Raw genomic sequence first — 144,179 nt, 5'->3', positions numbered from 1 at the left:
AATTAAAAATCCTCTAATTTCCTGGAAATATGTGTTTAACACTCTGAATTCACTTTGACTTGAAGTCTGTTGATGCTGTTTTGAGCTATGGCTGGTGGCTGGCTAGGGATAAGCAGATGGCAATGAGGTGGTAACTATCAGCCTATTTAACCAAACATAGGGCCCATTTGTTTCATTCTCATCTTCCCATTATGACGGTTGGTTCTCATGGCCAATATCGTCGTTGTCGTCATCATCATCATTTTCACTCTGACTGCCTGCCTCATCTCCTCTGCTAAGTCTATGTACACATCCATCAGCTGCTAATCGTCCTCTTCTTCCCCATCCTTCATTAAAACCTGCAGCCTTTCACATGGACCTTGAGGGCCCCTAACAGACACAGAGCAGCACTGAACAGGTACAAATTGGTGTTCTTTCTACATTCCCTCTGGTGTGTGTTTTTCCTAAGATAAATATTAGCAGGATTACATCATTAATAACACACGTGTCCCCCAAGACAAATTATGTCACCTGCCTGTAAGGCAGTAAGAATTTTTTGGGCATTGTCACTCACAAGAGTTCCAAATTTCAGTTCACAGGGAGCCAGCAAGTTGCCTCTTGATGCATAGCAGCAACTTGTCACTTCACACTGATCCTTGTATCAAGTTGAATAAATTAAAGATTGCTACATCTACATGACTACATCAACAGAACCATCATCAGTACATGAATAAATCACCAGAACCACTGTCAGTACATGAATATATCATCAAAAACATTGTCAGTACATTAATACATCACTAGAACCACTGTCAGTACATGAATAATGCACTAGAACCACCGTCAGTACAGGAATACAGTACCAAGCTTAGTACAGCGATCATTTGCAATGTCTGGTCAGCTTCTGGCATATTCAATCGTATCACATGAATGCGCAACTCCCAGTATGTCCTTAACAATGGTAAAGAGACGATGGGAGTTGTTATTAAAAGCCATCATCAAACTGCAGACCATATAGGCACCACAGTACTGATTAGACAAAGGCTGTAGCACCATTAAACATTTAATGAGTAACTTAAATTATATGTTTAGGAGTCGGACCATTAATTCCGAGCAGATTGGTGTGGGTCTGGGCTCTGAGACCCCCATTGATTGCTCAAAAGACCCCTTAGAAGTGTGCAGCTCAAGAGAAAAGACTCTGCTTTGTGTATATGCTCTCCTGTCTCCTGAGCTGTTCTCTTCTAATAGGACTTTTGAGTGATGGGGGGGTCTCAGGACTGGGTTTCCCACTGGTCTGCTCAAAATTAATGAGTCTAAGACTATGAGCCCACGATGCAGAAATGCTCAGGATTTTTTCCTGAGCGTTTCTGCATCTCCCTGGCAGAAAAAACGCATGTGGATTGTACATGCGTTTTTCCTGCCAGGGTCATGCGGATGTGAAGCGTTCTTCACATGCATTTCCGCATGCGGGTTGTCAAGCGCTTTCCAAGCGATTTTAGCATCACTTGGAAAGTGCTTGTCAACTTGATCACACTATATAAATCCATGCAAACGGCATGGATTTATATTTTGTGACCTTAAAAAAAAAATAAAAAAATAAATCTATACTTACCTTCTGATGGCGGAGTCTTGCTTCGCTCCGTCCTGGCGTGCCGGCAGCTCGCGGTACACTACACTGAAGGACCTGCCGTCACATGACTATGACGTCAGCGCAGGTCCTTCAGTCCACCGCAAGCAGCCGGCAAGGGAGGACAAGTGCAGAGGGGGCCATCAGAAGGTAAATATAATATTTATTTTTTATTTTATTCTTTTTTTTACAGGTTCTATGGTACCCGGGTCCGGAGGAGAGTCTCCTGTCCTCCACACCCGGGTACCATCCGCACATTGAAATGCATGGAATGCGCATCTACAGATGCAGTGATGCGTAATCCATGCGTTTCAATGCAAGTCAATGGCGGCGAAATTATTTTGCGGAAGTGCTGCTTTTTTTCCGTAATGATAACCCGCAGCGGAAATTTCCGCAGCATGTGCACAGCACATGCGGATTATCATTGGGGAACATGGCAGGCCTTCTACCATGCGTTTTTTAAGCGTTTCTGCAGCGTTTTTGCTGCTGCGGAAATGCTTAAAAAATGCATCGTGGGAACACAGCCTTAAACATATAGAAAAAATCTCCCAAAAGGTTTAGTTACTCTTTGAGGTGCATTTACACTCAGGCCAATATTCAGTTTCTGATAATCTGCCAATCTAGAAAGGCTGTCAATCACGCAGTGCACAAGCAAAATGTTCATTTGTCGGCTGAAATGATTTTTAAGCTTACCTAAGTCTCATCTTTGTCAATAACAGATCGTCCTGTGTAAACATGTGCTGCCAAGTACAATGTGTAAGGCGGCGGTGTTCACACCGTGCAGTAACTGAGGCAGTGACCCAAGCAAGTCCAACATAAACAGCTTTTATTTCAGCAACTCATGGGTTAACAGAAAGTCCTCCGGTTCGCAGCCGGATTAACAGAAGTCCATACACAATGGTTGCGGTGGGCAATGGCCGCACCGGGCCGCTTAGAGCCTGATGGGTGCAGAGCCTTCCCAGGCGTGGGTTCAGCTATACACAGTCCTGGCGCGTTTTCCTGCTATGTTCCTAGCAGGTCCCAACACTGAACAACACTAATCCTTAATGCAGGGTTTTTAAAGGACCTGTGGCAAGAGCCACTAGAAAACCCGGGTTGGAGGGAGGAGGCCACCCCACTGCCTTCCTGTAGCCTCCCCCAAGAAATGAATGCCCTGCCGGGTTTTACTTAATCTGCCTTAGCCAGATAGCCTGACCAGGTCAATGCTCACCTTCATTCCTGCATTGCAGCCACAGGTGTCTCTGTGACTGTGACGCGCCCCCAGGGCAATGGGGTACTCGGAGTCCGGGCCTATGGATGTTGGGGGGGATATGTCACAGTGGCTGGCCCGGTCCGGGGCCCAGGGCGGTCAACCAAAAAGGGGATTGAAACTTGGATAGAGATAAAAATAAAATAAATAGTTTGTGACGCCATCTGTGGTACCTGGTAAGGTTTACCAGCGCTGCTGCAGACCTCTGGGGGGTGATGGGATGGCAGCTGAGGTGTTTCTGCTCCCCACAGGTGGAGCGGGCCCCCAGGGCAGTGTGGAGTTTGATGGTGGGTGGTGATGCTGGGGCTTGTAGTGCAGAGGGAGAGATGGCGCTGCTGAAATAATTGACGGAGGCAGTACAGTGCAGTTGACGCGCCCCCTGGGCCATGTTCAGGGGATACCCGGAGCCGGATCTGGATAGGGGTAGTAGTCCTTGTGGCGGTGACCCGGTCCGTGCCCAGGGTGTCAAACTAAGTGGCAGTCTATGGCAGTAGATGTTAACTTGGATGTCGACTACGCCACCCGTTGAGTACGGCTTTGCAGCCGCCGCTGCAGAACAGTCCGCTGAGGCCGGTGGTATGGGTGCAGCGATGATGGTATAACCCCCAACGGGAGGGGTATGGCCTCAGGGCAGCAGGTGAAGATGATGGGGGTTGTGACGGTCAGTAAGAAGAGTCAGAGTCAGGAGATGCAGTTTCAGGGGTTTTACTCACAAGTGTTCTCTCAGTCACTCTGGCCTTGAGTGACCACCCGAGCCGTGCTGCGTCCACCAGGTCCTGGACTCGGCTAACCCCCAGGCAGTTCTGAAGCGTGGTCCTGAGCTCCCTTCTCTCTCTCTCTGTCTCTGGCCGTTCCCACCAGGGATCCACCTTTGGCCGGCTCCCTCGGGTCTCTTAGTGGTCAAACATCCTCTGGGTTCCCTGACCCTATGCTTGGTGTGCCTTTCTGGTGGATTTGGTGAGGGTCATGGCAAATCTTGACCACGACCTCCGGTTCCTGGCTGAGGATAAGTGGCATCCACCAGTTCGGGTTCCGGTACCCGTGTCCGCCAACCCTTCACCCTTTCTGGTCTGTTTCTGGGTTCTTGGGGTTCCCTCTGTCTTTCTCTCTGGGTCCTTCTTTCTCCTCTCTCCTCTGCAGGCTTAGCTCTGGAGCTGGGCCCAGCCGGAGCCACAGCTCCCTGTCAGCCCTCCTGGCTGAACTCCTCTGCTCTGCTCCTCAGGCTAAAAAGACCCTGTCCTAAGATGGTGCCCACCATATATACTCCCTCTATGTGTGAGCCCAGGTGACTAGCACCCAATGAGCTACTAGCTTTACCCAGACTACTCCCCCTATCTGCCCCTACACTACTGGGATGTTCCACCCCCCTCCCACTCCAGCCAGGGACAGACGCTGTCGTACCTGCACATATACTGGTGGGAGTACCGTAGTTCTGTCCCCCGGAAATGGGATGTATGTAGTGCATGCAGCCTACTGAGCTCAGTCCCACACTCCATCCTTACCCGGGAGTGGAATACCACACCTCTGGAGTGAGGTGCAATACCCCTGTAGCAGCCGAGTCCTCAGGGTGCTACACAGTCATCCGAGTTTTTACTCACAGTTCTTATGCAAGTTTCACAGGTGCACTGTATGGGTGTCAGCCTCCCACGTCGCGCTGCGTTCACCAGACCGGGGGTTCAGCTCTTCCTCAGATGTGTCAGGAGTGCTTGACAGAACCCCGCTTTCTTTATGTTCCTTTCCTTAACCGACTTCACGCTGGGTCTCCTCCCTCCTGCCCTGTGCTTCCCCACTCACAGTCCCGCTCGGGTGCTCTGAAGTCCCTCTGGGCAACCTGGAGTTCCCGGACCTGCTTGACCCTCACGGTGACTAAGATGAGGCTGTGGCAACTGCACTATAAAAGTCAGAAGCCTCCGGTTTTTCCAGTCGAGACCTGGAGTAACACGGCTGGTCCAGGGGCCGGTCCCCTTCTTGCGGCCTGATCCCTCTGACACCTGGCAGATTCGGGGCATACGGGTGCCGTCCTGCACTCGCCATACCCCCTGGGATCCCTTCTGTAGAACGGAGCCTTTCTCCTCTGCTCCTGGGCCTCTATCACTAGGCCCCACTTGTGGAGCAGAGCTCCTGAAGAGACTCTGCTCCCCTTACTACTCACTGACTGACTGACCTGGCACCCTAAGATGGCTTCCCTTTATATACCTCCTACAATGGTGCTCCCCTACTCCACCCACACCCACTACTGGTTCCCCCTACCTTTGGTTCCCCCCACTCCAGCCAGGGACAGGCCTCAGCAGGAAACACATTGCATCTTGCCCTTCCAGCCGGCCTGGAGCAGTGTAGTGTTGAATGTGGGTGTTGGGGTTCCGGGCAGCACTCCCTCCTTACCTGTGAGAAGGAGACACCACACCTCTGGGTGAGGTGCAGTACCTCTGTGGCGACTGAACCCAGGGGCGCCACAACTGCAATTCACTCCAATGGATTTAATAGGTCTCTGTACACATTCTGGGGATATATAACGTCCCTCGTATGCAATCCCAGTCACTGCCTCACAAATGCTATTATATACGCACAGAACAATCATGTTAACAATCATTGTGTGCACATGAAAATGCAGTCAGCCTGTCTAAACAAGCAATTAAACAACTACCAATCAACATTATATAGCAGATCAGCGGTCGTTTAAAGGCAGCCATTGACCAATGTACTGTAAATTCACTTGTGAAGGAAGTGAGTCCATCTTCAATCCAAAATCAAATCCTTTATTTCATGGTTAAAATATATATGGCAACACTAAAATATGCATAGGCATGATTGGGGATAAGTTGTGCAAGGAGGTGAATCCGGACCAGACTGAGTTTAAGAACGCAGTAGTCATTCGAAACGCGTCCGATTTCACGTCCTTGCACCCCTTATCCCCAATCATGCCTATGCTTAGGCATATTTTAATGTTGCCGTATATATTTTAATCATGAAATAAAGGATAGAATTTTATGGATTAAAGCTGGACTTCCTTCACAAGCAATACCAACTTCTGGCAGAGATGAGACTCCGAGCTTCTACACACCAGAAATTTACCTGATTTCCATCAAGGGTGAGTCGAATTTTTTTGTCGTTGCTACTGTATATTCACCTTTACATCTAGGTATCTTATAGGTATGCATTCTCTGATTGAAGGTCTTCTTATACTTTCTTCTTCATCTTGTGCTAACACCATGATGACTTTTCACAGCCAGAGCTCGCCTCTGCAGACTTCCATCTTCTCTGGTCTTCTTAAGCACATCCAACACAGTGCCATTAACAATGATAGTGTCAGTATAATACCACCTGAGTAAAAATAACCTCCTATGTTGTGCCCTAAATAAGCCATATACTGTGTCTCTGAATAAATAATTGCCTCTCACTGTGCTACTTTTACAAAAAATGACCCCCACATTGACGCTTATGATAAATGACTTCCACGCTATCCTTTCCTATAAAATATTCCCACCAAACCTCCCCCCTTATATAAAATGATAGCCATACTGTCCCCCATTATGAGTTATACCCACCAAACCTCCCTCCTTTATGAACTATGATCTCCACACTGTTACTCCATTCTGATCCCACTCCATACATAGCCCCCTCTTCATACTGTCCCCCCACACCATCCCCTCTCCATACTAAATATCCTCTTCACACAGCCCTCCACACTCCATACGTAGCCGCTTCTTCACATTGTCCCCCACTCCATGCTGTGCCCCCTCTTCACACTGCCCCCCATCATACTGAGCCATCTCTTCGCACAGAACTCACTACTCCATACTGAGACCCCTCTTCACAATGTACCAACATTCCATACTGAGCCTCCTCTTCACACTTTCTATTTCTCTATACACAGCTACCCATGCTGCCCTTTCATTCACAGCCTCCCTATAATGCCCCTTTTCTGTACAGGCCTCCCCATACTGCCCCATTTTCATACAGAGCATCCCCTTCTAGCCCAATTTCCATACAGAGCCCCTTACATTGCCCCTTCTCTATACAGAGACCTCCAATGCTGTCCCATCTCCATAGAGAGCCTCCCATACTTATCAAACTACATAGAGAGCCCCCCCAATACTTCCTCAACTCCATACAGGGTCTGTCATGTCCCATGATTTAGGAATCATACAAACAGTATTGTATTATCATTGTGTTGTTATGCGGCCTTGCAATAGTGTTTACTCCTTTTAGAAATTGCCCTCCCTTTCTCCATGTGACTCTGATGTAGCTTTGATGTCAGTAGCCCTTCCCTTCTTTCTTATTCTGTATATCATGCCATGTTAAGAAGCACACGTATCTGCATCTCTGGTTCAGAATAAGTTCTTTTTACGCCTACTGTAATTGGGCATATCTACAAGAATTCAGCTGGAAAATAAACCTTCTACTGCAATCTTCACATGTGTGTCTATAGTCGAGTCAAACTATCTGATGAAATCACTTTGTGAGTAACGGTGAGCCACAGAAATGGTCTCTGCAGTGCCCCACTCACTCAGCCTAGTTATGGAGTCCTCCATACTGTCTCATCTCCATGCAAAGCCTCCATACAAAGCCACTCCCATATTGCCCTATCTCCATACAGAGCTCCCCATACTGCCTCATGTCCATACAGAGCTCCTTATACTGCACAGGGGTGGATTAAGAGTAGCAAGGGCCCCGGGCAGTTTAGAAGGCGCGCCCCCCCCCCCCCCACACACACACACACACCTGATGTATCACATGTCACATGATCCCCTGTGATAGATCATGTGATAGTTCACGTGAAATTAATTTGGCACAATATTAATATATTAATTATAATAATTTTTTTTAGGCTGTGTGCACACTATGCGTTTTTTAAGCGTTTCCGCAGCAGCAAAATTTCTGCTGCGGATTATCATTGCGGAAAAATCCGCAGCACTACCAATTATTTTGCGGAAGCGCTGCGTTTTCGCCGCCATTGACTTGCATTGGAACGCATGGAATCCGCATCACTGCATCTGTACATGCAGATTCCATGAGTTTCAATGTGCGGATGGTACCCGGGTCTGGAGGACAGGAGACTCTCCTCCGGACCCGGGTACCATAGAACCCGTAAAAAAAAGAATAAAATAAAAAAGAAATATTATACTTACCTTCTGATGGCCCCCGGTGTCTTTATCCGATGCGTCCTGGCTGGCCGGCAGCTCGCGGTAGACTAAAGGACCTGTGGTGACGTCATTTAGTCATGTGACGGGTCACGCGACCGCTGACGTTGGCAGGCCATCAGAATGTAAGTATATATTTACTTTTATTTTTTACCATTCTTCTACGGTCACACTATATAAATCCATGCCGGTTGCATGGATTTATATAGTGTGACCAAGTTGTCAAGTACTTTTCCAAGTGATGCTAAAATCGCTTGGAAAGCGCTTGACAACCCGCATGCAGAAATGCATGTGAAGAACACTTCACATCCGCTTGTCCCTGGCAGGAGAAATGCATGTACAATCCGCATGCGTTTTTTCTGCCAGGGAGAGCAGAAACACTCAAAAAAAATCCGGAGCATTTCTGCATCGTGGGCACATAGCCTTACATTTATTGTATGGCTTAATATTGAGCACACGTAGACATCTATACACAGCAGGAGGCCGCACGTAGCCATCTATACACAGCAGGAGGCCGCACAGCGCCATCTATACACAGCGGGAGGCCGCACGTAGCCATCTATACACAGCGGGAGGCCGCACGTAGCCATCTATACACAGCAGGAGGCCGCACGTAGCCATCTATACACAGCAGGAGGCCGAACGTAGCCATCTATACACAGCAGGAGGCCGCACGTAGCCATCTATACACAGAGGGAGGCCGCACGTAGCCATCTATACACAGAGGGAGGCCGCACGTAGCCATCTATACACAGCAGGAGGCCGCATGTAGCCATCAATACACAGCAGGAGGCCACACGTAGTCTTCTATACACAGTGGGAGGCCGCACGGCGCCATCTATACACGGCGGGAGGCCGCACGTAGCCATATATACACAGCGGGAGGCCGCATGTAGCCATCTATACACAGCGGGAGGCCACACGTAGCCATCTATACCCAGCAGGAGGCCGCACGCAGCCATCTATACACAACATGAGGCCGCACGTAGCCATCTATACACAGCGGAAGGCCGCATGTAGCCATCTATACACAGCGGGAGGCCGCACGTAGCCATCTATACACAGAGGGAGGCCGCACATAGCCATCTATACACAGCAGGAGGGACCCATGTAGCCATCTATACACAGCAGGAGGCCGCACGTAGCCATATATACACAGCGGGAGGCCGCACGTAGCCATCTATACACAGCAGGAGGCCGCACATAGCCATCTATACACAGCGGGAGGCCGCAGGTAGCCATCTATACACAGCGGGAGGCCGCACGTAGCCATCTATACACAGCAGGATGCCGCACGTAGCCATCTATACACAGCAGGAGGCCGCATGTAGCCATCTATACACATCAGGGGGCCGCATGTAGCCATCTAAACACAGCGGGAGGCCGCACTCAGTCACATACACACACAAACATAAACAGACATATACAGTACAGACCAAAAGTTTGGATACTTAACAAAAAAGTGTGAAACAACTGAAAATATGTCTTATATTCTAGGTTCTTCAAAGTAGCCACCTTTTGCTTTGATGACTGCTTTGCACACTCTTGGCATTCTCTTGATGAGCTTCAAGTGGTAGTCACCGGAAATGGTTTTCACTTCACAGGTGTGCCCTGTCAGGTTTAATAAGTGGGATTCCTTGCCTTATAAATGGGGTTGGGACCATCAGTTGTGTTGTGCAGAAGTCTGGTGGATACACAGCTGATTGTCCTACTGAATAGACTGTTAGAATTTGTATTATGGCAAGAAAAAAGCAGCTAAGTAAAGAAAAACGAGTGGCCATCATTACTTTAAGAAATGAAGGTCAGTCAGTGCGAAAAATTGGGAAAACTTTGAAAGTGTCTCCAAGTGCAGTTGCAAAAACCATCAAGCGCTACAAAGAAACTGGCTCACATGAGGACCGCCCCAGGAAAGGAAGACCAAGAGTCACCTCTGCTTCTGAGGAAAAGATTATCCGAGTCACCAGCCTCAGAAATTGCAGGTTAACAGCAGATCAGATGAGAGACCAGGTCAATGCCACACAGAGTTCTAGCAGCAGACACATCTCTTCAACAACTGTTAAGAGGAGACTTTGTGCAGCAGGCCTTCGTGGTAAAATAGCTGCTAGGAAACCACTGCTAAGGACAGGCAACAAGCAGAAGAGACTTGTTTGGGCTAAAGAACATAAGGAATGGACATTAGACCAGTGGAAATCGGTGCTTTGGTCTAATGAGTCCAAATTTGAGATCTTTGGTTCCAACCACCGTGTCTTTGTGTGACGCAGAAATGGTGAACGGATGGACTCTACATGCCTGGTTCCCACCGTGAAGCATGGAGGAAGAGGTGTGATGGTGTGGGGGTGCTTTGCTGGTGACACTGTTGGGGATTTATTCAAAATTGAAGGCATACTGAACCAGCATGGCAACCACAGCATCTTGCAGTGGCATGCTATTCCATCCGGTTTGCGTTTAGTTGGACCATCATTTATTTTTCAACAGGACAATGACCCCAAACACACTTCCAGGCTGTGTAAGGGCTATTTGACCAAGAAGGAGAGTGATGGAGTGCTACGCCAGATGACCTGGCCTCCACAGTCACCAGACCTGAACCCAATCGAGATGGTTTGGGGTGAGCTGGACCGCAGAGTGAAGGCAAAAGGGCCAACAAGTGCTAAGCATCTCTGGGAACTCCTTCAAGATTGTTGGACGACCATTTCCTGTGACTACCACTTGAAGCTCATCAAGAGAATGCCAAGAGTGTGCAAAGCAGTCATCAAAGCAAAAGGTGGCTACTTTGAAGAACCTAGAATATAAGACATATTTTCAGTTGTTTCACGCTTTTTTGTTAAGTATATAATTCCACACGTGTTAATTCATAGTTTTGATGCCTTCAGTGTGAATGTACAATTTTCATAGTCATGAAAATACAGAAAAATCTTTAAATGAGAAGGTGTGTCCAAACTTTTGGTCTGTACTGTACATACACGCATAAACACATTTGAAACACAAAAATACATATAAACAGACATCACACAGTGATATCAGCCTGCACACACACACACACACTCACTCACTCAATCACTAACTCACACACACACACACTCTCTCACACAGACACACACTCTCACACACACACACACACACACACACACTCACCATCCCCCGGCTCGGCTCCAGTCCTCCAGCTCCTCTTCGGTGCAGCAGTGCAGCGCGCACTGCGTGACGTCACACTAGCAAACACAGCCGCGCACAGGGCCGTGTCTCCTAGCAGTGACGCGGCCGTGCACCGCTGCTGGGGGAGCGGTCCGGGGGCCCCCCGCCTCTGACTGCTGGTATGTGCCGCGGCGCCGCACATATTATAATGAGGGCAATCTGGCCATGGAACCCCCGGAGCCCCGGGCCCCCTGGAGCCCCGGGCGGTAGACCAGATTGCCCTCATTATAATCCGCCTATGATACTGCACCTTCTCCATGCAGCACCCCCTATACTGCCCCGTTTCCATACAGAACCACCCTTTACTGCCTCATGTCCATACTGAACCCCCTCTCCATATTGCTTCTTCTCAGTACAGATCCCATACAGAGCATCCTATACTGCACTATCTCCATTAAGATCTCCCTACACTGCTCAAAATATAGTCAGTGACAACAGCAGCTGAATGTTTAAATCTCCATATCATCATTGCACTTACTACTGTGCATGAAGTCTGTCTGTTCAATTCTATGGATAGATACTATTTCGACTATCGTGAGGATCTGACTCGCCCCCTGGGCCTTGGGGCACTCGGAACCGGGCTTCAGTGTAATGATGGGGGTAGTAGTGGCAACCCGGTCCGTGGATCAGGGTGTTCAGAACAGTGGTAGTCTACTATGTGCTTTGCAATGTCCGACTACGCCACCCGTGGATTGCGGTCAGGGCTAACCGCTGCTGCGTCCACCAGGTGAGGGGCTCGGTCAACCCCCAGGCAATTCAGGAGTATGGCACAGGACTCCCTTCTATCCTTCCTCAGGCTCGTGCCCCACCAGTGACCAAGCTTTTGTCCAGCTGCCACGGATCTATGCGGGTAAACGTGGTCCCCGTTTCCCGCTATCCTATATGGTGCCTTCCTAGCAAGGTTTAGCAGGGGGTCGCACCAAGTGATGATCACGACCTCCGGTTCTTGGCTGAGGGATAATTTACCTCCACCAATTTGGGATTCGGTACCCTTTTCTTGCCTGACCCGTCACCCGATTTCACGTTGGTCCTTAGGGTCCCTTCTGCCTCCTTGTTTCTGAGCCTTTCTGTTTCTCTGTCACTTCTCCTCCTTTCCTGTTCCTTCTTCTCCAGGCCTACTTCTCCTTCTCCCAGGCTCGGGCCTTCACCCTAGGCCTGCCTTTGAACAGAGCTCCTACAGAGCCTCCGCTCCCTGTCTTCTCCTCTCACTCTGAACTGACTAGACTGACTGACTCCTGTCCTAAGATGGTGCCCACCTTTTATACCTCCCCTCTGAGTGTGAGCTCAGGTGACCAGCACCCAATGAGCTCCTACCTATGCTCAGAAACCGTCCACCACTGCTCCTACATCACTGGGTTTTCCTCCTCCCTCCCCACTCCAGCCAGGGACATGGTCTGTTGTGCCTGCATTACTGTATAAATGGGAGCACCGTTGAGCTGTCCCCCGGAAATGGTGTGTGTGTGATGCATGCAGCTAACTGAGCCCTGGTCCATACTCCATCCTTACCCGGGAGGTGCAATACCCTTGTAGAGGCCGAACCCTCGGGGCGCTACAGATCCATGTTACATATTCAAGTATCAAAGACTTATGACGTCCCTATATATATATATATATATATATATATATATATATATATATGTTCTACTTGTATATAGAAATAATAAACATTTTGAAAACAAGTGCCCCATACGGTCCCTTCTCCATACAGAGCTCCCATACTGCCCCATCTACAAAGAGAGCCCTCCCTGTCCTGCCATTGTTAATACAGAGCCCTCATATTACACCTTCTCCATACATAACCCACCTATTCTGCCCTATCTCCATACAGAACTCCTATTTTGCCCCTTCTCCAACCAAAGCCACCCATACTGTCTCTTCTCCATACATACCCTCTCAATACTAACCCTTCTCCATACAAAACCCCTCATACTGCCCTTTCTCTGCTGAGAGCTCCCCTATACTGCTCCATCTCCATACAGAGCAATCTATACTGCCACTTCTCCATATAAAGCCCCCTATACTGCCCTTTCTCCACATAGAGCTCCCCTATACTGTTCCAGCTCCATACAGAGCTCCAATGCTGCCACTTCTCCAAACAAAGCACCCCCTATACTGCCCCTTCTCCACATAAAGCTCCCCTATACTGCTTCATCTCCATAGAGAGTGTAGCGTTGGCGTCCCTGCCTCCTGCTAGGCAGGGACGCCGTTTCCCTCACCTCTCCGCTCCGTGCCCGGCGGCTTCCTCCCGCTCTGCTGGCAGCACGCGCTGCTTCCCGGCCTCTGTGCTTAGGGCGTGCGCGCGCGCTCCCCCTCTCTTAAAGGGGCCGCGCGCGCCGTCCTAAGGAGTCCCCGGCCAATGGCCGGAGGACCTCACCATATATAAGGCACCTCCTCCAAAATGGAGGTGCCCGAGCAATGTTGTTGCAAAGCCTTTCAACTCTGCTTCAGCCCTCTGGTCCCGTTACCAGATACCTGCCAGTTACCTGCCAGATCTCTGCTTGATTCCTACCTGATTCCTGTCTATCTGCTTGCATTCCTGCGGTCCGACAGTCTGCCTACCAACTCCTGTCAGGCTGTCTATGGATCTGCCTGCCCGCTCACCTGGGAGCGCTCACCTGCTACCTGCCTGCTAGCCTACCTGGAGGCTCAGCCGTCACTTGCCGTGACCACCTGCCTGTCCAGAGACTCTTGCCCGCTCACCTGGGAGTGCTCACCTGCTACCTGCCTGCTAGCCTACCTGGAGGCTCAGCTGTCACTTGCCGTGACCACCTGCCTGTCCAGAGACTCTTGCCCGCTCACCTGGGAGCGTTCACCTGCTACCTGCCTGCTAGCCTACCTGGAGGCTCTGCCGTCACTTGCCGTGACCACCTGCCTGTCCAGAGACTCTTGACCTCTCACCTGGGAGCGCTCACCTGCTACCTGCCTGCTAGCCTACCTGGAGACTCTGCTGTCACTTGCCGTGACCACCTGCCTGTCTAGAGACACTTATCCCGCTGTCACTTGCCGTGACCACCTGCCTGTCTAGAGACTCTTACCCTGCTGTCACTTGCCGTGACCACCTGCCTGTCTAGAGACTCTTACCCTGCTGTCACTTGCCGTGATCATCCGCCTGTCAAGAGACTGTCCCCGTCACTTGCCGTGACCTCCTGCCCTTCTACCCAGAGACTGTCCCTGTCACTTGCTGTGACTACCTGCCCGCCTTCCCTGGGAGCCACCCGCTTCCTTACAAGGACTTTCCCTTTGTATAGTTGCTCAGAGGTTCCACCTCCCAGACCCGTTACAGTTTGCTCGGGCCATGGAACCCGGTGGCACCCAAGCTCCCTCGCTCTCGGACCTATGTCATGAACTTTCCCGTCAGAGGTCCCAACAGGACTCCATCCTGAGTCACCTGCGTAGTGTTAACTCCCGCCTGGACACATTGACTGCCTCATCGGGAGCGGCCTCCACTCGCACACTTACTATCCCGGCGCCGCCGCTGCCCGTCAATACCATGTTATCTCTTCCCGGTCCCCGCCTCTCCGCCCCGCCTCGTTTTGGCGGAGATCCCGGCCAGGCACGGGGCTTCATTAACCAGTGCACTCTGCACTTCGAACTGTTGGCATCCCAGTTTTCCACCGACCGAGCCAAAGTAGCCTTCATCATGTCCCATCTCACGGGGGAGGCGCTGGCTTGGCTAAATCCTCTATGGGAGAGAGGAGACCCCGTGGTGTCCAACCTGCCAGCCTTTCTCACGGCTTTCCGGAAAGTCTTCGACGAACCGGGACGGAAGACCTCATCCGCCTCATCCCTGCTACGCCTCCGTCAAGGAAGTCTCACCGTGGGCCAATATGCCATACGGTTCCGTACCCTTGCCTCGGAGCTTGCCTGGGATAACGACGCCCTGGTGTCCGTCTTCTGGGAAGGTCTGTCCGGCCGTATTAAAGATGAACTCGCCGGTCGGGACATTCCTACCAGTCTCGACGACTTAATAACACTTGCTACCCGGATTGACATCCGGTTCCAGGAGAGCACCAAAGAGGTCACCCGTGAGAGGAGGTTTCCACGCCTTGCCCCTACCTTCCAGAGACCCGTCACTTCCTCCGTTACTCCCCAGGCGCACTCACCCGAGCCTATGCAGGTCGACCAGACTAAGATGGTCAAAACCAGTCAAGAATTACGCCGTACCGAGGGGAGCTGCTTCTACTGTGGCAGTAAGGAGCACCGGATCCGTTCCTGCCCGGAGAGGTCGGGAAACGCCTGTGTCTAGGATCGCTCAGAGAGGTCGCCCTAGACAAGAGTAAACCCTCTCCATCTCTGATGCTGTCGGTCTCTATCATCTGCGGGGAGAACCGTTATTTTGAACTGGCTCAACTTGACTCTGGAGCTGCCGGAAATCTCATTTCTCAGTCCCTGGTAGAGAAATACCGCATTCCCACCAAACCTCTGGCTGTACCCTTATCTGTCGCCGCCGTGGATGGGGGCCTCTTACCACATCCCATCCAACTCATCACCGAATCCATAACTCTGCAGGTGGGAATGCTGCACTCTGAGAGCATCTTCTTCCATGTTCTGCCTGGACTCTCTCACGCCCTCTTGCTAGGCCTACCTTGGCTTCAGAAACATGCACCCGTGCTTGATTTGCAGACCGGAGAAGTCCTTCGCTGGGGACAGGACTGCCATAAGACTTGTTTAGTTCCCGTTCATCCTGCCCGTCCTTCTCCTACCCCAGCCAATCTACCCGGCCTACCGGTTCCCTATTGGTCTTATGCGGACGTCTTTAATAAAAAAGAAGCAGAAACATTACCCCCTCATAGACCATATGACTGCCCAATCGACCTGATACCCGGCGCTACTCCTCCCCGTGGGCGTATTTACCCTTTGTCCGCTGCTTAGACCCGGTCCATGTCTGAATATATTGAGGAGAATCTGGCCCGGGGATTTATCCAGAAATCTACCTCCTCGGCGGGAGCAGGCTTCTTCTTCGTCAAAAAGAAGGACGGCTCACTCTGTCCCTGTATAGACTATAGAGGCCTTAACCAGATCACGGTGAAGAATAAATACCCCCTTCCGCTCATTCCTGAATTATTTGACCGTCTAAGGGGGGCTAGAATATTCACCAAGCTGGACCTCCGTGGGGCGTATAACCTGGTCCGTATCCGTCAGGGGGATGAATGGAAAACGGCATTCAACACTCGGGACGGCCACTATGAATACCTTGTAATGCCCTTCGGTCTCTGTAACGCTCCCGCTGTCTTTCAAGAGTTGGTCAATGACATCTTCCGTGACCTTCTCTACTCCTGCGTGGTGGTGTACCTGGACGACATCTTGGTCTTCTCTCCGGATCTCCTCACTCACCGGAAGGACGTTCATCAGGTCCTACTCAGGCTCAGGCAGAACCACCTCTACGCTAAATATGAGAAGTGCCTCTTTGAGCAGACCTTGCTTCCGTTTCTGGGCTACATAATCTCTCAGACCGGCCTACGAATGGATCCTGAGAAACTGTCTGCCATCCAGAAATGGCCCCGACCAGAGGGGTTGAAAGCTATTCAGCGGTTCCTGGGCTTCGCCAACTACAACCGCCTCTTCATTCCGCACTTCTCTTCCCGGACTGCCCCTATCTCGGCACTCACCCGTAAGGGCGCTAATCCCAGAGAATGGCCGCCCGAAGCAGAGGAAGCCTTCCTTTCCTTAAAACAAGATTTTTCCTCCGCCCCTGTTCTGCATCGTCCGGACGGCAACAAACAATTCTTCCTAGAAGTCGACGCTTCCTCCTCCGGAGCCGGAGCGGTACTCACCCAAAAGTCGTCTTCCGGAAGAATGGTAACCTGCGGCTTCTTCTCCAAACTCTTCTCCTCTTCTGAGCGCAATTATTCTATAGGAGACCGAGAATTGTTGGCCATTAAGCTGGCACTGGAGGAGTGGCATTACTTGCTCGAGGGGGCTCTTCACCCGGTAATAATTTACACGGACCACAAGAACTTGGCTTACCTCCAGAGTGCCCAGAGACTTAACCCGCGCCAAGCCCGGTGGTCCTTGTTCTTCTCCCGCTTTAATTTCATTCTTCATTTTCACCCGGCTGACAAAAACATCAAAGCTGATGCCTTGTCCCGATCCTTTTTGGTCTCTGATCTTGAGGAGGAGCCTAAGCACATCATCGACCCCGCCAAAGTAATGCAGGTGGCCCCCGTGAATCTAAATCGTCTTCCACCCGGTAAGACGTTCGTAACTGTACCTGATCGTGAGAAGGTTCTACACTGGGGACACTTGTCCAAGCTAGCTGGCCACGCTGGTCAGAAAAAGACCCTCCAGCTTATTACCCGGCATTACTGGTGGCCTACCCTGCACAAGGACGTAATAGACTTTGTTTCAGCCTGTGTGTCCTGCGCCTGCAACAAGGTTCCGAGACATCTGCCAGCCGGTCGTCTTCTTCCTCTTCCTGTACCTGCTGCCCTGTGGCAGCATATAGCTATGGACTTTATAACGGACCTCCCTGTATCTGCCGGTTGTACGGTCATTTGAGTGGTCGCTGACCGCTTTTCCAAAATGGCTCACTTTATTCCCCTGCCGGGTCTCCCGTCTGCATCAGAGTTAGCTAAAGACTTTATCCATCATGTCTTCCGTCTTCATGGTCTTCCTCTCCACATCGTATCCGACCGAGGGGTTCAGTTCACCTCTCGCTTTTGGCGAGCCATGTGTAAACTGCTGGGGGTCACCTTGGACTTTTCTTCTGCTTATCACCCACAGTCCAATGGCCAAGTAGAACAGATCAACCAAATTTTAACCAGTTTCCTCCGGCACTTTGTTAATGCTCACCATTCCGACTGGGTGGATCTTTTACCGTGGGCCGAATTTTCCTACAATAATCACGAGAGCAAATCTTCCTCCAAATCCCTGTTTTTTGTAGTCTTCGGTCAGCATCCCCGGATCCCGTTTCCCGTCTCCACCTCGGTGGACAATCCGGCTGCGGAATCTCTCGTTAACGAATTTTCCTCCATTTGGGAAAGTACCAGATCCGCACTTCTTCAGTCATCCGAGCGGATGAAAAAACAGGCTGACAAAAGATGTCTGGATCCACCACAATTCCGTCCTGGAGATAAGGTCTGGCTCTCGTCCAAATATGTCCGGCTCAAGATTCCTTCCTACAAGTTAGGGCCTCGGTTCATCGGTCCTCTGGAAGTTATCAAACAAATCAACCCCGTGGCCTATAAATTGAAACTCCCGGCCAATTTGCGGATTCCTAACTCCTTCCATGTATCTCTACTCAAACCCGTGGTACTTAACTCTTTTTCCAAGTCTACAGGTACGCCTCCTGCTCCGGTTTCCGCTGAAAACGAGTTTGAGGTAGAGAACATTCTGGCCACCAAAAGGGTAAGAGGAAAGTCCTTTTTTCTAGTGGATTGGAAGGGGTTTGGTCCTGAGGAGAGAACATGGGAGCCCCGGGAGAACATCCATGCCCCTCTCATCCTTGATAAATTTCTCTCTGGCCTAAAAAAGGGGGGGCCTAAAGGGGGGGGTACTGTAGCGTCGGTGTCCCTGCCTCCTGCTAGGCAGGGAAGCCGTTTCCCTCACCTCTCCGCTCCGTGCCCGGCGGCTTCCTCCCGCTCTGCTGGCAGCACGCGCTGCTTCCCGGCCTCTGTGCTTAGGGCGCGCGTGCGCTCCCCCTCTCTTAAAGGGGCCGCGCGCACCGTCCTAAGGAGTCCCCGGCCAATGGCCGGAGGACCTCACCATATATAAGGCACCTCCTCCAAAATGGAGGTGCCCGAGCAATGTTGTTGCAAAGCCTTTCAACTCTGCTTCAGCCCTCAGGTCCCGTTACCAGATACCTGCCAGTTACCTGCCAGATCTCTGCTTGATTCTTACCTGATTCCTGTCTATCTGCTTGCATTCCTGCGGTCCGACAGTCTGCCTACCAACTCCTGTCAGTCTGTCTATGGATCTGCCTGCCCGCTCACCTGGGAGCGCTCACCTGCTACCTGCCTGCTAGCCTACCTGGAGGCTCAGCCGTCACTTGCCGTGACCACCTGCCTGTCCAGAGACTCTTGCCCGCTCACCTGGGAGCGCTCACCTGCTACCTGCCTGCTAGCCTACCTGGAGGCTCAGCCGTCACTAGCCGTGACCACCTGCCTGTCCAGAGACTCTTGCCCGCTCACCTGGGAGCGCTCACCTGCTACCTGCCTGCTAGCCTACCTGGAGGCTCTGCTGTCACTTGCCGTGACCACCTGCCTGTCTAGAGACTCTTATCCTGCTGTCACTTGCCGTGACCACCTGCCTGTCTAGAGACTCTTACCCTGCTGTCACTTGCTGTGACCACCTGCCTGTCTAGAGACTCTTACCCTGCTGTCACTTGCCGTGATCATCCACCTGACAAGAGACTGTCCCCGTCACTTGCCGTGACCTCCTGCCCTTCTACCCAGAGACTGTCCCTGTCACTTGCTGTGACTACCTGCCCGCCTTCCCTGGGAGCCACCCGCTTCCTTACAAGGACTTTCCCTTTGTATAGTTGCTCAGAGGTTCCACCTCCCAGACCCATTACAGAGAGCCCCACTATACTGGCACGTTCCCATACAGAGTCCATCTATACTGCCCCTACTCCATACTGAGCCACCTCTCCCATGCTGGCCCCTCTCCATACTAAGCTCCTCTGTCTCTAATAACAGTCCCCTGTTTATTTGACTTACCTTCTCCCAGCTAACGCTGCTGCTCCCAAATCCTGTCCTCTGCAGCCCTGTAGCAATGTCTGCAATGTAGGTGACCTCATTGCGATATACGTTGGGGATGGGAGCTGATCCATAAAGTGCTGGTGCTTGTGTCTTCATTTCTATCCATGTCTTAAAGAATACAAATGTATTTGTGAACTTCAACCCTGCCCCCTTCCTCCACAACAACATTGGTCCTGTAAAGTGGGGTGATGTTGGATTTCAAGAAAAAAAAGTTTCCAATGCAAGCCAGTGCCCCCGCCACCCACCGCACTGGGCACAGGATCTCCGGTGCCTAGTGAAAAATATAGCCTTCCATACTGATGTAATACCCAAGTAAAAAATCTGACAGAAATAATATTGATTGCACACGGATGGCATTACACTGACCTATAAACTTGTATGGGTGACTTTAATCCATTACACAAATCAAAAATGGACGTCTGAGATTTATTTACAGACACATGGTCTGCAAAAATACACAGACATATGCACAGAACCATAGACTAAACTGGGTACCTTATCTATCTGTGAAAAACATGGATAGATCACATTTGTGAAAGACAGATGTCTTATATGCATTGTAAAGTACAACATTTTCTGAAAATACCCCTAATGGTGTGTTTACACTGAGTTTTTCGAGATTTTGAATCAGATCCACTTCAAAACCGAGTTAAAAAACTCTCTTTGAATGTACTCTAAGTTCAACTTTGACTATGCTAATATGATCATTTTTTCTAGAAGATTTTAAAACTACTCAATCATGTATGTTGAATTCAGCAGATTTACCCAATTATGGTAAATGGGTAAAAAAATCACACAAAAATATTTGAGGTATGTTGCTCTAGAAAAAAGAAACTTTAAGCCTTAACAATGTGTTTGACATTTTTACAGCATAATGTTCAAAGTACGCAAAAGACATAAGTGGAAAGCCACAGCAAAGAACATAAAAAAATTAAAGAGAAACTGCCTCCAAAAATAATGTAAATATCATAGAGAGAAGAGTATTGCAATTCACTTTTCCACTGTTCCTTGCACTGTTAAATTTAATTCTGCTCTGTATCTGCACCAGATGTTAGTGATCAGTAATTTGTCTTTTTTAATACCAAAATGCAAGAACAACACGTAATGGAAAACTATTTTGTTTACTTTTCATTTTTAGGAATTTCCTAAAACGCGTGCCCAGAAAACCTTACTGCCTTAATCAATGTTATGTAAAAGCAATGGAATATCGGTATGCGTCAAAAGTATGCTACATATTTAGACAATTTTACACACCCTTTTCAGTGAAAATATTTCTAATTGCTATTCAAGTCTAATGTAGTTCTATTCTCCTTCAAGATCATCTCTCTACACCTACTGTATTCAGATATGTATTAAGTGGAATCTGTCACCAGGTTTTTGCCAACCCATCTAAGAGCAGCATCACATAGGGGCAGAGACCCTGATTTCAGAGATGTGTCATTTACTGAGCTGCTTGCTATCATTTTGTTAAAATCACTGTTTTATCTGCTGCAGATCTAGCAGTTATCTGAATGCTGAACTCTGTATAACCGCCCCCACACCATGGATGGGCAGATTTCACAGAAAGCTGCCAATCAATGGTGGGCCTGGGATTATACAGAGCTCATGAATATGGAGGACTACCTGGCAGCAGGTTTACTAGTCCTCTGACCAATTCTGAGACAGTGGTGAAAGCTTAGTAACTATATATATAAATTGGTCTTTGTCAAATTGGTATAACATTTATAAACTTTGATAGCAACCTATTCTTACGACCTTTTTCTTGTAGGACTCCTGTAAGAAATAAACAATTAACACAATTAAAACAATCAGCATATCTTCCGCTGGAGCTTTTCGCACGTCTTCAACCAGCTCTCTCTCTCTCAAAAACAAAACAAGTCTTTCCACCAGGTAACATTGTCCATGCTGTCTCTCGGTGGTGAATACCACTCAAGTGGGCTTACCTGGTCCGTAGGCAGAGATATCTGTTTCCAATCGACAGTCCTTGGCACTTGGCTTAGTTCACCAAGTGTCTCACACGTCAGCATCACAGGCCTCCTCACTTCTCGAATCGACATCCTCAATGACTGGTGTTCGATCGCCAGATCTGGATTGGACTTCATCTGTATTCCTTGGTACAAACTCTGGTGCTTCAGGACTTAGTTCACTCTCCTGAGGATGGTACATCCCTCTCTTTGCCAGTCTGAGAAATAGAACAGTGTGCTCTCCTTCATCCGAGCTCTCGAGGTCACTATCCACCTCCAGAGCTTCAGCCGATGCAATCCCTTAGTCGATCTCGGTCGATGGCGATCTGCTCCTGGGAAGTCTTGTGGTGGTGGGAGATAATCACAGGGTAGTAGTAAATTCCGATGGACTACACTGGTTTTCTTGTCCCCTGTTTCCAATCGGATTTCATACACTGGACTATCATCGGCTTTCCTCTTCACGACCACATACACCTTGTCTTCCCAGTACGAACAAAATTTTCCTGGACCACCTTTATCACGTATGTTCTTGACTAGCACCCGACTTCCCGGTTTCAATTCTCCTCCATAACATTTTCGATCATAGTACTCCTTACTCTTGCTCTGTCCTTGAGTAACCACTTTGGACGCTATGTTGTATGCCTCTGCCATCCGTTCCTTCCATTTCCGAACGTACTCCGTATACGTTTTGTAAGTATTTGACACCGGAGTATCGAACATAATGTCGATTGGCAGTCTTGGTGATCGTCCATACAATAGGAAAAAAGGTGCGTAACCCGTTGCCTCACTCTTGTTACAGTTATAGGCATGTACCACTTTTGACAGCGAACTCTTCCTGTCTTTCTTCTCGTCAGCTGTTAAAGAGTGCAACATCGACAATAATGTCCGGTTAAAACGTTCCACTTGTCCATTACCCTCTGGGTGATAGGGTGTTGTGTGGCATCACTGAATTCTACAGTACTTTCCTAACTTGGTGTAAATACTTTCATGGCAAAAATGACAAAAGTATTCTCGGAGTGATACCTTTATTGGCTAACCAGAAACTAAAAATATATATGCAAGCTTTCAGAGCACAGAGGCTCCTTCCTCAGGCAAGATTACAAATGAATTCATAAGATAAAAGGCACAACATTTGAGAGATGTTACAACAAGACATTTGTTCATGAGGTGTAAGTTATGATGCCTCCTACTGATAAGTTAGGGAGATCAAATTAGTTTTTTTTGTTGCAAAATGAGAGGCCTTGGGAATGTTTAATTATCTGGAGGTGTGAATTGTGTCCATGTAGTGAGTCATAAACCTAGGTGTTATATTTAGTCCTGTTGTCAGTGAATTGAACATCCTTATCAATTTGAATTCCCAAATTTTTCTTTCTCTGTTGCTCTTTGTTACGGGTCCGGGGGGTGGAACCTCTGTGCTACGGTGCAAGGAGGGACCCAGAGGGGCGTAACTAAGTATCAACCCGGACCGACCCTGGTTGTACGGCAGCTAATGACTCCGTGACCAGGGAGGGACCGAGCCGAGGGACCAGGTGCTACTCTGGGGACGACCTTGCAAGAGAGCAGGTGACTCCCACGGTACAGATGGCAGGAACTGACCGGAATAGCAGGTAGGCACAGCAGGCAGGCTGGCGAGCAGAAGCCTCCAGGTAGGCTATCAGGTAGACATGGCAAGTGACGGCAGGAGTCTCTAGGTGGGCTGCAGGTGGTCACGGCAAGTGACGGCAGGAGACTCTAGGTGGGCTGCAGGTGGTCACGGCAAGTGACAGCAGGAGTCTCTAGGTGGTCACGGCAAGTGACGGCAGGTAACAAGCAGGTCACAGGCAAGTGCTCCCAGGTGAGCGGGCTGGCAGGCACGGCAGGTAACAGGCAGGCAACAGGCAAGTGCTCCCAGGTGAGCGGACTGGCAGGCACGGCAGGTAACAGGCAGGCAACAGGCAAGTGCTCCCAGGTGAGCAGGCTGGCAGGCACGTCAGGTAACAGGCTGGCAACAGGCAAGTGCTCCCAGGTGAGCAGACTGGCAGCCACGGCAGGTAACAGGCAGGTAACAGGCAGGTAACAGGCTGGCGGGCAAGATTGGGAGTCAGGCTAGCAGCGGGACCTGAGGGCTGAAGCAGAAGTCAGAAACACTGTGCAACAACATTGCTTGGGCACCTCCATTTGGAGGAGGTGCCTTATATATGGGAGGACCCTCGGCTATTGGCCGGGGACTCCTTGGGACGGCGCGTGCGGCCTCTTTAAGAGGGAGCATGCGCCCTAAGCACAGTGCCCGGGGAGCTGCGCGCGCCGGCAGCAGGAAGAGGAGCGCTGGTGAATGCAGAGCGGGGAGCGAGGAGGTGAGTGGGAAGGCGTCTCTGCCTGGCAGGGGGCAGAGACGCCGATGCTACACCCTTGAAGTGACCTTTTAGTACAGTGTCCCCGGCCAGAGAAATGTTTTCCCACAGGTGTGTCCAGTTCATTCTTAATTGTGTGTCTGTGTAAATTCATTCTTTTTTGCAGTTTTTGCATCATTTCTCCAATATAAACTCCTTCGGACACCTTGTACATTGTATCATGTACACCACATTGGAGGATGTACATGAAAAGACATCCATGATTTTGTAGTCCTGATTTTTGTTAGGTATGCAGACTGTATTTGATGGTAATATGTGGGTACAAGTTTTGCATTTTTTGTTTTTACATGGGAATGTGCCCTTCACTGATGGTGATGAGAGGACACTTCTGACAAGTAGATTCCTTAAGTTAGGGGGCTGTTTGTAGGAGAGAAGTGGTAGTTCTGGGAATATTTCTTTCAGTTTGTGGTCTCTGTGGAATATGGGTTGGAGATCAGCACCAATTTTCCTTAGAATGTTCATGTGGGGGTTGTATGTGACCACAAGAGGTACCCTGTTGTTGTCCTCCCTTTGTCTGTAATTTAGGAGGCTACTTCTTGGTATTCTTGTAGCTCTGTGAATCTGTTCATCTATTACCAGTGGACAGTATCCTTGTTGTAGGAATGTATTCCTCAGTGATATGTATTCTTTGCTGTCTGAACAGATTCGAATGTACCTCAGAGCTTGACTGTATATGATGGATTTTTTTGTGTGTCTTGGATGAAAGCTGTTCCATTTAAGATACGCCGGACGTCCTGTGGGCTTATGGTAAATTGATGTTTGTATGGTGTTGTCTTTGATGTATATGGTAGTGTCCAGAAAATGTATTTGGAATTTTGAGAAGTTGAGGATGAGCTTGATGGTTGGGTGGAACCTGTTGAAGTTATCGTGGAAGGTGAGCAGATCATCTTTTGAGCCTGTCCAGATTATTAGCAGATCATCAATGTAGCGTAAGTATGCTAGGGGTTTAATAGAGCAAGATGACAAAAACTCCTCCTCTAGCTTAGCCATAAATAGGTTAGCATATTGTGGGGACATTTTGCTTCCCATGGCGCTACCCATACATTGTTGATATAAATTGTTCCCAAAAGAGAAATAATTGTGATGGAGCACAAACCTGATGAATTGCAGAGTTGGTTCTGTGGCCAGATTGTTTTTTTGCAGGAAATGTTTGCATACTGCAATCCCATCCTCATGAGGAATGTTGGCGTAGAGAGACTCTACATTTCCCTCACTTGGCAAAGAGCTGGTTCTCAAATTCTCTTCCTTGGTCAGGGTGTAATCTTGTAGGGAACCCAAACTTTGAAGCAAAATCATTGAAGATCTTCTATGCCGTTGTTCGACCAGATTAATTGGTGGTGGCATACGCTTGCGCAAATCGAGTAAAATGGTCCATCACCACCAAGATGTATTCGTAACCGCCCTTGCATGACTTGAGATGTAGAGACCATCTCAAAAGGGTACGTAGTTTGGATGTTGCCCATAGGTGCCTGGGTTAATGTGTTGGGTCGTTTATCTTTCAGACACCCACACTCCCTGGTCACGTACCTCTCAATATCTCTCTGCATGTACAGCCAGAAGAAGCGCTCATGGATCAAGTTTGTTGTCCTTTCCACTCCCAGGTGTCCCATGTTTTCATGGAGTTCTTTGAAGACTAACCTAAGGAATGCTCTGGGTAGTACCAACAGCTGGTTTTGTCCTCCTTTACGATAGAGGATACCGTCTTCACTGAGGTAGAGCTTCATCCATTCTCTAACTAAAACAGATACTGCTGGTGACTCATTATCTCTCTCCCGTTTACTTGGAAACCGATTTTGGTCCACATAAGGTAGTATTCGGCCAATTATCTGATCTTCCCGTTGTACTCTACAGATTTTTCCTTTTGGTAGTTGTTGAATGGACAGGGGGTGATCTTGCTCTCTCACTTTTGTGGTGGTTTCCACTGTCAACGGACACCGCAATGGTGATAAGCTTGCACTGCTTGGGTAGTGCTCTCAATTGCTTCCAGAGTGACCTCCTCTGAGCATTCTTGCATGAACTCCTCAGGCTCTAGTGGCATTCTTGACAATCCATCAGCATCCGTATTGCATTTTCCTGGCCTGTACTTGATGCTGAAATTGAAGTCAGCTAGTTCAGCGACCCATCTCTGACCCATTACATTCAGTTTGTCTGTAGTGACGACACAGGTCAAAGGGTTGTTGTCAGTGTATACCTCAAACTCTTTGCTGTAGTAGAGATAATCTCTAAATCATTCACAGATAGCCCATTTCAATGCCAGGGACTCCAATTTTCCGGAATGTAGATGGTAATTCTTCTCGGCGCCTGTCAACGTTCTAGAACCGTAACCGATGACTCTCAATTTTCCATCTTGATGCTGATACAGGGCAGCTCCCAGTCCAACTTGAGAAGCGTCACGATGAAGAAAAAATAGTAAGTTGAAATCAGGATATCCCAAGATGGATGGTTTTACCAGGTAGTCTACTAGTTCTTCCAGTACCTCCTGGTGGTCTGCTGTCCAGAGAATGGGCTGTTGGGACGAAACGGCTTTGCTTCTTTTAGGCCCGGTCCTACCCGCGTTCTTCTTTTTCTCCGTGGGTGTGGTTGACACTGTCGCCCCCCCCAAGAGGAGGTATAGTAGGGCGGCAATCCTGGAGAAGTTCCAAACGTAAGTACGATAGTTAGGAGAGGATATGATCTGCCTCACCTCCCAGACAGTAGAGGGCCGCTTGTCTTTTAAGGCCAGTACCGGAGCGATTTCTGCTGGGTCCATGGTATATCTTTCTCTGGACACAATTTTCCCTACAAATCGGACTTGCCTGTTGAACAGTTCACACTTCTTTGGGGTCAACTTAACTCCGTGTTGTTGATACCGCTTTAATACGGTCCTCACGTGTTCAACATGCTCCCGGAAGGTTTTGCTGTGTACCACTTTGTCATCCAAGTACGGCTGACAGATATCGTCCCTCAATCCTTCCAAACAGGTCTCCATGCTCCTCTGAAATTCTGCTGGAGCTGAACTGAGACCAAATGGTATGCGGATCCACTCACATAACCCCCATGGTGTGATGAATGCTGTCAAGGGTCTACTGGACTCTTCAACAAACCCTTGATGCTATGCTTTACCCTGATCGAGGACAGAGAACCAAGTACTTCCTGATAGGCTGTCCAGCATATCTTGAATCTTTGGTATCGGGTGCCGATCAGGTACTGGCTTTCAGTTTAGTTCCCAGTAATCACAGCAGAGTCTCAACGTACCGTCCTTCTTCCTAACACAAACAATAGGAATAAGACGACTTCGACATTTGGACCCAATCTCTGTTGATTAGATCTTTTAAATAATCTTTCACTTCATGGTGTAATGGCTTCGGCACAGACATGTAACTTCAGGTTACTGGGGTCGTGTCTTTTAAATTGATTTTCAATTGCAACGACTTGATACAGCCTATATCAGAGTCATCTTTAGAGAATGCATGACACTCTTCTCCCAGCATCTATTTTGCTATCGCTATATCTTCAGCACATAAATATTCCAGGGATACTGGGGGATCCCAGGACCCTGAGGTGGGTCATGCAATTTCCTCCCATGGGCAACTCCTGTTCCTTGGTGGGGAGACTTTATTCACGGTAGACCCCTGGGCGGGTCTCACACTGGCTGGACATACCATTTTAACGGTTTCAATGTGACCTAACACAGTCTTTGGATCCAGTCTAATTTCGTGTTTTGTAGTATTCATCACCGGTACTGTCACTCGAGCAAACCCACCAGTAGGAATCGTAAGCACCGTCTTACCTTGAACTAGGCCTTCCGGAAGTTCTGAAGAGTCTTTTGGCACGAAGAGTCTTTTCTGGACCTTTCTACCCGGATTCCACACCTCACTCCCACCATTTGGTTTGCAGGGCTGATGGTTGGGCGCCAGCCTACCTTGACTGCCTTTAGGTCCATTGTATTCTGTGCTTTCTTTACTCTATGAATCACATTTTCCGCCATGGCATTGGGTATGGCAAGTGATGTGGCAACTGCATCCACCACCAGCGTCCCTGACTTGTATTTCGTGATGACCTCACTGATTACAGTATAACCCAGGATAGGATCCTCTGCCACGTTCTGATCACTGGTCACGAGAAAAGGTACCAAAAGCTCAATGGTGCTGCTGTTCTTCGTGGCCCTCAGTTGGAAAGTCACTTCCACCCAGCCAATGAAAGGGATTTCTATCTGGTTGACAGCTTTGCCGTGGAGTTCCACTGGTCCTAAGAGTTCTTTTAGCGACTGAAGGTAGGTATGTGGCAGGTAGCGCCTTCTCCATTCTTCATTTAAAAGGCTCGCTTGGGCTCCTGTGTCCCACAGTGCTTTTACCAGGAGTCCATCTAGCTGGCACTGTATAAAGCACCTTTAACCGATTAGGCTGATAAGGCTATCTTTACTGACCGAGGAATTCTCCTAACAGGAGTACATTGTTTGACCTCCACACTGGGCATTAAGTAACCGATGCCCCTGTCTCTCTTGCAGCTGTTGTAGATCGCAACACACTTGTGGATAGTACTGTCACAGCCGTTTTACCTCATGTGCCGTTCTGGGGTTTGGTGAGATTTGGATATGCTTCTGGGGCCTCCTCCTTGTCGCGGTTACCAGTCGCCCCGCACTGGCAACCTCCTGTCTTTTAACCCAAATTACCGTGACCATTGGCATTCCTTGGCATAATGTCCTTCATCACCACATCTTAGACAGTGGACACACACCATACTCTGATTTGATGAACGGCACGCTTCACAAGCCGGGTATCTTCTGTTTTGGAACCAACTACTGGGTCTGAGGGAAACAGGTAGGCCTAGAACAAATCAACTTTTTCACCTCCATCAACTTGGCTCGAACGTTCTCCTATTACTTCCTCCCAGTCAGCGCTGGCGGTCCTCTCTTTTGTTGGTGATTTAAGGTTCCCTCTCGGAGGTGACACTGGAGGGTCTCCATGATGATCTTTTGACTGGCCACCGGGGGTCTCCAACTACAGCTGACTCATTTTGGTGATTTTAGGAGCAGAGCCTTTCTTTAACTTCTGTTCGCTCTCTGACTACAAACTAGCTGCCTCATTCATTTTTTCAATTAGGACTTTGTCCAGAATGCCGGAATCTTCTAGGTACTGTTCCAGCTGCAACTTGATGTCTTTGCTGATTAACCCTGTTCCCAATGATCTCAAGAACTTCTTCTGGATTAGTCCAGAATCAAACTGCTCCTCCGCTTCTACATCTCTGGATGCAAACAACAGTCTGTCCTTCAGTTCAATTGCTCTGAACAAGAAACTTTTGGGGTGATTCATTATATTTCTGTGAGAGGTTAATGAGTTGGTGGAACAATTCTGAAGTACTCTCTTCATTATAGTGCCCTTTTAAAATCATCTTCAGCTGTTGCAAGGTCAATTGACTCTTCATGTCTAGCATACTACGGAGGTTCAGTCCTGGGTTGATCACTTTCACCACCTCCTCAACAATCTCATCTGGCTGGTAGTCTTTCTGTAAGCCTGTATTGATCTGGTGCAACAAGTTCATATAAGACAGTTTTTCTTTCTGTTCACACTCTCCAATCTGTTCCAGGATCTTGAATTCTTTCCTCATGGTGAATTGTGGTGTTAGAGAGGACTGTCTTCCAGATTTATCTAACCCGAGCAGGGTAAAGGTTCTGTCTGAGTCTGTCACCCGTTCAGAGGTTTTGGTCAATTCCTGCAGGGCTTTTGTTAGGGCTTTGAATCGTTCTTTCAATTCCTGTAGTTCTGTCTGCAGATGGAGATTCCCGCTTTTGGTAATTGGTGCCGCCACTCCATCCTCCAACTTCAACCTGGTTAGAAACTGTGTTAGCTCCTGGAGGAACGTCCCCATGACGTCTTCAGCTTCTTTCTCCCCCAGCTCACCCATTTTTGCATTAATGGCAGCTAACAGTTGCCTGCGGTTGTGTGCTTTAGAAATCTGTTCGTCTGACATCTTTATATGCTCTGCTACTGTTCTCAATTCTTCACAGGTTAACTGAAGAAGCAGCTCACTAATTCTGTCCATTTGTATTTCCACATCCATTGCTGCTAGTGAGTTTTCTTTAGGGCTGGTCCCCTTTAACTGGTGTAGCAGAGTTGAATTGAGGTGCTGTGCTGCTGTGTTTTTCCAGAAACTTTTCCTCTTCTCCCTCTACACAATAATACCAGCTCAGGATTCCCCGTACGGGCCACCAATGTTACACGCACGCCGCTAGGTTCAGATAGGGGGAGACAGGTGTCATGAATTCTTTGGAATCCTGGGGGTCCGTTACTCAGGGCGACCATAGGCTGCAGCTTCTCTCAGGCACACGATAGATTCAATTGCTGACCAGACACGTCTGACAAGAGTCTTTTTTAACAGTTTAACAGTGGAATTTAATCTGAGGCATGGCCAGTGTAATTCAGGGATATTAAAGCAACAATCTTCATTACAGTACAGTTTGAGTTTCTTGAGCAACCGGCTCCAGTAACAATACAGTAGTTTCTTCACAAGGCACAGTATTAAAGTTTCTTCAGTAACATAATTCAGCATAGATTAGATCTCTTAGCAGCACACTTGTATGCATACACAACCATAGGCTTTTCCTTCACAAGGACACAATAGTACACAGCATTTTTTATCCTGTATGGACATGGAAGTGGGGAGGGTTTGATGAGGGAGATGATCCCTGTGACACAATTCCATCCAGTCCTTATCTTCCTGCCCAATAATACTCTGCACTGTTAGTTCGGGGAGTTTATCTGACCTGTGTTTAGTTTCTCTCCTGATCTGAGTCCTGTTCAGTTGCCTTCTGTCAGATACAAATAACACACCACCTTTCTCTTCGGCTTCAGCCAGACTATAATAACAAGTTCCCAACAATCCCCCTGGGGCTCTGCTAAAACACTCCCTGTCTCCTGTGACTGTGTTAACCCCTCTAGTTGCTGGATGCTTCTAAAGCACAACACTTCCTGTCTCCTGTGCTTGTGTTATTTGTACCAGTTGCTGGATGCTTTGCACTTACTATACTTTAGGGAAACTGTCATGTTCCCAAACACTATTAACCTGCAGATATGGGGTTAATATGCAGGTTAATAGCATTACAATACTGAAAGTGCAGATTCCAGGAAGAAATTAACTTTATTTCTCTCAGGAGTCACTGACTTTCAGTCATATTGGTGTGCCTGGAGCTGCTACAGTCATCGATAATTATTAAAGGAGACACAAAGGGGATTATTAGTAAAAGGCAGCACATGGGGTCATTATTTGTATATGGTGCTGTATAACTGTAAGGAGACACAGCCGAGCATTATTACTGTGAGGACATAGAGATGGAATATTATTACTATTTGGGGCAGAGAGGAGTCAGTGTTATTGGTAATATTGGTCTTGCAGTATGTGATGATACAGCATAAAATCTTAATTATGCCAGACATACTTTCTGATGGCAAGAGCAGTATACCTTTATTTTTATGTTAACTTTTTAACCTGTGATCTTCTTTGGTTGATTAACACAGACTATTGAATAATCCTGAATGTTTATTTAAAGAGCCCCTACTATACCAACTATGTAAATAGATTAGCTCAAACAATGAGAGCAGAGCATGTGAGTAATGCCCTCCCTAACCCCGACCTGTGACTGATGACCTTTATATGTAAAAAGAAAAAGGGTTTATCTATTCTGCTGAAAAGAGACTTGGGACAGAGAATCAGGGAGAAGCAAGAGGACACACAGACTCTGAGACCATCAGCTTGGAAGCATGGATTTTACCTAAAGAGACACAGATTTGGATTCTACATGATTCCGGCCAAAGGGAATCGGCCCTGACTGGAAAGATTCAGATCTGCTCCATTGACCATCAGAGAGACATGGATACATTTTGGGGAGACCAGGGTGGGACAAGGAAGTAACCTGGCCCCAAGGATATGTTATTTGGGGTTGTCAGGAGGGACCCTCCGGTCACCTGCAACTCATGGAGACATTTGGAGAAGCCAGATTGTGACCCGCCGGTCATCTGGGCCCATGGAAACTCTCAGAGAGGCCAGGGTGGAACCCTCGGGTCTCCTGGCCTTATAACACGATGAACTGCTAGCTTCCTAAGCTTGCCGCTACCTTCTCTCTGTGGGGGCTCACCAGAAGTGGGGGGCCACTCGTTGAGGTAGTCGGCCCTGGAAGTCTCCAAAGTCGCAGCTGTTCTATCCAAGGCCGGCGGAGAAGGAAGGGTGAGACTCTGTAATGTTGTACCCTCTTGGGTATTTGCTGGGATTGTTCTATGTGTTTATTGGCTCAATAAAGTATTGCCAAGCTGTTTTACCCTCACCCTGTGTTGTCTGAGTAGTGTTACGACCATGGAAGACCCCGTGTCTTCACACAGTATATCTTGATTTCCTCCAGGCATCGTAATAATTGTAATAGAGATTGCTATCTGGAGGAGGAGGGCAGTATGGACTTGTATGCTTTCAAAATGAAAAAATGGAATGTCTTGCCATGCAAATCATCAAGATCCGCTGCTGACAGCTCCCTTTGCAATTGAAGACTAATCACTGGTTCCACCACAAAATCAATGTAATGCCATGCTGTCAGTGTACCTGGAATGAAGGCTACAGGGGTCTGGTTACCATATCATAATCCCAGGAGTAGGACCAGCGAGTGTGACGTTCCTTCGTGAAGGCTTCTTCATGACGTTGCCCATGTGGTCTTGTAATTTTTGAAGAATAGAGCATTGTCATAAATTTGGCTCTACAAGTGAAGCCTAAGAAGTCAAACAGTGTCTACACAAACCATCAGAAGGCATGTGCATGACATTGGGCAACAAGTGAGATGTCTAGCTACAAGTGTTCCATGCCCCCACACCACCACTCTCAAAGGCTATCATGGTGCAGAGAAACATGGCAATGTAGACTGGAATGGAGGTCTATCCTAATCATCGAGGAGTTCTGCTTTTGTGTTGGATGCAGTGATATCTGGAGATTAGGAGTCATTTTTCAACACAACAGTATCATGCTGCATGTTGGTCATGCCCCTGTGAGCAGCCTGCATGGCCTTAATGTGCTACCATGGCCTGCAGTGTCTCTGGCCCTAAATCTCATCGAACACACCCTGGGATGTAATTTGACGGCAATTGTAAAGGGAACTGCCATCAGTAGATCATGAGGATTTGCATGCCCAACGGCATTCATTGTGGCAAAACATTTCTCAGTCATTCCTCAGACAACCATTAATAATGTCATTGATAACATGCCAAGGTGTGTAAGTGCATGTAATTCTGCAAGTGGTGCTCATACTCGATATTGAATAAATCGAGAAAATGTAGAACATTTTATTTCCCTTTTTCATCATTTGCATATCATTAACATACATATACATTATGGAAGTGGAATACATTCTTCTGCGATTGGAAGTCACCATACAAAAGAAGAGTGTACGGTAACAACTGAATGAACGTAAACTTTTCAGTTTTATTAGATGAGAACATTTTACTTCCTTTAAAGTGATGTTAATTCATGATTTATGTATTGATTGTTATATACTAACCAACACAATGTGTAAATAATATACTATAAATCCTATTTAAAGAAATTACGTAATATCTATTGTTCTTTGGTAAAGTCAATGAACTATTGTATTTCAGGAACCTAGGTGTGCAGACCAGAAAGAGACATCTCTGCGATTCAAGTTGAGTCTTGAATCCTAAATAGGGCATTGTTGTTGGGGTAGAGAGAAGTGGGCTTCCACTACACCCATCTAGTTTGTAACTGGCCAGTCAAGCTCACAAGGTGCCAGCTGGGGGAGCTTTGGTGAAATTTTCCAACAATGCTATCACTCCAGGCAAGAACAAATAGACCAAATCCTGTAGGAGTGGCTATCTTGAGAAATGGTATGGTTCATGTTTTGCTTTGAAGTGCTGGGGAATAGACTCAGAGCCTATATTAGTGAGATGGCTGAGATGTACTTAGTAGCTAGAAGGCCAGTTAATTGTATTTTGACTTTTAATCTGCGATGTACTGTTGTGTATAAAGATATGGTGTCTGGATGTGGCCTGCTGTGAACCTAATACATTTTAATGGAGTGAATGTCCTTTGTGTGCCAAACATCTAACCCAACAGATAGCAATGCCAAGAGCTAATTAGCAAAAAATGTGACACACTATCTATTACCTGAATCCCAAGTGTGGTAACAAGTAAGGGCAGGAAGATTAAGATCAAAACCTCCACTTTTATTCTTCTTTGCACCATTAACGGGATAAACCACACCTGTATTTAATTTATAGTGCTGGAGACAAGAGCGACGGGAAAAGGATTTCCATATGTCTGTGAATTATTTACCGGAATCATAAATATATCCATAAAGCCGTAAATATAGTTGCGTAGTAGATAAGCCAATGTTCATGGACCTTTGGTCACAGAGCGCTACATGTACATTTTAATAATAGCATATAACGCCTTTCCTCTGACGACTAATAGCATTGATCCTCAGTTTATATTCATCTGTACAAGCATGCTAACGCTTTATTCACACATACTGGCCAAAACGTGCTTCACCAATAATTACCATCCATAAAGAAGACATTGCAAACACTGTAATTCACAGTAAAAGCACAGGACTGATGTATCCTGAAATGTGTGAATGCACCATTCATCCAAATATAGAGAAAGTTTAGTGCCGACGGTCAGTCCGAGTAAACGGACATTATATTTTAGGCTACAATCTCAATTCCTTCATTTGTTTTCAGACTCCATGATATACATATTGCAGCCAGCCTACCTGTCTACACTCATACTTTTTAGTCCAGCGGCACATACAAAATGCATGGACAGAGTAGAATACTTTTCTGGAGCCAAGATACATTTCATCTATGACCGACCTGGATATCTTATCTGTGAACACTTTCTGCTGATGACAAATGATAGCGAATGTTCTTTCCTGGCACAGTGCTGCTTGGATAGGCAAGGTGGTCTGTCCAGTACATCAGACTTTGCCTTGCTAAGAATTTGGTTGTTAGTGTTTGGGGATAAAGGAATCAAAGTGCTCCTTCCAAAAGAAACTAGGAACCTGTCTCTGCGAAAACCAGCAGCCACATTTTCAATGGGTTTGGCTGACATCTGACATTGGGCTACTGTGAGGGCATAAAGGCCTATGTAGACAGGCCGACTACGTATGTTAAATTACCGCAGATCTGCTATATGCAAGCTAATAGATTACCAGTTGTTTAATGGCCTGCTTAGACAAGTTAACCATAAGTCTATGTAGAGAACAATTCTATCGTTTGTGTGCATTGCATATCATTATGATCAGCAGCATATCTCCTGTTTACACAGGGTGATGGGCTGCCAATGACAATCATTTTAATGCTAGCATGAAAGATTCAATCACCAATTACAAATGAGTCAGGTGATTAGGACACGTTTACACAATCCAATAATCAAGAAAACGCGAACTAGCGAAAGCACATTGCCTATTATTTATCGATTGGTCTAAATGGGCTTTAAATTGTCACTGCAGCATTTTTTCTATTTCTCCATTTGTTAACTATCAGTAGTGTATCTACATTGTATGCAATAAAAACTTGCCAGTCACTGTCTTCTGCCATTTCCAGCACCTCTCTGACCCTCTCCTGGAGCGCAGATGTGACCAGCATCTTTTGATTGAATCAGAGGTCAATTTCTCAAAGTAAGTCTATGAGACTCAGAGTTAGGCTCCCATAGACTTACATTAAGAAAAGAAGTAATGGTTTGATTTGTAAGCCGGCAAGAAACAGCTGTGGTTACATGATGCAGGAGAGGGAATGGAGTAGCTGGAAATGGCAAAAAATTGGTATTTTAATACTTGCACTGAATATACACGTGCTTCACAGAAATTAATGGAAGGTGGAAGGAAAAATGAACATTTAACTTTTTTTAACAAAATATTTACTTTAGATCAAATTTGTTTTTATTTTCACAAGGGTAACAGGAGCAAATAGACTCTAAAACGTGTTGTGCAATTTCTCCTGAGCACACAGATAACCCATATGTGGAGGAAAACCACTGTTTGTGCGCACAGCAGGGCTCAGAAGGGAAGGAGCACCGTTTGACTTTTTGAATGTAAAATTTGCTTGAATAATAAGCGGACACCATGTTGCGTTTGGGGAGCCCCAGATGTGCCTAAACAGTGGAAACCCCCACAAGTGACACCATTCTGGAAACTAGACCCCTCAGGGAACTTATATAGATATGTGGTGAACACCTTGAACCCTCAGGTGCTTCACAAAAGTTTATAATGTTGAGCCGTGAAAATAAAAAAAAAATCAATTTTTCCCACAATAATGTTTTTAGAGCCAAATTTTGTATTTTCACAAAGGTAACAGGAGAAAATGGACCCCATAAATCATTGTGAAATGTCTCCTGAGTACACAAGTACACCATATGTGGGGGAAAACTACTGTTTGGGTGCATGGCAGGGCTAAGAAAGGTAGGAGTGACGTTTTGGAACCAAGACTTTGATGGAATGGTCTGCGGAAGTCATGTCGCGTTTGGAGAGCCCGTGCTGTGCCTAAACAGTGGAAAACTCCCACAAGTGACCCCATTTTGGAAACTAGGCCCCTCAAGGAATTTATCTAGATGTGTGGTAAGCACCTTGAACCCATAGGTGCTTCACAGAATTTTACAACGTTGATCTGTGAAAATGGAAAAATATATTTTTTCCCACAAAATAGTTGTTTTAGCCTTACATTTTCTAATTTTCACAAGGATAGCAGGAAAAAATGAGCCATAAAATTTGTTGCGCAATTTCTCCTGAGTACACTGATACCCCATATGTGGTTGAAAACTACTTTTGAGGCACAGTGCAAAGCTCAGAAGGTAAGAAGTGCCAGTTTTTGCTGGACTGATTTGAGGGTGTCATGTCACATTGGCAGAGCCCCTGACGTGCCAGAACAGCAGAACCCCCCATAAATGACTCCATTCTACAAACTACACCTCTTAATGAATTCATCTAGTGGTGCAGTGATCATATTGACACCACAGGTGGGTCACAGCATTTTATAGTATTGGGCAGTGAAGAAAAAATAATTACATTTTTACCACCAAAATTTTGTTTTCGCCACACATTTTACATTTTTACAATGGGAAATGGGTAAAAATGGCACAAAAATTTGTCCCACAATTTCTGCTGAATGTTTAAATACTCCATATGTGGCTGTACAGTACTGCTTAGCCATATGAAGAGACTCGGGAGGGACAGAGCGCTATTTGCGTCCTGGAGCACAGATTTTCCTAGAATAGTTTGCGGACTCCATATACAGAGCCCGTAAGTGCTAGAAGAGCAGAATCCCCCCTCAAGTGACCCCAATTTGGAAATTATACCCCTTTGGGAATGTATCTACAGGTGTAGTCACGATTTTGACTCCATGGGTGTTTTCCAGAAACAAGCAGCAGTGGATGGTGCTGAGTGAAAATTGCAAACTTCCATTGCAGTGATCAGTACATTGTAGAGACCAGCTTGTTGTAGTGACCAGTACGTTGTAGTGACCAGTATGTTGTGCCCAGCTCATGCTTTTGGAGACACGCACCCATAAATTAGGCGGGTTCTCATCGCTACAGAAATTCTAAAGATGTGGATGCTAACTGCAGTTTAGGCACACTGGGGCTCAGGGGAGGAGGGGGCATCTGGATTTGGGAGCGCAGAATTTGCTGAATTTGTTTTGGAGGGCGAGGAGCCATTTAGCTTTTCCAGAGCCTTTGTACTACCAGTAACGTGTAAGCCCCCTATATTTCCATTAACAAATAACGGACCTGAGTGGGGACTTGCTTTTTTTGTGGATTGAGATGAAGCTTTTATTCGCATTTTACATTACATTTTGGATCACATTTTTCCGGCACTCTACGATGAGCACTTATATTGGGGTTTTCATCTAAATCTCCAAGTGACGTGATTAAGATGAAACCCCAAAGGATCCATTCGCTATAATGAGGCAGCAGAGTTTCTCTGGACTCCGTCTGGCCTTTGTTCAGTGTTGTCCTTCTTTACAGAAGTGCACAAAACTGTGGCGGACCGTGCTTTTATGCACGCCTAAAAAGATGGACACCATCGGATCACAGGCCAAACGGCGTCCACAGTGCCTCCATCTGCCTCATTACAGGGAATCTTCTGCTAATGGTTCCGTCTTTCAGAGATTTACACGGAAACCCCGATGTAAGTGCAGAACGATTCAAAGTTGAATGTGAAGAGAAACAGAGTCTGGAAATGACAAACTGTGAAGCCAAATTGAAAAACTTATTTTAGCCTAAAATACATGCACTTTAAAAGGAACCTGTCATCTGATTCATGCTGCCCAAACTGGCTGGCTTTTCCTACAGTCCCATCACCTGCAACAGTGCTGAACAAAGGCGGCTGAGGGCAGGGCCGACCTGGTCTAGTTTCTGGCTATTGACCTTGGTAGAATCTTTAAAGTATATTTTTTCTGAAATGTCAGAATGTATGAGAGTATAATATACCTGACTGCAATTGTGCAGCCAGGTTCTGATTTATGCTTCCTGAGGTTTGGAATGCATCAATCAGATGGCAGTCTTACTTTACGTAATAAAAAAAAATGTCCCTAAAGGTGGACAACCTCTTTAATCAAGACACTGTTATTTCACAGTATACATAAATAAAATGTAGTAATTGCAGTACGTTGGTAAATTAATGACAATTTTAAAACCTGAAGTAAATGTAAAATTAGTCATTTATCAGAAAAACAATAAGTATAAATAGTTAAAGAGGCTGTCTAGAGACAAAGAAACCATCAAAGAACAAAGCTATTCAGCCACCTGGTTGGATGCACTATAATGCAGTCGCATTTTGGCTGACCTCCAGCATCACAGAGACATGGGAGCATTTCATAAATGCTGCCCCAGCATCATCATTTTATATAAGACTGGTAAATTGTACTTCATTCTTCTCAATTCCCCTTCTGGGCAAACACACAGGGAGAGAAGTAAGAAAACAAGGCTGAGGCTCTTCAATAACTAATTGCGTACTAAGCAATTTATTGCTGTTATAGTAACAATAGTATAATAGTTCACCATCATTTTAAGATCAAGCTATATTCATTAGTGATGAGCAGGCGTGCTCGCCACTGCTCGATACTCGATCGAGAATCGGGGTGCTCTGGTACGCACGTTACTCAATTGAATATTATGGGTGCTCGTGCGCCATGCTTCAATCCCTGCTCTGTATGTTTTGCGCCTATTAGACAGCCAATAAACATGCGGGGATTGCCTGCCATACACGGTAATGCTGTAGCCATGTTACATACTGCCATTACTGTGATTGGCAGGCCGTATCGCATCATCGGATCTTATCTAAGACCCATTGACGTGATGCTCGCCACACTCTCTTCTGGAAGCAGTCCAGGGAAAGTTGTTATAGGAGGGATAGTTATTTTAGAGAAGGCATATCGGCAGTGTTTAATATTGCTATTGCAGTTATTGTATACCGCTGCTGCACTGTCAAAAGAAAAGTCCTTTTCAGGGCTACACGCTGTCTTTTCTCTAGTAAAACCACTGTTACCTGCATTCAGTGTAGCTAGTGCAGAATGGATAGTTTTGGATTAGAGGCATATAGGCAGGGTTTAATATTGCTATTGCAATACTGCTGCTGCACCATTAAAAGAAAATGGGTTTTCAGGGCTACACATTTTCTTTTTCCCTATTAATACCAGAAAGTTTGCAGGCATATACTATATATACCCAATTTAAAATGTGCAAGGTGTGCGGTAAGGGATGGGGAAGTGTACATGCTGCTGAAGGTGCACGCAGAGGCTGAGGCCGTGGGCCAGGTAAAACTGTGCCTGCTGTAGGAACACAACAAACATGCTCATCCACGAGACCTAGCTTCCTGTCCGACTTTTCATGGGGGTACGGGACACCACTCTTGAAGCTAGAACAGTGCAAACAGCTGGCCGGTTGTATGGCAGATAATGATTCCAGTATGTTTCCCAGCATCACCCTGTCTTCCACACGATCCAGTCTGACTAGCCAAGAGTCTGGACCACATAATCCTTACCATGATCCTCCTTCCTTTCACCATGGCGAGTCCCAGGACACACGTGATCCCACTCTCGGACACTCCGAGGAGCTCTTTACATTCTGGCTTCTCGCCCTGAACATTTCAAGAGGGACATAAGATGATCATGTGCAGTGATGCCCAAATATTTTAGCAGCCATGGTCAGAAGAAGACAATGGTGAGGAACGGCAATTAGTTTCTCAAAAGGTAGATGATGAAGAGACACAGTTGCCAACAAGTGATGTTAAGTCAATAAGTCAGGTGGACCAGAGTGCAGAAGTGTAAGACGAGGTGGTGGACAATGAAGTCACTGACCCAACCTGGGAAGGTGCCATGCTGAGGAAATAAGCACATAGGGAGAGAGATCAGTATCATCGCAACAGGCAGGTAGAGGCAGTGGGGTGGTCAGAGGGAGAATGCGGGCAACTGTTCCCCAGATCATCCACACGCATCAAGTTTACAGGCTAAGGGTTAGTTGTTCCCCAGTTTGGCGCTTTTTTAAAGAAAATGCGGACTATAAAAGAGTGGTCATTTGCAACCTGTGGTGTACCAGGATCAGCAGGGGCCTGACCACTACCAGCCTGACCACCACCAGCATGCTCGGTCACATGTCATCAAAGCTCCCGACTAGGTGGGCCGAATGCCTGGGTCCACAATCAGTGTCTGCGGATGACACCAATGCCTCTTCCACCTGTGCTATTTTGCTTGCCAATCCCCTGTCCGGGACACAGGCGTGAATGCAAACGGAAATATCCAGCCACCCACCGGCCAAACACTACACAGTCACATTTCCAGACTGCTTGCCCTTAAAATGTTGCCATTTAGGCCTGTGGATACTGAGGCTTTTTGCAAACTCATGGCGGTGGCCGACCCTTGGTACTCGGTCCCCAGCCGCCACTATTTTTCCCGGTGTGCCATCCCCACCTTACACCAGCACGTGTCCCATAACATCACCCGTCCCTTGACAAACGCAGTTACTGGGAAGGTTCACTTAACCACCGACACGTGGACAAATGCTTGTGGCCAGGAAAGCTACTTTTCCCTAATCGCACACTGGATGTGCCTTGTGGTGGACGGGACCGAGTCGGACCCTGGGACAGCACATGTGCTACCGACGCCGAGGATTGCGGGCCCTAGTTCCATCAAGGTTTCCCCCACCACCTACACCAGTTCCTGCATCCCTTCTTCCTCCTCATCCTCCATCTCTGAATTGTCATCTCAGAGCACGTTGTCCATATTAGTTGTAAGCTGGAAGCACTGCAGCACTGCCTCGGTGAATCGGCAACAGGCTCTACTGAAACTAATTTGTTTAAGTGACAAACAGCAAACCGCCACAGAGTTGTGGAAAGGTATAACAGACCAGACAGATCTGTGGCTATTGTCACTGAACCTCCAACCAGGTATAGTTGTGAGTGATAATGGCTGTAACCTAGTGGCGGCTCTGAAGCATGGCAAGCTCACACACATGCCATGCCTGGCCCAGGTGCTTAACTTAGTGGTTCAGCGGTTTCAGAATACCTACTCAGATTTGCCTGAGCTCCCTGTGAAGGTATGCCGCTTGTGCCTCCATTTCCGCAAGTCAGCTACAGCTGCCGCCGGTCTGACATTGCTGCAGCAGCGCTTGCAAGTACCAGCTCACCAACTGTGTGTGTGACCACACACTGGAACTCCACATTAAACATGTTGGCAAGACTTTGTGAGTAGAAGAGGGCAGTCGTTGAATACCAGCTACAACATGTTCATCGGTATTCCAGTCAGCCTCCGAAAAAAAACAACCGACGAGTGGGCATGAATGTCTGACATTTCTGAGGTTCTACAAAACTTTGAGGACTCAATCAAGATGGTGAGCAGCGATGACGCTATAATCAGCGTAACCATCGAGCTTCTGTGTCTACTCAAACGCTCGCTGCTCACAATTAAAGAGGAAGTTTGCATGTGGACCAGGTGAAGATGGAGGAAGAAAGTACACAGGGTGATACTAACCAGCCCAGCATCATCTCATCTTCTCAGCGTGGATTGGTTGACAATAAGGAGAAGGAGGAGGAACAGGAGATGGTTACCTACACTGCAGAGGGTACTACCCACACGAGCGTCATCCTGTCTGTTCAGCGTGGATGGGATGAAGAGGAGGAGGAGGAGAGGGAGGAGGAGGAGATGGAGAGTGAATCTCCTGTTGGGGACAGGGAAGTCTTGCCTGTTGGGAGTCTGGCACACATGGCTGACTTTATGTCCTTCTGCCTTTCTTGCGACCCTCGCATTATACGCATTTTGGCCAACGCTGATTACTGGTTGTTCACCCTTCTCGACTCATGCTACAAGTAGAACTTTCCATCTCTCCTTCCTGCAGCGGAGAGGGCTACTAAAATGGTGCAATACCAGAAGTCCCCAATCGAACAATTAGTACAAAAATTCCCATCTGATAAAGTTGGCAGCACAGGTCATAGATCTTTGGGAAACTGAGTAGGAGAGACGAGAGGGACACACACCAGGTCCAACAAAGGCAGGGGAACACTATCAAAGGTCTGGGATAGTTTTATTAGTCCCTCCCAGAGCCCAGACCCTGATGCGTGGGGTAGTCTGACAAGGAGGGAAAAGTTTTGGATGATGGTAAAGGAGTACCTAGCCGACCGTACCAGCATTCTCTGTGATTCCTCTGTGCCGTAAAACTATTGGGTATCCAAGCTGGGCACATGGCATGAATTGTCCCTCTATGCCTTGGAATTGTTGGCCTGCCCTTCCACTAGTGTTTTGTCAGAGTGGGTTCTTAGTTCCGCCGGGGTCATAATAATTGATAGGCAAATCTACTTGTCAAGTGAAAATGCTGACAGGCTGACTCTCATCAAAATGAACAAGGCCTGGATTGGCCCAGACTTCTCAACTCCATCTGATGACAGCAGCGGAACATAGAGCAAATTCAAAATTTCCTTTCATTTCTGGTGTTTTCCCATGCACACCATCCCACCCAAAACAGGGTGTATGGTTCATGGTTTCTTCTTTTTCTTGTCCTCCTCCTCCTCCACCATATAAACAGGGTCATCATGCAGGGCGTGTCACAGCCCTCACTCCAAATTTTTACAGGGTCATCACACGGCCCTCGCTCCAAATTTTTACAGGATCATCCTGCGGCCCTTGCTCCAAATTTTTACTGGGTCATACTGAGGACCTCGCTCCAAATTTTTACAGGGTCATCATGTGGCCTTTGCTCAAATTTTTCACAGGGTCATCATGCGGCCCTTGCTTCAGATTTTTGCAGGGTCATCATGCGACCCTCGCTCCAAATTTTTACAGGGTCATCATGCGGCCTTCACTCAAAATTTTAACAGGGTCATCATGAAGCACTTGCTCCAAATTATTAGAGTCATGATGCTGCCCTTGCTCCAGATTTTTAGAGGGTCATCATGCGACCTTCGCTCTTAATTTTCCCAGGGTGTGTATGATGCTGTCACGCAAGGTGTGGGAAAGATTTAGTGCAACACAAAGGGAAAAGGGAAAGGGAGCCCAGACTCTAGGGAAAGGGGGGAGTGGAGACCTCCTAGGCTGGTCTAGTGTCACCCTGTCTCCCCTAACGACCCTATATTGGCTTTTCACCAATCGCCGCACGCGTGCCATGCTATGTCTTTCCCTGGCATATGGCTAAGGCTAGGGAAGGGAGGAGATGAGCACTAGTTGATCCCCACTGAACACTAAAGACAACAAGGGAGGACAAACAGGGGGAAATAGTTTAGCTTTAGATGACTCCAGACAAATGCACACAGGTCCTCAAGCTCCAGAGAGGAAGAAGTACTGTTCTTGCTAAAGCATTCACAAGGAGTAATGAATATCGCCGGCACCTCCCTCTGGAACACAGCAGGTATTTATACACCCAGGCCAGGGTGTTAATTAGCCAGAGGAAGGTAGCTGCTGGGTCCTAGAGACAGCCTCTAAGAAGATGTCTGTAATGCCAAACGTAGAGATCTCCTGACACCCACTGCAGGGTGACTGTCTGTCACTTCTGACACACCCGTGACAGATGCCCTCATTCAAAATTTTTACAGGATGTGTATGAGATCTACCTCTACAAAAAAAATATTAAAAAATATAAAATATTGCAGTTAGATTAGAGAGGGAAGGGAAGGGATTTTTTTCTTAAACCATATTAGAAAAATTGTTATATTATTAAATTCAAGAGAGATGTTTAGGATGAAAATCAGTTTTATTTTCGGACCACCCCTTGAAGGCTGTGTGTCCGCGTATTTTCGCAGCATCAAAAACATATCGTCCAACAGTTCAAGCAAAGTGGATGGGATTTAAAGAAATTTCATGCACTGCGCTTTTTTTACTCAGTGTAAAATGACCTGCGGTGTGTGATTCAAATCTGCAACATGTCAAGTTCTCTTGCTGAGTTTTATGTGCAGATTTTACTCATAGACTGGCATTAGATGCAGAAAATCCGCAGGAAAAAAACACATATGCCTTTTAGTGCATTTCCGTAGCGGAAATGCATAAAAAAACATGTAATTCGCTCATGACTGTAAAAAGTTTTGGCAAAACCAAATACCAAAAAGTTTCTAAAACAAAGCAGCTTTATTTAAAACATGGCGAACAAACAAAAGACAAAAAACAGTGTCAAAGACGCAATAATAACACTTAATAATAACACTTGTAAAAAACGCACTAAAATAATTCCTTGAAAAAAAGTAAGTAACCTAATTTACTTAAGGTTACAGCCCCACCTATCAGTATTTGGTCAGTATCCGGTCAGTATTTTTCTCAGGAGTGGGAGCGAAAACCAGGTGAGGAACAATCAGAGAAAATGTATAACAGAAACAAGTGCAACAATTCTGCATTTATCACCCACTCCTGGTTTTGGCTCTCACTCCTGAGAAAAAATACTGACCGAATACTGACCGAATACTGATAGTGGGACCGTGGCCTAATAGTTGCAGATATGCTGAAACATCAAAAACTCACAAAAAGCTCATTGTGTGAATGTAGCCTAAAAATTATCACCTATGTAAAGGATATTTGATCACTTGCACATTGGTGGGCTCCAACAGCAGTGACCCCACTGATCCCGAAAAGAAGAAACAGAAATGTGCACCACTGCGCAGTTTATTCTCCACTGGCCTGCTGGAAAAAGCTGAGAGCCGCACTATCTCCAGCACTCCCATAGACAATGAAAGAAGCGGTTACAGGACAATTCATTGTTTTGTAGCTATATGGCCACGGCCCCACTATCAGTATTTGGTCAGTATTCGGTCAGTATTTTTTCTCAAGAGTGGGAGACAAAACCAGGTTAGGAACAATCAGAGAATATAATAGAAACAAGTGCAACAATTCTGCATTTATCACCCACTCCTGCTTTTGGCTCCCACTTCTGAGAAAAAATACTGACCGAATACTGACCGAATACTGATAGTGGGGCCGTGGCCATAAGGGGCAGACGGCCGTAGATTCTCTCATCCGAAACAATCGGGTCGATTGTACAAATTACACTCTGATCAAATGCTGATCAGAGTGTGAGCATAGTGCGATCCGATTCTCTCGGATGAGAAGAAGGAGAAAAAAATGTCTCCATCTTCCCTATTCTGTCATCGGAGTGCAGTCCGATGGTTTCCACGCACTCACTAACTTGCATGGCCGAGTGCAACCCAAATATCAGGTCCAACTCGGGCATGCAGCAAAAAATCGGACATGTACACTTCTTCATAGGCTAACATTGGTCCCAGTGTGATCCAATGTTTTGACGTTTCTTGTGGCACTTGGGCCGAAAATACTATCTTCTGCACCTGTCCTAATAGAGCTATAAGAATGTGCTTGTGTTAGGGATTGTTCACATTGATTTTTGCAAAATGTGTGAAAATGTACACAAAACAACTCTGGTGGTAATTGGAAATCCTGGTTGCCATTCATACAGGACAAAGTTCTCTCTCTGTAGTTTGAAAACTACTTAGGTCTATGTTCACACGTTGCAGATCAGATCGTAAGACGAAAAGCATCCAATGACTGCAGCGAGTGATGGATGTGCCCACCATGTATGGATCAGCATCACCGAGCCTGGGGGCACTGGTCCTGGCACTGGTCCTGGCACTGGTCCCGGCACTGGTCCTGCCCTACCGCCTGACAGCAGCATGGCCCTGAGTCAGGGTTTGGTTATGGAGTGGGCGGGTGAGTCTGAGCGGAGGGAGCGGACTGTGATGTCAGGTGGTGGAGGAGGAGGAGGAGGAGAGCGCTGAGGTTGGAGACACAGGGAAAAGGGGTCGGGCAGGATCATGAAGACGGCTGGGAGCGCACAGAGAGCTGCACTGCTGCGCCCGGGAGCGGAGTGTCTGCCCGCCGGCACTGCCTGCACACCAGCCCCGCCAGGAAAGTGCTGCCGGCCGCCAAGTTTACCAGTGAGAGGAGGAGAAGCCGGGTAGGTGCCAACTTCTAGAAGGGGCTCTGTACAGTCCTGAGCGTACATTCATCAAGCAGTCTGTCTTCTTTCATAGCCATCTGTGAACCAACCTCGTCAGAATATCTGTATTTTATTCTATCTGTCTCTGTATCTAGGATGCCACTCTCCATACAACACCTACATACTCTGCATCCCATGAGCCACAAGTGAAGGCTGCTACCATGCCATTAGTTGGCACATTGCACAGTCACTGACCTGTTGCATGTTGTGCCATGTGGTTTTGCTATATGGTCTCCCTGCACACCTGCAATATGGTAGTTGTCACTATCTCATCAGGACTACATGGCATTGGCCACTCTTTCCTCTGCCCTGTAACTGATGAAGAGCTCACCTCCTGGGTGGCACAAGGCAGGTGTGTTCTTCTCTCCTCCTGCCATGTCCTTCATGGGGCAGCCATAAAAACTATATTCGCTATAAAGATTGGAGCAGATTTTAGGAAAAGTCCAATCACAGGAGTCTTCTTTTTCTCTGCTCATATTTCTGCTCCTTTTGAGCTTCCAAATTATTTTGCAGTGCTGTGCCAAACTAGAAGAATTGTACTATAATCCATACAAAGTAATAATTAGCTGAAAGTGACCAACAATGGAAGGTCAGACCAGGCGATAAGTGAAGCTGTCGGGATCATTTCAAGACAATGCATAATATCCACTGTGATCTTCCCTGCAGTGCAAAGTGCAGTATGTAGTGTGTACAGTGTCCAGCCCCGGTGTGTGGCGGTGCTTGGCTGGGAGTATCGCACTATCACAGTGGCTATGCACATAGTTACAGTATTCTCCCTATAGCTCTGTGTAATAATTATACAAGAAGCTTCAGTTTGAAGTTAGGTAATTGCTTAACTAACAATCCCACAATACAGATATTTTTGCTGGAAATTCTCCCTTTACTAGCTGTAGTCACATGTAAAGGACTTTTAAATACTCCTGTCTAAGGTATTAGTGTACGGTATTGACATCTTGGGGGTAGCTGGTGACAGTACCTCTTCTTTTTTTTTTAAGAATCTGATATGTATGCAACTTTAAAGGGTTCATAGGAATAAGACTTAAAGGGATTTTGTAGGTATATATATATATTTAAAAAAAAGAAAAAACCCAACCTAGCAGGTGCTTACAGCATAACAACATGCCGCAGGGGTCAGGCATAGCTCGTAATCAGCAGCTTTGGCCATGTGTCTGGGCAGCATGTCATCACAAACCAGCAGAGGAGGGCAGGCTGGGAAGCCCCTTTAAAATGCTGAAATGTTTTGTTACTTTGATTCTTTACCCCTTCAAGATCTGTTTGCTGTCAATGAATAGGAATATTCTAGTTTATGTCTAGAGGCTAAAAATCGTTTGCTATATGTATCTGTGTAGGAAATATGTAGGAGTATAGACTGGATACAACTCTCACTAGGTAAATAAAGGAAAGTCACGGTCACACGTTCAGTATGTGGTCAGTATTTTACTTCAGTATTTGTAAGCCAAAACCAGGAGAGGAACAATCAGAGGAAAAGTATAATAGAAACACGTCACCACTTCTGTACTTATCACCCACTCCTGATTTGAGCTTACAAATACTGAGGTAAAATACTGAACGTGTGCATGTGGCCTACAAATAAGTGTTCTCATTCACTGACCGAAACAGGTGATCTTAAAAATGGCGAGGGCTTGAAACATAAATTATGTTGGAAAAGTGTATAACTTTTCATTTATGTAATTATTACCCTTTTATTGAAATAAAATCGGTGCCCCTTTAATATAAGCTGCACTTCTTTAATGGATTTCACTTTAGGGGATACTATATACATTGAAGTTGTCAAGTAAAAAATTGTTGTGCACTGGGGTCTGTAGACTTTTTCAAGAGCAGGTACACAAAGGAAATCACATGGGACGTGACATATCTGACAGCGGAGTTATGTACTTTCCATGCCCATCAGTGGCCAGGAGAACTTGCCCTCCCTCTCCCCACACATATGCCTCGCTGGATAGGTGTGTGCTCTGAATACCTCTGGTTTTACTGCGGTTACATAATGTCATTCTTTCCACCTGACTTCATTTTCATGTTACCATTTAAGGTGAAGATTTGTGAGGCGGAAAGGGGCTACCATCCATCTAATACAGAGGTCCCCAACCTTTTTTGCACCAGGGACCGGCTTTAAGCAAGACCAGTTTTCCATGGCCCGGTGGGGGTGGGGGCGGGGCTTTGGTCATATGGGGGTGGGGTTATGGAGGGGTGGAGCTGTATGGGGAGGATGCTGGCGGGACCTCGGTGTACAGCGCTGCTAAGTAGCAGCATTGTACATTGAGCGTCAGTGTATACAGCGCTGCTGCTTAGCAGCGCTACACACTGAACACTGGTACCGGGAGCCGCGTCACTGAAGCCAGTCTGCTGCCCCAGCACGCCCCACATAACAACATGTTCTGCCGGGGGCGTGTCAGTGAGGAGAGCCTGCCGCCCCACCCCGTCAGGAACACACCATGCTGTGCAGGAGGGCCGCGTCACTAAGACCCGCCCGACGCCCTACCCCGTCCTGCATAATGTTCTCTGCTGTCAGCGGCGCCGCGGACCGGCTGAAAAACCCCAACGGCCCGGTCCTGGTCCGCGGACCGGCGGTTGGGGACCTCTGATCTAATACATACGCAGAGTGGTTTTATTTGGCCCACGACACCAGAACCCCATTATTCTGTATGGAGGACTATGTGGGGCCCATTATTCTGTATGGAGGACTATGTGGGGCCCATTATTCTGTATGGAGGACTATGTGGGGCCCATAATACTGGTTGGCCCGTGACTTTTGTCCCAAGTTTTTCATTTTGGCCCTCTGTGTGTTTTGAGTTTGACATCCCTGATCTGATATGTATGTATGGAGAGGATGTGTCCTGCTTCTACCCCATAAAAGATGTCCGGTGGAAAAGGATCAAGCATGTTGGATTACTACATAACTGATCCTTTGTCTGGCAGCGGCTTAATTCACTCTTCTCATTAAGAACACATGCATGCTTGGCCAAACTGAGCGTGCATGTATATTGGAGATCTGCAGAAATAGATGTTCCACTGACCACATGGGCACCTTTGGTTGTGACCTATTTTTTTTTTCTCTATGATGGTCTACTGGATGGTTTTTATTGTGTGTATGAGAAGGGTCAGGCTGAGTGCACACGATGCGTTTTAATGCGTTTCCGCGGCGTTTAAATCGCCGCTGAAACACATTAAAACCACTTGGTAGAAGGTCTGCCATGCTTAGCAATGATAATCCGCGTGTGCTGTGTACATGATGCGGAAATTTCCACACCGGATTATCATTGCGGTCAAAATCGCAGCAAAACAAATTCTTGCGCGATATCGCTGCAAATTCGTTCCCATTGAGGTCTATTGAGCCGCATCAAATCCGCAAGTATGTAAAAATACTTGCAGATCTGATGCGCATTTGCTGCGATTTTGTCCCACAAAACTGCAGCAAATCGGAAGTGACCTCAGTGGGCGTGAACACGATCCCATGAGCATCCCATAATCCAGGAAGAAGAGAATCCCAGAAGATTCCCGACTCCCTGGATCATGGCTGCTGCTCATCTGGGATGGTATGAGAGGATGCAGCTGAATGTGCCCCGGCTCATCAGTGTGGTAAGTGTGTGTGCGCTATGTGTGGGTCAGGCTTTGCAGCCAGACATAGGATGATGTGAGACTACTACTCCCATCGGCCTATGTCTGGCCCCCGTGCTGCAGTGAGAGCAGGAGCAGCTCGATGGGAGCAGTAGTTCCCATCAGCCTGCTCCTACTTCAAAGTGCCCCAAAAATAATTAAAAATTAATTTAGTGTCCATTGAATATTTTTTTTATTTTTTGGACACAGTCTGCCATAAAACAGCTTGTGATCTTCCAGGCATTAGGGAAGTTATAGGGTTCACTTTGGAAATCCTAAACATTAAAGGGTTTTAGAGTTGTAGAAATAGTGTTTAGTTGACCCGATATGTAAAAGTATCAAACTTTCTAATATACTAATCTGCTCTGGTGGATTGCTGATTCTTGTTTCAAGTCAACGGAATATTTCTGCAAGTGGAAACATCCTTTTACGCTAAAAGTAAATTTATATAAAAAAAAAATATATATTTCTGAGGCTGGTGACTCGGATAAACTTATCCTCAGAAGCAGTGGTGACTCTTGGTCTTCCTTTCCTGGGGCAGTCCTCATGTGAGCCAGTTTCTTTGTAGCACTTGGGGACACTTTCAAAGTTTTCCCAATTTTTCACACTGACTGACCTTCATTTCTTAAAGTAATGATGGCCACTCGTTTTTCTTTACTTAGCTGCTTTTTTCTTGCCATAATACAAATTCTAAGTAAAGAAAAACGAGTGGCCATCATTCCTTTAAGAAATGAATGTCAGTCAGTGCGAAAAATTGGGAAAACTTTGAAAGTGTCTCCAAGTGCAGTTGCAAAAACCATCAAGCGCTACAAAGAAACTGGCTCACATGAGGACCGCCCCAGGAAAGGAAGACCAAGAGTCACCTCTGCTTCTGAGGATAAGTTTATCCGAGTCACCAGCCTCAGAAATTGCAGGTTAACAGCAGCTCAGATTACAGACCAGGTCAATGCCAAACAGAGTTCTAGCAGCAGACACATCTCTTCAACAACTGTTAAGAGGAGACTTTGTGCAGCAGGCCTTCATGGTAAAATAGCTGCTAGGAAACCACTGCTAAGGACAGGCAACAAGCAGAAGAGACTTGTTTGGGCTAAAGAACACAAGGAATGGACATTAGACCAGTGGAAATCTGTGCTTTGGTCTGATGAGTCCAAATTTGAGATCTTTGGTTCCAACCACCGTGTCTTTGTGCGATGCAGAAAAGGTGAACGGATGGACTCTACATGTCTGGTTCCCACCGTGAAGCATGGAGGAGGAGGTGTGATAGTGTGGGGGTGCTTTGCTGGTGACACTGTTGGGGATTTATTCAAAATTGAAGGCATACTGAACCAGCATGGCTACGACAGCATCTTGCAGCGGCATGCTATTCCATCCGGTTTGCGTATAGTTGGACCATCATTTATTTTTCAACAGGACAATGACCACAAACACACCTCCAGGCTGTGTAAGGGCTATTTGACCAAGAAGGAGAGTGATGGGGTGCTACGCCAGATGACCTGGCCTCCACAGTCACCAGACCTGAACCCAATTGAGATGGTTTGGGGTGAGCTGGACCACAGAGTGAAGGCAAAAGGGCCAACAAGTGCTAAGCATCTCTGGGAACTCCTTCAAGATTGTTGGAAGACCATTTCCGGTGACTACCTCTTGAAGCTCATCAAGAGAATGCCAAGAGTGTGCAAAGCAGTCATCAAAGCAAAAGGTGGCTACTTTGAAGAACCTAGAATATAAGACATATTTTCAGTTGTTTCACACTTTTTTGTTAAGTATATAATTCCACATGTGTTAATTCATAGTTTTGATGCCTTCAGTGTGAATGTACAATTTTCATAGTCATGAAAATACAGAAAAATCTTTAAATGAGAAGGTGTGTCCAAACTTTTGGTCTGGACTGTATGTGTATATATATATATATATATATATATATATATATATATATATATATATATATATATATATACACATACATACATACACACACACACACACACACACACACACACACACACACACACACACACACACACACACACACGTGTGTGTTCCCAGGGTGTTGAGTCTATAAAAGCCATGTTGTATGGTTCGGGCCTTTGCTGGACCAGTGAGCTGGTGTGACCCAGTTGGATACGGTTTGCAGGTGGTGGAGTTGCCCTTCCTTGCCAATGCCTTGTATACCAGTATTGTAAGCATTTCTACATTGCTGTTTGCTTGGTGGTCACTGAGTTTTTCTGCAGTGAGTATAGTGTGAATGGTACTCTATAAAATGAGTGCAGGCATTTCTCCAGTGTTTGCTGCTCTTGGCTGATATTTTTAGACACTCTGTTTGTGCTGTACTTTCTGTGTGAAGTCATTCTGTCAATATCTGTCTCCCTTTCAGCACTTATTTTTAGGATTTTGATCAATGTGCCTGATCGTGGAATAAGAAATGTGTTGCCCAGCTTTAGCAGTAGAGCTGATTTTAAAGGGCACCTGTCATAATGCCCCTAGAAATTACAGGCAGGTGCACAAAATACCATTCCCACAACTTGAGTCCATGGTTATTACCACCTAAAGATTTGCCATATCGCTAAGATTTGTTGGGGATTTGGGACCCTGCCTTTCCTGAGTGCAAGGGAGCAGAGGTCAATTTGGCTTTCCATATTTATATGCAATTGAATTTTTTAGTGCATTTTTCATCACATTTATGATGCTGCGGTTTTTGCCTCTTATTTTGGCATGTGACTGCGCGCACATAGATTTTTGCAAGTATATGTTAAGTAAACATTTCTGCAACAAAATTTGCCGCATGTAAATCCACCTTAAAGAGAATCTGTCACCAGGTTTTTGCTACCCTATCTGAAAGCATGATGTAGGGGCAGAGACCCTGATTCCAGTGATATGTATCACTTACTAGGAATTTTGCTGCAGCTTTGATAAAATCCCTATTTTGTCAGCTGCTCATCTACCAATTATCTGACGTCTGAGCTCTGTATAACTTCACCCACACCACTGATTGTCAGATTTCTATGTACACTGTGCATAGACAGAATGCTGCCAATCAGTAGTGGGGGCTGGGTTATGCAGAGCTCATGAATATGGAGGACTACCTCGCAGCAAGTTTACTGGTCCTCCAAAGATACAAAGATAAACTATCAGCAGAAGATTATCAAAACTACAGCAAACAGCCCAATACGTGAAACATCGCTGGAATCAAGGTCTCTGTCTCTTCATTAAGCTGCTCTCAGATCAGGTGGCAAAACCTTGGGTACAAATTTGCTTTTGTATTTGTTATAGACATGCATTAATAGACGTGGAGCACACAGATGGAAATATAAATATTATAGATAATATTGTTCTTCCGAAGCAAAATGTTTAGAAACATTTTAAGATGTTATAGTAATATAGACTTTATACAAGCTAAGTGGGCTCTCCATAGGACCATTCAGCCATATGATATGACTGCATACACTTTTCCTCTACTAGATGATAGAATTGAGTATAATAAACATAACCTTAAGCGTTTTGTGGTTTTTCCTTTATGGAAAGATGCCATAGATGTAATTAGCTTCTTTTAGATTGCTTACAATTTTCCCTTATTGAGTATTTGTAGACAATAAAAGTTTTTTTTTAATAATTTCCCTTATAATGTTGAGTCTATTTCTATAAAATTAATTCATTCAGAGGACGCAGAACAGGTTTTCTTCTGATGACTCTTTCATGAAGGCCATATTTGTGCAGGTGTCTGTGAACAGTAAAACAATGTACCACAAATCCAGAGTCTGCTAAATCTTTCTGAAGGTCTTTTGCAGTCAATCGGGGGTTCTGATTTGCCATTTCTTAATTACATTTCAAACTGAGGAAAGGGCAACTTGAAAACGCTTTGCCATCTTCTGATAGCCTTCTCATGCTTTGTGGGCCTCCACCATTTTCATTTTCAGAGTGCTAGGCAGCTGCTTAGAAGAACCCATGGCTGCTGTATTTGGCACTAGGTTAGAGGAGGCTGGGTTTTTATAAAGCTGGGAAATTTGCATCAGCTGGCCTTACCTAACGATGATAGTGAACAAACCATAGCCGTAACCTGTTAATTAAGGTCTGAAACATTGTTCAAAGTTATCTAAGCACACAAATCTCAAAGGGTGTACAAACTTTTGCATTGGCCATTCTCATTTTGTAATTTTTAAAGTGTGTGTATATTTATATTATTTTTTCTTTTTTTTTCTTTCAAAGCAATGGAAATGTGTCATCTTTAACTTTAGGCCATTTAGAGATCATTTCATCTTCAACTTGCTTAACTTCACAATAAGGCTGCGTGCACACGATGCGTTTTTCATGCGTTTATGCTGCGGAATTTCCGCAGTGGAAATGCATCAAAAACGCATGGTAATCCGCACCCCATGGTCCCCAATGGCATTCCGCAATGTCAATGCACATGCTGCGGATTTTTCCGCAGCGTTTCTGCAGCGCAAATAAATCCGCAGCATGTTCATTAATTTTGCGGAAGCGCCGCCATTGACTTGCATTGAGACGCATAGAATCCGTGTCTGTACATTTGTACAAGCGGATTTTATGCGTCTCTATGTGCGGATGGTACCCAGTTCTGGAGGATAGAAGACTCTCATCCAGACCTGGGTACCATTGTACCTGTAAAAAAAAGAATAAAATAATAAATAAAGTTTATATTCACCTGTCCGGCGGCTTCTCTCTGCTTGCCGGCAGCGCTTCTCCTTCCAGGACCTGAGATGACGTCGCGGTCATGTGACCGCAGGCTGTCTCGCGAGATACCGGCAAGCCGGGAAGGAACCAGGAAGTAGCGCGACAGCACACGCGGCGGGGGATCGGTAAGTATAGCTTTATTTTTTTATTTTTACGGTCACACTGTATAAATCCATGCCTTTTGCATGGATTTATATAGTGTGACCTAGTTGTCAAGCACTTTCCAAGTGATGCTATCACCTGGAAAGTGCTTGTCAGTCTGCATGCGTTAACGCATGTGAATCCGCATGTATTCTGCAGGAAAAACGCATGCACAATCTGCCAGGGAGATGCAGAAATGCTGCAGAAATTTTCTGCTTCATTTCTGCATCGTGGGCACATAGCCTAACAGTAATTTTGACTAGGGGTGCCCAAACTTTTACATGCCACTGTAATTGGCAGAATTCAAATGCCATTTATGCCAGTTTCACTATTGCAATGTGGACACAGACTAAATTGATATGGTGACAGATATTCTTATTAAATTAGCTTTGGCACAGCCAGATATCTGAGATGACACTAAAGAGGCTCTATTTTTTTTTTGCAGCACTATTGCTCAAAGACCTGAGAGCATTTTTGCACTATTATCTGTATCATGGATCCTTGTTGCAGCTTATTACCAATGTGTAAATTGTTGCGTCTATCATAAACTGATTTATATGTGGAAGGACAAGTTTGGATGACAGTTTTGCTTCTCTTTGAAGTCTATTCTTGTCCACACTGCTAGTCACTTGTCTTTTATGGTCAGACAGTCAGGAAATATAGTATACAGCACGTATATTTACATCATCATATTCTGCAGTCTGTATTGTAGAGGAGATATGTTTTCTTGTAGACCTGTAATTGTGGTTGTCCTCTAATGTGGTGGCATACCCTCACTTAGAGATGAGGGTCTGTCATCACTACAATGAGTAGCTGAAGTGTCTTTACCTCCCAACACTAAACTCTGGCTGATATTTGTATAGAATTACATTGGTGCTCTGGGTGTTTGTCAGAAGAAATGTTGGAGACCTGCGGTTTATTCTGGAGATCAAAGCTGAACTGGTCGGCCACATGCTGTGTACTTTGCAAGTAATTTACTGTACAGGGAGTTCCCCTGTGTAACTAACTGAGGTAGACCCCATTGTGGCTCCAAGCAGATCCTGATGGATGTCAAAACACTGACGTATGATGCTAAATAATAGGATAGTATCTTGGATATGTGATATAGAACATAGCTAGAGTCAGTTTTAGAATTAGGAAGGGTCCTCATAAAGAAAATAAACCATAGTTTTCCTGGAAAACCTCAGACTGCTAATAAGAATACACAATACAGTGTTTTCATACTTTAGTTTGTATTACAGGAAGAATTGTATTTAAAGGCTTTTTTGTTAGTTGTGTAATAATGTTTTCAAAGATGTAACTCCTGAAAGTTTCTGTATTACCATGTTACAATAGTTCCACTGGTGAAGATGTTCATAGAGCTTCTATTCAAAAATGACATTATTGTACCACATGTGAAAGTCACAATCGTGCTTTTACATAGTGATTTTTCCAAATTGAATTAACATTACATTTCTAGTTTGTGATGATCAGATTGTTGGGTCCTCGACTCAATCAGCTGTTCAGTGCAAGGAACATGCAAACAGTAATATACCTCGGTACCCCAGAAATGTATTGAAAGGTTCTGTGGGGTGTTCCTGCTATTCTGTGTTTTAGTACCCACCAGGAGTGGTCCAAAGAAGGATTACTGGAGAACCAGCGACAGGGTCAGTTCTTCTAGGCTCATTGATGCAGTGAAGGCTAAGCTGTCAATTCAGATTCCACAGAAAATCAACTCTAGAACAAACTGAAGGAAATGGGATCCTAGCTATAATAGAAAGGTGTTAGAACATCTCACTGCACCACAGCTGTCTATATATCAGTCTATGTAGCCACAGACCAGTCAGAGCTATGATGGCACCTTTCCATCACCAAATGGACGACCATAAAGCAATGGAAAAAGGTCTGGTCTCATGAATCATGTCTTCTTTTACACCATGTGGATGGCTGGTGTGTGTGTTTCGCCAGGATGCATTGTGGGAGACAGATAAGCCGGTGGACGTAGTGTAGTGCTCTGGACAATGTTCTGATGTAAAACCTTGCGTTTGTGTGGATGTACTTTTGACATGTACCACATACTGTAACATCATTGTGAACCAAGGACACCTCCTTCATGGCCAACACATTTTCTAATAATATTTTTTTTTTTTATTAGGATAATGTGTCCGACCACACTAATAAAAAATGTTCTGGAATGAGTTAAAGGGATTCTGTCAGCCCAAAATGACTGATCAAACCAAGTCCTGCCGCTTGGTGCTTCATGGAGCAGCCAATCATTTATATACACCTTCCCACCTGCTTGTTTTCCATGTATCTCCACCCCCTTCTTCTTTGAGTGACAGCTCTGGCTTCATAGAGCCAGGGAAGGGTGGAGATAGTTGGAAACCAAGCTGGTGGGAAGGTGTATATAAATGAATGGCTCTGCCATGAAGCACCAAGCGCCTGTACTTGGTTTGAACAGTCATTCTGTGCTGAGAATCCTTTTAACCACTTCGCGACGGCCCACTGTAGATAAACGTCGGCGCTTGCTGGGCTCTGTGCAGCGCCAACGTTTAAAAACGGTGGGTGGTCTCGCAGCGCTCAGGACCCCCAGGGTCCTGCAAGGGCTGCGATTCCGGTGCAGAGCGTTAGCTCTGACAGGGAACATCATCGGGACCTGATTGGATCAGGTCCCAGTGATGTTAACCCTTTGCTGTCTTCTATATGCCGCGATCTATAGTGATCGCGGCATATAGAAGACAGCAGGAGGAGAGGGGGTCGTCCACTTACCTCTCCGACGGCCACCTTATACCTTCCAGGACCTGGCGTTGCTATGGCAGCTGGAGGTCACATGACCGCCTCCAGATCTGCCATATATGGTGTCCTGCCTGGCTCAGCCTGCAGCTGAAGCCTGGCAGGACACACTGACTGTGAAACAGTCAGCAAAGATCTCATGTAATGTAATACATGTCTATTACATTACATGAGATCAGTGATCAGAAAAATAAAAATTAATGTCCCATACAGGGACTAAGTAAAAATGTAAAAAAAAAATGTTTTTAAACTGTTAAAAAAAATCACAAAATAAATAAAAATAAATAAAATATTAAACCAATAAATCCGTATATTTATGCAAAACCAAAAAAAGTACACATATTTGGTATCGCCGCGTCCGAAACAACCCGATCTATAAAACTGTCACACTAATTAACTCCTTCTATGCACACCGTAATAAAAATAAATAAAAAACGGAGCAAAAAAATATGCTTTTTCATCATATCGCCAAACAAAAAGTGGAAAAAAATGCGATCAAAAAGCAAAATGGAAATAAAAATGATACCGCTGAAAACGTCATCTTGTTCCACAAAAAAAAGCCGCCATAGAGCTCCATCAGCCGAAAAATAAAAAAGTTATAGCGCTCAAAATAAAGCAATGCAAAAAAAATATTTTTTCTAGAAAATTGTTTTATTGTGTAAAAGCGCCAAAACATAAAAAAAATATACAGTAAGTGTAGTATCGCTGTAAACGTACTGACCCGAAGAATAACGCTGCCTTATCACTTTTACAACACGCAGAACGGCATAAAAAAAAACCTCAAAAAACAATTCCTGAATTGTTGGTTTTTGTTAATTTTACCTCCCAAAAAACGGAATAGAAAGCGATCAAAAAATGTCACGTACCCAAAAATGGTACCAATAAAAATGTCAACTCGTCCCGCAAAAAACAAGCCGTCACATGACTCTGTCGGCCGAAATATGGAAAAATTATAGCTCTCAAAATATGGCAATGCAAAAACTAGATTTTGCAAAAAAAAGCGTCTTAGTGTGTGACAGCTGTCAGTCATAAAAACCCGATATAAATCTGGTATCTCTGTAATCGCACCGACCCGAAGAATAAAGTAATCTCATCACTTATACTGCACGGGGAACGGCGTAAAAAATAAATAAAACCAACTCTTCACCTGCTACTGACTTGTTTATTATGTCTCCCAAAGATCGCAGTAAGGCTCTGCCCACATTTATCCTGCGCTCTGCGCTGAGCACTTACACCAGAGTTTCCGTGTAAATCTCTGAAATACGTGATTCAGACGGAACACATGACGGAAAATTCCCTGTAATGAGGCAGATATAGGCCACTGTGGACGCCGTCTAGCCTGTGATCCCACGGTGTCATTTGTTTTAGGCATGCATAAAAGTGCAGTTGGCCACAGTTTTGTGCACTTCAGAAAAAAAGGACACCGCTAAACAGAGGCCAGATGGAGTCCAGAGTAACTCTGCTGCCTCATTACAGTGAATGGATCCCGCAGGGGTTTCATCTGAATTACATCACTTGGAAATTTAGATGGAAACCCCGATGTAAGTGCTCAGCCTAGAGTGCCGGATAAATGTTACGTAAAATGTTCCCAATAAAAGCTTCAACTCAGTCCTCAAAAAAAAGCTAGTCCCCACTCAGGTCCGTCATCTGTTAAAAATATAAGGGACTTCCAAGTTACTGGTAGCAGAAAGGCTCTAGAAAAGCGAAATGGCCCTTGCCCCCCAAAAGAAATTCAGAAAATTTTGTGCTCCCAAATCCAAATGCCTATTCTACAATAATTTGTTCTCCAATTGTCAAATAGCGCTCCGTCCCCCCCAGATCTCGCCGTATGGCTGAGCGGTACGATACAGCCACATATGGGGTATTGCCACTTTTAGAAGAAATTGTGTGACACATTTCGGCACCATTTTTACCCATTGCCCTGTGTGAAAATGTAAAATCTGAGGGTAAAACATTTTTTTGTGGTAAAAATATAATTATGCTTTTTTCACTGCCCAATGGTATAAATTAAAAAAAATACTCACTACTTCCCTAGATGAATTCCTTGAGAGGTGTAGTTTACAAAATGGGGTCACTTGTGGGGGTTTCTGCTGTTTCGGCATGTCAGCGACTCTTCAAATGTGACATGGTGTCTGCAACCTATTCCAGCCAGCATAGCGCTCCTTTCTCTTCCGAACCCTGCCGTACACCAAAGCAGTGGTTTTCCCCCACATATGGGGTATCGGCGTACTCAGGAGAAATTGCACAACAAATTTCATGGTGTAATTTATCCTGTTATCCTTATGATAATGCAAAATTAGGGAATGAAAAACATTTTTTGTGGGAAAAATGTGAAAATGTTATTTTTATGGCTCAATATTATAAACTTCTGTGAAGCAGCTGGGGGTGCAAGGTGCTCGCCACACATCTAGATAAGTTCCCTAAGGGGTCTAGTTTCCAAAATGGTGGCACTTGTGGGGGGTTTCCACTGTTTAGGCACATTAGGGGCTCCCCAAATGCGACATGGCATCTGCTAATTATTCAAACAAATTTTACATTCAAAAAGTCAAATGGCGCTCCTTCCCTTTCAAACCCTGCCGTGCGCCCAAACAGTGGTTTGCCTCCACATATGGGGTATCGGCGTGTTCAGGAGAAATTGCAAAACAAATTTCATGGTGCAATTTATCCTATTACCCTTATGATAATGCAAAATTAAGGGATGAAAAAACGTTTTTGTGGGAAAAATGTGAAAATTTTATTTTTACAGCTCAATATTATAAACTTCTGTGAAGCACCTTGGGGTTCAAGGTGCTCACCACACATCTAGATAAGTTCCCTAAGGGGTCTAGTTTCCAAAATGGTGTCACTTGTGGGGGGTTTCCACTGTTTAGGCACATCAGGGGCTCTCCAAACGGAACATGGCGTCTGCTAATTATTCAAACAAATTTTACATTCAAAAAGTCTAATGGCGCTCCTTCCCTTCCGAACCCTGCAGTGCGCCCAAGCAGTGGTTTTCCCTCACATATGGGGTGTCAGCGCGCTCAAGAGAAATTGCACAAAAAATTTTGGGGTCCATTTTTTCCTGTTACCCCTGCGAAAATAAAATAAATTGGGTCTAAAGTAACATTTTTGTGAAAAAAGTTAAATGTTAATTTTTTTCTTCCACATTCCAAAAATTCCTGTGAAGCACCTGAAGGGTTAATAAAGTTCTTGAATGTGGTTTTGAGCACCTTGAGGGGTGCAGTTTTTAGAATGGTGTCACTTTTGGGTATTTTCTGTCATAAAGACCCCTCAAAGTGACTTCAAATATGATGTGGTCCCTAAAAAAAAAATGTTTTTGTAAATTTTGTTGGAAAAATGAGAAATCACTGGTCAACTTTTAACCCTTATAGCTCCCTAACAAAAAAAAAAATTTGGTTCCAAAATTGTGCTGATGTAAAGTAGACATGTGGGAAATGTTATTTATTAACTATTTTGTGTGACATATCTCTCTGATTTAAGGGCATGAAAAGTCAAAGTTTGAAAATTGCAAAATTTTCAAAAGTTTCGCCAAATTTCCGATTTTTTTCACAAATAAACGCAAGTGATATCGAAGAAATTTTACCACTATCATGAAGTACAATATGTCACGAAAAAACAGTCTCAGAATCAGGGGGATCCGTTGAAGCGTTCCAGAGCTATTACCTCATAAAGTGACAGTGGTCAGAATTGAAAAAATTGGCCCGGTCACGAAGGCAAAAACAGGCTCTGGTGCGAAGTGGTTAAGGAACATGATACAGTTCAAGGTGTTGATTTGGTCCTCAAATTCCTTGGGTCTTGGTCTGATCTAGCTTCTGTCAGATGTGCTGGAAAAAAATGTTTCTTTCGGTTCATTTATGTCTATGGGGAAATACCAATAGGTGGTTAATTTTTGGCCAGTGATTCATCCCTGCTCTCATCTAGGCTATTATCTGCTGTATTCTTTGCTTGCTGATCCTGCCTAGAGGTTATTAAAAGCACTTATGAGTAGCTGCCGCGTGAGCACACCTTACATTCCATATGTCATTGCTAATCTAAGTTGTAAAGTAATATAAGTTGGATTTTGTCTGCTACATGGCAGAATGAGTAATAAGTCAGGGATTGTGGGAATGACAAATAAGGTGGCCTTGTCCAAAGTTTCACTATTCCAAGGGAGAGAGAATGCTTTGTAGCTTCTTTGCTTCATTTACCGATGTATATTTCTTGGGTGGGTGACAACCAACATTGCGACCAATATAGGGGTTTCATGTAATATGCTGAATGGAAAATCAATATATAGTAATAAAGACATGAGTTTCTTTGAGTAAACGTGTTTGACTTGATTTGACGTGGAGGAGAGGGCATACGTTCTGCATTGTTATAGTTACAGGATCCAAAGACGTGAATTGTTTGCTGATGACATAGTCGTTCCATTGGTTGGACATGAATAGCTTTATTCACATGTAGTGACATTAGTCACATCAAATTGTATCGAAACTGATGAAGGCGAACAGAGACTGATAAGGACCTGAGAAAGGTCAACTTCGGTCTCTCATTCTAAAGGAAGGAGTTTAATATTTACTCTACCTGTGACAATTTCTGGCAATGATACGTGTTCACGTTACATGAATGTGGTTTGACGTGTCTCATGCTATGGCCAATGACAAATATGTAGCTAAGAAAGTGCTATTATAGTCAATTGACTGCTCTTGTTCTACAGTCATGGCCAAAAGTGTTGGCACCCTTGAAATTGTTCCAGAAAATGAAGTATTTCTCCCAGAAAATGATTGCAGTTACACGTTTTGATATTCACATGTTTGTGTGTATTGAAACAACACAAAAAAAACTGAGAAAAAAAGTCAAATTGGACATAATTTCACACAACCCCCAACTCCCAAGACCTCCTTCTCTCCTCCACACTTATTCGTTCCTCATCCAATAGCCTCCAAGACTTCTCCCGAATATCCCCCATCCTCTGGAATTCTGTGCCTCAATACGTCCAACCATCCGTCACATTCGGATTCTTCAGATGGAACCTGAAAACCCATCTCTTCAAGAAAGCTTACAACCTGCAATGACCACGCTGCCTCCTCCCCACCACCAGAGCTGCTGCAACCCCCCACCTACTGTCTCCTTCCCCATCCTGTAGAATGTAAGCCCACAAGGGCAGGGTCCTCTTCCCCCTGTACCAGTCTATCATTGTTAGTTCATTTACTGTAAGTGATATCTGTATTTGGTATGTAACCCCTTCTTATGTACAGCACCATGGAATCAATGGTGCTACATGAATAAATAATAAAAAAATCGCTTCCTATAACCATCAACAAGCTTCTTATACCCCTGAGCTAAAGTTTTGGACCACTCTTCTTTTGCAAACTGCTTCTGGTCTCTCATATTTGAAGGGTGCCTTCTACCAACAGCAATTTTAAAACCTCTGTAGATTATGGCAAACTGCAGTCTAGCTTTTTTATGTCTGTGTGTCAGCAGTGGGTTCCTCCTGGGTCTCCCGCCTTAGCGTTTCATTTCATTCAAATGTCGACTGATCACGCTGACGCTGATGCATCCTGAGCCTGCAGGACAACCTGAATTTCTTTGGAACTTGATTGGGGCTGCTTATCAACCATCCAGACTATCCTGCATTGCAACCTTTTATCAATTCTTCTATGTCATCCACATCCAGGGAGAGTAGCTACAATGCCATGAGTTGTAAACGTCTTGATTATGCTGCACACCATGGACAAAGGCACATCAAGATCTCTGGAGATGGACTTGTAACCCTGAGATTGTTGATATTTTTGGAAAGGTGCCAACAATTTTGTCCAGCTCATTTTTGTTTGTTTTTGTAAAATTAAGTCCAATGCCTTTTTTTTCAATTTTTTTTTTTTTTTTTTTTGTGCTGTTCCAGTACACACAAAGGAAATAAAACTGTGTATAACAAAACGTGTAATTGCAATAATTTTCTTAGAGAAATACTTCATTTTCTGGAACAATTTCAAGGGTGCCAACACCTTCAGCCATGACTGTATATACCAGTGTTTCCCATACTCCAGTCCTCACGGACCCCATCAGCTCATGTTTTCAGGATTTTCTTAGCATTGGCCAGGTGGTGGAAGTATCATCAAGGCATCAGTAATTCTTTTAACTGTGCAGCACTATGGAAATCCTGAAAACATGACCTGTGGGGGGCTGTGAGGATGGGGTTTGGGAAACACTGGTATATACCATCTGCTCTGATAAGACAAAAAGTCCTGAAGACTTAGTTTTTCCAATAAAAGTGTCACAAAAAAACCCCCGTAAATCTTTCTTTGAGGCTTTCACATGACATAACGTCTCAACCACCTCACAACTTACGGTACGTATTGTGTGGCTTCTGAAGAAGGTCCCTTATGGCAAACGGTTTTATGAGTTCCATGTGAAAAGGATATATTATTTTTTTTCTGGAGTGGGATACAGCTATGTCTTTATAATATGTACGGTAGAATTCATGACCAAGTAAAAACTAGAAGACTAAAATCTTGATTTCAATAAGAGTAAGTAAATATAACTCCACCCGCAGCTTCTAATACGTAGATTAGACGACTCTTGGCCAACAGCTGGCTTATTGTGTCATATCTTTTTTTTTTTTTTTTTTTTTTCTTTTTCCCTAGAATCATGTAATCTCCTGCCCCACGACCAGGCCAAATAAATATCCATGTGATAAAAATCACCATTATGTGGGTTGAAGTGGCAAAACATGAAACCTTGTCTGTTGTCGGGCAGCAGTAAGTGACCTAAGATCAGCTGCTACTTTGGTCATTTAATAACCTGATTGCAGAAGCAGACCTTATCAGATGCGCACTGATCAATCTGTAATAGAAAGTTCAGTGCACATAGACTGCCATTGTTCTCTGCAGCGCAGGTCCTGTTTACACAGTATAATGTGCTGCCGAGAACGATGTTCTTTTGTGCTGCATTAAAGATCATTTCAACCAAATGGCAAGCATTTTGCTTGTTCTTTCAGGGATCGGCCACCTATTTAGACTGCACAATTATTGTGAAAGGATCAATTCTAGGAACGCTTGTTCAGTGTAAATATACCTGAACACCTTCAGGGAATGTATAGTTTTGCATCAACACAGCCATATTGGGGCTTGTTTTTTGTGGTAGCTTTGATTAACTCCATTCATTTTATAAGCTAAAGTACTGGGAAACTGGGAAAAAAATCCAATTGTGATGAAATTATGAAAAAAATGCTTTTCTGTTTGCATTTTGTTTTTACAGCATTCATTGTGCGGTAAAAAATACCTGTCAACATGATTCTTCTGGTCAGTCTAATTAATGTGATACCAAACATATACCGTATTTTTCAAACTATAAGACGCAATTTCCCCCCCCAAATTTGGGAGGAAAATGGGGGTGCGTCTTATAGTCCGAATGTAGCTTACCAGGGGGGTTGGGCGGTGGAGCTGGCTCACTGTAGGCAGGGTCGCTGCTTCAGGAGGCCGTTGGCGGCAGGAGTGGGGCGATGCTGCGGACCCCGGGCTGGGAGGAGGGGTTGTCCCAGCGGTGCGAGCCTGCGGGCCCTGAGCTTCAACAAGATGTCGGCAGTGAGGCAGAAGCAGAGTCTCTGCTTTGCCCGTTGATTTCTCGGCTGTGTGCTTCAGGAAAATGGCCGCCGGAGATTTAGATCTTGGCTCAATTTTCCTTTGACGAACCCGTGTAGGCTTGTTTTTTGTGTCACAAGCTGTAATTTTTATTGTTATATTATCACTTGTTTCCCTAAAATCAGGCAATGGAAACCGTATACCAATCATCTGACAAGCAAGCATAACACTGTTCGTAGGGTGAAATTATTTAATAAGCTTAAAATCATCGTTTTTGCATCAGCACATCATTCTGTGTACATAGGACATGTGTTGCCGAGAACAATCTATTACTGATTGTTCTGTGTGCATATGTAACACGAAAACAGGCTATTAAAGGAACACACAGATCAGCAAACATAATTGAATTGACTGTGGGTAATTTTGATCTGTGACTCGGATGAAAAATGGACATGTCGGCAAAAAAACACAAGACATGTGAACAGCCCCATAGATTAGGGGTATATGTTTTATCCGTGAAAAAAATGGATAGAGCATGCACCTAAAAAACAGACGGAATGAGACCTTAAAGGGATTGTCTCACCAACACAACCCCTTTGTTTAAAGGAAAATAGATGATTGTCCCCGGTCCATTTTCTCTAACCCCCTAGGAATAGGAATCCACTGTATAAGTAGGTGACCTGTATCTGGTGACTTATGTATATTACAAAAGTAATATTTACATTACCCTAAATAATTATATTTACCTTTATTATTACGAGCAGTTTGATTTACGGTAAATATATCCTTCTGTTACTCATATCGTTTTAATGCTCTATAAAGCCTACACCTCATACCTTTTTATCAGGAAAACTCGATCAAAAAGAAAAGAAAAGGTATTCTCTCCTAAGGAGTGTGACAGACGCCTTCTTAATAATTCAAAAGAAAAGGGCTCGCAGTACCTGAATCTCACCTATTAATGTCAGAAGATGAAAGAAGAATCTCAAATCTTCTTGGTATTGACGCTTAGACAGTGGCCATCTAGAAAGCTGAATGATTTTGTAAACCATTAGGCTGCATTTTCAATTTGCATTTTTTGCCACAATCTCAATAGAAGCGCAACATTTCTTCTGCAATTTTGGAAAATGCGCAATGCGACTACAACGTATCAAGACAGCCATAAAGAAGGCTCTTCAATGGATTTTTTTTTTTTTTTTTGTTAAAACTGAGTACCTTCTTCTATTGTTGGTGCATCCACAGATACTGAAACAGTTTGCAATTTTTTTATAGTGCCCCTTCCATTCAAAAGTTATTCTCCATGGTAATAGGGATGCTTGTTTTCCCATCAACCAAATGGGCTTGTACCACAGAACTTCTGTGGGGGTGGCAGTGGTTTGATCGGTTAGAGTTAAGCTGGGGTCACACAAAAGTATTTTCTCTAATTACACTCTGATCAGAGTGAGTTTCTTAGATGAGAAAAAAAGTCTCCATTCTGCCGTGAAAATCGGACCACAATTGGATGTCATCCTAGTGCGGTCCGATTTTCTTTCTTTTTCTTTTTCCACAGACGCATTGACTTTCATGGGTGAGTATGATTCAAATATCTGATGCAAATCATGCATACTGCAATTTTTATTTTATTTTTTTTTTAGACAGGAAAAAAGCGGACCTGTTACAGTGTGTCGCCCCCAGCCTGTTTTTAGGGACCATACTGTAATCATGCCTATATTAGTATTTCCTGTCCTGCATCTCATGGGGGCATGTGTGTCTTTGTTCCTCTCTACAGCGGGCTTCCCTAATACACAACCCTGTAGACAGGCCAGACACTGGGCTTCTGGAACCTTTTTCATACTTTGAGCTACCTGCAGCAAAAGCTTAGAGGAGGTCCCCTAAAATCTATATTGTGCACATCAATTTAAACCATTGAAATAAGTGTTTTTTAAATACATTATTTTTTCAAATACATTCTTTTTTCATATATGCCTGTGAGCGGTGCTATCTCTGCTCCCTCAGTGCCGATCACGTGACCCCCTGGATTGTAGTGGACCACCTCTTTAAGGAGGTGGGTGTGAGTGCCTCAGCCCAACCAGGGGCTGATCCTAAGAGAGGTAGAACAATAAGCCTCATGTTTGGTTTGGTAGTTGGTGCTGTGTTTTGCGAAGGGCGAGGATCTGTTGCTGTGGCCAGGTCCTGGTGTAAGTGTATGGGCTATTAGAGATTGGGAATCATCAGCCACTTGGGATTGTGATGTCTTGCCCACCCTGCTGGATTTGAGGAACTAGACTAAGGACTGTTGTTACATTTTCCTTGGCGTCGGATTACCAGGTGGTGCCCCCAGATTAGTTCCTTTTGTTGAGGCCGCATTGCAGACTCTAAGCAATCATCTGTGTTTGGTGTTCTTTTCTCCCAGTCCCAATAAAGGTCTTTTTGGATTGTTTACCAGCCTGCTATCCCGGCCTGCTCTGTTACGCACCCCATCCAAACGTGCACGTCCCCATAGAATAACATTGGTCTGAGTGTGATCCTACTGAGCTCAGACTCAAAATACGGCCATTTGCATGATCCCTTAGAGTAGAAAAAGCAAATACCCACAAAGAAGTTATGTGGTATACACCCAGTTGGTTGTAGGGAAAAATTGCATTTTTATTGGTAGAGGAGTAACTTTGGAATAGAGAGGGGCAGAAGAAAAAGAAAAACTGTTCCAGAATCAGTAGAGCAGTGTTAACTGGGAAGGATATGCAGTTTCAATTTAAAAAATCTAATTAAAGGTCCTCTTTATTGGCAAAATGCTGATCATTCTGATTTTTGCCTGTACTTGGAGTATTCCCTGAACTCTGATATATTATCTACCACTCCTCCAAGGTGTCAAATACTTCGACACACATTTTATTCTCTGAACAGGATGTATAGTAAATATATGGGACTTCTTTTTTCTCAAGTCCCGATCAGGGGAAAGTAAGCATCAAGACAATACAGTGATTTTTCCTGTAATAAGACAAGGATGCCAGTCTTTTTCCTATGAGACTGACCTGGGCTAGAAGCAGACATTAGGGAGTAGCATCCTAGCTCTGGATTTGGTTGTTATAGTCACCATGAAATTATACCTAATTAAATAAAGGTTTATCTAGCGCATTATGGAAAAACAGGTCTGAGGTGGTGTTTGTAGCAGGATTGTATGTGCTACATGTGAGAGTAGCTATTCTGTACAGTTACATAAGGGAATATAGCTCATCAACATATCAATGAAAAAAACAACTAGGATTAAGTCTGCTATTGCTACACCTTTTTTGTATACCCTAAATAGACTATGTCTCTGTTGTCAAGCTTTGTAATGTCAGGCAAATGTCTAAAGTGCAAACCCACTTCCAAAAAAGTTGGGATGCTGCATAAAATGTAAAGAAAACAAGAATGCAATGATTTGGCAATCTTATTGCCATATTTTTTTTCAACAATTTCAAAAAATGTTCCTCAGCGTAAAATTGGAAAGACATTGACTATTCCACCATCTAAAGTACATAATATCAAAAGATTCAGAGATTCTGCAGAAATGCATGCGCACAAGGCTGACAGTCAATATAGGATTCACGTGATTTCATCTCTTGGCTTCAGATCTGTGTTCTTTGTTCTGTTCTGAAAATATGGCTATAAGAGATTTCAAAATCATTGCAATCTTGTTTTCTTTACATTATATGAAACTCTGCTAATAGAAATGCAAGCCAAAGTGTAGTAAAACAAATAAATTTTATTAAATATATAAAACAACAAAACAAAAATGACACACATAATAATAATGAGACATCACAGATAAGTTAAAAGGCGGGGACACCTAGTAAATAATATATAAGAAACTAACATTGTAGCCTCACTCATGGATAATAGATAATAACCCATAGTGTAATAAAATATATAAATTGGAAGGGCATACAAATATACAGTACAGACCAAAAGTTTGGACACAACTCATTTAAAGATTTTTCTGTATTTTCATGATTATGAAAATTGTACATTCACACTGAAGGCATCAAAACTATGAATTAACACATGTGGAATTATATACTTAACAAAAAAGTGTGAAACAACTGAAAATATGTCTTATATTCTAGGTTCTTCAAAGTAGCCACCTTTTGCTTTGATGACTGCCTTGCACACTCTTGCACACACCAGCGACAAGGTGTACCTCAAGGATGGACCCTAGCCCTCCTGATTCACCTCTCTCTGTGCCTAAAGGCCTCATATGTCCTGGGGGAGGGATAGGTTCAGGTTTAGCTTTAATTAATAGTTTGATGCAAATGGGTTGTCTTCTCATGGGGCAGCCACAACCCCTAATGCACGATGGAAAAAAATGTATGGACGAGGCCAGCACTCCTATAGTATTACATTATTGCATAGGTGTACAATAGGCGTGGCCAATATACTAACATGATGAGCTGTTCCTCCAATAAAATTTATTACATCATCATTAAACACATCATCAAAAACAAACGATTTGTCATTTGTTGTTGCATCGCTGGCCAGGTTTCTACTGGCCACAAATCATTGCCTTCTATAAAAAGCCCCTCATTTTGTATAGTAACATTATTTTGCCTAGTTATCAAACACTGCTCCTCCTATCCTAATGCTATGTCATTCTAAAGCTTGGTTTACACATCATTATAAAGAAAAAAAAGACATGTTTTAGTGGGTTTCTTCAGTCTACATTACTCTGTTCTCAAAGTGACTTCTGGTGGAGGAGAATGTGACCAGTCCTGTCCATCAGACTCCTGTGTGGCATCCCGGTACCCATTCTACTACTGCTAAATGAGACAGTTGTAGTGTTTTATTGGATTTGTTCTATTGTGTGTGCAGAGTTTGGGGATATAATACATTGCATTGTAAATTGTACTACATTGCATTGTAAATTGTACTTCCTTGCATTTTAAATTGTACTTTCTCCAATCCCCTCCATGACAGCACACCTGAAGGTAGCCTCCCCATCCTAATTAGGGACAGGAAAACAAGAGGTTAAATAGCCCCTCCCCGCTACAATCCCCAGTGTTTTCCTGTCCCTATGGGATGAAGCGGTTATCTGGGGTGCCTGCGGCCGGCAAGCAGGGCCCTATTAAGTTTACCTGCCGGGCTGCAGGGAGCGATCGCCTCCGGCCTTCCTTCCCTGGCAGCTCCCGTGTCTCCTTGAGAGCAGGACCCCCTCACTCGCCTGCGGGTAAAGCCGAGTAGGGTCTTGGGGGCTGGGGGCCTCCCCTAGCTCCCCGGCCCGAGTCTCCTCTGTCCTCCATGGCGGCGTTCCGGCGTGCATGCAGGATGTGCTGGAAGTCAGGCTTTCGGCCTGCGGGGCGTCACTTCCGGTGCGTTCCACCGTGGAACGCATGGGGGCCACGGCGGAAAATTCAAATGGAGAAGCCACGGTTTGCCCCGAAAATGAGGATCCTTCACCGGATAGGTGAAAATTTGGCGCTGGATCTCGGTCTCCCCTACAAAAGACCCAGATGAGAAGACTCCATTAAGGTAGGACAGAATATTCTGCTACTATGGAGGGTGCTGTTCCAAAGCCTGCGTCTGCAGAGCCCAGCGCTAACCCGGCCCCAGTAAGTACTAGGACCTAAGTTATTCCCCACTCTCTTTTGAGCAGGATCCTAAATATATTTTAAAATCTCCCTCTTTTATTTTTAATTTAGGGAGACAAGGATCCTGCACAGAGAGTGGGAGAAAGCACTATCATTCGCAAATGTGCCATCTGTGGAAAAAAGCTTGCTTCAGGGCATAAGAAACCCCTATGCCGGAAATGCACTGACAACGTTCTTATGGAAGAAGTCAAGGGAATGGTTCGGCAGGAAATACAATCTTTCCTAGGCTCCTTTTCACAAGCCAGAGCTGAAGGTCCATCTCCCCCCAAAAGGAGAAAATATACGGTTAAGGAGACCTCTGATTCAGAATTAGAGTCTATGGAGGAACCGGAAGAAGGGGTCCTAAGTGAAGATCAGGAGGAAGATAGGAAATATTACTTTTCGTCCGAGAATATGGAGAAACTGTTGTCGCATGTGAGAGACACGATGCAGGTGGAAGAGGAGAAGGAAACCCGTACAGTTCAGGATGAAATGTTTGGGGGTCTGAAATCCAAAAAGAAGTTAGTGTTCCCTGTGCATGACAACATTCGGAGTCTTATTTTGGATGAATGGGAGTCACCTGAGAAAAGGCTTAGTATGGCAGGAGAAATGAAGGATAGATTCCCTCTAGATGAAAAGGCGGCTAAGCTTTGGATGGAAGTCCCGAAGGTTGATGTACAGATGGCAAGGGTTGCGAAGAAAACAACTCTTCTCTTTGAAGACTCGTCACAGCTCAAAGATCCTGTGGATAGGAAGATGGACAGTCTGCTAAGGAAGGCATGGGAAACATCGACAGCTTCACTGAAGACTAATGTTGCTTCAACTTGTGTAGCTCGTTCCATGTTCCTCTGGCTCCAACAACTAGAGGAACATCTCTGGAAAGGTACTCCTAGAGAAGACCTCCTAGTATCTCTTCCTTTGCTGAAGAAGGCCACTGGATTCCTAGCTGATGCCTCAGAGGAGTCGGTCAAGATTGCGGCAAGATCGGCAGCTTTATCGAATTCTACGAGAAGAGCCCTGTGGTTGAAGATGTGGAGTGGGACAACGCATCAAAATCTAAGCTTTGTTCCATTCCATTTAAAGGAGAGTATATGTTTGGGGCGGTCCTAGACGAGTTGTTGGAGAAAGTATCCGACAAGAAGAAGTCTCTGCCAGAGCCAAAGAACCCAACAAGTTTCAGGAAGAGACCATTTCTCCCCCCTCAACAACAACAGCAGCAAACATTTCAGTACAGAGGCAAGGGTAAAACTGGTCGCTGGAGTTACCCAAAATGGGGAAGAGGAAGGAATATCTTTCAAGGTTCTAGGCAGAACAGACAATGACGCCAAGAAGGTAGGAGGCAGAATTACATGCTTCCTTAATGGCAGCTGATATCTTCAGACAGGAAGATACTGGACATGGTGACGGTAGGAGCAGAAATATACTTTACCATCTACCCTCCAAGAATGATAGAGGTAACATCTTTACCATCAACAAGATTACACAGGCTCCTAATGTTAGGTCTTCAGAAGCTTCAAAACTCTGGAGTCATTTCACCAGTGCCTCGCATGGAACAAGGAGAAGGACACTATTCTCTGGTGCTCCTGCTATGGAGGGTTCTCAGGTTCTTACAGGATAATCCTCAATCTGAAATCCAAGCCCTGTCTATCAGAGAGCCGTATTGTCGTATTTTGGAGGACAGGATCATCCTCCAGTTGGATCCTTCTTTTCTACCCAAAGTGTCGTCTAATTTTCATATGTCTCAGCCCATAATTCTTCCGTCATTCTGTCAAAATCCATCAAATAGCAAGGAAGAAGTTTTCCACACGTTGGATGTAAGAAGGACTATAATCCGCTATTTGAGGGAGACTGAAGCCTGGAGGAAGGATCAGAACCTATTTGTCCAATATGGAGGCCCAAATAAAGGAAAGAAAATTGCAAAAATTACGCTAGCAAATTGGATTAAGAAATCAATTTGTGAAGCATACATAGTTCAAGATTTGCCTCCTCTGGAATCCTTGAAAGCTCATTCTACTAGAGCTATGTCTGTCTCCTGGGCGGAAAAAGCTAGTGGATCCATCGAGCAGATTTGCAGGGCAGCTACATGGTCGTCTGTCCATACCTTTGCTAAACATTATAGACTAGATGTAATATCTAATAGAGACTTAGCATTTGGAAGGAAAGTCCTTCAGGCTGTTGTCCCTCCCAAAAATTCATTCTTTGGTATTACTCCAGGTGTGCTGTTGTGGAGGGGATTGGAGAAAATAGAATTAGACTTACCGGTAATTCGGTTTCTAAGACCCTCCACGACAGCACGGGTAATTCCCAGCCTTTCCTTATTTGATTGTAAAAATCCTTAGTGTTAATAAATATTTAGAGCAGTCATACTGTGTGGTCCTTTGAAAACACTGGGGATTGTAGCGGGGAGGGGCTATTTAACCTCTTGTTTTCCTGTCCCTAATTAGGATGGGGAGGCTACCTCCAGGTGTGCTGTCGTGGAGGGTCTTAGAATTAGACTTACTGGTAATTCGGTTTCTATTTTCCCCGCATCTGCTGGCCAATGTGTGTATATGAAGTAATGATTATTCTCCTCACAACAAGTTGTTACCCATAGCAACGGCTGGGAGGAGTCTCCCAGCTCAGGGCTCTCACTCTGACTTAACGCTGGTATAAACCAGTTGTGGTCAGTTCCTGCTGCCTCAGGAAGGTTGAGGAGAGACATTATTCTCTCAGACAAGAGTTTTCAATGCCAGTCTATGCTGAGGGGACATTTTTCCTCACATAATCTCCTTCACAAAAAGAGTGAAGTGTCTTCTAGACAGGAGAGAAAAAGCTGTATATGGACACTCCTGTTCTCTAGTTATCATGATCACCTCTAGCCAGGACCAGATCCACGTGGCTGCCACGCCACCGACTTTGTTTAAACCTACCGCCTGCAAAAGGGATCGGTGGGATAAAAACTGAGTACATCCACACTTTGGCTCTTTGTGGAAAACAAACTAATCTGTGAAGGTCCCACCATCAGTTTAATATTTCCTGGACTGCGCATAGCATTTCCTGTGCTAACAAGTGAAGAGAACTCTGCTCCAGCCGCCCTGGACAATAACAATAACAGGTTACTGGGTGGGGCTGGCGAAGACCCAGCGGTCATGGTCCACATCGGCACCAATGACAAAGTGAGTGGTAGATGGAGGGTCCTTAAAAATGATTTCAGGGACCTAGGTAGGAAGCTTAGGGCAAGGACCTCCAAGGTAGTTTTCTCAGAAATACTACCAATCCCGCGAGCCACACAGGAGCGCCAACGGGAAGTTAGGGAGGTGAATAAGTGGCTAAAGAGTTGGTGCAAGGCAGAAGGGTTTGGGTTCATGGAGAACTGGGCCGACTTCGCGGTCGGCTACAGGCTCTACCGTAGGGACTGGCTGCACCTCAATGGGGAGGGTGCAGCGGTGCTGGGGAAGAAGATGGCTAACAGGTTGGAGGAGTTTTTAAACTAGAGACTGGGGGGGGAACCAAGGAAATAGGTGGGATGTGAGGCAAGCAAGGGGGAAGGGGAGAAGTGAATATAATGAGGGTGGAGAGGGGGGTGGGGATAGTACAGTTAGATCGTTAGAGAAGAATAGGATGCTAAATAACCCCAAAGTTTTATCTTGCATGCTGACCAACGCAAGAAGCCTGAACAATAAGGCGGATGAGCTGCAGGCGCTTATATCGGAGGAGAGGTATGACATCGTAGGTATAACAGAGACTTGGCTAGACGATAGCTACGACTGGGCGGTAAATTTATTAGATTATAGTTTATTTAGAAGGGACCGGAAACAGGGGAAAGGCGGAGGAGTCTGCTTATATGTAAAGTCATGTCTAAAACCCAGACTAAGGGAAGATATAGGAGAGGGAGAAGAGGGGGTCGAGTCCATGTGGGTAGAGATAGAGGGAACTAAAAATAATAATAAAATATTACTGGGGGTCTGCTATAAGCCACCAAATATAACAGAGGAGAATGAGAATCTGCTATTAGGACAAATAGACAAAGTAGCAAAACATAATGAAGTGATTGTAATGGGGGATTTCAACTACCCGGATATTGACTGGGAAACAGAAACCTGTAGATCTCAGAAAGGAAAAAGGTTCTTGACAAATATTAAGGATAATTATCTCTCCCAACTAGTGCAGGAACCAACGAGAGGGAAGGCCGTGTTGGACTTAATATTGACTAATAGGCCTGATAGAATAACTGAGGTACAGATAGGGGGGCACCTAGGTAATAGCGACCATAATATTATCGACTTCAAAATGCCCTTCAGTAGGGTTATCAATAAGGGAACAACAAAAACATTAAACTTTAGGAGGGCGAAGTTTGATCAGCTGAAAGAAAGCCTTCAACTTATTGACTGGGACAAAGTTCTTAATCAAAGGAATACGAATAGTAAATGGGAAACCTTCAAAAGAATTCTGAATACTCAGTGCGAGAGATATATACCGTATGGGAATAAAAGGGCCAGAAATAAGAGGAAACAAATATGGTTGAACAAGAACGTAAAAGGGGCGTTAAATAGCAAAAAAGAGGCATTCAAGAGATTAAAACAGGAAAACAGTAAGGAGGCACTAATGTGTTACAAGGAAAAAAACGAGAACCTGTAAAAAACAAATAAAAATAGCAAAGGAGGAAACAGAGAGACGTATTGCTAGGGAAAGTAGATCAAATCCCAAACTGTTCTTTACGTATATAAATAGTAAAAGGATTAAATCGGATAATATTGGACCGATTAAAAGTGAGGAAGGCAAAATCATAGAGAAAGATGAGGATAAAGCTAATCTATTAAATAATTTTTTTTCGACAACTTTCACAAAGGAAATCGAACTAACAGGAGAAATGAGAAGTGACAAACTTAATCCTCCACTAAGTATGACAAATCTAACCCAAGTTGGGGTACAGAAACGCCTCAGTAACATTAAAATAAACAAATCACCAGGACCTGATGGCATACACCCACGGGTACTAAGGGAACTAAGTAATGTGATAGACAGACCGTTATATCTTATATTTAAGGACTCTGTTGAGACTGGGTCTGTACCACTTGATTGGCGACAGGCGAATGTAGTGCCAATATTCAAAAAGGGAGCGAAAAGTGACGCCGGAAACTATCGGCCGATGAGTCTGACGTCCGTTGTGGGCAAAATTTTTGAAAGCTTCATTAAAGAGGCAATTACGGAGCATCTTGATGCTAATATTCTTTTAATCCCGAACCAACATGGATTCATGAGGAATCGCTCCTGCCAAACAAACCTGATTGACTTCTACGAGGAGGTTAGCTCTCGATTAGATCAGGGGGAACCAGTGGATGTCGTGTATCTCGACTTCTCAAAAGCATTCGATAGCGTGCCACATAATAGGTTGGTATACAAAATGAGAATGATGGGGCTGGGGGAAAATGTCTGCAAGTGGGTAGCTAACTGGCTAAAGCAGGGGTCTCAAACTCTGCTGGGTATATGGGCCGCACATGGAAAAAATTTGAATTTGGGGGGCCGCATTCTTTGTTCAATGTGACATTTTTAGTGATACCATTTTTTTTGTATACACATTTTGAACATTTTTGCCGTGTTTATTTTTTATGGCTTGGGTCGTTATGGATGTGGCGATAATAAACGTGCACTTTTTTGTGTTTACTTTAGTTTACATATAAAACAGCTTTTTTAGTGCCCAATATTTTTTCATGCTTTATTTTATTTTTTATTTTTTTTACAATTTTATTTCCCCCAATTGGCCACATACAGTAATATTGTCTTACAATTAGCATCATATAGTAATAATGGAAAACATCTTGTAGTAATGTTCCCCATCCAAGTCCCCATCTTGTACTAATGTGCCCCATCCAGGTCCCCATCCTGTGGCTATGTGCCCCATCCAGGTCCCCATCCTGTGGCTATGTGCCCCATCCAGGTCCCCATCCTGTGGCTATGTGTCCCATCCAGGTCCCCATCTTGTGGCTATGTACCCCATCCAGGTCTCCATCTTGTGGCTATGTACCCCATCCAGGTCCCCATCTTGTGGCTATGTACCCCATCCAGGTCCCCATCCTGTGGCTATGTGCCCCATCCAGGTCCCCATCCTGTGGCTGTGCCCCATCCAGGTCTCCATCTTGTGGCTATGTACCCCATCCAGGTCTCCATCTTGTGGCTATGTACCCCATCCAGGTCTCCATCTTGTGGCTATGTACCCCATCCAGGTCCCCATCCTGTGGCTATGTGCCCCATCCAGGTCCCCATCCTGTGGCTATGTGCCCCATCCAGGTCCCCATCCTGTGGCTATGTGCCCCATCCAGGTCCCCATCCTGTGGCTATGTGCCCCATCCAGGTCCCCATCCTGTGGCTATGTACCCCATCCAGGTCCCCATCCTGTGGCTATGTGCCCCATCCAGGTCCCCTCTTGTGGCTATGTGCCCCATCCAGGTCCCCTCTTGTGGCTATGTGCCCCATCCAGGTCCCCTCTTGTGGCTATGTGCCCCATCCAGGTCCCCATCCTGTGGCTATGTTTTCCCTGTGCTGTTCTTCACACACATAAAATAGAAAAAAAAGATGATTCTCACCTATCCTCCGTTCCCTCGGCGTCCTTCCTGCAGATGTGGCCCGCAGGCACCACAGAGTCAGACCCCTTGACGATCCCGACCTGGTCCAGTAGGAGCTGCCGACAGCAGCGCTGCATTGCCGCACAGAGACTGTCTCCCAGCACAGCATTTCCAATGTCAGCCGCCGGCCAATCAGAGGCCAGCAGCTGACATCTGCATATGGCAATGACGTCATACTCGCTGCGCCGACACGCAGATATCAGCTGCTGGCCTCTGATTGTCCGGCGGCTGGCATTGGAAATGCAGTGCTGGGAAACAGTCTCTGTGCGGCAATTCAGCGCTGCTGTCGGCGGCTCCTCCTGGACCAGGTCGGGATCATCAAGGGGTCTGTGCCTGCGGGCCGCATAAAGCAGCCTCAGGGGCCGCATGCGGGCCGCGTGTTTGAGACCCCTGGGCTAAAGGATAGAAGGCAGAGGGTGGTTATAAATGGAATATACTCAGATTGGGTAAGCGTCACTAGTGGGGTACCACAGGGGTCTGTACTAGGCCCAATGTTATTTAATATCTTTATTAACGACATAGTCAACGGGATAAATAGTAAAATATCAATATTTGCAGATGACACAAAGTTATGTAAAACAATTAATGCAAAAGAGGACAGTGCAGACCTACAGAGGGATTTGGATAAGATGGGTAGGTGGAGCATTAAATGGCAAATGAGGTTTAACGAGGAGAAATGTAAGGTCATACATATGGGAAGGAAAAATGGAAGTCACCAGTACTCACTGAATGGGAAATCATTGGGGAATTCAGAGATGGAGAAGGACTTGGGCATCTTGATTGATAGCAAACTAAATTGGAGTGCCCAAAGTCAGGCCGCTGCTGTAAGGGCAAACAGGGTAATGGGATGTATCAGAAGAGGTATAGCTGCAAAGGATGAGAACATTGTTCTTCCACTGTACAAAGCACTGGTCAGACCACACTTGGAATACTGTGCTCAGTTATGGGCCCCAATATATAGAAAGGATATAAATGAGCTTGAAAAGGTACAAAGGAAGGCAACAAAATTAATAAAGGGAATGGAGGGACTGCAATACCCAGAGAGGTTGGCAAAACTAGGACTATTCAGCCTGGAAAAGAGAAGGTTTAGGGGGGACATAATAAATGTGTGCAAATATGTTAGGGGACAGTATAGAGATCTTGCCCGGGATTTGTTCAAAAGGAGGGATATTACGGTAACAAGAGGGCACTCACTAAGACTGGAAGAGAAAAGGTTTCAGCACCAGCATAGGAAGGGGTTCTTTACGGTAAGAGCAGTGAGAATATGGAATTCACTGAGTGAGGAGACGGTAATGTCGGATTCACTAATCCAGTTCAAGCGGGGACTGGATGCTTTTCTAGATACCAGGCAGATTTCAGCATATACTTAAAAATAAAATAAAATAGTAGGTTGATACAGGGATTTATTCTGACTGCTGGTTTCAGAGTCGGGAGGGAATTTTTCCTCAGGTGAAGATTGGCCAAATCATTTGGGGTTTTTGCCCTCCTCTGGATCAACTTTAGCAATTACAGAACTAACAGGTCGAACTTGATGGACGCAAGTCTTTATTCGGCTTTACTAACTATGTTACTATGTTAAGACACAAAGAGCCGCAAGATTTGCAAAAGAGCTGGTAGAGTCCTGCATCACTTGGAAGGAGAGATTTGGAAAGATCTGGCAGTGATGCCGCTCTTGCAAATCATGTCACTCACGCCCACAGAGGTGTGATCATATGATTAGTGCAACAATTAATCTGGGGAAAGCAACACCCCCCAAGACTAGTCATTCACTAATTAGCATATCACCACTGCCATTATAAAATTTATTTCAGGCATATTTTAGATTAGCCAGGAAAAGGGGCTTGTTATGAAGTACATAAAGGGATCAATAAAAATATGGTGACAGTTTGGGGGTCGTGGGTAAGCTGACCCTTTAACAAAAGAGCAATGCTTCTGAATACAACCATGTGGACAGTCCATGTGGCACAAATAAAACCATCCGTCTGTCCGTGGGCTGCTCATCCCCTTTTATGTATTCCTAGATAATTTTCCTGGAAAGTGTTGGGAAAGAAGCAGCAGCAAACGGGTGCTGGACCCTTCTTATACTATATTGTACACATAGAGGAACTGTCGTGTTTGGGGATATCCCTGTGGTGGGTGGTGAAAACATCCTGTTGTGGGTTCGGTACATTGACGACGTCCTGGTATTGTGGAAGGGGGACAAAAAATCCTTCGGGGATCTCGTCGACAGACTGAACCACAACGATCTCAATTTACACTTTACTTTTGAGTTTGGTCCTCACGAGCTGCCTTTCCTGGATATCCTCATTCGGATAGGTATGGATGGTGAGATAGGGACAAGTACCTATAGGAAAACGACCGCCTTGAATTCCCTTCTCAGGTGGGAAAGTAACCATCCTGTCCCCCTTAAGAAGGGAATTCCGAAGGGGCAGTTCATGAGGATCCGAAGAAACTGTTCGGATGATGTCACCTTCAGAGCTCAGGCCAGTGACCTCTGTCGGCGTTTTCATGAGAGGGGTTACCCTAGGAAAGTGGTGGCCGAGGCTTATGGTGAGATTCTGGCTAGTGACCGCACCTCCTTACTACACCCACCCCCTAAACCGAGCAAAGATAGTGCTCCATGTAGACTTATTACTATTTTTTCTAATCAGGCACATACAGTTCGTGAGATACTACAAAAACATTGGCCGATCCTCCAAATGGATGAAGACATTGGTGATGTGGTGGACCTAAGACCCATGATTACCTATAAAAGGGGCAGATCCCTCAGGGACAGATTGGTCCATAGCCACTACACGGGTCCTCTGGGAAACAATTGGTTAAAAAGTTCCATCAATGGTAGTTTCAGATGTAGTGGATGTGTATCATGCAAAGTTATGATACAAGGAAAGGACTTTAGAAGTAATGTCACCGGAGAAACCTTCGTCGTCAAACATTTTATCAATTGCAGATCCAAGGGGATAATCTACATGGCCATCTGTATGTGCGGGGTGGAATATGTGGGGAAAACTAATAGAGAACTAAGAAGAAGAGTGGGGGAACATCAACGAGATATAGCCCTGAAAAGAGACACCCCCCCCCCCCCCCCCCCGGCGAGACATGTGAACAACGTGCATTCTAACGACACGAATGTGATACGATTCATGGGAATCGATAAAGTGACTGCCCCGACAAGAGGGGGTGATTGGGACAAATTGATTCTCCAAAGGGAGACTAAGTGGATTTTTAGATTACAGACAATGGCCCCTCATGGCCTAAATGAACAGTTGTCTTACAGGTCCTTTCTATGAGTGCAGAGCGAAATAGGGCAAGGAGAGTAGGGACAGCCGCCGCGGAGTGGGGGCGCAACTTGCGCAGGTTTTAGGGTGCCAACCTCCACTGACAGGTAGGGACAGTCCTTACTAGTTTATTAATAGGGCTGTGTAGTCCCCCCTGCTGTCTCGCCTCCCCTCGATATATTCATCTGGTAGATCTTGATTTTTTGATCAATATCTTTTCCTGCCTTATGCCCCATTATCCACTCTTTCCCCCTCCCCTTGTTCTGGAGGTGCGGTCCTCCCCAGCTTTCTCCCTATTTTTACAATTTGCTTTCCCCTTCTTTTTGGGCTTTATGTGTGCTAGTCTGTCCTCAGCCTCAGTACCACTGATCTGACTTGACCTGTGAAGTATTTCCGGTCCATTGACCATTGGGGTATGTCTTGCGTGGTTATCCTAGACTGCGCGGCATATGGTATGTGGCTGGAGGAGTGTCATATGTTTTGCTTTTTTTCGGACACTCCTCCGGTTGGGGGTGATTTTGGATGGGGGTTCTTGTTACCACCCACCGCGGCGTGCTATGTGTGGGCACACTGTGTTTATTCCCCCCACTAGTCGTTTCCTGGTCTGCGCGCCGGCTTCCTGTCGGACGCGCGCGCTGGAAGTGACGTTTGCATGTCACGGCCGGCGCCTGTGTTCCACATACCGGATGCTGGTTGGCCGGAACCGAAAGTGACGCGCTCGCGTGTTAGCGCGGTTATATTTAAAAGGAGGACTTATTTGCCTGTTATTGGCACTGTCTAATGGATAAGCTGAGTGTTTGATGCCAGCTTCTATACTGCATGACACCCTCTTCTCCCCTAATGATTAGCTGAGGCAATGAAACGCGTTGGGAGCGGTGTGCTGTGAGTTGCTGGAGGCTGAATAAGGTTTTGGATGCCCCATCACATGGAGCTGTCTTAAAGTCAGAGAGCAAGAACCGACATTCTACCTGGTGAGGTCGTTCCATTAATATTTTTATAGGGTCTAAATGCTCACCTTAACTAGTTAAATGTATTAAGGTTCTTGTATGCTGAGACATGATATGTTTGAGACATTGTCTTGAGAGCTCCGTTATTATTTTCCTGCCATTTTCTGTGCTATGTTACAGGTAGGATATGTTGGTATTACATATGTTCGTATTCCTGGACATAATGAGCTACTGATTTATAGGGTTACTCACTATCACAGACAGGCTTATACTCGTTTTTAGGTCCTTGGGACTTGTGTATCACTTTTTTATTCAGTTGCAATAAATGTTAAGTTTTAACTTTTAGTAGCACTACACTTGCTTTAATACATATTTTTCTGTGTGGTTTTCCTGAACCCCTATTGCTGTACTTTTTTATATTGTACACATAGAGGAAGCAGACCCCAAACGTGATGATTAATTGCAGGGAAGTAGGCGAGAAGACCGGATTTATTTCTGAAGATCGCACTAGGATAATGTTCCATTAGTATCATTTACTGTTTGCTTTCAAACTCTGGTGGGAAAACATGGAGCCAGACAAACCATTTGGCCCTATCTGCTGTGAATAAGGGAATTGTCATTGTTGTATTAGTGATGTCTTGTTTCTTCTTTCATTGATTAACATTTACAAGAATATACAGATTTTATGTGTCGTGTTCTTTTTCTAAATATATACACGAACCCATAGACAGCCATGATCCGGTCATCAGATGTTTGACTATATGGTAATACATTCAGTTATTCTGAGAAGGCTGAGCCTCAGGAGACATATGTGAATAACCATCTTACTTCTGCGAGGTTCTGGTCATTTAAATGCCTTTTTGCTTATTACATAAACAGCTCAAACCATTATAACTGTTTGTTAAGATGGAATTTCTAATGTAGGATACACTCGGCATGTCATCACTACAAACTGCTGCTTCAAGATCAAGCAAATAAATATCAATGACTACAAGCAGAGATCTTGAAAATGAATAAATCATTAAAGGGTTATTCCCATCTTTATAGATGGATAATGTCGGCTAGTGATTGTATGAACAAGCACTTTTGCAGCGTATTGCTTATTAAAATTTGCAGGCGTTCTTGAGATATTAACATTTTTTTCTTTTCAGCTTGTCTAAGAGACCGACTACCACCAGTCCAGCTGGTAAGCAATGTGCTGAAGCTGACTTGGATTAGGAGGCGACTGTGCGCTCCAGCGATCCTGGCCAGCTTTAAAGCAGGCTCAATAGTAAGGCGCTTGTAAGCCCGCGCATGTTCTGTTGTCTAGCAGCGGTGGTCAGCAATGATCTATAGAGAAACAAGTGTTAATATCTCAAGAACGAATGACATTTTTAACAAACAGTAAATAGCAAAATTGCTTGTATTTGCAAGCACTGTTTGTCAATATCCATTTATAAAGATGGGATTAACCTTTTAAATCATGCAACTCTATTTAGTGTGAGCAAGTTGTGTAACTTTACTAAGTGTGATGCTGATGTACTAAAATCCAGTATGTGAGACCTATTAGCACATTGAGACCTGCTGTAATGCTAATTTTTATCAGGTCATCTAGTAGAATATCTAGAAGACTAAATATTGTCTGCCCTTCTATTGAGATTTACAATAGTTGGCCTGTTAATAGACCATCTATCAACCATCTAGTCCCAACCCATACTGTCAGAAGTGTCCAGCTTTCTGTTTTTATCTGTTGGACTAACCTGGAAGTATCTGTGCTGGTACGTTTTGTACTCTCCACCTGTATGTCAGTGCTGTCATTCCTAGGTCTAAATGAAAAATGGATCCAAACCATTGAGCACTGTGTATTGTAAAGGGATCAATCAAAACTTAAAGATATTTGTAAAAGCAAATAGCAACTTCATGTTCAGACAAATCACCAGGGTAGGAGTGCCACAGTCTTGTAAAACCAAAATATCAAAAAACATCACCCATTGTTTAAATTGTGGAGCTGGAAACTGATGTGGATTTATGTTCTCAAGACTTTTGTAAAGACTTGCAGTACAGACCAAAAGTTTGGACACACCTCATTTAAAGATTTTTCTGTATTTTCATGACTATGAAAATTGTACATTCACACTGAAGGCATCAAAACTATGAATTAACACATGTGGAATTATATACTTAACAAAAAAGTGTGAAACAACTGAAAATATGTCCTGTATTCTAGGTTCTTCAAAGTAGCCACCTTTTGCTTTGATGACTGCTTTGCACACTCTTGGCATTCTCTTGATGAGCTTCAAGAGGTAGTCACCGGAAATGGTCTTCCAACAATCTTGAAGGAGTTCCCAGAGATGCTTAGCACTTGTCGGCCCTTTTGCCTTCACTCTGCGGTCCAGCTCACCCCAAACCATCTCGACTGGGTTCAGGCCTGGTGACTGTGGAGGCCAGGTCATCTGGCGTAGCACCCCATCACTCTCCTTCTTGGTCAAATAACCCTTACACAGCCTGGAGGTGTGTTTGAGGTCATTGTCCTGTTGAAAAATAAATGATGGTCCAACTAAACGCAAACCGGATGGAATAGAATGCTGCTACAAGATGCTGTGGTAGCCATGCTAGTTCAGTATGCCTTCAATTTTGAATAAATCCCCAACAGTGTTACCAGCAAAGCACCCCCACACCATCACACCTCCTCCTCCTCCATGCTTCACGGTGGGAACCAGGCATGTAGAGTCCATCCGTTCACCTTTTCTGTGTCGCACAAAGACATGGTGGTTGGAAATAAAGATCTCAAATTTGGACTCATCAGACCAAAGCACAGATTTCCACTGGTCTAATGTCCATTCCTTGTGTTCTTTAGCCCAAACAAGTCTCTTCTGCTTGTTGCCTGTCATTAGCAGTGGTTTCCTAGCAGCTATTTTACCATGAAGGCCTGCTGCACAAAGTCTCCTTTTAACAGTTGTTGTAGAGATGTGTCTGCTGCTAGAACTCTGTGTGGCATTGACCTGGTCTCTAATCTGAGCTGCTGATAACCTGCGATTTCTGAGGCTGGTGACTCGGATAAACTTATCATCAGAAGCAGAGGTGACTCTTGGTCTTCCTTTCCTGGGGCGGTCCTCATGTGAGCCAGTTTCTTTGTAGCGCTTGATGGTTTTTGTAACTGCACTTGGGGACACTTTCAAAGTTTGCCCAATTTTTCAGACTCATTGACCTTCATTTCTTAAATTAATGATGGCCACTCGTTTTTCTTTACTTAGCTGCTTTTTTCTTGCCATGATACAAATTCTAACAGTCTATTCAGTAGGACTATCAGCTGTGTATCCACCAGACTTCTGCACAACACAACTGATGGTCCCAACCCCATTTATAAGGCAAGAAATCCCACTTATTAAACCTGACAGGGCACACCTGTGAAGTGAAAACCATTTCCGGTGACTACCTCTTGAAGCTCATCAAGAGAATGCCAAGAGTGTGCAAAGCCGTCATCAAAGCAAAAGGTGGCTACTTTGAAGAACCTAGAATATAAGACATATTTTCAGTTGTTTCACACTTTTTTAAGTATATAATTCCACTAGTGTTAATTCATAGTTTTGATGCCTTCAGTGTGAATGTACAATTTTCATAGTCATGAAAATACATAAAAATCTTTAACCCCTTACTTACCGGGGACGTATTAGTACGCATATTTGCGTACCCTCCGTTCAGTGAGGGCTGCTGCGCTGAGCCCTCACTGAACGGAGAACATGTCAGCTGATTCTTACAGCTGACATGTGCCCGCAACAGCCGCGGGTGGAATCGCGATCCACCCGCGGCTGTTAACCAGTTAAATGCTGCTGTCAATCTCCGACAGCAGCATTTAACGCGCGCTTCCGGGTAGCGCGTCATAAGCCCCGCCCACCGGCGACCCCGTCACGTGATCGCGGGTCGCCGATGGGCGTGCATGACAACCCAGGGTCTGCAGCAGACGCCTGTGGTTGTCATGATCTTGTCGCTATGAGCGCCACCTAGTGGTCGGCGCTCATAGCACAGGACCATTTCTGCTGCATGCAGGGGACCTGCTCGTCCCCTGTATGTAGCAGAGGCGATCGGATAGTTGCTGCTTCTAGTCTCCTATGGAGACAATAGAAGCATGCAAAAAGTAAAAAAAAAAAGTTTTTAAAAATATAAAAAAAAATAAAAAAATCGCCCCATTCAAAATAAAATATATATAAAAAAAAACCCCACATACACATATTTGGTATCACCGCGTTCAGAATCGCCCGATCTATCAATATAAAAAAAAAATTATTCCGATCGGTAAACGGCGTAGCGAGAAAAAAATTCTAAACGCCAGAAGTACGTTTTTTGGTCGCCGCAAAATTGCAATAAAATGCAATAACGGGCGATCAAAACATCGGATCTACCCCAAATGTTATCAATAAAAACGTCAGCCTGGCATGCAAAAAATAAGCCATCAACCAGCCCCACATCACGAAAAATGGAGACGCTACGGGTCTTAGAAAATGGCGCTATTTTTTTATTTTTTTTTTTACAAAATTTTGGAATTTTTTTTCACCACTTAAATATAAAAGAACCTATACATGTTTGGTGTCTATGAACTCGTAATGACCTGTAGAATAAGAAGGACAGGTCAGTTTTAGCATTCAGTGAACATGGTAAAAAAAATAAATAAAAAACAACTGTGGTATTGCACTTTTTTTGCAATTTTACCGCACTTGGAATTTTTTTCCCGTTTTCCCGTACAGGATATGATAAAACTAGTAATGGCGTTGAAAAGTACAACTCGTCCCGCAAAAAATAAGCCCTCACATGGCCATATTGACCAAAAAATAAAAACGCTATGGCTCTGGGAACAAGGGGAGCAAAAACGAAAATGCAAAAACGAAAAATGCTCCGGGGCTTAAGGGGTTAAATGAGAAGGTGTGTCCAAACTTTTGGTCTGTACTGTATGTAAGGGGGGTCATAAACTTCACAGCCTTCAGTTCTTAGTGAGGTGTTACCACAGAACTGTAGGTAAGGCTATATTAGCGGTGAGAGATAACATGTTTGAGATCTTACACAGAACATTGCTCCAGTCTTCTCCACAGACATAGTTTGTCCCATCTCTAGCTCCCGTTATCCGTTATAAATCTGTAGGCAGATAACGTTTTTTTTTTTGGGATTATCACAACATTGCATATGCCAAAGTACCGCAATAATAAATGAAGCATATTAGAAAGACGTAGAGTAACCGTCGCTTTCATGTTTATCCCATAAATCAATAGTGCACAAGGAAATAAGCAACTTTGTAATATATCTTATCAGAGAAATCTGCTTTTGTGAACCATGGTCCCTTCTAACAGGTGATCATTGGTGGACACTTACAAAAAGGGACCCTGCACAGGAACAATATATGGGGCCTTATGCAGTCCAAGAGCTCATCACAATGCTTTGGAGGTGTTAATGGGCCTCCTTACCTCTTGGCCCCTGTGTGGCCGCATAGATGGCGTCAATGATATGTCCGTCCATGTGGCTAAATATTGGTGGTGATGGGAGTCTGACTCCTACTGATCTAATATAAAAGATGTACCCTGTCTATTTATCAATGTCCAGAAAAAAATCATCTGTGATCTTACATTTTTGGTCAACAGTCACTGTAGTTGACTGTACTTGCAAAACATGTGCATTACACGAACAATCATCCTTGAAAGACGAACAAACGGGGGAGACATGCAAACATGTACATGCCTGATGAACATTGGTTTGTCCTTCACCTCATTGATCATGCATGGCCACACACTGTAACTATCAGTATCCACTAAAATGTGTAAGGCTGCATCAGTGTAATGATATTTCACCAGACAAATGTTCATTTGATGGCTGTGAAACTATCATCCTACTTAAAAGGGTTGCTCCAGTCCAGTTATATCAATAGGATAGGTCATCCATATCAGATCGCTGGGGGTTCTACACCCAGAACTCTCACTGATCAGCTGTTCACAGTGCTGGCCCCGGACGGATGTCACCAGTTGTAGGGCTGAGCAGCACCGCTTGATCAACTGTGTAGTGTCTGTGGCCAGTAAGTGCACAGGTGCTCCTATTGGAATGAACAGGAGTGGATCAGTATTACCTGGCTGGACACTACACCGCTGACAGAGCTGTGCTGTCCAGCCCTACAACTGCCAACCTCTATCCAGTCGTCACCGGCACAGAGAACAGCTTATCAGTAGGGGTGCCAGGTGTTGGACATTCAACGATCTAAAACGAATCACCTTTCCTTTCGATAGGTTATAAATGTAAAAGTAGTGGAACAACCCTTTAATCTAATTTTTATGTCTTTAAACCGGGTTTGTCACCGTATTTCACAATACAAACTGCATACATTAGAAAGATCACTTAGATCTGGTGCAATTACCTTTTTAACATCCATGTCGGAATGGCTGCATAATCCTTTTTGAAAGTTTAAACTCAATCTCCACCCACCTAGCCTGGTTGATAGCTCCTTGGTGCTCCTCCTCTGTGCTGCTGCTGAGATCTCACACTGCTCAGTACACGCTTCAGCTGTAAGACAAGATGGTTGGAGACTGGATGAGATGTCTTTCTTTAGCTGCGCTCATAGCATGTTCATCTTAATATCATGATAGAACATCCATTTTGACATGTATTTTTATAATAAGTACACCATTCCCATCAAGTCTGAGATCTGTTTAATAAGCTATGCAGCTTGTATTGAGAAATCTGGTGACCGATGCAATATTATGACCTAACCAAAAAGCCATTTAAAATTTTATTGAGATATAAATCAGATTTAGCTCTATTCCAAATGTAGTGAATATCTAGCCTCTCCCCATATTAATAAGCTGTAAATATAGCTGCTCCTATTTTTTTCAGGATGTTGCTTGCTCATTGAGCAGATACATTATCTAAAGATATGTCACAAAACGAGAGTCTGTACAATTTGAATATAGAACATTGCAGTCTTTATCTGATAAAGGCCTTATCAAGGTATCGATTCATCTTGCGCAAAGTAGGGAGTCTTTAGGGCAATGTTCCCTGGGAAAAGAGTATGTAACAACTTTCCAGTAGGAAGTAGATTGTCTCATCTGAACCACCTATGGTTGGATACCTGAAGGGAGTCTGTGACCCCCAAAACTGAAATTGAACTATTTAGTCATACATTTAGTGGACCTCGCATCTATGAAAATCATACTGGTACTGTAAAACTGTAGATTTTAGTACGTTTGTTTTATATAAAAAGTTCTATTAGATATGTAAATGAGGGGGTTAGTGCAACTTTGGCGTGGCTAAGGGCACGGTGCACCGTCCCACCTCTTGATTACCATTCTTTGCTCCTCCTTAGGCTACATACTCACAATGAGTTTTTGATGAGTGTTTGAAAAAATGCTAGTAACTTATCTTACTTAATGGTGCAGAAATGATGCAAAAAAATCTGCAACATCAAAACCTCACCAAAAAGCTCATCGTGGGAACTTAGCCTTATGGTGATTGACCGGGCTAGATTTAAGCGCTGCCTGATCTAAATCCCAAGTCCTGCACATACTGACAATTAAGTGGCTGAGAGCCAACAGTGCCAATGTGTACAAGGGCCAAGTACACACAATGTCTGTGTAAGAGTGTACTCATCCTGTGTGCAGCGGCCGCTTGCTGCACATAAGATCACACAGCAGCGGACGGCAGGAGAGGGATGAGAATGCACTCGCAAGCACTGACACTGACAGTTGTGTGTGCAAGGCTGGGGATTTAGGTCAGGCAGTTCTCCAAAGCTAGCACCGTCAATCACCATAAGGGGAGGGGTGAATGATGGTACTTGAAGGGTCGGAACGGTGCACTGAGCCTTTTGCCATGCCAATAAGGTGCACCTAGGAAATCTAGAAACAGCAACTGCAATCTTGTCACAGGTTGTCCTTAGTGTGCGCTGTCTGTATAGAGAGACCGATTAACTCTTTATAGACAGCCTTTATGCATAGGGACATCTTATTACATGACTGATAAATAACCACATTCAGTCAGCGAGCAAGTTTAGTCTCCTGGGTAGATGGGAGGTAAATGTTTGGCTGATTTACTTTTGGTGAATTTGTGAGAAAATATTTTTGCAGGGGACATTTATGGCATAGTCATAGAATAAGCAAAAAAAAAAAAAGTCTGATAAATGCGAGTCCCACTGCTGGAATCCATATGTGTCTTGAAAACATGATTCTGCCATGATAATCTGAATCTTAAAGGGGTTTCTCCCTTTTAATTAAGTTTCTATCCTGGTTGCCGTTTGTTATAAAAAAACAAAAAATAATCCGCGCTATAACCACCTTCTCCAGGTCTCCTTGCAATAGTCTCCTCCACTGCTCCCGGTGTCTGGTGTTGACGGCCTCCGCCCCTGGTCAGGGAATCAGGACTGCCAAAGCTTTCCTCTTGTTCATAGTAAATTGCCGATACACTTCCTAATAGGAGTTATTCTTAGAATGTACCTTATTTTTCGGATTATAAGACGCACCTAGGTTTTAGAGGAGGAAAATAGAAAACAAAATGTAAGCAAAAAATGTGGTCACGATACACTGTTAAGGGGCAGCGGGTCTGCTGCTGACACTGGAATAGGGGTAATGTCCCCTAATTCTGATTATATCCCCCATCCTGGTAGATATGCCCCCATTCCTATTATGCATGGCACCCCTCCATCCTGATATGCATGGCACCCCTCATCCCTATCCTGGTATGCATGGCACCCCTCATCCCTATCCTGGTATGCATGGCACCCCTCATCTCTATCCTGGTATGCATGGCACCCTTTATCCTTATCCTGGTAAGCATGGCCCCCTCATCCTTATCCCGGTATGCATGGTCCCCCCCCCTAATCCCCATCAGGCTGCAAATAAAAAAAATAAACACTCCTACTCACCTTTCTTCTCTCCTCCAGCGCTGCGTCCTGTCTGCCCGCACTGATCTCTACATGTGAGCCGTGCATGACGTCACTGCCATGCGCGGCTCACAAGGAGAGATGAGCTGGAAGTCACTGCTCCCCACGCCGGGACTGTGTGCGCGGGGAGCAATAACTTCATGCTCCTTAATAGCCGGCACACAGCGTAGCCTCAGCATGGCTCCTGCTGCTAGGCGATCGCGTGTGCCCGCTGTTAAAGGGCATGAATATTCACCCCCTACCCACGCCCATGGGCGTAGAGAGGGGGTGAATATTCATGCCCTTTAATAGCGGGCACACGCGATCGCCCGGCAGCAGCAGGAGCTGCGCTGCTGATACACTGTATGCTGCTATTAAGGATCCTGAATATTCACTGCTCCCCACACCTATGGGCGTGGGGAGCAGTGAATATTCACTTTCTTTAGCAGCGGAGACAGTGTAGGCTGCAGCAAGCGGCTGCTGCATACTGTGCCCCGCTCCTCCGTCGCTGTCGCTTCACCCACCACCCACAGCCACGGTATATGTGTGTGTGTATATATATATATATATATATATATATATATATATATATATATATATATATATATATATATATATATATATATTATATATATATATATATATATATATGTATATGTATATATATATATATATATATATATATATATATGTATATGTATATATATATATATATATATATATATATATGTATATGTATATATATATATATATATATATATATATATGTATATATATATGTATATATATATGTATATGTATGTATATATATATATATATATTACAGTATAGACCAAAAGTTTGGACACCCCTTCTCATTTAAAGATTTTTCTGTATTTTCATGACTATGAAAATTGTACATTCACACTGAAAGCATCAAAACTATGAATTAACATGTGGAATTATATACTTAACAAAAAAGTGTGAAACAACTGAAAATATGTCTTATATTCTAGGTTCTTCAAAGTAGCCACCTTTTGCTTTGATGACTGCTTTGCACACTCTTGGAATTCTCTTGATGAGCTTCAAGAGGTGGTCACCAGAAATGGTCTTCCAACAATCTTGAAGGAGTTCCCAGAGATGCTTAGCACTTGTTGGCCCTTTTGCCTTCACTCTGCGGTCCAGCTCACCCCAAACCATCTCGATTTGGTTCAGGTCTGGTGACTGTGGAGGCCAGGTCATCTGGCGTAGCACCCCATCACTCTCCCTCTTGGTCAAATAGCCCTTACACAGTCTGGAGGTGTGTTTGGGGTCATTGTCCTGTTGAAAAATAAATGATGGTCCAATTAAACGCAAACTGGATGGAATAGCATGCCGCTGCAAGATGCTGTGGTAGCCATGCTGATTCAGTATGCCTCAATTTTGAATAAATCCCCAACAGTGTCACTAGCAAAGCACCCCCACACCATCACACCTCCTCCTCCATGCTTCACGGTGGGAACCAGGCATGTAGAGTCCATCCGTTCACCTTTTCTGCGTCGCAGTGGTGGTTGGAACCAAAGATCTCAAATTTGGACTCATCAGACCAAAGCACAGATTTCCACTGGTCCATTCCTTGTGTTCTTTAGCCCAAACAAATCTCTTCTGCTTGTTGCCTGTCCTTAGCAGTGGTTTCCTAGCAGCTATTTTGCCATGAAGGCCTGCTGCACAAAGTATCCTTTAACAGTTGTTGTAGAGATGTGTCTGCTGCTAGAACTCTGTGTGGCTTTGACCTGGTCTCTAATCTGAGCTGCTGTTAACCTGCGATTTCTGAGGCTGGTGAATTGGGTAAACTTATCCTCAGAAGCAGAGGTGACTCTTGGTCTTCCTTTCCTGGGTCGGTCCTCATGTGAGCCAGTTTCTTTGTAGTGCTTGATGGTTTTTGCAACTGCACTTGGGGACACTTTCAAAGTTTGCCCAATTTTTCGGACTGACTGACCTTCATTTCTTAAAGCAATGATGGCCACTCGTTTTTCTTTACTTAGCTGCTTCTTTCTTGCCATAATACAAATTCTAACAGTCTATTCAGTAGGACTATCAGCTGTGTATCCACCAGACTTCTGCACAACACAACTGATGGTCCCAACCCCATTTATAAGGCAAGAAATCCCACTTATTAAACCTGACAGGGCACACCTGTGAAGTTAAAACCATTTCCGGTGACTACCTCTTGAAGCTCATCAAGAGAATGCCAAGAGTGTGCAAAGCCGTCATCAAAGCAAAAGGTGGCTACTTCGAAGAACCTAGAATATAAGACATATTTTCAGTTGTTTCATACTTTTTTGTTAAGTATATAATTCCACATGTGTTAATTCATAGTTTTGATGCCTTCAGTGTGAAAGTGCAATTTTCAAAGTCATGAAAATACAGAAAAATCTTTAAATGAGAAGGTGTGTCCAAACTTTTGGTCTGTACTGTGTATGTATATATATATATATAAATAAATAATCTCACACACACACACACACACACCCCAGCAACATTTGGACTATAAGACTTATAGTCCGAGAAATACGGTATTCTAATTCTGTATTGTAATTTGTATACAAATTCTGAAAATTGCGGAGCAAGCACACTTAAAAATTTTGGGAACTCCTCATATGCAAATTGCCTCTTCAGAGAAAAAGAGGACTTGTACTCTATAGCGCCCAGAGGAGCATTGCGTGGCGAATAAGCCTCCTTACCTTGACGTGCCAGAGCTGGTGTGTCACTCTCCATATGGAGAAATGTTACCCCTGGGAACTCCTCACAAATCAACTGTGGATTTACCATATGTAAAGAAATAGAGATCATATCTCATTAGACTGCCATTCACTGGTGCACACCACCATAATTATATAAAGTATAAATTGGGAAGGGAAAAGAGGAAAAGATGTGAATGGAAAATAAAATATAAATTAGCCCAATGATAATTCATTGTCAGTTATCTATCAAGCAGTTGACATAGATTGCTCATATAAATGTGAGCTATGTTTTACACCTGATATCAATTCATATAGTCTGACACTGCCTGTTGTAATGCTCTATTATGGATCATGCTTTAATGTGTGTGTGTGTGTGTGTGTGTGTGTATGTATGTACCGTATATTCCGGCGTATAAGACGACCTGGTGTATAAGACGACCCCCCTACTTTCCTGTTAAAATATAGAGTTTAGGATATATTCACCGTATAAGACTACCCCTTTTCCAACGCATACCAAACACCGGTAAAAATTAAAAAAAAACAGATTTGAATTTAACATGGTCCTTTTTTTAATTTAAATTCTTATGACATGCAGGTATATAGCAGGAAAACTGTCACTCATAAACATATTAAAATAGGGGGGACCCCACGTCATTTTTTGGGTGGGTCCCCCATTCTAATAGCTAGTAAAGGCTAGGTATTCAGCTGGGGGCTGATATTAGTAGCCTGGGAAGCTCCGTGGGTATTACCCCCTTCCCAGACTTCAAACATCTGCCCCAGCCGTCTGCTTAACCTCCGCTAGAGACTATAATGATGGTGGATCCCACGCCAATTTTCTTTTTAAAAAATCCTTTATTTTAACACTAAATTACAATTGAGGGGTTAATAAAGATGCAGTCCCTAAATTATTATTAATTTTGTAATTAATTTTTCCCAAAAATGTTGACGTGGGCTTCGCCATATTTTTGTGTCCAGCCAGGTACAGCAGGCAGGAACGGGCTGCCCCCAACCACCAGCTGCCTATTTGTACCTGGCCGGACACAACAATATAGGGAAGCCCTTTTTTTTTTTAATTATTTCATGAAATAATTTAAAAAAAAAAGACGTGGGGCTTCGCCCTATTTTTGTGTCCAGCCAGGTACAACTAGGCAGCTGGGGGCTGGAATCTGCAGCGCAGGGAGGCCCAAGCTTTCTGGCCCCCCCCCCCCGCTGCAAATTGCAGTCCGCAGCCACCCCGGAAAATGGCGCGTTCATAGAAGCGCCATCTTCTGGCGCTGTACCCAACTCATCCAGGGCCCTGGTGCGGTGGCTCACTGGGTAATAAAGGGGTTAAGGCCAGCTTGGCATTATCAGCTGGCCCTAAGCCCGAAATTCATGGGGTCACGCCAATATTAGACATGACCGCCATGAATTTCTAGTAAAGTAATTAAAAAAAACACAAACACCCAGAATAAAGTCCTTTAATTGAAATAAAGACACAATTTTTTAATGTTCTAAATTAAACCATACTTACCATCACGCCCATTCCAGCTGAAGCCAACGATCTCCTGCAATAAAAGTAAAATAATAAAGCAACCTCATCCTTACCTCTCCATGGTTCCCAGGACCGGTCCAGCTCTGCTACATTCACATGACAGGCTGCACCGCAGCAGAACGCTGCCGTTCAGCTTGCCATGCGGCAGACACTGAGAAGCGCAGGCATGCTTGTGCTCCTCAGTGTCTGACTGTGACGGCATCCAGATGAGCCGAGATCATGTCCAATGAACTCGGCTCACCTCATGCACGTCACTGACAGCGTGGGAAAATTCTCCTGCTCCCCGCATGCGCAGTAGAAGTTTCCCACGCTGTCAGTGACGGACGTCCAGGAGGTGAGCTGAGTTCATTGTCGGCTCATCTGGATGCCGTCACAGCCAGACACTGCAGAGCGCAAGCATGCCTGCGCTTCTCAGTGTCTGCGGGATGACAGGCTGGATGGCAGCGTTCTGCTGCGGTCCAGCCTGTCATCTCGATGTAGCAGAGCGGAAGCTGTCCTGGGAACCATGGAAAGGTAAGGATGAGGTTGCTTTATTATTTTACTTTTATTGCAGGAGATCGTTGGCTTCAGCTGGAATGGGCGTGATGGTAAGTATGGTTTAATTTAGAACAATAAAGAATTGTGTGTTTATTTCAATTAAAGGACTTTATTCTGGGTGTTTGTGTTTTTTTTAACTTTTACTATGGGGTTTTTACTAACCTGGGCTTGATGTCAGCTGGCATTATAAGCTGACATCAACCCCAGCCCTATTACCCCCTGCCACCGCACCAGGGCAGCGTGGAAGAGCGAGGCTAAGTGCCAGAATTGGCGCATCCTATGGATGCGCCATTTCTGGGGCGGCTGACGGCTGGTGTTTCTAGCCTGGGAGGGGGCCAATATTCATGGCTCCCTTCCTGGGCTATTAATATCAGCCCCCAGCTGTCTGCCTAGCCTTTGCTAGCTATTAAATTAGGGGGGACCCCACGTCATTTTTTTTGGGGGGTCCCCCATTTTAATAGCTAGTAAAGGCTAGGTATTCAGCTGGGGGCTGATATTAGTAGCCTGGGAAGCTCCGTGGGTATTACCCCCTTCCCAGGCTTCAAACATCTGCCCCAGCTGTCTGCTTAACCTCCGCTAGAGACTAAAATTACGGGGAACCCCACGCCAATTTTTTTTTAAATAAATCCGTTTTTTTAACACTAGATGACAAGTACAGTAACCAGCACTGTCACTGTACTTCATATATATGTGACTGACATGTTTCTATCTATCTAATCTATGTGTGATGCTCTATCTTTCTGTTATAAATTGTCGGGTACCGATGCTGAATTGCCGGCCGGCTTTTTTAAAGAGACGGTGCATGAAAACACTAGTATTTGTTTTGATAAATCCTTTACACTAAATGACAAGTACAGTAAGCAATACTGTCACTGTACTTCATATATATGTGACTGACATGTTTCTATCTATCTAATCTATGTGTGATGCTCTATTCTTTCTATTCTAAATTGTCGGGTGCCGGCTTATGCCGCTGCTGAATTGCCGGCTTTTCATATATTGTCACAGAAGCGATGCGAACTTCCCAGCTCCGGACACAGCGCAGCGCTTCTGTGACAAGTGAAAGCTGTCGGCACAGAAGTCCTGCGCTGTGTCCGGAGCTGGGAATACGCAGCGATGTGTCAGTTTCAGCACAGAAGCGCTGACTGTCTGGACCTACCGCCGCCGTATTTTAACTCCCTCCACCTTATATTAACTCCGACATGGCAGGGATACGGCCACGGCAGCTTATTAACACCCCCAGAGTATCCCCGCATGTCAATTTCTGAAAGTTCAAAAGCATTACCGGCGTATAAGACGACCCCAGACTAGACAGAAGATTTTTCAGTCTTCAAAAGTCGTCTTATACGCCGGAATATACGGTATGTATATATTTATATATATATTAAGGTGTTGAGCTCTGTAATTGCCGGTAAATGCTTTGACAGTTCACACCATCAAGCCATAAATTTATTAAAGAGATTAAAGAGGCTGACAGATTAATAGTGTAAAGTGTGGTCTCGGGATGGTATTCCCTAGCCAAACTATTTATCTTCAGTTCCTCTCCTGAATTTGCGATCGGTGCGCCCGGCCGCACGTGAATAGCTGGGCTGATAGCAGCACGTGCTTACTCATAAATCTCCAGGATAGTTCACACATGAGATTGCAGGGTCAGTATGCTGTATTATGTCAAAACCACAAGACAGTCGGTCAGTGCACAATGCTGCAATGATCGTAGGTAAGCTAAATAATGAAGTCTCTAGGTACCACACACATAAGACTGCGGTCTGCATGCTATACCACGCTAAGATCACAGAGCACCTGAACTGCACGTGTGCTATATGGATCACAAGCTAGCCTGAGGACCTTAAATCAAAGTTGCTTAGAATATGATTCACTGTTATTCATTGGTATAATCAAAATTCCCTATCCACCTATAGTATCAGAACACGGGACTCAGTCCCTGATGCGCGTTTCGCCGGTATACCGGCTTTTTCTAAGGGCCTTAGAAAAATTTTCCATTCACATCTTTTCCTCTTTTCCCTTCCCAATTTATAGTTGATTTACCATACGTGTAATTTCCATGGGAGTAACCTATTAACGGGGTTGTGCAGTCACAGATTGATGACCTATCCTTTGGATAGGACATCAGTATTCTATTGGTGGGGATTTGACATCCGGCACACCCTCTATTGAGCTGATTTAAGCTTTGGCGACAGCCAGATTGAACTGTGCTGGAACTTGCAGCTCCATTCAACTGACTGACTGGTACTGCACATTAATTCCTGTTATACTGAATTCTCTTGTATGGGAGCTGTTCTGCAGTACCCCACAGCAGCCACTACACATTGTATGGAGCTGTGCTGTGCAGCTCTGTAATGTATTCACATTTTTCCACCGTCCAGAGCTAATAACAGCTGATCGTAAGGGAGTCTGGTGTCCGACCCCCACTGATCTGATATTGATGACTTATCTCCAGGATAGGTCATCAAAAACTCGGGACAGCCCCTTTAAACATGCCACACCGCTGTAAAGAAAGTACTCCTCAATCTCTGTGCAAATATGAATTTAGTATATGACCTGTTTAGGAAGATGTAGCTAATCACTGACAGATTTGTGATTTTTCTTTTTCTCATAACAGGTGATTTTTGTTGTGCCAATGGATACTATTGAGACTGCAGTCATTGAAGTACATAAAGAAACTCCAGGCAGCGAAACACACAACGGCTTTCCAAGATCTGCCTCCTCAAACAGTGAAGATGACAAAAATATTAAAACTAAACCCAAAACTTTATCCAATGGTCTACGTAAAGGTACAAAGAAGTATCCAGACTATATTCAGATAAGTTTGCCAGAAGACGCTAAAAATAAATATCCTCTAGAATGGTGGAAAACTGGAGTTGCCTTTGTCTATGCGCTCTTCAATATGATCCTCACCACAGTAATGATCACAGTTGTTAATGAAAGAGTTCCTCCTAAAGAGGTGAGCCCACCTTTACCGGACAAGTTCTTTGACTACATTGATCGAGCACCATGGGCATTTACTGTCTCGGAGATAAATGGAATGATTTTGGTTGGAATATGGTTTATCCAATGGGTTTTTCTAAGATATAAGTAAGTACTGGTGATATTTCAGGAACACACTACCTTTTAAATAGTTAATCTTGTCTTAAAATAGAAAAAATATATTATCGTTTTTGGGGGCTTTTTTTTATAAGGCACCAAATATACTGTTTCTGAAAATGCTGTATAATTTTCAAGAGGATAGAATCCTGAAATTTGTGGTTTTAAGGCAAACCATAAAATAGGGCTGATTTGCAAAGCCAGAATTTAGGATTGTCTAGGTAGCAATCCCAATACACCAAACTATTTTGTTGGTTCTTATACAGAGCACGGTCTGACTACATTGTTCACTGGTAAAGCCGCTAATGGTGTGTTCAGACAAGGCAGAGAATTATTGAGGCAGAATTTAGCTGAGAGGAACCTGCAGATGTGTCGGGTATAATCACACACAGCTCTGCAGGGAGATCAGGAGAGCAGAGAGCGGCCATTACACATCACACTGGTAATATCTTCTTTCATTTATGGTACGTTCTGGAGGTAGATTCTCATCTAGATTAGTGTCGGGCCCATAGATCTTAACTCATTTGCATATAAGCAAAAGGTTAATTTCTCAGGGATAAATCATCAGATTGCAGATATAAAGGGATCAATTTATTCAGCTTCATATGACCTGTATGCCCATATAGACCGTGTTACGCATAGCGGGCTCACACGGTAAGGTGGATCCTCTAAGCCCAAGGTCTGGGTTGGCACTCGGGCCATAGGCGTCAGTGCAGCTGGCAGGTGTGCACATGGGAAACAAAAAGCAGAGTTACTAGAAGCCACAGGCGGTCACGTAGAGGCAAACTAAAAGTTTTAATAAAGTCCTGGAAACCACAGACAAGCAGGCGGGATGCTGGAAACCGCTGACAGGAGGGAGACATCTAGGAGATCACAGGCAAGCAGGCTGGATGCTGGAAAACGCTGGGAGGCGGAAAACGTCCAGGTGACCATAGGCAGGCAAGCAGGCGAAATACAGGAAACTGCTGGAAGGCAGGGAAAGTCCAGGAGATCACATACAGGTAACAGACAAAACTATGGTGTAGCAAGAAAGTCTAATACCATGTAGGCTGCACACAACCAGGAAGACATCCTGAAAACCTCAGGCGGACATATAGAAAAGATCCTAGAGGGACAGGTAGCAGACAAAACTCCGGAGAAACTAGAAATACTGTGGAAGCCACAGACAGCCAGGAATACGTCTTGGAAACTGCAGTCAAGTTGCGATACAAGAAACCGCAGGTAGGTAAAGTCCTGAAGACCACTGACAGGTAGCAACATTACTGGAAAGCGCAGACAAGCAGGTCGACAAGGTTACTGGGAACTACACCCAAACAGATGAGCGAGGTTACTGGAAGCTGCAGACAAGTACAGTACCTCATGGACGGGAAACCACAGACAGCAAGAAGACATCCTGATAACTGTGGACTGGTAGAGTCATTAGCAAGTCTTAGAGCAATACCAAGACCTAGGTGTGTGTCTTGGGAGGCCTTATATAGGCCCAAGTAAGACAACACATAGCAGCATGCCAGGCTACTAGAAAAGCCAGACGTTTAGCAGAAGAAAATCTAAGGGACCGGGGCATGTGTGCAACAGATGGCTTAGTAGGGTTGATCCTAGCAAAGAAGAATTGTAGGCAATCAGCTCACCTATTCACAGATGCAGGTGTGCACGGATCCAAGTTCCAAAGGGAATAGTCCATATAACAGAGGCGGTTGATCCAGCACTTCCAATAAAACGTATATTTTTATTCAGAAAATTTCATCCATAAAAGATATATAATTCCATAAGAAATCCACAAAAACATATGGAAAAGTGTGTCATCTGAGGAAATAGTCCCAAGGGAGATACATTCAAGGTATTGGTTGACGCATTTCGAAGTGATACTTCTTATTCACTTTGAAACGCGTCAACCAATACCTTGAATGTATCTCCCTTGGGACTATTTCCTCAGATGACACACTTTTCCGTAAGGTTTGTGGATTTCTTATGGAATTATATATCTTTTATGGATGAAATTTTCTGAATAAAAATATACGTTTTATTGGAAGTGCTGGATCAACCGCCTCTGTTATAGGGTTGATCCTACTGGCAGATTCTCTTTAAGAATTTGAAATATAAAATGATTTCTTGATGTTACCTGCCATTCAAGATCCTGCACCGTGTAAGTTCCCATGTTGAGCATTTGGTGAATTGTTGATGTTGCAGATTTTCTGCAACATTTCTGCGCCTATTAAATGATTTGTGTTTTTGAGTGCATTATTTTTACATGTGTTCTTATTACGTTTTTTTATGCTGTGGTTTTTGTCTCCTTTTTTGATGGGTCCTGCTTTTAAATGAAGTCACTTTGTTTTGAATACACAATAAATAAAGTTTTATCGACGCTAAGTAACTTGTGTGCGGACTACCTTCAATTTTTTTTTCTTGTGCATGTCTGCTACGGAAGCACACTAAACACGTGTGTTTTTGTTTTTTTTTGCCTGAAGATTTTACTGATAAAATGCTTATTTATTGCAAGAGAAATTGACTTGTGGATTTCAAAATCGCACCACAAATCGTTTCAGTAGCGTAAAAAAAGCACAGGGAGCATGAGATTTCTATCTTTTATTCACTTTGCTGTAACTCTGATATGAAATATCAAAAAAGAAGCAAATACTTATCATGGGAACTTTTTTTAAGGACTGCTGTCAACTACTTGAGAAGTAATTATACTTGAAGTATACATAATAAATGGATATGGATGGTTTGCTGTAAGCCAACTTTACAGTTGATATATGAAGGAGGCCTCCTGTCTTCTGTTTTATAGGATATTTGTTCTCCTGGCAGGTGGTTAATGTAATGTTTCACAGAATGGTCTATTTAATACAGAGAGCTGTAATAAATGGAGAGAAACTCATTTTATCTATGTCATCCATACAAATGCACAATGGCTGCAGATAAATATAGGTTGATTTTCTTAATTACTGGCTCCCTTTAAGGGGAATCTGTCACCCCCTGGGACTTTTCAGACCGATAATATGGGCAGACAGGTGATAGAAATGTGAATTTATACTTACCTGTATGGCCCATATTAGAGCTCTGGTTGCTGTGTAATAGCAGAAATAATTTAATAAAAAGCTAAGCTTTGCGTCCCCCGGATGCCAAGAAGTCCCCGCCTACTTGCCCTATTTCCATACTCACCCCTCCTCCCCTGCACGTCACAGGGCCCTGTGACATGCAGTTCCCGGCCGGATCCCGCGCCTGCGCTGTTTCCTCTGTACGGACAGCGCTCTTCTCCCTGATGTCAGTGTAGTGTTGTGCAGCAGGGATCTTCTGCGCAGGCGCTGGGAAGGCAGTGTTACTGGCACCTGCGCACAAGTTTCCTGCTGCACAACACTACACTGACAGCAGGGAGAAGAGCGCAGTCCGTACAGAGGAAACAGCGCAGGCGCGGGATCCGGCCGGGAACTGCACCTCACAGCGCCCTGTGCAGGGGAGGTGGGGTGAATATGGAAATAGGGCTAGTAGGTGGGGATTTCTTGGCGTCCGGGGGACGCGAAGCTTAGCTTTTTTATTAAATTAATTCTGCTATTACACAGCAACCAGACCTATAATATGAGGCATACAGGTAAGTATAGATTCACTTTTCTATCACCTGTCTGCCCATATTAGCGGTCTGAACAGTCCCAGGGGGTGACAGATTCCCTTTAAATCACCACTCCAGCAGTTTGTATTTTTTCAGCACTGGAGTGGTGATTCTAATTTAAGGTCCCTGCCCCTAATGTCATACTTACCAGCCGCCGTCTTCACCTATGATCGGTGCCACTCTGGCCCGCTCCGTCATCTTGTGACCACAACTTCTGACTCAAGTCAGAAGTACCGGTCACAAGCTCCCAATGCACGTCTATGAGTGGCAGAACGAGGCGGTCATAGACTTACATTGAAAAGTGACCACCAGATCGCTCCTTAGATTAAAATTTCCAATCCTGCAGTAAAATAAATAAAAACGCTGAAGTGGTGCTTAAAAGGAAAGGTTTTTGATACCCTGATTCTAGTGATGTGTCACTTACTAGTCTGTGTGTTGCTTTTCCAATAAAATCAGTGTTTTATCAGCAGCACATTATCACTTGAGGACTAGATGTCTGATGCCATGTAGTCCTCCTTTTCTTTAATACCGTGCCCCTACCACTGATTGGCAGCTTTCTGTGTACACTGTGCAAAGGCAGAAACCTGCTAATCGGTGGTGGGGGCGCGGTTATACAGGGGTCAGCATTCTGAGCATTTCTACATCTGCCGCAGAGAAAACGGTGACCTATCACTGGAATCAGAGTCTCTGCCCCTACAACATGCTGCTCTCAGATTACATAGAAACACATGGTGACAGATTCCTTTAAACAGTACAAGTAAATTAGCATAGATACAAATGTCTATGGAGTTTGCACATCATGTATTTATACACCTGTTGCGGCTCATAAGACTTTCTTCCTTTTTTGCTTACAGATCCATTGTGGGCCGCAGATACTTTTTTATTGTCGGGACTTTGTACTTGTACAGGTGTATTACAATGTATGTTACGACGCTTCCTGTGCCCGGAATGCACATCCAATGTGCCCCAAAGGTGAGGACTTTCACATTCCCACAGGTCTTATTTTTTTATATTTAGACCTAAATGTCACACTGTCTTATATTATGCAGAGTGATCCAAAGACTTCTATTTGAACCATATTATCTTTTGTATACCCCCAATTTCACTTCAGTTGTCATGATATGACATTTTGTCTTTTTATACTCCTTGGGGAGAATAAGTCTGCAATATGGCGCCGTACGGAGAACCATAGTGGCACATGGCTTGCTTACTGTTTTGCAGTTTAGAATCAAGTAAATGTTGTGAGCCTCTTTAAAGCCTCTTGCATGTGGTACTGCCATGTGCGGGAGGCCTAAAGATGGCTATCTGGATCATTACATCCACATCTACCTAATTCTTTACCTGTTTAACTGGTCCGGTAATGGGACTGCTAGAGCTTTATCTTTGGTTTAGTGTAGCTGATAGACTCCCCATCTAATGATCCTTAGAATGGTAGAAAAGATGTGTAAGAGGGCATGATGTGTTCAGAAATTGCCTAAACATTTTTTCGGAAATACACATTTTCTATTTTCCATTACATTTTCTTTAGTGATTTTGCAGTAATTGACCTAAGCTGAAAGTATTTGCTTGCCAAGTCCCCAGAGGCAGGGTTGGTGTGCTTCACTAACCATGTCCATCCATCTCTGAGCAGTAGTTGCCATGGTCCGGGTTAGCCATGTCATTCGATGTATTCATGAGACAGTGTAATATAAGAAGATCATGTACTATTATACCAGTATAGACTGGAACATATGAAAAGCACTTTTGATAGCATCCTATCAGTTTTTGAGCTGGGAAGGTGTCTGGTATCTGCTTAGTAACGGGGAATTTATGCATAGCAGTCATATAACTGTTTTTTTCTGCAATTTTGTGAAAATCACAAAAATCAATGCAATTACTCATATCATGTGAATAATTCCATTTACGTGAAGTATGTTATATAAAGTCAGGGCTGGACATATTCAAGAACCACCTATTCAGTTCAGACAGATGTCTTCTATTGCCATTCTTAGGGTGTATCTTGATTAACATCTATGGGCATTTAGTCCTACTCTATTTTATCCATTCCTGACTTGAGTCAAATTTCAGTCTATAGAACAGTGTCTCCCCAGAACCCACCACTGTTCTGCTCAGACCTGCTGTGTGCTCCTTGAAGGGTGATGTTGGTAGAATTTGTTGTTGGCTGAAACGAGTAATCTTGGCCGCCATTTGTTTGTATGGCCAAGTTGCATACCCATAGTTCAGGGTTAAACAACATTTTTGCCATGAGGACACATTTTCACTATGTCACATAACAGTTTTCTGAAAACAGTCAACGTCAATTTTCAATTTCTTCACAAGTCACATGCTTGTACATCCCAGGCTTGTTCATGTGCATATTGGGAAGAGCTCAATATGTATGGGTACTTCTGGCCACTCACTTATTCAAGGAAGGCAGATGCACCCTGGGTTTCTGCCTCTGCTTGGATTAAGGCTTAGAAGGGTTGTCCAGTGAATAAAAGTTATCACTCATTCGCAGGATAGCTGATAATTAGCTGATCGGTGGGTGTCCGACTCCTGGGACTGACACCGATTGGCAGATCGGAGAATTTTTATCCCTGACTGGGAACACTTCTCCCCAATACAAACTGGAACTATCACTCCATGCATTCTTTATGGGGCAGCTGGAAAAAGCTGAGCCTAGCTCTTGGCAGCACCATAGGGAACTAATGGTCCGGCTGTTGAATAGTATGAATTAATATCTCAGATGAAAACCCCTTCAGACCAGTTGGGACAAGTGAAAGAATAAGTGTCCAGAGAAGAAAAGGTGAGCGCTACCATGAGTCCTGTGTCATGCCAACAATAAAGCATCCTGAGACCATTCATGTGTGGGGATGCTCTTCACCCAAGGGACTTGGCTCACTCACAATTTTGCCTAAGAATACTTCTGTGAATAAAAAAGGATATCTAAATATCCTACAAGAGCCCCTTCTCCCAATGATCCAGGAGCATTTTGGAGTGAACAATTCTTTATCCAGCACCATCTGAGAATGCAAAAGTGATAACTAAGTGAATCGGTGAACAAAACACTGACATTTTGAGTCCATAGCCAAGAAACTCCCCAGATCAATCCTATTGAGAACTTGTGGTCAGTCATTAAAAAGTAGATGGACAAAGAATAACACATTGAGATAAACTTCAAGCACTGATTAGACAAGAATTAGTTGTCATCAGTCAGGATTTGGCCCAGATGCTGATATCCAGCCTGCCAGGGTGGATTGCAAAAGTTTTGGAAAAGAGTCAATGCTGTAAATATTAAGCCTTTGCAGAAACGTGATGTATTTGTCAGTAAAGGTTTAAATATGTATGAATGCTGATAGTTGTACTTCAGTAACCGTCAAAACATTCGACTAAAAGATCTAAAAACACTGAAGCATCAAACTTTCTAAAAACCAAAATTTGTGTCAGTCTCAAAACTTTTGGCTACGACTGTAGGTTGGTAAAATTATGTATTATGTGTTGCTTTCTTCTCATCTGCTTTATTTGGTAATATAATGTAGGTAGACTACTGCTGGAGCCATTTCGCTTTTCTTTACTGCATTGCGTTGTCTGTGAACACCCATTTCTTATGTTCTGACGTTTTTGTTATTTTCTTATGTTTTTAGTTAAATGGAGACTCGTATGCTAAATTACAAAGAATCTTTCGATTAATAACAGGAGGAGGATTGACGATAACAGGATCTCACGTCTTATGTGGAGATTATCTGTATAGCGGTCATACTGTCATTCTCACGCTCACTTACCTATTCATCAAAGAATGTAAGTTGTGGGCTTTACGATTTATTTTTATGTCTCAAAAGTACAAAATTGTCTAAGCGAAGCCTAGGGATATCTTAGGAATGCGAGAATTTTAAATCTACACTTGCTATGAGCAGTCATGGATTAGCACTATATAATTACACCAAATTTTTGCTTAAACTTCTAGTAAATCTGTGGACTACAGTTGGTCATGCCATCTAGCTCTAAAAGGGAACCAGTCAGCAGGATTTTTCTATTTAATCTGAGAGCAGCATAGAATAGAGCAGGAGAGCCTAAATCCAGTGATGTGTCACTTATTAGTCTGTGTGTTGTAGTTTCATTGCAATTAGCATTTTATCAACAGGAAGATAACACTACAGGACTAGGTCTCAGGTGCAGCCCAGGCCAGCTAATCTGTGTAACCCCACCCCCACCACTCATTAGCAGCTCCCTCACATTGGAAAGTGACGCATGAAACTGCCAATCAGGGGTGTGGGCCGGTTTTACACAGTTTAACAGTTTAACTCTTAGCTCTACTACATCTCCAGCAGACAAGACAGATATTCTAGGAAAACTACACCAAGCAGCCCAGTAAGTGAAACATCCCTGGAATCAGGCCTTCTTGCCCTATGTTATGCTGCACTCAGATTATATAGCAAAAACTGCTGACAGATTCACTTTAACCTCACCAACCCCTTTTTATTCTTCTAGAAAATGGGTATAGAATTAAAAGTGGCATGAAGCCAAATTTCCCCCAATAGGTCCACCCTGGGACAGAGCAATGGACACATAGCTGAGCTATGGTGCACACATTAGCAGTCATGCCTTCCCTGGAACTGGTGCTAATGAATATGAGGCTGTAGTCATCACAGGAATGATTGTATCTGATTTCTTTCAAAATGCTATTGCTAAAAACCAGAACACCATTTATGTAGCATCCTGTACCATTAGATGAATATTAGCTTGGAAGCCAAGTCACTTATCAGTGCTATGAAATTCAGGATGTTAAATGAGGTAATGATGTCTTTTTATAGGCCCATGTTCTCGGGATGCTGGAGTGATGTCTTCATAATTAGATGATTTTTTTTTTTTTATAAACAGTTTCATCATCACTATACAGGTGCATCTCACTAAATTAGAATATCATCAAAAAGTTAATTTATTTCAGTTCTTCAATACAAAAAGTGAAAGTCCTATATATAGTCATTACAAACAGAGTGATCTATTTCAAGTGTTTATTTCTGTTAATGTTGATGATTATGGCTTACAGCCAATGAAAACACAAAAAAAAAGAACTGAAATAAATTAATTTTTTGATATTCTAATTTAGTGAGATGCACCTGTATATGGGCAAAGAGGCTTGGGTCAGCACCAACAACAAGGCCCACATGTGCGAGGGTGCCCAGGCAAACGATCCAGCACACCGAATCCAGAGTAAATGCCAAAAAAGCGGTTTGCCAGAATGCATGCAAAAAAAGGCCTCAGTGCAAACCAATACATGTTGTGTATGTAAGGAGGTGGAGGTGTTGCTCACGTTCCCTCTGGAGGACATATGTATTGTTCCAGTGTATTTTTATGTGCAATGTGTTTAGTAATGTGCTTTATTAGTGAAAGGTTGTGTTCTGCACAGCCACAGGTAATTGATAAAGACAGGTAGAGTTAATGGTTGGGACTAGCCCAGAGTGGAAGGAGCTAAAGTGAAGGAACAGAGGGAGTTCCCTGTCAGGAAGACAGATTGGGCCTAGCCAGGAGCTAGAACAGACCTTTTGGGCTGAGTAGTCAGCAGAGTCGTATGGATTGAGAAAGTAATCTGAGACCGAGATAAAAAATGGCGTAATTCAGAGGGGAGATGAGGAAAAGCATTAGAAGGAGAGAGTGATTCTCTGGAGACGAGGTCTGGGACTGGAATTCTATCATGACTGTACAGAGTTATTTAACAGTCAAGTGACTGAGCATCTCTGAGAAGGAAAGCGGGATGAAGAGAGAGTTCCCTGTGAGGTAGTTCTAAGGTGTTGGCAAGTAGAGAAGCTAAGTAATGGCCATAGTGGCGCAAGTAGCTCCCCTAAGTGGAAAAGGACGTGGAACTGTGGGTTGAAGAATATGAATCTTGCCTACTCGTTAATGGTGCTGTTGGAGGCTAGGAAAGCTCCAGAAGTGTTGTGCTGGGAAGAGGTGAACCCAGAGAGAGAGGTTACCCTGACAGAGAGCGAAGCAAGCTCAGGAATGAACGGAATGTGTATGAAGATGTTCTATGTTTTAAAGGAAACGTCCACAAAGTGTTGTACCCACTATCCACTGTACATACTCCTCCCCATGCTCTTGTTCAGTAAAAGACAGTTTGTTTTTGAATGTTGGTCTTCTTCATTGAACCTTATATCACCTAGTCCTGGCCAGCCGAAGTCACCCGCATCATGCGGTCTGCAAGGGCGTATCGCCTCTACAGTTACAGCCCACACACCCAGCCAGAACCCCCATTTTCCTTTAGCGTACCAGGGCATTGGTATATTTTGTGCTTTACTACCTCACAACCTGGAATTTCACTGTTTTTTTTTTTGCTTTTTTTAGGGTATTCATCAGTTCCTTTAAAGAACATGCCGGCAACTGTCAACATTTGGTTTTCTTTTTATTGTGTAGCAAACAACAAATAGGACAAAATAACTGAAAACTTCAGTGTGCATGACTATTTACCCCCTAAAGTCAGTACTTTCTAGAGCCTTCCTTTTGTAGCAATTACAGCTGCAAGCCACTTTGGATAAGTCTCTATGAGCTTTTCACATCTTGCCACTGGGATTTTTGCCTCTTCCTCAAGGCAAAACTGCTCCAGCTCCTTCAAGTTTGCTGTTCACCAGAGGAAACCATCTATCTTCAAGTCTGATCACAGAGTCTCAATTTTATTAAGGTCTTGGCTTTGACTAGATCACTCCAAAACATTTCCCCTTAAACTACTTGAGTGTTGCTTTAGCAGTATGCTTTGGGTCATTGTCTTGTTGGAAGGTGAAAATCCGTTCCAGTTTAAAATCACTGACAGACTGAAACAGGTTTTGCTTAAAAATATCCCTGTACTTGGACCATTTTCCCTGTCCCTGCTACCAGGTGTTCCTGGGGTGAAGAGCTGTGTCGGTTTGACGCCAGACATAGCATTTACCTTGGTGGTCAGAAAGTTCGATTTTGGTCTCCTCTGACCACAGCACCTTCCTCCATGTATTTGGGGAGCCTCCCACAGGTCTTTTGGCAAACTCAAGACGAGCCTTACAATTTTTGTGTGTAAGTTAAGTTAAGGCTTTTTTCTGGCCACCTCTATGGAGTGTATGGCTTATTGTGGTCATATGGACAGATGCTCCAGTCTCTGCTTGGGAACTCTGCAGCTCCTTCAGTGTTACATTTTGGTCTCTTTGCTGTCTCTCTGATTAATGCCCTCTATCCCAGGCTGAGAGTTTTGGTGGGCTTCCCTCTCTTGGCAGGTTTGTTGAAGTACCATGTTATTTAATGATAATGATAATGGATTTGATAGTGCTCCGGGGATCATCAAAGATTGGGATTTTTTTTTTAATTATTTTTTTTAAGAACCCAGCCCTGACTTACTCCTCTCAACAATTTTTGTCCCTGACTTGTTTGGAGATATCCTTTTCTTCATATTGTTGTTTGGTTAGTGGTTCCTCTTGCTTATTGGTGTTGCAGCCTCTGTGATCTTTCAGAAAAGGCGTGTGACACTTAGATTCATAGAATGTAAGTCCACCTGTGTGCAATCTAAGTGTTGAAAGGGACCTCCAGGGTCCTCGTGTCTGACCCCCTGCTGAATGCAGGATCCAATAAACCATCTCACACAGATGTTTATACCTTTCAACAAAGTGGGCAGACCTGGCTTGGGCGAGAGTAAAAATAAGTCACAAAATTTGGGGACAACTACGAGTTGCCCAAAACATTTGCAACACTTTAAGCAGTTTTATGTCAGAATTCTGATGAAAACTGTTTCATGAATTGGCCCCTTCATGTACACTTGACTCATTAGTTCTGCAGAGCAACTATTCTGTTAGGGAAAGAAATTCACAGGTGACCATAGAATTTGTTCCCTACGATGCAGTGCTACAAGCGCAGGGGTCGCTAAACCAGTTCTTTAATGCAAGGACCCAGCAACGAGAATTGTAGATCAGAGTTGACTGAACCTGACAATTCTGGCTCCCGTCAAACCTGCGTTTCGAGTGAATGTGTATCATATTATCGAATGACTGAGTTTTCATTTTAGTTTATGTGCCAGTGAGTATGAATTGTAACCCATTAGAAGAGGATTATAAAAGCTGATTATGAGGGAACGATTTATTACGAGCAAGACTATGATGTTGCAATGAGTGTACAGAATCAGGAACAGCAGACACGGTTGTGTTCTTGGCCAAGTTTTCTGCACTACAACTTGGTTGAACATAATATCCAGAAACTTAGCAAGTTCTTTACAGAAGAAATGTTATTAATGAATCTAAGGTTTTGACAGTTAGGTAGCCAAGTTATTCTGAAGTCAATTCACTGATGTAGACAACCTAAAATGTCTAACTCGCTATGCAAACCGTCTCAGCAATTGGGGATGTAAATGGGTGAACTCTGAATGTGGCACAGACTTAAAGCTGAAGCCTTTAGACTTGGTGGTTTTCATGGTGATTTTGTTTTACAGATTCTCCTCGGCACTTCTGGTGGTTTCACATATTCTGCTGGCTTCTGAGCGCTTCAGGAGTCATCTGCGTTTTAGTAGCACGTGAGCATTACACCGTGGATGTAATTGTGGCTTATTTTATAACCACTAGACTCTTCTGGTGGTATCATGCCATGGCTAATGAGAAGGTAAGAAGAAATGTAATGTGTGTGTCTGTGTGTTTTTTGTTCAGTTTGTCAAGAGCCCATCTGTCAATGAATGGAAACCCTATTTACCTTACCATATCTTTAGGCTTCCTTCCCACGATGAGCTTTTGGTAAGTCTTCGATGCATATTTTTCTGCAGTATTTCTGTACCATAAGGTAAATTAAGTTACTTGCGTTTTTTTCTTTACATTTTTGAGTGCTCTTTCTTTTTTTTCATGTGCTTTATCATGTTTTTAATACTGTAGTTTTTGTCTCTTTTTGATGCATCATGCTTTTAATATAAATCTGATTTTGTTTTTATTTTTTTCCTGGTATTTGATATTGTATTATCGTGTCTTTTTTAAATTGATTAATTAAATCATACATGTATCATTAACAGTAGTCTTGTACCCTGTCCCCATTTTTTTTTTTCTTATTTACATTTATATATTGTAACAAATATTCAGCTGTGAATATTACTAGGTTTTTCAGCCTTATGAATGGAAGAAATGCATTTTTTTTTCATACACACTAATTTTTCATTCATATATACATTTTCAATACACCATGATTAAAGGGGTTGTCCTCTTTCAGTTACTGTTTGTACCTGAGCGCAGTTTGCTTTTAAAAAAAGAAAAAAAAGACCAAAAATAGATCAAGCTGTACTCGCCTCCCCTGTGTCCATCTCCCCTGTGTCTTCACTGTTGCTCCCAGCATCTTATATTGGCTGCAGCATTGACGTTGTCAGTGCAGCAGCCAATTAGTGGGCTCAGCGGCTCTGAGTGGGGCACTCCGTCTATACTGCCAGAGCTGCTGAGCTCACTGGTTGATCACATCAATGTAGCGTTTCAAATATGTCAATGTGCCGACATCACATCAACAACTCGCTGTTAATGTGATTTGATTTCAGCACCACGGCCAATGCCAAATACCGAGAGCAGTAGACTTGGCAGTAGAGCTGGGGAAGGTAATAGTACAGTTTGCTTTTTTTTTTTAATAGCAAACTGCGCTCAGGGACAAACATTAACTGTAAAGGGACAACCCCCTTTTAAGCTTTATTTTAATAAAAATTGTTAACCTTTTAAATTAATTCCCAGTTTTTATCAGTCATTCTGAGTGCTCTGCTTTACAATATCGTTACTGACTCCTTAGCTAGAAAGTGATGTATTTTATTTAACTATTGACTTCTTCAATACGCTTGGGATGCACTATGGAGCTTTTTTTTTTACATGTGGGAAATGTACAGCGCCCAGTGACATGCCAGCTTTGCCCAGCTTTGTGGGTATATCATTAGGCGTGGCATACTGTGCTACTTGGTCAGGGGGACAGCAGCGCTCTATGACTTGCACCATGGACTTGCAGGTTTATTACAGCAGCAGGGGCCATCTCTTACAACTGATGCTGGTGCACTTGCTATGCCATTATTTCCGTAGACCGTTTTTTGCAGCTGCTTTAGCCAACTTTAGCCTCAGGTGGCAGTAAATTGTAATTCCCAGTGACGGGCACTGTTCCTTTGCCGTTTTGTAGTCAGTGTATTTTGACGTGCTGCTGTAGCACATAACGTTACTCTGGAACATTGTCACAACACGTGATAACATCTGTTTGTACTTTAGTCCTGAATCTGAAGTTTCTAATTTATTATTCGGAGAACCGTTTTATACAGTGTAGGACAAAAGCATTTTGTACTTTTATTATATACAGTATGTTCAAAAACATTGTAATATTTGCATTCCGTTCCTCAAAACTTACCATTGCTGGTAAAAAGTATGCTCTGTATATTAATCGGGCATCCTGACCAGCCCACTTGTCTAGATCAAAGGTTTATAGGGAAAGTTGGTTTATAATATAAAATGTACTGAAATATGCCACTATTTTTGGGCATTATGTAAGGGAAAAAAAACTTTGTATAGTCACTCAGATATTTTTAATGCAGAACTTTTTGGCTAAAAAAAAAAAAAATACATGTCTAAAGATGGCAAATAAAATCAGGACTATAGGCGAAATAAGTTGGAAACTTTGAGTATTTGAAGATGTTTATGCAGAATCCTCTCCAAAATTCATGTTAAAAAACTCCATTCAATTCTTGTAGTATTTTTACTTTAAAAAGAAAATAAAAAAACGTTGCAAGTAGGTAAAAAATACTGCTTGATGAATTAATATAATAAAAGCTAATTTAGAACATACTGCTTGTCTCTCGGCATACAGTTATCACACAAGATTACAATAGGGGCCCATAACCGGCTCTGTGCTACAGATCCACAATATAGAAGCGCCTAGTACAAGCGCCTGTTTTGATAAAGAATAATGTGAATTTTTCCCTCTTTCAGGGATTGAAGACCTCAACCGCAACCAATCTTCTTTCTCGAACATGGTGGTTTCCTGTATTTGCCTTCTTTGAGAAGAACATTCAGGGTTGCATCCCATGCAGCTTCTCCTGGCCCATTTCTTGGCCTCCTAGTTGCTTCAAATCTTCATGTAAAACCTATTCCAGAGTTCAGAAGACGGGGGAAGATGTTGAAAAATGCACCTAAATGCACCAATGAAAGGACCAAAAAGGAAAAATAAAAAAATTCTCAACCAAAGGAATACCTTCTTATCTTAAGAAGATGCTACTGTACATAATGAACTGGACCAAACATTTATATCTTTGATTACAAAGGTGGTTGCACACCAGATGCACAAGCATCGCGCTCCCTGTATTTTATCACATTCTTTGACACTTGCACTACATTTTTGGATCCGTGTCAGGTGAGACTAGTGTAGTCTATGGAAGTGTCTGAGTCCTGTTGGGAACTTTCATAAAGTGCTGTTATAAGAATGTCTCATACAAAATATTTCATTTCTCTTTGAACCATTGGTTTTTGTTCCCTATGTCTCATTTGGGGCTTTTTGGACATTTGAGGGTCATTAACAAAACCAATACATTTATGGTGACATAGGAATGGCACTTATTCTGACACAGGCCTGCACAGAGTTATTATTGTGCATGAAGTACATGTACTAAAAGATTACCAGAACTACACAAAAACTTAGAAATATTCACATTATAATATTTTCCTCTAAAACATGAACTTTCCTTAAGAGGCAAATGTATTACTGTACCACATAGAACAGACGCCTTCAGTCACAAGGACAGTTTTCTGATTTATCAGTTTTGGGCATTAAAGCACTTGTTCACCTTTTTAAATATTGATGAATTTTGTATATAAAAATAATGGACACAAAAGGTTATGTGACTTTGTCAATACATTTCATCACTAATCCTGCGTTACATCCTGTGTCCAGAGCTGTATTCATAATTCTGCTGTTTTCTTTTGGAAATACAGTACTTTTCAACACAGACAGTAACTGGTAAGAGTGTATACGGGGCCCTGTTTGTCCAGCATATGCCAAAAGGCTGACCACTTAGCTATCTTCAGCACCATCTGGGGAGACTGTTGTGCATATATGGCTCAGGTTTCCAGTATCAAGTACAAACCAGTACTATTGCTACTCTACCAGTCTTAACACATGAATAAAGTATTCTTTTTTATTCTATTCTAGTTAAAAGGGTTATCCACTAGTGGACGATCCCTTATTAATGGCTCCAGGGTGCTGCATGATGATAAAAAAAAAAAAATAAAATCTGTTAAAATCTATACTTAACTCCTGGACAAGCGACGTTCCTCATCTCTCAGCCCTGTGTCACCCGCCAGTCTCCTGACATAAATAGTGTCACGTAATCACTGTAGCCAATCGGTGATTTCCATCTGAGCGAGAACAGGAAGCTATATGCAATGCTTATACAGTGGCATGTATCGTAGCTGTGCATCAGATGTATACATCAGGAAATCCTCCTAAGGCCACGACCCCACTATCAGTATTCGGTCAGTATTTTTTCTCAGGCGTGGGAGCCAAAACCTGGTGAGGAACAATCAGAGAAAAAGTATAATAAATGCAGAATTGGTGACTTGTTTCTATCACCCACTCCTGGTTTTGGCTCCCACTCCTTAGAAAAAATACTGACCGAATACTGACAGTGGGACCGTGGCCTAATGTATACTATCAACGGAGGACATAAGTGCAGGAACAGAGCTTTGCTGATCTTCTTTAATGGAGTGGCAAAAGTTTATTCTTTTTAAGAAGATTACTGTATAGTACCTGGTGTAAAGATTAGATTTCCCAGGATGTAAATCACTAGAAAGGAATGCAGTCCATGCACTGATCCAACAGGGGCTTCTGTCGGATTTCAGCTCTGAAGCCCATGGAATTGTAACGGCAGCTCTGCACCTCTAATGCCAGCTTTTCTATTATCAATACAATATATGTAATGCAATGTATTTACAAAGTTACCCAAGTTTTTATTTCATATATACTGTAAATTGTAGAATGGTGTTCGAAGGTGAACATTTACTTTTAGCTTCTGAGGTTTACGTATCTTTAGAGGTACTATAAAAAAATTAAAAGACTCCAATATATTATATTCCTGTTATCACATATTGTTATGTATGAATACGGCTGAATGATTCTAATTTATATATATGTCTATGGATTTTTTTTAGAATTTTTTTTCTTTATAAATTAGAATAAGTTTAATAGGCTTTAAGAAGTAAGACCTCGTTTATTCCATGTCACCCAAATATCCAGGTTACTTCCTGCCATACAAGAGGAGGATGCTGGAAGTGGCAGGGCGTCCTTTACTGTATGTTATCTTACTGTGGTGTGCATGGTTTATTTAATTCTTATTTAACACTTGTCATTTTTATCATTGGTTGCACAATTTCACACTTAACTACCTTTTGACTTTTAAGAAATGGACTAATAACAAACAAAAAGACTTTTGGATTTGTGCAAATAACACATGGTGATTTTTCAGAATCATCTTGCAAAGAGAATAGGGGGACTTTTATTCTGCAACTTGAGCCAGAATTCTGTTAGGAAAAAAAGTGGCAAATTTTGGAGCACATTTGATTTGCTCAAGAATTTGCGACTTTTTTTCATTTTGCTCTGCTCTCAGCACTTTAAAAAAAAAAAAAAAAAAAAAAGTGGCCAGGGCTTAGCTAGAGGTGTGGATCATTCTGCGGCCCAACAAAATAAGTGTAATTTACACCAGTAAAAATTGAAAGTAATAAAGTAAATCTACACCAGCCTATATAGCATTGCTATGCTCGCACATGAACAGAAAAGATTAAACAAACTTATTTAGAGGCCGTTGCCTTTTAATAAATTTGTCATACTTAAAGGGGTATTCTCATCTTCAAGATCCTGTCCAAATATGTAGTAGGTGTAATAATAATAATATTAGCAAATACCTTCAATTAGAAATGTAGTGTAGTTCTTCTGATTCGCTATATCGCTTACCCCATGTGCAGAGCATTGCAGTAGCTTTGGTATCCATGGTTACAACCACTTGAAACTAGCTGTCATTATATCAATGGTCGTAACCGTGGATACCTAAGGCCCTGCACATGAGGTAAGCAACATGGTGAATTATAAAAACTATACTACATTTCTAATTAGCGGTATTTGCTAATATTATTATTATTATTACACCTTCTACATATTGGGATAGGATCTTGGAGATGGGAATACCTCTTTTAACTCCTGTTAATTTTTCATTAAGACCAGGTCTTACATAAATGTGCCCCATAGTCTTTTTGTTTTTTCCTAGGTTTCTTAAGGTGCTTACCACTCTTGAAGGGGGAGATGTTCACCAATGGTGCCACTGGCTGGAACAAGGACTACTGCATTTCATGGTTGAAACTAACAGCCTAATATGCATATACGAAGCTGATAGTTTGGATCAGGAGGGCCGCTGTCAGTGTGGAAATTGTAGTCTGCACACGGACTCTGAAATGCAGACGTATTAAGCCGCCACAGTATAGATTACTTGTTTTGGAAAAGGTCAGGACCCTTTCTAATGTTGGGAATGACTTGAGAAGAAATCCCAGACTTTTTTTTGGATTTCTTGCAGATTCAGCAATTAATCTATAGAAGTATTGGGGCTAAAAAAAATTAAGACTTAGGTTGATTTTGAGACATTGTACAAGTTTTTTCTCTACTAAGAAAAAATATTTTCCTGAAGCAATAAATAGTAAAATATATAACTTTCATCCTGAAGCTTCACTGAATGTTATGTTCTCTTGACCAATCATTTCATCATTGTGTGTATGTATGTATTGTGAGCTCTTTATATGTACTCTGTTATTTTGCACCTTGAAGATATATTGTAGATTGTTGTAATTCCTTTAGTATATGGTCTAATGCCGTTCACAAAAAACACTCACTTGTACCAGTGTATTCATGAAGGCTGCATTCACACTGCGTTTACAGAGCCAGTTTGGTGTAGATGCCAAGAAATCTCCATGATCTTGCATCAACTGTATCCAGAAGCACCCATTCACCCGAAACCTGAAGAAGACCAAAAGCATGTATTTTTGGTTCCCACCAGGCTGGTATACTTTTTTTTATTTCCTGTATAGACTAGGCTATTAGATACAGAGGCATTATGCAAAAAGTATACCTCACATTATGTTTTTTACCACGGAAGCCTGTGGTTGATGGATGTCACTGTATGGCTATACAGTGGCATACGTCGGAGGTAAGCTTCTGGCAATCCTCCCTTCAACCACAGTTTTAATGCAGCCTTAATTTGAAGTTTCTTGATACCAAAAAGTGACTTAAAAACTGAGCTTTTATTCAAAGGCCGGTTAGTGTATAAATAGCATATTTTTGTACACAGTATGAGTTGTTTTTTTAATGTTCCATGAAAGTGCACATGGATATGGATTTTGATAAAATTGTTAATATGAAATAAACCAAGATGGTGCTGTCATGTCTGTGTCACATGGTCCAACTCCTCCGTCTATTTCTTTACAAACTTTCATGAAAAACAAAATTGTTACTTAGCAAAAGGGTTCAATGTCAATAATAATTTTATATTTTCTCACTAAAATTGTGATTGATGAAGCATTGGGTACCTTCTGCCACCATATAGCCGAGAACAATCATTCCTCATTCCTCTCCTATGGTTTCACATTATAGAAGCAAAGGCATTCAATGTGCCCTCAAATGGTAGCTATATAATACGGCATGCAATGTAATATACAGTATTTAAAATCCAAAAGCCTATGAACAGCTTACTGGGATGCAACAACGCAGATAATGATGACGCGGACGTAGTCAACCAAAGCAATTTTTTTCCTACCACAGAATGAAAGTCTAATTATAGGAACTGATGGTTATTCAGGTATATGGAAACAAGCACAGTGTTAGCCATGTACAATGACAATATCAGTAGTATCACAAATGCTATATCTTATTCTAACCAGCTATTTCTCAGTTAAACAACGATTAATGTCTTTCTATCCTAGCTTAACGGGTGTCACTGTCAACAATAGACCCGTCGCCTTAATACGCTATTCAAGCACCTTTAATTGTTAAACGGGCACTAACTGGGGTCACCAGTACTTCCTTGAGTCACTTAGTTCCTTGTGTGTTCATCACACTGGCCGCCCTCTTTCCCTTCTGAAGCGCGGCCACAACCCACACCCTGTACTGTACGCCTACACAGGACGTAACGGCCCAGTTCACTCGGGTCTTCTTGAAACCACAGCAGACGTCCGGCCTCACCCAATGATCTGTGTCCGACCTGCGGTGTTCAGATGTCGGGTCTTGACTGATGAAGACTGGGCTTTTGGTCTTGACCGGCACAGTCTGGGCTTCAGTACTTGACCAACGACGTCTCACCTGCCCTGGTCTCCAGCCACTCCTCAGTCGCCCTCCAAAGTGCTAACTTTGCTTTTATATTTTATAACTGTGCCACAGGTGGCACTTGACCAGGTTTTCCTTTCAAATTCTTCCCTCAGGAAATACTTCAGCCATCTTTTAGTTCCGGCCTACTCAGTGCTTTCAGTAGATGGCGACATTAGGTTGTGAGTGCCATAGAATGTTGATGTTCTACATTTTCTCTCCACCCCCTTACAAGACAACAAGGTTTAGGGTGGACCCAAATATATGTACTAACAGTGCATTATGTATCCATACAACACAGATCTGTCGTGCATGGCACCCTAATATTTGTTGGGGTCAGCAATGTCCCATCTAGTGTAACATACATTCCCACCTGTAGCCTACTGTACATACACAATGATACAAGGACACACAATGATTAAGGACCTGTGCGTCTGAAATGCGTCTGTTATCTATACCTCCCCCAAGGGGTTGTGACTATTCATCTGATTTATTATACATTCACATTTTAAATATTTTCTAAATAAAGAATTTTTGGATTTTCCTTACATGGTTGCTACTATACATGTAGCACACTTTCAACCATCCAGTTTAACAGTAACATGGTGCAAAAGCTTGATCAACCTAAAAATACCTGTAAGCAAATGTCTGCCACCATAGTGCTGACTCTCCATTGCTCTTTGTTGACATGGCTGCAGAGGTGTTGTCACTTCTACAGAACATGACCTCTACAGCCAATCACTTGGCTAAGTGGTATTGTGCAGTTTAACTTGGTATGACGGCTGAGCTTACTGATTGTCTGCAGAGGTCACGTGCTGTAATTCGGTCATCACTACTGCAATTATGTGAACAGAGACCATCGCTGAGGTGACAGAGAAGCAACAGGGAGTAATATAGATTTTCTAACTTCAAGCAGATTAAGCCTTCGGACCATTTTACTGTGAAGATGGGCAAGCCCTTTAAATTTGTTAGACTTCAGATTAAAATATCAGATTTAGGTATTTCAAGAAAATGCATAAATAGATTAGGTGGGGGGAAGGTATGCGATGGAGCACTTTTAGATAAATGATAACATGAGCCTAGTATAGTATGTATTTGATGAACGAGCTGTAGTATACCTCTAAGTGCTGCACAGCATGGTTAGCAGAATTTTTAGCTGTTTTCAGACATTGCTGACTAATACAAGGTGTATAGCTGTTAATGTTTTCCTGCCATCACTCAGTTTATCCATTAATCTACCGCTAAGGACTTTTCATACTGATAACACATTTTATACCACTTTCTGAAATATTGCTGTCCTTGCTTCTTAGACAATCTTTGACAAATGTATATAACTTTCATTAAAAATTTATCTTGGCTGTAAATTAAAACTGCTGAGGAACTGCCATAGCAACAAAAAGTAATATAGACCCTATATAAATGGTGGTCCTGAAGTGCAAGGCCCAAATATCTGGTTTAGGCTCATGTATAGTAGTTCTTCTAATGGTAAAGAGTTACCTATACAAAGTCCATCTCTGACAATACTGAACATGCCATTCTTTCTCTGAAGGATGCAAGGATTGGCGAGTAGATCATACAATTAATTTCCTACAAAAACGTCACCCTAAATGGGTAAAATTGCAAAGTGTTATCAAAAACAAGAAACTTTGCAATTTACCTGTTTATTATTTTGCCGTTCTTGAGAACCAAGGGTTTTTAAACGAGTTGACCACAAACCTCCTATACTAGCCTCAGGTGCTGGTGCCATTGCAGCGATGATGGCACTGGATCTCCCGGAAGAAGGGAATGCTGCTGCTGCTCTCAGACTTCTTCTGAATGTCACTTACAGCCGAACAAAGTCAGCATAAAGTGACTGCTGATCAGCTGCAAGATTTGTGACATAAAATCACACAAAGCCTAGGAGATCCAGTACAAGTCATGGATGGATCTGTGCCAGAATGTGAGCTGAGTATCCTCTGTTTATATTTTATAAGGGAGGAATATAGCAATTGAGAAGGGGTTGTCCAAGTAGAGTTTCCACCAAAAAAACCCCAGGGGATTGCCTGCCATACACATGGGGGTTTTTTGGGGTGTCTATCAGCCACAAAACATGCGGGGTGGGGACTTGAACATGTTACTCGAGCACCCATGATACTTGGTGCATACCCGAGCACCCGATGCAAACACGAGTAGCGAGCACTTGCGCTTAACACCAGTTTTCATAACATTGTCATAGTTTTTTTTTTCAAAAGTTAAAAAAAAAAACCCTCCAACCCTAACGGCTAAGAATGAAAGAAATTAGAACATTTTTATTTTATAATTTTTATCTGACTAAGGGGATTACACGGGGGATGATTTACTAATTATTGGGCTTTTGATTACTGTGATGGGGTCTATCACAATGATCAAAAGTCTGGAACCAATAGGAAAATTCCCTGCTGCTGCCGGGTAGGTACCGGCCGATCTCGGTAGGCGCATTGAATATGAGCCCGCCATTTTTCTTCATGAAGATGAGGAGGATGAGGGCCGGGGGACGGAGTAGTAGGGCCCGGGGAATGGCGGAAGTATTGAGGGGTCCTTGGGAATATAATTCCTCTCTTCTCTGACATGTTGTGTCAGCTCAGGACTTACCGACCGAAACCTGGTCGAGGAAGAGGACAGCTGATCGTCCGTTAGCTGGGAGGCCGATGCTGGACTTGTCACCTAGAGCATATTTTTAGCCCGATGTGATGTGGAGGGCCTCCTGCTATCCTATTGGATGCCTTGAGGGGTGCGGGGGGGGGGGAGAACCCAATTCTGCATCCAACCTAAGTAGTCCCCCTAAAGTAATTCTTTCCCTCTAACAGATGTCATGGGATCAGGTACACATTTCTCCGGTACTCAGTTTCTGGAACACCACAAACTAAGCTCTCAGGATGGCAGTGGATTTCTGTCTCTCATCCTCCTCCAGTCAGCTCTCTGCTGGTACTGAAGAACACCATGAATACTGCAATACAGTCTATCCAAGAGGCAACAGTGACCTCTTGTGGCCAGAGTCCGATACTGCAAGTCTATTCATTACCATCTCACAAGCGCAAAGCTGTGTAATTTCCAATTTTCAAGTAAGCAACAAGTGAAACGATAACATTTAATAATCTACATATTTGGTGTCCCACAAAGCAGCCATGTCCATGAGACATGAGGGAAATGCTGTAGATATAGTATATCTTGACTTCAGCAAAGCATTTGACAAAGTATCTCACACCATCCTTATTGAAAAAATGACCAAGTATGCAATGGACCAGGCAACTGTTAGGTGGATTCATAACTGGCTTAGTGATCGGACTCAAAGGGTGGTTGTAAATGGCTTCACATCCAGCTGGATGAATGTCTCAAGTGGGGTACCACAGGGCTCCGTCCTGGGACCTGTATTGTTCAACATCTTTATCAATGATTTAGATGAAGGAATTGAGGGTAAGCTGATTAAATTTGCTGATGACACAAAGCTAGGAGGGATAGCTAATACTAGAGAAGAGAGAGAGAGGATTCAAAAAGACCTAAATAAACTGGAGCAGTGGGCAGCAACCAACAGAATGGTTTTTAACAGGGAAAAATGCAAAGTACTACATCTGGGCAATAAAAATGAAAAAAGCATATACAGAATGGGAGGAATAGAGCTAAGCAACAGTACATGTGAAAAAGACTTAGGTATACTAATAGATCATAGACTGAACATGAGTCAACAGTGTGATGCAGCAGCAAAAAAGGCAAATACAATTCTGGGATGTATTAACAGAAGCATACAGTCTAGATCACGTGAAGTCATTATCGGTCTTTACTCCTCTTTGGTCCGACCTCATCTGGAATACTGTGTACAGTTTTGGGCACCACATTTTAAAAAAGACATAGACAAACTGGAGCAAGTTCAGAGAAGAGCGACCAGAATGGTGACCGGTCTGCAAACCATGTCCTATGAGGAACAGTTGCAGGATTTGGGAATGTTTAGCTTGCAAAAAAGAAGACTGAGAGGAGACTTAATAGCTGTCTACAAATATGTCAAGGGCTGTCTCATTGTAGAAGGATCATCTTTATTCTCATTTGCACAAGGAAAGACTAGAAGCAATGGGATGAAACTAAATGGGAGGAGACACAGATTAGATATTAGAAAAAACTTTTTGACAGTTAGGGTGATTAATGAGTGGAACAGGCTGCCACGAGAGGTGGTGAGTTCCCCTTCAATGGACGTCTTCAAACAGAGACTGGACAGACATCTGTCTGAGATGATCTAGTGAATTCGTCTTTGAGCAGGGGGTTGGACCAGATGACCCAGGAGGTCCCTTCCAACTCTACCATTCTATGATTCTATGTATAGTGTGTTCCATGCAAATACTGTGATTTCTATGTGGAGAATATGATCAGGTCCGGTTTTTCCGGTCTCCTGTCATGTGATTGCCGTTATTCACTGAATAACAGCGATCACAAAAACAAAAGTGTGCCCGCGGTTTACAATCATTTCTCTCTCCTCTGACATGATATGCATGTCAGAGGAGAGAGAAATGAAGCCCCCCGGTACCTCCGCTATCCTCCAATAACCCCCCAGATCTTCCCCCGGCGCTCTGGCATGTTGCTAGAGAAAAAAATGGCTGGCGCATGCGTAGTGCGCACGCCGAGATCTGCCCGGCAACAACAGGGAATTTTCCCTATTGGTTCATTTTGATCACTGTGATAAACCATATCACAGTGATCAAAATAAAAAAATAAATAAATCAAACCGCTTCTTGTTCCCCCCTTAGGTAAATGAATATTCTAAAAAAATATATATATATTTTTTTACTGTTAACCCAGGGTTGGGGTTAGTCCAGGGTTAAGGTTACGGTTAGGATTAGGGCTAGGGTTTGGATTTTTTTCAAAAGTTAAAAAAAATAAATAAAAAAAAAAATGACGACGATATGGCGACTAGTGTTGAGCGCAAGTGCTCGCTACTTGAGTTTGCATCGGGTGCTCGGGTATGCACCATGTATCGCAGGTGCTCGAGTGACCTGCTCGAGTCCTCGACCCGCATGCTTTGCGGTTGTTACACAGCCCAAAAAAACACACTTGGATTGCCTGCCATACACAGGCAATCCCCGTATGTTTTTTTTCGGTGTCTAACAACAGCTAAACATGCGGGACAGGGAGTCGAGCATGTCACTCGAGCACCAGCAATAAATGGTGCATACCCGAGCACCCGATGCAAACTCAAGTAGCGAGCACTTGCGCTCAAGACTAATGACAACTTATTCAATATGATGACCTAATGTTATCAAATTCTGTGCCATACCTCTGGGTTCAAAATGTTCACTATACCCCTTGATAAAATCCTTGAGGGGTGTAGTTTCCAAAATGGGGTCACTTGTGGGGGATTTCCACTGTTTAGGCACATCAGGGGCTCTCCAAACACGATATGGCATCCGCTAATTATTCAAGCAAATTTTACATTCAAAAAATCAAATGGCGCTCCTTCCCTTCCGAACCCTGCAGTGCGCCCAAACAGTGGTTTTCCACCACATATGGGGTATTGGCTTACTCAGGAGAAATTGCACAATAAATTTTATTGTGCAATTTCCCCTTTTACCCTTATGAAAATACAAAATTGGGGGCTGAAAAACATTTTTGTGGGAAAAATGTGAAAATTTTATTTGTACGGCTCAATGTTATAAACTTCTGTGAAGCACCTGGGGGTTCAAGGTGCTCACCACACATCTAGATAAGTTCCCTGAGGGGTCTAGTTTCCAAAATTGTGTCACTTTTTTTGGGGGTTTCCACTGTTTAGGCACATCATGGGCTCCCCAAACGCAACATGGCATCCGCTAACTATTCAAGCAAATTTTACATTCAAAAAGTCAAATGGCGCTCCTTTCCTTCTGTACGCCCAAACAGTGGTTTTCCCCCACATATTGGGTGTCTGCGTGCTCAGGAGAAACTGCACAACAAATTTTGTGGCCCATTTTCTCTTGTTACCCTTGAGAAAATTAAAAATTTGGGGCCTGAAGTAAAATTTGTGTGAAAAAAAGTTAAATGTTTATGTTTTCCTTCCATGTTGCTTCAATTCCTGTGAAGCTCGTCAAGGGTTAACAAACTTCTTGAATGTGGTTTTGAGCACCTTGAGGGGTGCAGTTTTTAGAATGGTGTAACCTTTGGGTATATTCTGTAATGTAGACCCCCTCAAAGTTACTTCAAATGTGATGTGGTCCCTAAAAAAATGGTTTTGTAAATTTTGTTGGAAAAATGAGAAATCGTTGGTCAACTTTTAACCCTTATAGCTCCCTAACAAAAAAAAAATATTGGTTCCAAAATTGTGCTGATGTAAAGTAGACATGTGGGAAATGTTGTTTATTAACTATTTTGTGTGACTTATCTCTGTGATTTAACCCCTTTACGACCTTGGGATTTTCCGTTTTTGCATTTTCGTTTTTTGCTCCCCTTGTTCCCAGAGCCATAGAGTTTTTATTTTTTTGGCAATATGGCCGTGTGAGGGCTTGTTTTTTGCGGGACGAGTTGTACTTTTAAACGCCATTACTAGTTTTACCATATCGTGTACTGGAAAACGGGGAAAAAAATTCCAAGTGCGGTGAAATTGCAAAAAAAATGCAATTCCACAGTTGTTTTTTTTTCTTTCCACGTTCACTGGATGCTAAAACTGACCTGCCATTATTATTCTCCAGGTCATTACGAGTTCGTAGACACAAAACATGTATAGATTCATTTTTATTTAAGTGGTGAAAAAAAATCCAAAGTTTGATTAAAAAAAAAAAAAAAAATGGTGCCATATTCCGTGACTTGTAGCATCTCCATTTTTCGGGATCTGGGGCTGGATGAGGGCTTATTTTTTGCGCGCCAGGCTGACGTTTTTATTGATACCAATTTGGGGTAGATACGATGTTTTGATCGCCCGTTATTGCATTTTATTGCAATGTTGCGGCGACCAAAAAAACGTAATTCTGGCATTTGGAATTTTTTTCTCGTTACGCCGTTTACCGATCAGATTAATTCTTTTCTTATATTGATAGATCGGGCGATTCTGAACACGGCGGTACCAAATATGTGTATGTGGGGTTTATTTTTTATCATTTTATTTTGAATGGGGCAAAAGAGGGGTGATTTAAACTTTTTTAATTTTTTAATATTTTTAAACATTTTACACTTTTTGCATGCTTCTATAGTCTCCATAGGAGACTAGAAGCAGCAACTGTCTGACCGCCTCTGCTACATAGAGGTGATGAACAGATCACCTCTATGTAGCAGAAATGCTCCTGTGCTATGAGCGCCGACCACTAGTTGGCGCTTATAGCGATCTTTGCATGACAACCACTGGGGTCTGCTGCAGACCCAGGGTTGTCATGCCCACCCATCAGTGACCCGTGATCACGTGACTGGGTCACCGATGGGCGGGGTAAGTGACGCGCTTCCGGCGCGGCGCTGTTAAATGCTGCTGTCAGAGACTGAAAGTGGCATTTAACATGTTAACAGCCTCGGGTGGATCGCGATTCCACCCGTGGTTGTTGCGGGCACGTCAGCTGTAATAATCAGCTGACATGTGCCCGGTTCCGTGCGGGCTCACCGCCGGAGCCCTCACTTAACCGGGGTGATGGCCTGGAGCGTACCAATGTGCCCAGGCCAGAACGGGGTTAAAGGCATAAAAATTCAAAGATTGAAAATTGCAAAATTTTCATAATTTTCGTCAAATTTTTTTCCACAAATAAATGCAAGTCGTATCAAATAAATTTTACCACTCTCATGAAGTACAATATGTCATGAAAAAACAATCTCAGAATCAGTGGGATCCGTTGAAGCGTTCCTGAGTAATTACCTCATAAAGTGACAGTGGTCAGAATTGTAAAATTTTGCTTGGTCATTAAGTACATGTCATATTTTTCGGACTACAAGACGCACCTAGGTTTTAGAGGAGGAAAATAGGAAAAAAAATGTAAGCAAAAAATGTGGTCATGAGGCACTGTTATGGGGGAGGGGGTCTGCTGCTGGCTGACACCGGTATTGGGGTAATGTCCACCAATTCTGTTAATATCCTCCATCCTGGTATGTATAGCCCCTCCTTCCTGAATTACGTGGCCCTCATCCCCATCCTGGTATGCATGGCACCCATTGAGCCCCCATCCTGGTATGCTTGGGACTCCTTGAGCCCCCATCACGCTGCCCACGAAAAAAATGAACAATCATACTTACCTCCTCTCTCCTCCAGCGCTGTCCCGCTCTGCTGCCGACACTCACTGTGTGAGCCACGCATGGCAGGGCGCACATGGGGTCCCTGCCATGTGCCCTAACACAGTGAAGTGCTGTGCTGGAATAGTCACTGCTCCCCACGCCGGGACTCTGTGTGTGGGAAGCCGTCACCATTCAGTCTCTTCAATATCGTGCACACTGTACTGCAGCGCGGCTCCTGCTGCGCTCTGTGGTCAGTGTGCCTTCTATTAAAGACCATGGATATTCGGGTTGTAGGGAATATTCATGAGCTTTAATAGCGAGCACACTAACCACAGAGCGGCAGCAGGAGCCGCGCTGCCGTACAATGTGCGCACTATTAAGGAAAATGAATATTCATTGCTCTCTACGCCAATGGGCGTGGGGAGCAGGGAATATTCATTTTCTTTAGTAGCGGGTGTAACGGGGCTCAGGGTGGCAGTCTTGGGCGAGCATCGCTTCTTTGACACCCCGGCCCGCTACAGGAAATAGTGTACTGTGTGGCAGCATGTGCAACGATGCTTTGAGATCTGAGATCTCCACAATCCCTGTTAATGCGCTGGGTGCAGAACTGTCCCGTTTAACCTTCTCACTCAAGAAGCCAAACCATCTGTTAAAAACAATGTTCTTTTCATGCACAAACAGGTGAACTTAGAGTAACAGGTTATGCATTCTTCATCACTTGCCACACAGTACTCAGGCTCCATTCTCAGAGTTACAGTCTGCACTTTGTTTTTTATAATAATAGCGCTATATAAAAATAAAGATTAACATATTCCGCAGCACTTTACATACATTATCATCACTGTCCCCATCGGGGCTCACAATCTGGATTCCCTATCAGTATGTCTTTGGAGTGTGGGAGGAAACCGGAGAACCCGGAGGAAACCCACGCAAACACAGGGAGAACATACAAGTTCCTTGCAGATGTTGTCCTTGGTGGGATTTGAACCAAGGACCCCAGTGCTGCAAGGCTGCAGTGCTAACCACTGCGCCACCGTGCTGCCCTGTTTCTGGCAACAGGTATGGCACAGTAGTGAGGAGAGATCTTAAATGGCTGCATTTTCTTAGGCGTAGAGTCATACAGGTCCACGTGTGTCGCTATGCCCTGATCCCCTGTTTCCTTGCTTATATCAGCCCCAGGGGCCGCTCGTAGAGACGTGCTCCCTGTTTCTTCATATTGACTCTTACCGTTCATGGCCTCTACCTCCTCATCATCACCACCAATGCTCATTCGCCATGCAGACTGTGCTCTTGCCTCGCGGTCACTGTGTGCCATCATGACTACTGTTTTTCCCAACTCCTCTCTCTCCAGAAGCTGCAGGGCAAATGGCGCCAGCCTCTCACTCACCGCACGTTTCTGGTGGCCCTTGGCTCGCCTCTTCCTGGGCTGGACTTCAGACACGTCTGCTGCATCACACTTCACTCCCTGTAATCCTGCTTTTGGCCACGCCTCCTGCATTCGCCATCTTCCACCTGAAGGGCAGCACCTCGCACTGGGCAGCACCTCGCACTGCGCCGCACCCTCCTTAGGTATGCACCTCCCACTCCGGGCTGGATCCTAGCTGCAGGGCACATCCTTCTTCTGGCCGATACCCTTGGGGGCTGGACACATTTTCGCGCTCTCGGGCGGTCTTTCTTCTTCTCTTCACCGCCGCCATTGCCATCTTGGAGTCCATGCTTCTGGCCGCCATCTTGGGCCGCATGTATTCAGGTGCCCCCTCATCTGCGCCATGGGTCTTCTCTACCCCACTCTCTTCATGCGAGGAACTCGCATCCTGCCGACTACACCAAATGTAACGGGGCTCAGGGTGGCAGACATGGGCATCGCTTCTTTGAGACCCCGGCCCGCTACAGGAAATAGTGTACTGTGTGGCTGCATGTGCAACGATGCTTTGAGATCTGAGATCTCCACAATCCCTGTTAATGCGCTGGGTGCAGAATTGTCCCGTTTAAACCTCTCAGTCAAGAAGCCAAACCAGCTGTTAAAAACAGTGTTCTTTTTATGCACAGTCAAACAGGTGAACTTAGAGTAACAGGTTATGCATTCTTCACCACTTGCCACACACTACTCTGGCTCCATTCTCAGAGTTACAGTCTGCACTTTGTTTCTGGCAACAGGTACGGCACAGTAGTGAGGAGAGATCTTAAATGCCTGCATTTTCCTTAGGGGTAGAGTCATACGGGTCCACGTGTGTCGCTATGCCCTGATCCCGGGTCCTTGCTTTTATCCGACCCAGGGGCCGCTCGTAGAGACGTGCTCCCCGTTTCAGTACCCACAGCAGGGCGATGCCTTGTCCCAAGGTCCCTTTCTCGCTGGACAGTATGCTTCAGTACCCACGGCTGGGCGCTATCTCATCCCAAGGCCCCCTTTCTCGCTGGACAGTACGTTTCCTGGATTTCTAAGCTTTTCTCCTGCAGGTTTCTCCACTTGCCTGTGTCGTCCTGCTGCCTCTGTAACTAGATCCGTGTCCTCATGAGCCTTCTAGTTCCACACCAGGCACAATCTGTCTTTCCTCTTTCTCTTACTTTTCTAGACTGACTAAAATGGATCCCTTCTCTCAGAATCCACAAAACTCCCTCCCAGTATGGGCTGTACTTCTAATTAACCCTCAAACTGTCTTTGTGCCTGATGTTTGTATCTGGGCAGATTTCACCTACATTCTATACCAGAGTGAAAAGAAAGACAGTGACATCTTGTGGCCTCTCTGCAGCCCATAGTGAAATAACCATTAAATACATAGCAGTAACATGCATGTAAAATACAGTTAGGTCCATATATATTTGGACAGAGACAACATTTTTCTAATTTTCGTTCTAGACATTACCACAATGAATTTTAAACAAAACAATTCAGATGCAGTTGAAGTTCAGGCTTTCAGCTTTCATTTGAGGGTATCCACATTAAAATTGGATGAAGGGTTTAGGAGTTTCAGCTCCTTAACATTTGCCATCCTGTTTTTAAAGGGACCAAAAGTAATTGGACAGATTAAATAATTGTAAATAAAATGTTCATTTCTAGTACTTGGTTGAAAACCCTTTGTTGGCAATGACTGCCTGAAGTCTTGAACTCATGGACATCACCAGACGCTGTGTTTCCTCCTTTTTGATGCTCTGCCAGGCCTTCACTGCGGTGGTTTTCAGTTGCTGTTTGTTTGTGGGCCTTTCCGTCTGAAGTTTAGTCTTTAACAAGTGAAATGCATGCTCAATTGGGTTGAGATCAGGTGACTGACTTGGCCATTCAAGAATATTCTACTTCTTTGCTTTAATAAACTCCTGGGTTGCTTTGGCTTTATGTTTTGGGTCATTGTCCATCTGTAGTATGAAACGACGACCAATCAGTTTGGCTGCATTTGGCTGGATCTGAGCACACAGTATGGCTCTGGATACATCAGAATTCATTCGGCTGCTTCTGTCCTGTGTCACATCATCAAAAAACACTAGTGACCCAGTGCTACTGGCAGCCATGCATGCCCAAGCCATCACACTGCCTCCGCCGTGTTTTACAGATAATGTGGTATGCTTTGGATCATGAGCTGTACCACGCTTTCGCCATACTTTTCTCTTTCCATCATTCTGGTCGAGGTTGATCTTGGTTTCATCTGTCCAAAGAATGTTCTTCCAGATCTGTGCTTGCTTTTTTAGATGTTTTTTAGCAAAATCCAGTCTAGCGTTTTTATTCTTGATGCTTATGAGTGGCTTGCACCGTGCAGTGAACCCTCTGTATTTACTTTCATGCAGTCTTCTCTTTATTGTAGATTTGTATATGGATACGCCTACCTCCTGGAGAGTGTTGTTCACTTGGTTGGCTGTTGTGAAGGGGTTTCTCTTCACCATGGAGATTATTCTGCGATCATCCACCACTGTTGTCTTCCGTGGGCGCCCAGGTCTTTTTGCATTGATGAGTTCACCAGTGCTTTTTCTTTCTCAGGATGTACCAAACTGTAGATTTTGCCACTCCTAATATTGTAGCAATTTCTCGGATGGGTTTTTTCTGTTTTTGCAGCTTAAGGATGGCTTGTTTCACCTGCATGGAGAACTCATTTGACCGCACGTTTACTTCACAGCAAAACCTTCCAAATGCAAGCACCACACCTCAAATCAACTCCAGGCCTTTTATCTGCTTAATTGAGAATGACATAACGAAGGGATTGCCCACACCTGTCCATGAAAATAGCCTTGGAGTCAATTGTCCAATTACTTTTGGTCCCTTTAAAAACAGGGTGGCACATGTTAAGGAGCTGAAACTCCTAAACCCTTCATCCAATTTTAATGTGGATACCCTCAAATGAAAGCTGAAAGCCTGAACTTCAACTGCATCTGAATTGTTTTGTTTAAAATTCATTGTGATAATGTCTAGAACCAAAATTAGCAAAATGTTGTCTCTGTCCAAATATATATGGACCTAACTGTACATTCAACCAACAGAAATATCAGAGGAGTGAGATGCCATCCTCACCACCCTCACACAGGCACCAACCAGTACTGCCCGGCTTTCAATATCTTGCCCAGCTTAACGTTCTGGGAGAGATATACACTCCATCAGGGTCGGACTGGGGTGTCTGGGCCCACAGGGAGAATTGACTCTAGGGGCCCACCTACAGCAATATGCAAATATCTGTTATTCGCTATCCCTGTTATAGTGGAGCATTGACTGGTGGCTCCTGCACATCTACCGTGCACATACTATAACTGGGACGTACAATTAGAGTAATTTGCATTAAAGAGCTTCTTTGGTTAAAACAAGTTATCACCGATCCATGGGCTCCACAGGATAGGTCATCACTTATTGATCGTTTGGGTCCGAACATTGGAAACCGCACGGATCGGAAGAATGGGGAAGGTTTATTCCTGAAAGGACACTTATCCCCATTTTAAAATGCAGCAACAGGTGGGACGTCTGACTTCAGCTCCATTCATTCTCTTGGGGGCTTCCAAAAAAGAGCAGCGCTTACAGCCACTGATGGAATGAATGGATCAGTGGTTGAGTCGCACATGAGCTCCAGTCTAATGGGGAGAAAAGCTCCACATTCTACCGATTGGGTCCCAGCAGTCAGACCCCCACCAATCAATAACTTATCACTTATCCGGTGGAGAGGTGATTACTTGTTTTCACCGGAGAACCCTTGTAAGTGCATCTCTGCCGCTCTGGTCCAAGTATTTAATCTCTAAGTCCACAGCCCCACTATCAGTATTTGGTCAGTATCCAGTTAGTATTTTTTCTCAGGAGTGGGAGCCAAAAATAATCAGAGAAAAGGTATAATAGAAACAAATGCACCAATTCTGCATTTATCACCCACTCCAGGTCTTGGCTCCCACTCCTGAGAAAAAATACTGACTGAAAACTGACCAAATACTGATAGTGGGGCTGTGTCCTAATGAAAAAAAAAATTTTCCTAGTTAATATCAGCGAGAACAAATGACCGCTATACACAACACAATCCACTATACCAACACCAGTAATACCACATAGAAAAGGGACAAATACCGCCACACCATGACGAGATCACATATTACCACCACATTGTGACCGAATAATACCACATGCAAGGAACAAATACTGCCACACCATGACCGGACCACATATTACCACCTCATAGTGACCAAATACACAACATTGATCATGAATACAAACCACAATACTAACAACACTGTTATTACCACCAGAGACATTATACACAGGAGCTCTGTATATAGTGTCAGTGTACAGGTAATACAGTGATCACCGGTGACATTATACACAGGAGCTCTGTATATAGTGTATAGGTAATACAGTGGTCACCAGTGACATACACAGGAGCAATGTATATACTATATAGTGTAAGTGTACATGTAATACACTGACTCACCAGAGACGTCTCTAGGTGAAGTCCTTCATCTTGGCAGTCTGTGCCATATGAAGAAGAAAAGCAATCACTTCATCCAGCCAGGACTCTGCAGAAAACAACACTCACTTATCAATAACTGATCTCTTCTAGAGCACATTCCCACTCCCCCCCCCCACTTCTACACTACACCAGTTGAAGAAAAAGACCTACATAGTGCCTCCCTGCACAGTACTGGGACCCCACTTTTGTCCCCTCCCATGTAAAACAATTTCCTAAAAAGTAAATTATATTATAGAAGTAATAATGTTCCCCACTTGCCACCATAAGCTAATAATGTATGTTCCTCAATCTGCCCCCAAACAGTAATTAAGTCCCTTGTCCAGCTTGGCACTCTTGTCCCTTGCCCAGCTTGGCCACCCATGTGTCCAGCCTTGCCTCCTCACCGATATATCCATCCAGGCCCCCCCTGCATGTATCCATCCTGCCACTACACCCCGCATATATCCTTTCTGCCACCGCCCCCCGCATATATCCATTCTGCCACTGCACCCCGCATATATCCATTCCTCCTCCCACCCCACTTATATCCATTCTGTCACCCACCCCCCATATATCCGTCCTGGCCTCCATGTGTCCAGCCTGCCCCCTCCCATATATCCATCTTGGCCCCTCATGTCTCCAGCCTGCCCCCACATATATCCATGCTAGCCTCCATGTGTCCAGCCATCCCCCCCCATATATCCGTCCTGGCCTCCATGTGTCCAGCCTGCCCCCTCCCATATATTCATCCTGGCCTTCATGTGTCCGGCCTGCCCCCTCCCATATATTCATCCTAGCTCCTGGCCTTCATGCGTCTGGCCTGCCCCCCTCCATGTGTCCAGCCTGCCCCCCCATATATCCATCCTGGCCCCCCATGTGTCCAGCCTGCTCCCTCATATATCCATCCTGGCCTCCATGTGTCCAGCCTGCCCCTCCATATATCCATCCTGGCCTCCATGAGTCCAGCCTGCACCCCCACATATCCATCCTGGCCTCCATGTGTCCAGCCCGCCCCCCTCCATATATCCATCATGGCCCCCATGTGTCCAGCCCGTCCCCTTCATATATCCATCCTGTCCCCATGTGACCAGCCTGCCCCCCATATATCCATCCTAGCCCCCATGTGTCCAACCTGCCCCCCATATATCCATCAAGGCCCCATGTGTCCAGCCTGCCCCCCCATATTTCCTTACTGGTCCCATGTGTCCAGCCTGCCCCCCCCATATACCAATCCTTCCCACCCTCCCATGTGTCCATCCAGACCCCCCCTGCCATGTGTCCAGCCAGACCCCCCCTGCCATGTGTCCATCCAGACCCCCACTGCCATGTGTCCAGCCAGACCCCCCTCTGCCATGTGTCCATCCAGACCCCCCCTGCCATGTGTCCAGCCAGACCCCCCCCTGCCATGTGTCCAGCCAGACCCCCCCTGCCATGTGTCCTTCCAGACCCCCCCTGCCATGTGTCCAGCCAGACCCCCCCTGCCATGTGTCCAGCCAGACCCCCCCTGCCATGTGTCCATCCAGACCCCCCCCTGCCATGTGTCCATCCAGACCCCCCCCTGCCATGTGTCCAGCCAGACCCCCCCCTGCCATGTGTCCAGCCAGACCCCCCCTGCCATGTGTCCATCCAGACCCCCCCCTACCATGTGTCCAGCCAGACCCCCCCCTGCCATGTGTCCAGCCAGGCCCCCATCCCATTCTGCATTCACACATTCCTCTTACCTTTCTGCGCTTCCATGCTGAGATCCAGAGCGCTGGTAATAGAGGCCAGCGGCTGAGTTGCGCGCTTCCTTCGCAGCAGGCACATGACGATGACGTCATACGCCAGCCAGCGAAGGGAGACGCACAGCTTCAGCTGCTTCACCGGGACTTGCGCTGCGGCGGTTTAAATAATGAACGCTGCGTGCGCGCTTCCCTGCATAGACACTGCCTGTGCTTATAAAGGGCCCGTGCCCCTTAAAACCGCAGTTTTTTTGATTCTCCCCTTCTCTTCTTCCCCCTCTTCTCTGCAGCAGGGAGTGAGGCCCATCGGGGAAATCCCCGGAATCCCGCCAGCCAAGTCTGACCCTGCACTCCATCCAGTATCTTCCCTGTCAGCATCCTACAATATATACAGTTGCATGAAAAAGTGTTTGCCCCCTTCCTGATTTCTAATTCTTTTGCATGTTTGTTACACTTAAATGTTTCAGATCACAAAACAAATTAAAATTTTAGACAAAGATAACAGAAGTAAGCAAAAATTCAGTGTTTAAAAGAAGATCTTTATTATTAAGAGAAAAAGAAATCTAAACCTACAGGGCCCTTGTGAAAAAGTAATTGACCCCTCTTAAAACATAAATTAACTGGTTTATCACATCTTTCGGAAGCTGAGTTCAATTTCCCTAGCCACACACAGACCTGACTACTGCCACACCTGTTCTTAATCACTTAAAGAAATCAGTGGGAGGGCCTCTAGGATTTCATTCCATTGATCAGGCGGTATCACACCTACAGTATGTCTCCTTCCCATTTATGCATATTTACCAGTGGGTACTTATCTATGTATATACAAATCAGTAGTTTATATTCAGTGGGTACGGAAAGTATTCAGACCCCTTTAAATTTTTCACTCTTTGTTTCTTTGCAGCCATTTTTTTTCTCATTAAAGTACACTCTGCACCCCATCTTGACTGAAAAAAACAGAAATGTAGAAACTTTTGCAAATTTATTAAAAAAGAAAAACTGAAATATCACATGGTGATAAGTATTCAGACCCTTTGCTCAGTATTGAGTAGAAGCACCCTTTTGAGCTAGTACAGCCATGAGTGTTCTTGGGAATGATGCAATAAGTTTTTTACACCTGGATTTGGGGATCTTCTGCCATTCTTCCTTGCAGATCCTCTCCAGTTCCATCAGGTTGGATGGTGAGCGTTGGTGGACAGCCATTTTCAGGTCTCTCCAGAGATGATCAATTGGGTTTAGGTCAGGGCTCTGGCTGGGCCAGTCAAGAATGGTCACAGAGTTGTTCTGAAGCCACTCCGTTGTTATTTTAGCTGTGTGCTTAGGGTCATTATCTTGTTGGAAGGTGAACCTTCGGCCAATCCTGAGGTCCAGAGCACTCTGGAAGAGGCTTTTATCCAGGATATCTCTGTACTTGGCCGTATTCATGTTTCCGTCCATTGCAACCAGTCGTCCTGTCCCTGCGGCTGAAAAACACCCCCATAGCATGATGCTGCCACCACCATGTTTCACTGTTGGGATTGTATTGGGCAGGTGATGAGCAGTGCCTGGTTTTCTCCACACATACCAGATAGAATTATCACCAAAAAGTTCTATCTTCATCTCATCAGACCAGAGAATCTTATTTCTCATAGTCTGGGAGTCCTTCATGTGTTTTTGAGCAAACTCTATGCAGGCTTTCATATGTCTTGCACTGAGGAGAGGCTTCTGTCGAGCCACTCTGCCATAAAGGCCCGACTGGTGGAGGGCTGCAGTGATAGTTGACTTTGTGGAACTTTCTCCCATCTCCCTACTGCATCTTTGGAGCTCAGCCACAGTTATCTTGGGGTTCTTCTTTACCTCTCTCACCAAGGCTCTTCTCCCACGATTGCTCAGTTTGGCTGGATGGCCAGGTCTAGGAAGATTTATGGTGGTCCCAAACTTCTTCCATTTAAGAATTATGGAGGCCTCTGTGCTCTTAATAACCTTGAGTAATGCAGAAATTCTTTTGTAACCTTGGCCATATCTGTGCCTTGCCACAATTCTGTCTCTGAGCTCCTTGGGCAGTTCCTTTGAGCTCATGATTCTCATTTTGTCTGACATGCACTGTGAGCTGTGAGGTCTTATATAGACAGGTGTGTGCCTTTCCAAATCAAGTCCTACCAGTTTAATTAAACAGAGCTGGACTCCAATAAAGGAGTAGAACCATCTCAAGGAGGATTACAAGGAAATGGATAGCATGTGACTTAAATATGAGTGTATGAGCAAAGGGTCTGAATACTTATGACCATGTGATATTTCAGTTTTTCTTTGTTAATAAATTTGCAAAAATGTCTACATTTCTGTTTTTTTTTCAGCCAAGATGGGGTGCAGAGTGGACTTTAATGAGAAAAAAATGAACTTTTTAGAATTTACCAAATGGCTGCAATGAAACAAAGAGTGAAAAATTTAAAGGGGTCTGAATACTTTCGTACCCACTGTAAATCTTAGATGAGACCAGCTCTATGACCTTTAGTAGCTAAAATAGATAACATGACATCTTTATGTATTCTGATAGGTTTATGCCTGTTTTGAGCCTCAAAAGCGTGCCTTATCTGTAAATATTGATAAAATACCTTATCAGATAGCTGAAACTCTTCTTGTAATTGGCTAAATAGCTTAACATTGTTATTAATCAGCAGATGAGTTAAATTTAGAATACCCATATCCCTCCAGTGTATTAAATCTCTCAACTTGACAAATTCTGGTAAATCTGGGTCGACCATAAAGGCATAAATTATGTATAGTCAGGGATATCTCTTATCTGTTTTATTTTGGCCCATATTAAACTCAAAAGAACCGAAATGGGAATATTCCTTCCCCTTCCCATCCCTTTCATCTGTTTCAATTCCAGAGTGGAATAAGTTTGTACTACCAAGATATTGTTTTAGTATGTGTCCACTCATTACCTCAAGGGGGTGCTCATTCCAGCTCCTAAAATGCTGGCATTGCGCTGCTAGATAATGTAGCCGTGGGTTTGCTAAGTCCTCCATCGTCTTTATTTCTCTGCAATATCTCAAGTTTTATTCTGGGATGACTCTTTCTCCAAATCAAATCTCTAAATAAAGCATTAATGCAATGAAATTTATGCAACGGAATCCATATTGCGCATTATGCAAAAGATATAGAACCATTTTGATGAGATTTACCCTTCCACCTACCAAAAGAAATATTTTGGACCAAGCTAGAATTTTCTTTTTAAACTCATTAAGTAAAGGCGTCAAATTCAGATTCAGGAAATGATCATCTCTATTAGAAACAACAATACCTAGGTATTTAAATTGATCAGTGCATGTAATTTGTATATCCTTAAATATTAACAGGCCTCTTAGTGGGTCAACTGGCATTAAGACTGACTTCTGCCAATTAGTAGTAAGCCCAGACAAATAGTCAAATTCATTAAATAGTGTCATAGTTGCTTCTAACGAAGGGTTAGTATTAGTGATGAGCGAGCATGCTCGCCACTGCTCGGTACTCGCCCGAGCATCTCAGTATTCGAGATGCTCGGAGCTCGCCGAGTACTTGCGCGATGCTCGGGCGGGAGCTCGGGTCCCCGCCCTGCATGTTTGGCGCTATTTAGAGCACAAATCATGCAGGGATTGTCTGCCACTCACTGTAATGTCACAGCCATGGTGGTTGTGGCATTACAGTGATTGCCCAAATCGATGGGAACACTGCTCACAGTGAAACATGAAAAGCCGGCAATTCATCAGCGGCATATACCGGTACCCGACAATGTAGAACAGAAAGAATAGAGCATCACACACAGATTAGATAGATAGAAACATGTCAGTCACATATATAATAAGTACAGTGACAGTGTTGGTTACTGTACTTGTTGTTTAGTGTTTAAAATAAAGGATTTATTAAAAAAAAAATAATAGTGTTTTCAATGCACCCGTCTCTTTAAAAAAGCCGGCCGGCAATTCATCAGCGACATAAACCGGTACCCGACAATTTAGAACAGAAAGAATAGAACATCACACATAGATTAGATAGATAGAAACATGTCAGTCACATACAGTACAGACCAAAAGTTTGGACACACCTTCTCATTTAAAGATTTTTCTGTATTTTCATGACTATGAAAATTGTACATTCACACTGAAGGCATAAAAACTATGAATTAACACATGTGGAATTATATACTTAACAAAAAAGTGTGAAACAACTGGAAATGTCTTATATTCTAGGTTCTACAAAGTAGCCACCTTTTGCTTTGATGACTGCTTTGCATACTCTTGGCATTCTCTTGATGAGCTTCAAGAGGTAATCACCGGAAATGGTTTTCACTTCACAGGTGTGCCCTGTGAGGTTTAGTAAGTAGCATTTCTTGCCTTATAAATGGGGTTGGGACCATCAGTTGTGTTGTGCAGAAGTCAGGTGGATACACAGCTGATAGTCCTACTGAATAGACTGTTAGAATTTGTATTATGGCAAGAAAAAAGCAGTTAAGTAAAGAAAAACGAGTGGCCATCATTACATTAAGAAATGAAGGTCAGTCAGTCCGAAAAATTGGGCAAACTTTGAAAGTGTCCCCAAGTGCAGTTGCAAAAACCATCAAGCGCTACAAAGAAACTGGCTCACATGAGGACTGCCCCAGGAAAGGAAGACCAAGAGTCACCTCTGCTTCTGAGGATAAGTTTATCCGAGTCACCAGCCTCAGAAATCGCAGGTTAACAGAAGCTCAGATTAGAGACCAGGTCAATGCCACACAGATGTAGGCGGATTATAATGAGGGCAATCCGGGCGAACGCCCGGGGCCCCGAGCCTGCAGGGGGCCCGTGGCTCCAGGCGGTGTGTCGAATGCCGGACTGCCCTCATCATATGTGCGGGCCGCCGCGGCACATAGCGGTAGCAGTGGCGGGAGGGGGGGCCCGGACCGCTCCCCCAGCAGCGGCCGCCGCTACTTCTTCATCGGTCGGGCCAGCACTGCAGCAGTTAACTTCCCTGTGCTGGCCCTGCCGCGTCACTGCTAGGAGACACGGCCCTGTGCGCAGCTGTGTCTCCTAGCTGTGACGTCACGCAGTGCGCCCCGACCTGCAGTGCTGCACCGGAAAAGAGAGAGAGCAGGCAGGAGGAATGGAGCCGGGGGATGGTGTGTGTGTGTGTATGTGTGTGTGTAGGTGTGTGTGTGTTTGTGGGCAGGTGTGTGTGTGTGTGTGTGTGTGTGTGTGGGCAGGTGTGTGTGTGTGGGCAGGTGTGTGTGTGTATATGTGTGTGTGTGTGGGCAGGTGTGTGTGTGTGTGTGTGTTTGTGGGCAGGTGTCTGTGTGGGCAGGTGTGTGTGTGTATATGTGTGTGTGTGTGTGGGCAGGTGTGTGTGTGTGTGGGCAGGTGTGTGTGTGTGGGCAGGTGTGTGTGTGTATATGTGTGTGTGTGTGGGCAGGTGTGTGTGTGTGTGTGTGGGCAGGTGTGTGTGTGTATATGTGTGTGTGTGGGCAGGTGTGTGTGTGTGTATATGTGTGTGTGTGTGGGCAGGTGTGTGTGTGTGTGTGTATATGTGTGTGTGTGTGTGTCTGTGTGGGCAGGTGTCTGTGTGGGCGTGTGTGTGGGCAGGTATGTGTGTGTGTGTGTGTATATGTGTGTGTGTGTGTTTGTGGGCAGGTGTGTGTGTGTGTGGGCAGGTGTGTGTGTGTGGGCAGGTGTGTGTGTGTGTGGGCAGGTGTGTGTGTGTGTGTGTGTGTGTGGGCAGGTGTGTGTGTGGGCAGGTGTGTGTGTGTGTGGGCAGGTGTGTGTGTGTGGGCAGGTGTGTGTGTGTGTGGGCAGGTGTGTGTGTGTGGGCAGGTGTGTGTGTGTGTGTGTCTGTGTGGGCAGGTGTGTGTGTGGGCAGGTGTGTGTGTGTGTTTGTGTGTGGGCAGGTTAGAAAGTCTTGTCCTGTTGAACACTACACCTGACTTGAGGCCACCACCTCTTGGTTGTCCAATGTTCTTGCTTCTCTAGGGCTCTTCTCAGATATTCATTATACCAGCTCCCCAGAATACCAAAGCTAGGGTGGGTGACCGCGAGCCCTGGTGGTGGTCATAACTGCGGCCACCAAGGGGCAGTACTCCATAACAACAATCCCCTGAGGTGGTGTAGGATGTAAGGACCTATTCACACTACATTCAGTGCTGCATTCAGGTCTTTACACAAGGCTTACAACTGAATCCCTGAAATTCAGGATTGTGCTGTCTGAAATGAGACATCTGAAAGCAGAGCAAATGGAGCCTAAAGATTCAGACTTTAGCCTCGGTTTGCCTTTTTTCAAATCAATGACTATGTCAAGGCCCATCTGAATGCCATTTTTCAGGGATTTAGATAGAAGCCTGGAAAGAGGAGATGAATGCATTGCAAAATTCAGTGTGAATAGGCCCTTATATCTGGAGTCTTGATATTCTTGCCACATGCATTTTACTTGTTTTTAACTTAAAAAAAAAAATACACACACACACAAATTATACACACACACACTATACATACACACACATTATACACACACACACACTATACATACACACACACACTATACATACACACACACTATACATACACACACACAGATGTGTGTGTGGGCAGGTGTGTGTGTGTGTGTGTGATGTCTGTCTGTTTGTGTGTGTGTGTGGGCAGATGTCATTGTGTGATGTCTGTTTGTATGTATTTTTGTGTTTCAAATGTGTTTATGCGTGTCTGTATATGTTTGTGTGTGTGTGTATGACTGCATGCGGCCTCCTGCTGAGTATAGTTGGCGCTGTGCGGCCTCCTGATGTCTCTGGGGGGGGCACCGTGCGGCCTCCCGCTGTGTATAGATGGCTACGTGCGGCCCCCCGCTGTGTATAGATGGCTACGTGCGGCCCCCCGCTGTGTATAGACGGCGCCGTGCGGCCCCCCGCTGTGTATAGATGGCTACGTGCGGCCCCCCGCTGAGTATAGATGTCGCCGTGCCGCCTCCTGCTGTGTATAGATGGCTACGTGCGGTCTCCCGCTGAGTATAGATGGCGCTGTGCGGCCTCCTGCTGTCTCTGGGGGGAGCGCCGTGCGGCATCTATACTCAGCAGGAGGCCGCACGTAGCCATCTATACACGTATACTCAGCAGGAGGCCGCACGTAGCCATCTATACGGCGCCATCTATACACAGCGGGAGGCCGCACGGCGCCATCTATACACAGCGGGAGGCCGCACGGCACCATCTATACACAGCGGGAGTCTCAGTGCTTTGCAAGAGCAGTCAATAAATTCTGCTTGACTAATTCTGAGCACCATAAAGTCTGGTTCGCTTCTAACCTGCTGTCTTCATTTTCAGCTTGCTGAATTCTAACTCATTTACTGTCATTCCAGACGATGCCTTTGCTGGTCTCTTTCACCTTGAATACCTGTAAGTGCTCCACTTAATGTCATATTTTTGATTCTGTTCTTCTTCATCTTTTGGCATGTGCAATTGTATGAGCAAGTATTCATATGAATTTATGACCTACTTAAACCTTGGAGGACCTTAAATTTTATTCAATCAAATTTTTTTCCAGTTTAAAACTATGGGACATATATGTGCCTTGGTCCTCAAAGGGTTTTTAAAGGGGCTGCAAACATAAATACGAAAAAAATAATTCAATTAGTGCTTTTCGTGTTCATTTAATTTTTATTTGAAGTCCATTTTTTTTATATACCTTGAAATTAAGCCCTACCCCATGGAATGAAGCCCTACCTACATGACATCTGAGAGCTACATGGATCCCGCTTGTGAGGTGCCTGTCCGTCACTACTATTCAGTTTTAGGGTCCACTCACTAAGCCATATATTCTCTCATGCAAGAGAATAGGGCCAATTATGCTAATGACACTCGGCTCAAACTCTGTCAGAGCTTCAACTGAGTGTGATCCGATTCTCTCGCAGCACAGATATGGAGAAGATGGAGAACTTAATTTCTCCATCTTCTCCATAGTCTCTGTGAGTGTTCATCGGACTGCACTTGGATGACATCCGAGTGCAGTCCAATGTTTTACGTGCACCCATAGACTTGTATGGGTGCACATGGTCCGAATATCGAATGAGATTATTTTCTCATGCCAATAATCGCACTGTCCCATAGTATAACATAGGGCCGAGTCCTATCCGATAAAACATCACATAGCATTCGGCCGTGTTATACGACAGTGTGAGCGAGCCCTTAGAGTCAAGGAATATTTACATGCAGATGATGATATTACTCTTCAAGTGTATATTTTTTTAGGCGAGTTCATAGTAAATGCTTTGCCTTTTTGACATGTGATCAACTAAAGAACAATAAAGATTTAGGACCTCCCCTATAGAGAAAAGGAAAATAGTTTGGAGGACTTGCATGTCCTTTTTTATTTATTATGAGAAAATCATAAAAGATCCCGTTTTTTAACCATGCTGTGACTTTCTGCTGAGGGAGAGGGAGAGAGCTGCCCTATTCAGAGTCTGTAATAAGACCTGCTGACAAAAGTGTTGAAGATACAGTCTAATGTGAATTAACAATGAAAAAAAGTTAATTTCACAAATGGCTTGTATTTTTTTTAATACAAACTTTTTTGTCTTTACAGCTCCTTTAAAGGGAATCTGTCATCAGGTTTTTGCCACCTAATCTGAGAGCAGCATAATGTAGGGTTAGAGGCACTGATTCCAGTAATGTGTCACTTACTGGGCTGCTTAGTGTTGTTTTGATAAAATCATTGATTTGTCAGAAGGTAATTATCACTAGATGACTAGTAAGTTCTGTAGGACCCCACCCCCATCACTGATCAGTAGATTTCTGTGTACACTGAGCATGGGCAGAAAGCTGCCAATCAGTGGTGTGGGTGGGGCTATACAGAGCGCAGCATTCAGAGAGCTGCTAGATCTGCAGCAGATAAAACGGTGATTTTCTCAAAATGACAACAAGCAGCTGAAAAAGTGACACATCGCTGGAATCAGGGTATCTGCCCCAATATTGTGCTGCTCTCAGATGAGGCAGCACAATTAATATTGTGCCAAATTAATTTCCCGTGAACTATCACATGATCTATCACAGGGGATCATGTGACATGTCACGTGATAAATCAGGTGTGGGGGGGGGGGCCCGCGCCTTCTAAACTGCCCGGGGCCCTTGCTACTCTTAATCCACCCCTGCACACAGAGTTCTAGCAGCAGACACATCTCTACAACAGCTGTTAAGAGGAGACTTTGTGCAGCAGGCCTTCATGGTAAAATAGCTGCTTGGAAACCACTGCTAAGGACAGGCAACAAGCAGAAGAGATTTGTTCGGGCTAAAGAACACAAGGAATGGATATTAGACCAGTGGAAATCTGTGCTTTGGTCTGATGAGGCCAAATTTGAGATCTTTGGTTCCAACCACCGTGTCTTTGTGCGATGCAGAAAAGATGAACGGATGAACTCTACATGCCTGGAGGAGGGGGTGTGATGGTGTGGGGGTGCTTTGCTGGTGACACTGTTGGGGATTTATTCAAATTTGAAGGCATACTGAACCAGCATGGCTACCACAGCATCTTGTAGCGGCATGCTATTCCATCTGGTTTGCGTTTAGTTGGACCATCATTTATTTTTCAACAGGACAATGAACCCAAACACACCTCCAGACTGTGTAAGGGCTATTTGACCAAGATGGAGAGTGATGGGGTGCTACGCCAGATGACCTGGCCTCCACAGTCACCCGACCTGAACCCAATCGAGATGGTTTGGGGTGAGCTGCACCGCAGAGTGAAGGCAAAAGGGCCAACAAGTGCTAAGCATTTCTGGGAACTCCTTCAAGATTGGTGGAAGACCATTTCCGGTGACTATCTCTTGAAGCTCATCAAGAGAATGCCAAGAGTGTGCAAAGCAGTCATCAAAGCAAAAAGTGGCTACTTTGAAGAACCTAGAATATAAGACATA

General features: G+C 44.2%; 1 protein-coding gene across 1 annotated transcript; it reads left to right on the top strand.

The window, feature by feature from the left end:
• Nucleotides 1-46,412: 46,412 nt before the first annotated feature.
• On the top strand, nt 46,413-114,206 carry LOC141154738 (phosphatidylcholine:ceramide cholinephosphotransferase 2-like). The gene is made up of 6 exons (XM_073641118.1): nt 46,413-46,636; nt 98,114-98,586; nt 103,054-103,171; nt 105,823-105,976; nt 110,619-110,785; nt 113,110-114,206. The coding sequence occupies exons 2-6, from the start codon at nt 98,132-98,134 to the stop codon at nt 113,311-113,313; spliced, it is 1,098 nt and encodes a 365-aa protein (XP_073497219.1). The 5' UTR covers nt 46,413-46,636; nt 98,114-98,131; the 3' UTR covers nt 113,314-114,206.
• The last annotated feature ends 29,973 nt before the right edge of the window (nt 114,207-144,179 follow it).

The sequence above is a fragment of the Phyllobates terribilis genome, unplaced genomic scaffold (assembly GCF_046119375.1).
Source record: "Phyllobates terribilis strain yellow unplaced genomic scaffold, ASM4611937v1 Scaffold_1__5_contigs__length_1240528914, whole genome shotgun sequence".
Lineage (NCBI taxonomy): Eukaryota > Metazoa > Chordata > Amphibia > Anura > Dendrobatidae > Phyllobates > Phyllobates terribilis.
This window is presented reverse-complemented; position numbering and strand designations above follow the sequence as displayed.

Coding starts and splice junctions, on each gene's coding strand:
- LOC141154738 (XM_073641118.1), top strand. CDS start 98,132: ATGGATACTATTGAGACTGCAGTCATTGAAGTACATAAAGAAACTCCA. Junction 98,587..103,053: donor TGGGTTTTTCTAAGATATAA/GTAAGTACTGGT, acceptor TTTTGCTTACAG/ATCCATTGTGGGCCGCAGAT. Junction 110,786..113,109: donor ATGCCATGGCTAATGAGAAG/GTAAGAAGAAAT, acceptor TCCCTCTTTCAG/GGATTGAAGACCTCAACCGC.